At 39.3% G+C, this 144179-nt stretch overlaps 6 protein-coding genes, 1 long non-coding RNA gene and 1 pseudogene across 7 annotated transcripts; 4 read left to right on the top strand and 4 right to left on the bottom strand.

The window, feature by feature from the left end:
* Positions 1–756: 756 nt before the first annotated feature.
* On the bottom strand, positions 757–4191 carry LOC112190145 (putative inactive disease susceptibility protein LOV1). Its single transcript, XM_024329562.2, has one exon. The coding sequence runs from the start codon at positions 4189–4191 to the stop codon at positions 757–759; it is 3435 nt and encodes a 1144-aa protein (XP_024185330.1).
* A 1791-nt stretch (positions 4192–5982) lies between these two features.
* On the bottom strand, positions 5983–8907 carry LOC112184743. Its single transcript, XM_024322985.2, has 2 exons — positions 8821–8907; positions 5983–8323 (listed from the first exon to the last, which is right to left on the bottom strand). Exon 2 carries the CDS (start codon positions 8292–8294, stop codon positions 6270–6272), a length of 2025 nt encoding a protein of 674 aa, XP_024178753.1. The 5' UTR covers positions 8295–8323; positions 8821–8907; the 3' UTR covers positions 5983–6269.
* Positions 8908–15145: 6238 nt separating this feature from the next.
* On the bottom strand, positions 15146–28802 carry LOC112184741 (annotated as a pseudogene).
* Positions 28803–31839: 3037 nt separating this feature from the next.
* Positions 31840–32407, bottom strand: LOC112183387 (60S ribosomal protein L23; the record flags this gene model as incomplete). The annotated part of the gene is made up of 2 exons (XM_024321750.1): positions 32106–32407; positions 31840–31849 (listed from the first exon to the last, which is right to left on the bottom strand). Coding segments are annotated over exons 1-2 (312 nt in total), but the record flags the coding sequence as incomplete, so codon positions are not given.
* A 37225-nt stretch (positions 32408–69632) lies between these two features.
* Positions 69633–85102, top strand: LOC112184740 (the record flags this gene model as incomplete). Its single annotated transcript, XM_040513532.1, has 11 exons — positions 69633–69871; positions 74587–74676; positions 74731–74762; positions 74807–74854; positions 75086–75232; positions 75641–75790; positions 75903–76082; positions 76177–76239; positions 76335–76385; positions 76471–76515; positions 84393–85102. Coding segments are annotated over exons 1-11 (1755 nt in total), but the record flags the coding sequence as incomplete, so codon positions are not given.
* A 20002-nt stretch (positions 85103–105104) lies between these two features.
* On the top strand, positions 105105–106864 carry LOC121051311. The gene is made up of 2 exons (XM_040513531.1): positions 105105–106787; positions 106844–106864. The coding sequence occupies exons 1-2, from the start codon at positions 105105–105107 to the stop codon at positions 106862–106864; spliced, it is 1704 nt and encodes a 567-aa protein (XP_040369465.1).
* Positions 106865–116296: 9432 nt separating this feature from the next.
* On the top strand, positions 116297–116739 carry LOC112183416. Its single transcript, XR_002929888.2, has 3 exons — positions 116297–116389; positions 116514–116553; positions 116649–116739. It is a non-coding gene; the product is annotated as an uncharacterized LOC112183416 (long non-coding RNA).
* Positions 116740–122835: 6096 nt separating this feature from the next.
* On the top strand, positions 122836–126745 carry LOC112184738. The gene is made up of 4 exons (XM_024322981.2): positions 122836–123049; positions 123108–123178; positions 123365–123578; positions 126444–126745. The coding sequence occupies exons 1-4, from the start codon at positions 122836–122838 to the stop codon at positions 126650–126652; spliced, it is 708 nt and encodes a 235-aa protein (XP_024178749.1). The 3' UTR covers positions 126653–126745.
* Positions 126746–144179: the final 17434 nt, after the last annotated feature.

Below are 144179 nucleotides of genomic sequence, written 5' to 3'. Positions count from 1 at the left end.
TGGAGATCTTTGTTTTGAATATGCTTTGATTGATTCTACCAGTTAACAAGGAAATCAAATGCAGATTTTGAGGACTATTTGTCATGAAAGTCGGCTGAGAGTGGTTGGAAACTCCAAAAGGATACTTTCATCGACAGCAGAATCAGCAGATATTGTCTCACAAGGTTCGACTTCAACTTATTTGATAAATGTGCCATTTGGAAGTTTATTTTGGTTCAATTCAAATGCTGAAGTAGATTCTGATCATGAATTACTATTACTTATGAAGTCCTGAGTTTAAAATAACATCATAAAACTTGGCAATGCTAAATAACCAAGCACTAAAACAAATCTTTAATTCCGGATAACATACAATTTATTTTAAACCGAATACTATTTGCACGAAATAAGGTGTAACCTTTCACGCTATACCAAACCAAATATCCCAAATACCCTTTCATGCTAAGTTATCGCGACCAGAAATAAGGTGGTGATCCAATCCTTTATGCTTCAGGTGCATGTTTGTTACCTGGAGTTGCAAAAAACCACTACAATGAATAGTACGTATGTAAAACTAGAACAACATTCAAGTAAGATAAATATAATAACACCAGACCAAACAGAACAAACTAGTTTTTGTATATATAAATGTATGTCCAGGGAGAAACCAAGACTAAACAGAACAAACAGGACATACCTAAAAATGTGATCAGAGGAGTCGCAGGCTCCCAGCTGCTGCAAAGTCATTCTGAATGTCACCTGTATTCCTTATGCACATCAGTTCACTCTATATTTCTGAAGGTTCTTTAAATGTTCCAATCCAGTAGTGCTTGTAAAGTTGTTGCAAAATTTAATCTCAAACTCGCTAAGATTTTGCATTGCTCCTTCATGCACATCCAATTTCCCCAGAGTATCTAGATTCCAAAGTTTGAGAACAAAAAGCAGGGGAAAATAATCAGTAGAGCATACCATGCCTGTTCCTTGATAAGAACCAGACTTCAGTGAGAGTGATTTCAGCTTTGGAAGCTTCCCTAACTCTGGCATTGGATCGTTTCTGAGGCTAGAAGCTGCTAAGGTAAGATGAGTGAGGCTTTCAGGGAGTCGAGTGATGAATGAGTATTCAAGCTTTCCAAATAAATATAGGCTGTGCAGGTTCTTAAGGTCTGAGATACGCTCTAGCTTTGGAAGTTCACCATTTGCACTAAATGATTTCAACTTTAAAGACTGTAAACATGTTAGCTTCACAATCCACTTTTCCAACACCTTTTGCTCTGTTGGTTTCAGCTGGAATGCCAATTCCAGTTTTCGAAGGTGGATCAACTTGTCAAGCCGGTCCTTTACAAGGTTAATCTTACCCAAGAATATACCTGATAGTGTCTGCAGATTCCTCATTGAAATGGCTGTTGGTAAAGCCATAAATTTGATTCGACATCTCTGGTGCATGTATAGATGCCGAAGATTCTTCAGTTTCCAAATTGAACCAGGGAGAGTGTGAACATGAGTATGCTTCAAATCCAGGGTTTGAAGATTCACCAAGTTCCCTATAGATGCTGGAATCGTCTCCAGCTCAGTCCGTCTTAAGCCAAGATATGCCAGCTGCTTTAGTTTTCCAAGGATTGTTGGCAATTGAGAGACGCTTACACATTCAAAGTCTAGAACCAGTAGCTGCGAGAAGGCACCAGCCCTAATGCGTCTGCCAAGAAATTCACCTTCCATTCTTGGTTTGTTTCCTTCTGTATTCTCAAAAACTAGAATTCTTTCTTTCCGCAGAGCATTTGGCAAACTTGTGTTGAGACCATAAATGGGAAGGAAACTGGCACCAGTACCATTATCATCAAACTGAAAGGCAAGTTGCCCATCAAAACCTGTAGTTGCGTATGAGAATGATTGTTTGGCTTTGTCTTCAAACAAGAGATCATGCACAGCAGGAGGCATGCGACATGTTTTGAACATTCCATTAGGCTTCCTTTGAACTACTTGAATCATACTCCGGCCAATCAACTCTGATAAATACTCCAATGCTACACTTTCTAGATTTATTTTCTGATCTCTGCTTAGTTGTACAAACCCTTGTGCAACTAAGGAAGCCAGAATTCTTCTAATGGGGATTTCAGATTCTCTAGGGAAGAGTTTGAAATAAGAAAAACATTTTCTCAGAATCATATGGAACTGTAACTCTTCTTCAATCATTACCAGATTCTCTGACCATGGACTTTGGTTCTGTCCTTGAGTGATACGGTCAACCGCCCTGAAAACTTCCTCGGATGTGACTTTCTTCCCCCACAGTAGAAAGCCCACAGTCATGATGTCAAGTGGGAGGCCTCCAAGTTTCCATCCTACAACTTCCTTTGCACTAGTCATTTCTTCAGCAGAGAACTCCACCATTTGGCTAAAAAGCTCCCAGCTCTCTTCTTTAGTTCGTAGCCGAACTTGGTGGGGAATGCTATTTTGATCAGCATTTGAACCAACGGTCTTGTTGCGTGTGATTAGAACAATACTCCCATTTCTCCCTGGGGAAAATGCTGTCTTGAGAGCATACATTTCTTTGTTTGATGAGACATTGTCAAAAATTAAGAGGCACCTGGAGTTTTTCTTACCAAGTTCCTTGAAGAAATCCTGCATTGATTTCATCAAAAATTGTTTTTCATACCCCTTATTTTGCGTCTCCAGCACCTGGTTTCCCGCACTACTGAAAAGTGCGTTTTCATCATCATACTGTTGAGGTATAGATACCCAACGACGGACTTTAAAATGGCTTCGAATGGCATCATGGTCATATACTTTCTTGGCCAGTGTGGTCTTACCGATGCCTTTCATCCCCACAATGGATATGATAGAACTAGCAGATCCACTTTCAGTAGTGAGAGTTGAGACCAGTGCATGTATGTCTTCTTCCAAACCAACTACTGAGCATGAATCCACCCTTACCTCAATTGAATATACTTGTAGGCATCTCAGAAGAAGACTAAGAGTATTCTTAATTCGGGTTAATATCATTCTTGAGGGAATGTTTGACATCAATTGCTGATCTGCTTCGGATGCTTTTTTTTTCAGTAGCTCCCAGCAAGTATTTCTTAAATTAACAGCACCATAATCTTCAGTTCCTTTTGTATGTTGCAAGAGTTTATGAACCTGCTCCAACTCATCTTGTACTGAGTTGGTGCTTGTTTCTTGCACTTGACTGAGCCAATTACGAATGTTCCTGACCGGAGATGACAAACAAGTATCATCTGTAGTTGGAAGGTATTGAGAGGCATGCTGTTGAGAAAACCTGTCGGCAGATTTTGATGATTGTCGCCGGATGAATTTGATACCATATTTTTCTTTTGTTTCCTGAAGGTCAGAGATGCGGGCGCCAATGTGCATTATACCCTTCTTCAGCTTCCGCCTGGCCATCCCATCACTGAATTCTGAAAGCCACATTCTCTGGTTTCTGTTGATGACTGCCTTTGCTTCCTCAATGGTTTCAATTGCTTCTGTCATCCAGCACCTTTCCATATCACTTTCCACCACTTTGAGCCCCTGTAAATCTTCCATGAAAGCATGCAGTAGCTGTAAATGCATCGCGGCGGACTTTATTTGCTCATGATGAATGCCACACAACAAATCTAGGTCTCCAGTCATCACGTACTTTGGATATAAAGTCAATTCATCAGCTCTTGGTGGTCTGGACATGAACGACTCAATCTCATCAACACTGAATCTATTCATAAGGCTTCTGATCTTGGACCTTGACTGCTCCAGTGATACATTAATGTCACCGGCACCTGTGGTCTGCTTCACTCCTTTCCGATTCATCCCAACAATATTATTTATCCTCTGCTCGAACATGTTCATTGCAAGGACAGCATCAACCACCGCAACCGGATCAAGAATGACGTAAAGAAGCCGCTTGTGATAACTTCTTCTCTTCGTCAGTTTTGCAAAGCTTTGAAGGGCCAAGGTTGCTTCATCAGCAACAGTTCTTGCTCTCTTCTTCCAGTTTTCCTCCCTCTCCTTCATTACTTGCACAGTCACTCCAATTTCCTGTGTTATTGGATTCCCTGACATGGTAACCTCGTCAAAATCTTTAAGAAGAGCACTCAAAAACTTCAATTCTCTTTTAATCCACTTGTACTTCCCCTTCGAGTATCTGTAAGCAAGTTCGCTTGCGACGACACAAAGGACGTAAAACCCAAGGAAAATGCAACAGAGGTCGAATACTCCGGCCATGGGGTGCTTCTTCTCATCCAAAATGTAGCTGCAACTTGAATCGTATACAGTGGCAATGTGGATGTGAAAAATTGGATTAATGCAAGAATGGGGTGAGACTGGATTAGATGCAGAAATTGAATCTGTAAGCACTAATGGCATCTAGAAATTGGAATTCTGATTCTTCATTTAAAAACTTAATCTCCAGTAGTCTTTGAATATAATTTTTTTTTTGAAATTTAATGCAATAACTGCAACTTACTCCCCAAGTTGTCACCCATGAATCACATTTCATTTTGAGGATGGGTCAACTATTCAAGCGTTGGTTTATTGACCCTCAAACTACATTAATTGTACAATTGAAAATTAATGCATATTCTTTAATACAGTCCCACTCAACTTGTCATGCTGTTAAGTTGTTTTAATATTTCTTTCTATTCTAATTTTGTCCTTTTTTTCCTTCTGTAATTATGATTACAGCCTCACGTTATCATTCACCTGTACCGACAAATTGGTACTTAAAAAACAATGGACGACTTTTAGTACCTAGAAGGCTATAAACTATAATAGTTAGGCCCCTTTTGGATTGCTTCGCTTTAAAAAAAATCAGTTTTTGTTCAAAATTTTATGTTTATTATGTGTGGTAAATAAATAAAAAATAACTTTAATTGAAAGTTATAGATCACTGGAAGCAGATTTTAGAAGCAGCCCAGAAGTTGTTTTTAGAAGCTGATCACAACAAGCTCTGCATTTATGACTAGTTTCGGATTGCTGTGACTTTGAAAAAAAACTGATGCTGCTGTGTTGTGAGAATAATCAGCTGTGAATTAAAACAGTTTCGTGTTTGATAAATAATATTTTTAAAAGTGCTGTCAGTACATAAAACAACTGCAGAGTATGTTTTGATCTACAACAACTTCTAAAAGCAACCTCCGGGCTGCTTCTAAAATATGTTGTTAGTAACCTATAACTTCCAATTAAAGTTATTTATTTATTTATTTACCAAACACAATAAAATCTAAAATTTTGAACAAAAGTTAATTTTTTTTAAAAGCGAAGCAATCCCAAACGGGCCTTATTTTATGTACTAACAGCACTTTTAAAAATACTATTTACCAAACACGAAACTGTTTTAATTCACAGCTGATTATTCTCAAAACACAACAGCAGTAGTTTTTTAAAAAAATCACAGTAATCTCAAACTAGCCCTTAATATGAAATTATGAAGTTGTGAGACTTAAATAGTATCTCAGTTATTTTTTTTCATGATAATTAATAAAATAAAAGTTTTCAAACTCAATCTTATCTCGACTGTTACTAGCAATCTTATGCATGTGTTATTGCAAAAATAATAAAGTAGGAGGAAAATGGGAACTATGTGATTAATTATTACTTATTTTATTACATATTTTATTTTGTAATCGTCACAGTTGTTATTGACAACTATACTGATTTTTCAAAAATAAATTAACCTTTTAAGGTCGTTTACATAGAAAACTTCATCAGGGCCTAATATCTTAGTATGCCTATGATTATTTACAGACCGGGAAAGTAGAGTAGCAAGACCCTCCAGACGAAGTGATTAGCACTTGGCATTAGTACTAGTTAACATAGAAAATCGGATGGAAGAAGACTAAATTTTCATGAAATAGCTCAAAGAAAATCTCATTTTAGCCTATAACAAGTTTTACTAATGTGTATTATAAAAGCTACAAAGACCATCAAACTATAGTAACTATGCATAAATTGAGCAATTTCTGTAGATACCAAATTGTTATATGACATCAACTTCACAAGAATAAAAGCAGTCTCAAGATGGGCAGGATAAAACCATCACCCCCATTGAAAATGCAATAAGAATTCATATTAATGGACATGGCTTATTATTGCATACATTAACACACATTCATAGATAGATATACAGAAACACAAGGCTACCAGCCTACTAATTAAGGCACTGATGAAAGGCAAAAGGGAGCAAACTAAATGCAAGGGAGAAGAATCATGTTGATTAGGTGACTAGCTACAAAGGAATTAGTACGCTTCTGCTGTCGAAATATCTTTCCCAGCATGTTATTTTGCTTGCTGGCCTGTTCTTTTCACCAAACATTAAACATAGCTCTAGAATGACCCTTTTCACGCTGTTCAGTTATTCCAAGATGTGCCATAAGAAACCAGACATGAGTGAGCAACTCTCCACCTCGCCTGAGTTGCTGACCATGATGATTCCATCGACATTGACTGGCTGCATAACATAGCATTTCCACCCATACATGACTCATTAACTCCCACTTCTTTGTATTCTCCCATTTTTCCTTCTTTTCCAGCGATTGCAAAGCTTGAGCAAGTCTGCATGCATCAAATAGCACCGACTTGCTTTTGTCTCCTTTTATTTCAGCCGGACGAATTACAGTGCTCACCTCAAGTAAATTCTCGCAAGCCAGCTCGTAGTTTCTTGTGCAATTTCTTTGTTCAAAGAACTTATTGGCTTCAGCACATGTGTCTTTCAACCTGATTTTTGCAATCCCATTGGGAAGCATAAAGGGACGCTTGACTAGGAGATAGAACATATACTCTGATAACATCTTGCTGTCTTCACAATTCGAGTCATGGAACTTGTTTGAGTACTTCTTCATATCATCATAATAGCAGATGTCTGTTGCAATATGCCAAAGAAGAATGCTCTTATCGAATTCTTCTTCAATGCTCCAGCGAAGTTTCTCATGAAGACCCTCATTAATAAGAACCCAATCACCCCTACGAGCACATAGTTCCTTGCAAGCACCAAATTCCGTCGCACTCTTTGATTTCTTCAAAAGCTGCTGAAATATTAGTTCTTTCAACTCTCCAGGAACCTCCTCTGGATTCTTGGACATTTTGGATCTCCAAGGGATCTTTGCAGGCTTCTCCTCAAGAAAAGGTCTCAGTAAATTGTAACGTGTAAACATATTAGACCATCTTTTTCTCTGAGCAGAGGAAGACAAGAGAGGTGAAACAACTGGATACAAGAAACCCACCTCCCAGAACTTGCTCAGCCATAGCATTGCCCAATCTGAGCAAAGTAATTTAATTCCAGCAGAGACTTCTAAAATGACAGCTCCGGCTAGCAATATGTACGTGATGATCACGTTTTCCCTTTTGTAATCATGCGTGTCGATGGTGATCAAGAAGGCCACAGAAACAGAAATGACTGTAACTGAACTGATAAACCGCAGGAAGGCACCCTTGGCATTATAAAGAACTGCCTTGGTATAAAACAAATCATACATAAAACCGAGCTCAATCTCAATAACTCTGAAAGCTTCATCAGAGGATCTGTTCTTGAAGAAGGATTGGCTGTAAAAAATTTCAGAGATGCCGAGTACGAGATCAGCAAATAGTCGCTTGAAAAACTGAGCCTCGAAGAAATGATGGGCATGTTGCAAATTGGCTGCATTTGAAATGATGTTGGGAGCTGTAGGAGTGAAGGAATAATCAGCTCCGGTGGGAACTTCAATCACTCTCCCTAAGTTAACCTCCAATCCTTGATTCTTTTTGGATAGGTATTCATCCATGAATTTGGCGTAGTTCGGCCCAGGGTCAGGTTCAGCAAACATAGACTCTCTGAAGTGCTTACTGCTTGCAGACCTGAAAACCCAAGTTCGTTCCGCAAATTTGATAATCCCGGAGGCAAAGATTGGAATAGCTAGATAGTTAAGCGCATGATCAGTCCAAGCTCTTAAAATGACATAAAAAGCTATAGTCACCTGAACCACTAGTACTAATAGGTGCCTCCACCACAACTCATTGTCTTCCAATGAGTATGCGGTAATGGTGTCTTGGCCACCAAGGTGAAGCAGCAGAAAGGGAGCCCAGAATGCCGAGAGAACCTGGTTAGGGTCTACAGATTTGATTCCATTCTCCTTAGAATTGCTGGAACTGGAGAGTATGCTGAGCGAGACTGTTGCAACCCAATCTGCAGACAAGTAGGCAAGCCACAGTAACTTGAGCCATTTGCTGGTGCAGAACTTTCTCCAGTTGCCGAACAGCATGAGAATGGCCTGTAACATGAGGCTTGATAGCACCATAACACGGATTTCCCACAAGTTCCATAATATGCTCAGGTTTTCTGGGAAAATCTGCATCACTCCCTCGTTTTGGTGCAGATGGTGAACTGGCAAAACCTCAAAATGGATATGTCATTGAAACGATATGAATAGAATAATAAAGAAGTCCGCATTGTAATCCCTTGATTATTTTACTTTTATCAATGATTTTCTTCCCTAACAAAAAAAAAAAAAAAAAAGAGTCAACGTTTGCATATATTATTTTGCCAAAGTATTTAAGATTTCTTTATTTATTTTTTCTTATTCGTGTATGAACTCTTTTGTACTGTTATGACTTATCGTGACTTATTGTGGTTTGTATGATACGTTAGGAAAAAAAAAAAATTCAGATATGAAGGTAAAGTATTTTCAGTCGATACTATTTGCAGCTCAGATTATTCAAGCAACTAGCCAATTGACAACGGGTACTATGCACAATATCATTCAATATCTTTGCATATTGAAATGTTTTGGTGCCCAAAGCAAGTTGCATTGTGCCCCTATAGTGACAGGTTAAGTGACACCTTGTTGGGTCAATAGTTAGTTGTTCAAGCAGTGTCCTTACCTGTTTTCGACGAAGCCTGCTTACTTCACGTTCTTGTTACCAGGCTCTCTATGCAGAAGCTTGTGGCGCAACTTGGTCAGTTTCTTTCTCCACCACCGATGACAGCTGTTACTTCGTCAAGGCAAGGGATGGCGGTGGACTTACCTACTATTTTTGGTGTGAAGAAAGATGCACCTATGGTGCTAGTGACATTTAGCAAGCAGCCTAAACAGACAGGGGAGCCTTCTTTGCCTATAACTCTAGATTTTGAGCTTACCCTAGCTTTTCCCCAGAATGTGGGTGCCCTTGTGGTGTCCCTCCAAAGAAGCGTAAGGCTAGAAGGCTCGCTGGGGCTCAAACAGGGTCAGCCCTGACATTTTGAGGAAGGCTCGCTGGGGCTCAAACAGGGCCAGCCCTGACATTTTGAGGGCCTGAGGCGAACAATAGAAAAGTGGCTAGGAGAAAGCAACTAATTTTTACTTGAATTTTTTTTCTTCAAATAACTACATATAAATTTTATTGCAAGATTGAAAACAATAACTAGAAAATAAAAAAGCATATAAATATAGAATATTGAAGATTTGGCTCTTTTATTTTTTGTTGTGCTTATAGATTAAAAAGTATGTGTAAAAAAAAATGAATAATAATGTATTAAAGGGGTCATATACCATTGTATATAAAAAAAGGGGTCAAATACCAAAGAGAATGAAAAATGGCTAGAAGGAAAGGAATCGAACCTGGGTCTTTCAGTAGAGTAAAATGCATTTACCACTGAACCATAGGGTCAGTGGGCTCAAAACAAACCCAAGATGGAGGATGTTGTTGGTGACGAAAAATTCCGTAGAGGAGTTTGACTCACCAATGAATGCGGACTGGAGAGTGAGTTGACGGGGAACAATCAAGAAGCTTCCTTCGAGCGTTGACCAGAAGTTTGATCGTCGACTCGAGGAGAAGGGGGGGGGTACCTGGTGGTTCTGCTTTCTTTTTATAGGCGACTTACAACTTGGGCTGCAAGTAAACTTAATTGCATGGCAAGTCTCTTGTACTTGGATGGCAAGCCATCATTAAGGCTGTATTCACTCCTACAATAACCATCACTTATTGGCGGCCATGATTGCCACACTAAGTGCCGCCTTACTCATCGATCGAATTTATTGCTACAATAATAGCCGGGTTTATTATTGCCATTACTTCCTTGAATTGCTTTGATTGCAGGGTCAAATTTGTTGACTCTCCCCACAATGCCCCCAAATTTTCTCTTTGGGAATCTATCCCAAGAGAAAATTTCCAGAGTCTTCCTTCATGGCTTTTCTTTGAATTCTCCACGTAACCTCCCTCCGTAGCTCCTCTCAGTAATCTCTCTCCGCTTCTTGGTTTTGACGAATAAGCGGAGACTCCTCTTTGCCGTCAGTGTGAGAGAGAAGGAGGGGGTACCTGCAAAAAACTCTTTGATATCTAAGTCAATACATTTCTTAGTAGTGGAGTAGAAAGAGTCGGAATCAGATTCCTTACCTGGTCAGTATGCCCCCTACTTATAGGTGAGGGAGAGCTTGCACCACAAGTCGTGTTTAGTATTGTTTTGATAACTGTCCTCATTACCGCCATAATTCCGCATTATTTAATAACGCTATCACTCCGCGTTATTCAATAATGCCATCACTCCGCGTTATTGAATAACACCATCACTCCGCTTTATGGCGTTTATTCAATAACGCCATCACTTCGTGTTACGGCGTTTATTCAATAACGCCATCACTTCGTGTTACTGCGTTTATTCAATAACGCCATCACTTCGCGTTACTGCATTATTGAATAACGTCATCACTCCTCATTATTTAATAACACCATTACTCCGCGTTATTAATAACGCCATTACTCCGCGTTATGGAATAATGCCATCACTTCGCATTATTTAATAACGCCACTACTCCGCGTTATGGAATAATGCCATCACTCCTCGTTATGGCGTTATTGAATAATGCCAGAATAACGCCATTATGCCACGTCATTATGTCCACTCCGCTTAATAGCCTTCTTCCTTGTGCCATTCATAACGGTAATTGCCACAACATCCACGAGTATCATTGTCTACGTACTTATGGCGAGAGTTAATTGCCATAATGAGGGGTCCAAAAATAGTTTACCACTCCCACAGATGTTAGCCGCGGAAGTTAGCGGCTGCGAGAGCTGCTTCTTACCTCCGATGAGGCTTTGGCTTAGTGAGTCTCCTAGGGAGGTCTTAGAGTTTTTTTTCTTCAATTAGTTATGGGAAAATGACTAATTTACTGCTTTCCTTCAAATGAATGGAAATTATTATTTGCACTGACGGTGCAAATGACCCAACACTTATAAAATAATCTCAACCCTTGATATTTATAATTAATATTTTTATTAATAACCTAAGAGTGTATTTAATATAATCTAACAATCCATTTATGTCGGTGCACTGAATCTTCCCATTCAAAAGAAAAACAAACATTTAAACTATAAAAAACCAAAAGTCTTGATAAAAAAAAAACAAAAAACAAAAGACTTCATTTAGTTTCTATCCCATTGTGTCGTGAAATTTTATAGAAAATTACACGCAAGTGTCATTTTCAAACTTTATTTAGTTATAAGGCCATCTAATTTTTTTTGTACACATAAGGCCATTTCAGAGCAGAATTATTTTCAGTCATGACAATTATGCCCCTTCACTTTTATAACAAATAATTTCTTATCTCTCTCTCCGAATCCGGATCCATTCTCTTTCTCAATCTTGATCTCATTCACCTCTCTCTCTCTCTCTCTCTCTCTCACGCCGGTGATTCAGGATCGACCTCCTTGCTCTTCTCTGGCAGATCTTATTGTCTGCTAGCGTCGGGAATGGTGAAGACATCAGTGACGCCGATTTGGACGAGGAGGCTGTCTAGATGGCTGCCGAGGGTGGCGTCGGCGTAGTTGAACACGGTGGAGAGGATTGAGTTTTGAACGGTGGAAGCGCCATTTGGTATACAGACGGCGTCATGGTTCTCAGCCTTGCAAACATCAAGTGAGCCAATCTTGACTCAGCATCGTCAACGATTTCGCAGTCGGCATTTAAATTTCAGAGAAGCCTCCACCTTCTATCGGTCAAACAAGTATGGTGATGTGGATTTTGCGTTCAATTTCGACTAGTGGTTTTTTATAACAAAGATGAAATTAGGTTTTTCTACTGGTTTTGATTGGGATTTGTGGTGAATCACAGGTAGAGCTGGCGAAGGTGTTGTGGAGATAGGGCAAAGTCATCTGTTCAATTATTAGGCCGAGCCAGGAGTTGATGATGAGGAAAAGAAAATGCTTTTTGATCAAGTTTGGAGTTACAATCTCTCTCTCTCTCTCTCTCTCTCATGGTTAATTAATATGTTGCTATTGTGCTTTTTCGTTGCTTTGAGAGTTCAACTCATACTTGTGCAACGAATGAGCATTCTTTCCTCTATACTAAATAATGCTAGTAATGGCCAATGATGATAATTGGTGTGCACTTGATGGACTTGAATGTAGTCATCTTTTTCTTTTCAAAATTAAGACCAATGGATTTCCATTACTTGATTGTCTATTGTTGCTCGGTTTAAAAATGACATTGATTTTGTATTCTTCAGATGTGCATTGGATCCAAGTGATAGTTTTGGTGTTTGTTTTGATAGAGTTGGGCTTAAATTAATGTCAGTAGGTTTTTTTAGTTTTATTTTGATTGATTTCAAGTCAGTAGCTCTGTAGGTGTTATAGTGGCTTTTCAACACAGTGATAGTAGTTTTTTATGCCTATGTTAGTATATTTTAAAACTTATTTCAGTAGCTTTTTTCTGTTCATTTTGATTGATTTCAAGTGGTCTTTTGTCAATAGAGTATCAAACTGAAAGATCATGATTTTTAATATAATTCAAATTTCTTTTTGTTGTGATTTCATATCTCTAGCCTTTCTTGTTTGGGATTTGTGTTACGCTATCAACATGGATAATCAATTGGTTTTGTGATAACTTCTATATATGTCTGTAGCTTTTTATTATTGGTCTAATAGTTTTTTTACATGTGTTAGAGTAACTTTCTGTTTCTATGTCAATAGCTTTTTATTACTGATTTTGTAGTTTTTTTACATGTGTTACAGTAGCTTTCTATTTCTATGTTAGTAGCCGGAGGTCAGTAGTTTTTTATTACCTAATTGATAAAGATTTATTGTTTTGATGTACTTTTGTTCTTACAGAATTCTTCCCCTTTACATTGGCAGTGGTTGATTCCGAAAATAATGTGAATTTGAGTAATGAAGGCTCCATTGACCAAGAGATCATCCGGCTAATCAAGAAATTTTGAAATGAAGCTTGGTGTTGTAGGTGGCAAAATAATGCCTTTGGTTAGTGTAGAGTGGTAGACCTTGACAAGAAGAAACATCAATGGTGGCCATTTGAAATATGACACTAGCATCACAACATCACTAGTAGCTTTCTACAACTATTGTAATAGATTTTCACAACTATGGTAGTGACTTTTTACAACTATGAAAGTAGCTTTTACATATTTATATCATTATTGGACCTTGCATACTGTTAATATCATTGAATTTGTTTTCTTTTTTCGATTGCAGTAGTTTTTTTATTTTACATTTCCATAGCTAAGTTTTTGGGAGTAGCTTTTGTTCTGCTTGTTTATTGCTTTTGACGTTGTTGAGGGTAACTTTTGATGATTGTGAGAGTAACTTTTGTTACTGGTGAGAGTAGTTTTTTTTGTTGGTGACAATAGTGTTTGTTACTGGTGAAAGTAGCTTTTAGCGTTGGTAACAATAGCTTTTGTTGGTAGAGATAGTAACTTTTGATTTTGGAGAGCGTAACTTTGTAGTGACAGCAGTTTTTGTTGCTGGTGATAGTAGCTTTTATGACTTTGCCGGAAATCTCACCAGCGTAGCTTTTGTTAGTGACATTACCTTTTGTTGCTCGTGACATTAGCTTTTGTTACCTCGTTAGAAATCTCACAAGCATAGCTTTTGTTTGTGACAGTAGCTTTTGTGATCTCACCGGAAATCTCGCCAGCGTAGCTTTTGTTGCTAATGACAGTAGCTTTTATTGCTAGTGATAGTAGTTTTTGTGACCTGGCCGGAGGTTGCCAGAAATCTCATCAGAGTAGCTTTTGTTGCTTGCCACAGTAGCTTTTTGTGGTCGCCGGAGACCAGCCAGAGGTCGGCCGGAAACCTGCAGAAGTTGACCGGAGACCTCATCAGAGATGAGAGAGAGAATGATTGTTGATTTTTTACTCTAGTGGCATTTATGTAAATATATTAGCTTTTCTATCCAAAATATAACACCTTTTTTTAATCTAGTGGCCTTATGAGAGAAAAAAAATTAGTTCGTGGTCTTATGGCTAAAAAAACATTCAAAGATGCGCTTATATGTAAGGAAAAATTTTCACAAATTGTCACTCAATTATAACTCATTCGACACTTTGGTTACTCAAGTTTCAAATATATTACTTTGATCACTCAACTATTACACTGTCAATCACTTAAGTCACTTTGTTAATTTTTTTCATTAAAAAAAATTATAAAAAATACTTTTTGGGTGACTTAAGTGATTGACAGTGTAATAGTTGAGTAACCAAAGTGATATATTTGAAACTTTAGTGACCAAAGTGTCGAATGAATCATAATTAAATGACCATTTGTGGAATTCTCCCTATATGTAATTTTCTCAAAATTTTATTGCAATATTATCAGCATCAGATCTTCATGTCTTCGTAACAATCCCAATAAAGATTTTGGTTTAGATTACAGATTACAGATCACAGATCGAGCAATATAACCCACCGCAAATATAGATCTGAATTCAAATGATCTTCCACTATCTCTGTCATTTGACTCATTTCATAAAAGAAATGGGTAAAAAAGTAAATAACATGGCAATTAGAAAACAAAGAAAACCTCCATTTGATTGATTTGTTCTAGTCTTTCACATAACAGGACATCGGGAAAAACTAAAAAGAAGCAACACATGAAACAGAGCAGTTGATACATGGTGCATTACAAAAACAGATGGAGCACATCGGAAAGAAGCAATACATAAAAGTAGAAAAGTTGGTACTTGGAGAGATAAATCAGTTCATCACAATGCACAAACACTTCCCCTTGGTACTGTTTTGTCAAAAAGGTAGCATCAAGTAGTGAAATGAAACTGTAATCTGTTGCCATGCTCTCTGTGCGTTATTAAAACTTGAAAAGTGCTGGAAACAGAGCAAATCAAAGCAAATACAGAAGTGATCAATAACAAAATATGATCAAAGCCACCAGAGTTACATTTGGCATATCGCCTAGTTGAAACGAATAGGATAATCCCCTGATCATATTATTCCTCGGCTGCAGCTGATTGTTCAAATTCTTGGACGGTGGTTAAACGCGTCAATCCAACAACAGTCACTTTGGGCTTCTTGGAATATTTAATCACTAAATTGCTTAGCTTTGGCATTGCTTCTTGCAAATCCAATATTTCCAGGGCAGCAAGCTTACAAAGCTTCAGAACTACAAGCTTCGGAAACCCATTCATGCGGCAAACCATGCGTCTTCCAAGATAAGAACCAGAGTAGAAAGATAGCGATATGAGATTCTGAAGCGTGCCTAGCACCGGCATTGGATCGTCTTCGATTTCAGAGGCAGAGAGGGTAAGATGAGTTAGGCTTTGTGGAACTTGGTTGATGATTTGTCGATTTACAAGCTTTCCAAACAAATGTAACCGGGACAGTAGCTCAAGGGTTGGGAGAAACTGTAATTTCAGATCCCGAAGTTTCCTCTTCTTATCAATTGATTTCAACTTCAAAGACTCTAAGAACTTGAGCTTCGCAATCCAACTTTCCACTACATCTTGCTCGTCCGAAGTGTCAAGCTGGAATGCCAACTCCAATTTTCTAAGGTTGATCAACTTTCCAAGCCCATCCTTAACCAGATTTACATTATCCACAAACACACCAGACAATTTCTGCAGATCCTTCATGCCAATGGTATTTGATCGAGGCAATAATATCAACCGAGTCAATTGTGGCAATTGACAGTTGTGATTTAAGTAGAGATACCGAAGTTTCTTCAGTTTCCAGATTGAACTAGGAAGATTGTGCTGAATGTAAGTATGCTTCAAATCAAGGGTCTGGAGTTCGACCAACTTGCCAATTGATTTTGGAATCGACTCAAGGTAAGTCCACCTTAAGCCCAGATATACCAGCCGCTTTAAATTTCCGATGGCGTTCGGCAACAGTGGTTGGAATACACGTTCAAGGTCAAGAAATTGTAGCTGTCCCAAGAAACCATCAGCAATGCCTTTGCGTAGGAAGTCACATATTTCTTGATTCGGTTTATTTCGCTCTACAGTCTCGAAGAAGATAATGGACTTGTGTTCGCTTTCATTCTGCTGTGTATTTGTTCCGGTAGGACCATTATCTTGATCAGGAGATGATTCAGAGGGATCAGTTTCGCTGCTATTAACGCCTTGGCCTTGCAACAACAGAGCTCCCATAGAACTAGGCAATCGACATGTCTTGGCTTTCCCATCAGGCTTTTTCTTGACTACTTGAATCATGTTACGGCCGATCAACTCTTGTAGATACTCATTCGCAAGAGTTTCAGGAATACGAATCTCATTAACTTGTCTCAACCTTTGAGTAACCCAGTTTTCAGGAATATGATTCTCATTGATTCCTTCCAGCTCTCGTGCAACCCACCAAGCCACTATTCTCCTGACAGGGATTTCAAAGTCCGGCGGGAAGAGCTGGAAGTAAGACAAACAGTGCCTAAAACTCTGATTCTCTTGCAAGTCGTCTTCATTTACTGCCTTGTTCAGTGACCAAGGATTTTGGTCCTGTCCTTGAGTAGTGCTACGTCCAAGAACCCTCAAAATTTCTTCGGCTGTGATTTGTTTCCCCCAAAGTAAACTGCCAGAGGCTATAATGTCAAGTGGTAAGCCTCCAAAGCTGCTTCCTACAACTTCTTTCACACGATTGGTTTCCTTTTTCTCGGGATCATTGTACTGCACTAGCACTATCTGAGAGAAAAGCTCCCAGCTCTCTTCTTGAGTTCGTAGCCTCAGTTGGTGAGGAATGCTATCTCGGTCAGCATTTAAAGCAATTGCCTTGTTGCGTGTGATCAGCACAATCTTGCTCCCTTTAGTCCTTTCTGGCAGTGCTTGTTTGAGAGAATCCCAGACTTCCATGGACACGACATTGTCCAATACTAAAAGGAACATTTTCATGTTCAAGAAATTGCGCACTCTGTTGATCCAGTAGGCTTTTGATTCGTATGCATTCGAATACTTCTCTTTGGTCTCCCGGACCTGGATCCCAACACTTCTTAAAAATGCAAATTCATCAGAGTTTTGGTATGGAGGTAGGGATACCCAACGACGGACTGGAAAGTGCTTCACAATGTTAGCATGGTAGTAAACATGCTTGGCTAGAGTAGTCTTACCTATGCCCTTCATCCCCACAATGGGTATGATAGAACTAGCAGGTTCACTATTAGTAGTGAGTCTCGAGACCAGTTCGTGTATGTCTTCGTCCAAACCAAATACTGAGCATGACTCCTCCCTTGCGTCAATGGAATATACTTTCAGGCATCTCTCAAGAACATTGACAGCATTCTTGATGCGAACAAGTATTGTTTTTGATAGAAACTTAGAAGCGGTTTTCTGGTACTGCTCGTTTGCTTCTGAAGCGGTTTTCTTCAACAGCTTCCAGGAAGCATTTCTCAGATTCACAGCATACTCTTCAGTTTCCTTTGTATGTTCTAAAAGTTTATCCAACTCCTCATTCACTTTGCTGACTTGAGCTACTAACTTGGTGCTCGTCTTTGGCAGTTGATCGAGCAAGTTACGGATGTTGTTGACTGCATCCGACAAGCCAATATCAGGTTCAGTTGGATGCTGAAAGGCTTGGTGCTTAGGAGAGTGGTGGGCAGATTTTGATGACTCAATAAATTTGATGAAATTGACACCAAATCTTTCCTTTGTTGTGAGGAGGCCAGAGATCCGGGTGCCAACAGACACTATGTCCTCCCTATGCTTCCACCTACGAATCCAGTTATTCGGTTCTGAAATCCATCCTCTCTTGTTCTTGTTTTCTGTGGCATTTATGGTGTCAATCACATCCTTCGCTTGACTAATGGTGTCGTTCGCTTCCATCACCCAGGTGTTTTCCATTTCACTTTCCAGCACTTCGAGGCCGTGAACATCTTCCATGAAAGCATGAAGTAGCTGTAAATGCATCATGGTGGATTTTACGTGCACCTCAAGCTGGCCCTGCATCAAATATGGGTGTCTAGTGCTCAAAGTCTTCAGAGACGAAGTTAATTCATCAGCTTTTATTGTGCCAACAGGTGGTCTGAACTTGGCAGATTCAACCTCATGTACACTAGATCTGTCTAGCAGGCTTCTGATCATGGATCTTGACTGCTCCACTGATTTATTGATTCCACTGGCACAAACTTTCTTCTCGCTCTGATCCACTCTAAGGTTATCATTTATGGTTTCGTCGAACCGTTTCATCTTAAGGGCAGCATCAAACCTCGGTGCGATATCAAGCACGATGGAGAGCAACCATTTGGCATTTCTTCTGTTCCTCAAAATTTTAAAGCTTTGGAGGCACGGAGTTGCATCAACAACTGATTCTCTTGCTTTCTTTATCCAGCCTTTCTCGCTCTCATTTAGTACTTGTGCACTCGTTCCATCCTGGATTTGATCGGAATCCGAAAACTGACTGGCTGTTCGAGTGACTAGTTCGGCTGACCTGGACACTTTCTCGCAATCTTTTAACAGAGCATGCGTTAACCTGAGTTCTCTTCTAACCAACTCGTACTTCCCGTCCGAGTATCTGAAAGCACCTTCACTTGCGACAAGGTAAAGGATAACGACAATGACAAACAGGATGCAAAAGATGGCAAATGTGTGGTCCGCCATGGGTGCTCGGTCTCCTCTTCTGCAATTGCTAAATTGCAACTGCAAATTCAGCAGATTATAAAGAGTTGTTTACGAATGAAGATAGACAACCCAGCCGGTCAGCCCTGTCACCACCAGCATTCATCCCTGATCTATTATTTCCTCTTTTTGGGTGTTTTATTTAGAACAGTGCTTCTTTTTGAGGTCTGAAACTCTGAACTCTGAAGAACAGGATCAATTTATTAGCAGAAGTTGGGACATTTTCGTTATTTTTATTTATTTTTTATTAAATTTTTTTTTTTTGAGATAAGCCAACTGTTATTCAAATAAACCAACAATTGTTGAAGGAATATCGATTTAGTGTGCCTTATCAAACTAGGAGTAGCAATAGGAGATAAGGTTCTAGATTTCTTAATCCTATATGGATTGGTATTCCTTGTAACATTAGAACTAGTACTTTGTAATCCCTATATATAGGGCTCCTATTCTCAATAATATGACACACAATTCTCTCTACAATTTCTCTCGAATCTCTTTTTCCTTAAACACGTTATCAGCACGACTCTAACCACAAAACAGAAAACCAAAACTCATTCACAAAGCAGCCCCTAGCCCGAGCTAGCCGAGCCTTCGCTGCAGCCCGCGCGCCCCTGCGTTTGCAACCTTGCACAGCAACCCCTGCTGCCCCCTCCCTGCAGCCCTGCGTTCCAGCCTGCTGCCACCGAAGCATCCCTGCTGCGCAAACAAGCCAACGCACACCCACTGCATCTTTTTCCAGTTCCTGTGCACATCCGTCTTCTTGCAAGCCTCGAAAAGTCTAGTTCGTAAGCTCAGATCGAAAAACTTTCTTCATCAAAGTTGTTCGTCTCTGTCTCTTCCATCTAACCTCCGAATTTCAGCCTTATCGGAGTTATATTGAGATCTGTACACCAATCGAGGTACAAGCTGTTCAGAACAGAATCTGCTCCGAATTTTCAACAAGTAAGTATTCAAAAGAGTAAGTTTTGAAGTTCCTATATTTCAAAATTAATATTTCTTCTTTTCTCGGGGACCTCAAAACCTCCCTTCTTCTACATCCCACCTTTCTTATAACGTGGGTTCGATCTTTGCTAAAAGCGGAATCGTGAGGATTCACGCTATATACGAACTAAGAGCGTTCGTGATCTTTGGACTAAGAGCGTCTGTAAGCATCGATTTTTACGAACTAAGAGTGTTCGTAGGCTACGGACTAAGAGCGTTCATAAACATAAAAATTTGACCATATAAACGTCATTGGTTTCAATCCAAATCCAAAAAAATTTGGAAACTATCAACATAGACAGTGGTTATAACTTTTTCTCACTAGGCGTACTCAAAAGTAATTGTGATGTCTAGGAAATGTTTGAACTGAGAGAACGGTTTTAAAAGTGAGCAACGCTCCACCAAAATCTCGCCTTACCTTACCTGGTCACAACCAAATTGGAATTACCAAACGGATTGAGTAACTACTACTTGTCTAAGCTTGATTATCCTTTTTGGATTAAATTTAGAAACTTTGACGTAATCATTGGCTTTCATTGAAATAAAGTGTCGATTTTGATTCGAACTTTATTAATTTCAAGTATGTTTCCCGGAGAGCTAGAATGCCCATGGATAGTGCTATTACGCACACCATACTTCGAAATAGGCAGTTATTTCTTGAGATGACGCCTACTCGATCTTCTGTGACTACGATGGCTGGATCATCTCAATTGATTCATCGTCGAGGACCAGCTCAATTTCTGTTGCCAAATGGCACAATTTTAAATGTCACCGAAGCTCTTTATGCTCCTAGGGCAGGAACAACCCTATTGAGTTTTAAAGATATAAGAGCCAATGGTTTTCATGCGGAAACGCATTGTGAGAATGGACAAGAGTTCCTTTGCATCACCTCTAATGACTACAGAAATAAACGAGTATTAGAGAAACTTATGTGTCGATCTAGTGGGTTGTATGCAACCACTATTCGAATAATTGAATCCAATCATGTTATTAGGGATGATTTATGGGATTCCGACACATATAGGCTTTGGCACGACCGTTTGGGACATCCAAGTCGTGATATGATGATCCGTATATTAAAGACTTCACACGGACATCCATTTTTCAGAACGAAAAGAAGTAAACCTCGGTTTTTGGACACCGAAGGAGCCCCTGAGCCTCACGGCGCCGTTCACCCCAAATTCCTGCCACCCTTGGCCGGCCCCGCCATACCCCTGCGGCCTCAGGGTGGCATTGACGCCACCAAGGCTTCTTTGTCTCCAATTTCTACTTCTAAAGTCCAATGTGACTTCATGGCTAAACCAAAATCCTCATTGGTTGTTTCTAAAGCCCATCATTCGTTCTGCAAAGCCTGCTCTTTAGCAAAATTAGGATCGAGACCATCCTATGCAAAGGACACTAAAGAAAATATACCATTCTTGCAAAGAATCCAAGGTGATATTTGTGGACCTATTCAACCACCATGCGGACCATTTAGATATTTTATGGTGTTGGTTGATGCATCGACACGTTAGTCACATGTCATGCTATTGTCCACTAGGAACGCTGCATTTGCTAAACTCTTAGCATAGATTATTAAGTTGATGGCTCACCACCCTGATCATCCTATTAAGTCAATAAGATTAGACAATGCTGGGGAGTTTACAACAAAGACTTTTGATGATTATTGGATGTCCGTTGGGATAGAAGTTGAACATCCAGTTCCTCATGTTCACACCCAAAATGGTCTCGCAGAAGCCGCCATTAAACGACTACAAATGGTCGCTAGGGCATTGGTAATGCGCACCAATCTCCCTATTTCTTCTTGGGGCTATGCAATATTGCATGCAGCTGTGCTTATTCGTCTGAAGCCCACTGCCACTCAACCCTTTTCTGCGTCACAGATGGTGACTGGATATGAGCCTGATGTCTCACACTTACGCATATTTGGGTGTGCAGTTTATGTGCCAATTGCGTCGCCACAGCGTACCAAAATGGGTCCTCAACGACGATTAGGCATTTATGTTGGATATGATTCTCCAACGATTATCCGCTACATAGAACCCTTGACAGGCGATCTCTTTACCTCTAGATTTGCAGATTGTCACTTCGATGAGACAGTCTTCCCATCGTTGGGGGGAGATAAGAACATCAATGTTCAACAGGAACGACAGGAATTGTCGTGGTCTGTCCCCACTCTGTCTCATCTTGATCCCTGAACCGCACAGTCCGAAATTGAAGTGCGGAGAATTCTCGATCTTCAGAACGTAGCAGAATCGATGCCTGATGCGTTTTCTGATATCGCTAAAGTGACGAGATCACACATACCTGCTGCAAACGTGCCTGCAAGGATTGATGTCCCTAAAATTAGAGGACATGACGCCACCTCAAGGGCACTTGAGCATGGCGCCAACGTCCACAGTGGTATTGATTTTGTGGCTAGGCCCACGGTTCCTGCTAGGAAGCACGAGAGCCCAATAGGTTCAATGGATTCTCGCCCAAGAAAGAAAGTGAGTTTGGCACAAAATAATCCATTAATCATCGATGTAAATAATCCATCTCATGAAGAACATTCCGGATTATGGTTATGTCCAAGAGACATCATTGGGGGACGCTCCAATGTCAGAACCAATTCCAGAGAATAGGGAGATCTCCATGAATTACACTAGTGTACATGAGATGATGGATAGAAATTCTATGGCAATTGATGATGCATTTGCATATCATGTTGCAAAAAGAATTATAGAATATGATGATATCGAACCTCGCTCTGTCGAAGAATGTCAACGAAGAGCGGATTGGCCTAAATGGAAAGATGTGATCCAGGCTGAATTGGACTCACTAGCAAAGAGACAGGTATTTGGGCCTATAACGCAGACACCCCCAGATGTAAAACCTGTTGACCATAAATGGGTCTTTGTTAGAAAGCGTAATGAGAAAAATGAGGTGGTTAGATATAAAGCCCGCCTCATGGCGCAAGGTTTCTCACAACGCCCTGGAATCGACTACAATGAGACATATTCTCCCGTAATGGACGTTATAACGTTCCGCTTCCTTGTCAGTTTGGTAGTTTCCGAAAAACTTGACATGCAGCTTATGGATGTGGTTACAGCATATCTCTACGGGGATCTAGATTCATAGATATATATGAAGGTTCCAGATGAACTTCAATTACCCAAATCAAGTGGCTCTAAACCACGGAGCGCGTTTTCAATAAGATTAAAACTCTCACTATATGGATTAAAACAATCCGGACGGATGTGGTATAACCATCTAAGTGACTACTTGATTGGGAAGGGATATATTAATAATGAAATATGCCCATGCGTGTTCATTAAAAGAACAAGTTCCGGATTTGCAATCGTAGCAGTTTATGTCGATGACATGAATCTAATTGGAACTCTAGATGAGTTAAAGGAAACTGCTAAATACTTAAAATCCGAATTCGAGATGAAAGATCTTGGGAAAACATAGTTTTGTCTCGGTTTAGAACTCGAGCACCGTAGTGATGGGATTTTGATCCATCAGTCTGCATATACTCAGAAAATCTTAAGGCGCTTTAATGAAGATAAAGCAAAGCCTGTGAGTACTCCCATGATCGGTCGTAGTCTTGAGCCAGGAAAAGATCCTTTTCGTCCAAAGGATGAGGACAAAGAGCTATTAGAGGCAGAAGTGCCCTATTTAAGTGCAATAGGTGTATTATTGTACTTAGCTCAATGCACAAGACCAGACATCTCATTCGCAGTGAACTTGTTAGCTAGACATAGCTCTGCGCCAACACGTCGCCATTGGATTGGTGTAAAGACAATCTTTCGATACCTAAGAGGTACGATTGATATGGGCCTATTTTATCCCTACAGAGAGAAGAGGAATGACGGAAGAATGGGATCGGACCCCATTAGGCATGGAGCCACCGTCCACCATGACAAGGTGGCCGGCCATGTTGCCACCAACTCCGTCACCACCACCAGGGGTGGCCGGCCTCACCATATCCCCTTCCATCAAAACGACAATGATGTCTTGATGGGTTTTGCTGATGTAGGGTACCTCTCTGACCCTCACAAAGGTCGCTCCCAAATGGGTTATGTCTTTACCATGGGAAGCACTGCGATATCTTGGAGGTCTACGAAACAGACCCTTGTTGCTACTTCCTCAAATCATGCAGAGATTATTGCTCTACATGAAGCCGTGCGTGAATGCATATGGCTAAGGTCTGTAATTAGACATATTCAAGGAAGTTGTGGTTTGAAGTCTACCACAGATGAACCTACATGCATTTATGAGGATAATGCAACTTGTATTGAGCAAATGAAGTTAGGTTTCATCAAGGGTGACAACACTAAGCATATATCGCCTAAATTCTTTTATAATCAGCAACAACAAGCACTTCTAAAGATTGAAGTGAATCAAATCCGATCAGAGGATAATGTAGCGGACTTATTCACTAAGTTGTTACCTAAATCCACCTTCGAGAAACATGTAAGGAGCATCGGATTGAGAAAGTTATCTGAACTCCTACGATTGTAGCAATCAGGGGGAGATATCGACATCAGGGGGAGTTATGATGTCTACATGTTCGATCTCGAAGAGTGAAGGACGTGTTGTGCTCTTTTTGTCCTTCGACCAGGGTTATTTTTGTCCCACAGGGTTTTTGTTACCTGGCAAGGTTTTTAACGAGGCAACGGATGAAGCGTCACCACCAAGTTTAAGCGGCACAAGGGGGAGTGTTGAAGGAATATCGATTTAGTGTGCCTTATCAAACTAGGAGTAGCAATAGGAGAGAAGGTTCTAGATTTTCCAATCCTACACGGATTGGTATTCCTTATAACATTAGAACTAGTACTTTGTAATCCCTATATATAGGGCTCCTATTCTCAATAATATGACACACAATTCTCTCTACAATTTCTCTCGAATCTCTTTTTCCTTAAACAACAATTACACATTTCGGAATGACCCGTTGTAGTCTCAGTATTTCCCAACAACCTGGGAATACATTCTCTACTCAAATCCCTCCTATCCGCATCGGTTAAAGGCTTCTCACTAGAAGTGATGGACATGAGCCAAGAAGGCACATCCTCTAACCATAATTCACGCCCACTCCCTCGGGCTACAAACTTTGCAATTGCATCAGCAGCTTGTTTATTATTCCGCGGCGTATGCATGATCCTATAGATATGAAGTTCATCCAGAAACACCTGTATCTCCTCCACTATAATTCCTTCCGCCGCAAAACATTTGTCTCTTTGATTAATAAGCTGCACTGCACTAAGACAATCACTTTCCACCTCCACGACATCTAACCTTCTTTCCTTCACCATCTCCAACCCCATTTTTATAGCTAGCAACTCTGACACCAACGCTGAAACTGGGTGCATAATTTGTTGCCCCGCAGCTAAGACAATATCACTGGTTTCATCTCTCACAATAAAACCCACCCCATAATAGCCCGCATTAATTGATGCTGCCCGATCACAATTTAATTTCAGCTTTCCTCTTTCAGGAGGTTGCCAACCAATTACCACCTCTCTATTTTGCATATTTAACCAACCCCCCACCTCACGATAGTAACCCGCCACTCAGACACCTGCCGCACCCCATTCTCAAATACCATCTCAGAAGACAACGCAATTCCATTGTGATATAATGAGTTTCGCTCATGCCAATTCCACCACAGTAGGAAGACAAGCAATTGTAACTCCTCTTCCTCTAAGGTTTTCATGGCATAATAAAAAAACACTCTAAAAGAGGGAAACTGACCCGGTGACAGTTTGGAGAAGAAAGTTGACCTTTCAAACACCGCACCTCCATGTTGCTTGTACAGGCATTTCTATCTCTTGATGACACCGGAAACAAGTCGCCGTCTGAGTAATTCTCTTATGCAACGTTTCCATAGTCGGTATAAAACCCATTGCACATCTCCACAGAAAATGTTTCATCTTCGGCGGCACTTTAAGTTTCCAGAGATGCTTCCAAAACTTCCAAGGAGCATTGTTAACATTGTTCCCCCCTTCCCGCGCCTCCTTCCTAGCCAACTAATGACCACTCTTAACAGTATACCTCCCATTCTTGCAATAGTTCCAGATGCATAAGTCTGGTTTAGTTGTCCTCACCAAAGGAATCTTCAAGATAGCTTCCCTCTCTTGAGCTCCAAACAACTGTTCCAGTAATGGTATGTCCCAAAGCCCGGCCTCGTTAATCAAGTCTGCCACTACAAGAGCAAGAGGTGCACCATCACTATACGTAACTCTAAATCCATTTAAATCTGGAACCCATGGATCACAAAAAACCTTGATTGATTCCCCATTTCCAACCCTCCACCTAATTCCTTTCAGTAACAACTTTTTCCCCCACATAAAGGATCTCCAAATGTATGAAGCATTAGAGCCCACTGTTGCTTCCAAAGGACTACACTTTGGGTAATATTTAGCTTTCAACATTCGCGCCACCAAAGAATCCGAGAAAGCCAGCAATCGCCAAACTTGCTTACCAAGCAATGCCTGGTTAAAATGAACAAGCTCACGAAACCCCAACCCAACTTCCTCCTTACTAGAACACAATCCCTCCCACCTTCTCCAATGTATTCATTTGCCCCATGTCTTCCCCCACCAATATCGAGCAAGACATCTATTAATTTCCTCGCAAATCCAAATCGGCAATTGAAAAACGCTCATAGTGTAGTTAGGAATTGCTTGGGCAACTGACTTTATTAGAACCTCCTTCCCTGCTTTCGAAAGTAGCTTACCTTCCCATCCTTCAACCTTTTTCCATACCCGATCAGCTAATGAACGGAACAAAGTCTTCTTATCTCTTCCCGTCACTGTAGGTAAACCCAAGTAACGCTCATGACAAGGAACTATGGGCATATCCAAGGCATTGTTGCAGGCAACCTGCATACATCTCATCGTTTTAGGACTGAAAGCCATCGCCGATTTTTCTCTACTAATCATCTGCCCCGAAGTCTCTTCATACATACAGAAAATCTTCTTTAGGTTAACAAAATCCCACACCATAGCGTAACAGAACAAGGGACTATCATCCGCAAAAAATATGTGTGACACAGAAGGTGCCCCCCTGGCTATAACTACTCCATGAATTATCTTCGTCTGCTCTGCCCATCTAATCAAAGATGAAAAACCCTCCGCTACCAATAAAAACAAATATGGGGAAATAGGATCCCCTTGCCTCAAGCCACGAGTAGGCTTTATCCTCCCATAAGGTGCACCATGTAGAAGTACCGAGTAAGAAACCGTTTGAACACAATCCATGATACGAGAGACAAATTGATCTGGAAAGCCCATCACCTCCATCATTCTTCTCAAAAACTCCCACTCCACCCTATCATATGCCTTCGCCATATCAAGCTTGACCGCGACTTTCTGCCTACTATTTTTACCCCTCCTCTTCAAGTAATAGATAATCTCAAACGCCACTGTAACATTATCATGAATTAACCTCTGGGACACAAAAGCACTCTGAGTCTTCGAAATAACCTCCGGCAAGACACACTTTAACCTATTTGCAAGAGTCTTCGATATCAACTTGTACAGAACATTGCAGAGACTAATAGGCCTATACTCTGTTACCTTCTTTGGTTCTTGTACTTTACGAATAAGAGCAATAAAAGGGAGTTATTTATTTCTGCCACCGTACCACTCCCATTCAGAAAATTCAAACACACGTTCAACACATCCTGACCCACAATGCCCCAGAATTTATGATAAAAAACAGCCGGCAAGCCATCAGGACCTGGAGACTTTGTTGGATTCATGCTCTTTAAGGGCACTTCAATTTCCCCTCTGGTAAATGGTTGATCAAGTTGATCCCTTAACTCAGCAGGAACCCGACTATGCACCGTTTCAAAAATCTGCTCATTCATTACGCCTCCCCAGTTGTAAACAGATTTCTGAAGTAAGACACAAAGACATTACCAATCTCCTCTACATTAGTTCTCCACCTATTATCCTCGCCCAGGATTCCATTGATCCGATTAACCTTCCCCCGGTGTTTGGCAAATTGATGAAAGAAACGTGTGTTTCGGTCCCCACACTTCAACCACGTCACTCTGGATCTCTGTCTCCATAAAATTTCCTCATTCTCTAGTACTCTATCAAGCTGCCCTCCAACTTCTTTCCTCTTTAATAACACATCTGCCGTTGGGTATAGGCGTTGCAATTCATCCAACTTCTCCCTTAAGGTACTCACTTGCCTTCTCACATTACCAAATTTGTCGTTTCCCCAACCCTTTAAATCTCTGGCAATGGACTCCAATTTATGAGAAACTGTAGCATTCCCCGCCCTAGTCCACGTATTTTCTACAATTTGCCTATATTCCTCATGAGTAAGCCACACTTTTTCAAAAAGAAAATGCCTTCCTCTCCTCCTCACTTCTCTAGAATTAAAGGGAGGATCATCTTCAATTAAAAGGGGATTATGATCAGACGACAAAGTCACAAGATGATGACATGATAAACCACCCCATCGTTGTATCAGAGCCAAATTACCGAAACTACGATCCAACCTTTCTTTAACATTTGCCTCCCCTTCCCGTCTGTTATCCCAAGTGAACTCAAACCCTGTGAAGGCAAACTCATATAAACCACAATCCTCAATTGCCCGTCGAAAGGCATCAATCTGTCTTTGAGACCTAATAACCAACCCCGTTTTCTCCGTGAAATCAAGAATTTCATTAAAGTCCCCACAACACAACCAAGGAACATTTGGCTCCCCTTTCAACGATCTCAACAAATCCCAGGAAGTCTCCCGTTGTACTGTCTCCGGATGCCCTTAAAAACCAGTTACTCTACTCTTCTTACCATCCTCCCATGTCACCATCACATTCAAAAAATAAAAACTCGAAGAAATATACGAAACAGAAATACTACCCCTCCAAAAAAAAACAAATACCACCTCTAGCGCCCCCATTTTCCTCATCTCGCCCCACACAAAGGACCCCATCCATACCAAGTCTCGTTTTTAGCCTCCCCATCTGAGCCTCTGTCATCTTCGTCTCAAGTAGAAAAACTAACTCCGGCTTATGTACAGCGATGGAGTCTTTCAAATCCCTGAACGTCTGAGCTCCCCCCATTCCTCGGACGTTCCAACTGAACAACATCATTGCTCGTGGTGGGCCAGCCTTGCTGCTCCCACCACTTCAGGGATACCCTCAAAAAATGGTTCCTGTTGTGAAAATTAAATTGACCTTTATTTCAAAAATGGGGTATTGAGCATCATGATATTCATTGTTCATAAAGTCCAACTTTATTAGATTTGCTAGAACTCCTTGCCCAAGTGTTTGATGTAGTATTGAACCATTTGTAATAAAATTTGTTTAATTGATTGAAAAATAAATAAATACCCATCAAGAAGATTTGTTTATAATACACACAGAGTAATGTTCACAAGCACTGATTAAGAATTTTGTGGTTACTCACTTTTAGATTTAACATCTAGGGTTGAGTTTAAGAAAATAAATTTAAGTGTATTAATCTCAACTCTGAAGGAACTTGTGGGACAAATCCTAAGAGCACAGGTCGCGCTTCCTTGTAGCCCAGCTTTGTTTTCTCCTCCGTTCTACTGCACGTCCTAGCGACGTCGTTGTCTAACGGGATGTGATTTGTTAGAGTCGTCTTGGCTGCTCTATTAGTCTCTAGAGGGATCTTGGGTCTGATAGCTATGTTCATGATGGGGAAAGGAGGTTGTTAGGTGGGGAAAGAGCGTCTCTGGGATCGATAGTGGTGGGATCGTTGGTGAAAGACAGGTCTAAAAGGTCAGACCATACAGTTTGGCAGAGCCAGGGCTCGGAGTCCAGGCGACAGGCTTATTGAGGTGAGGCTGAGATTGAAGATTGACCTGAGTTTGGTTGTTTGCATACGGGATCAGGGATCTTTCTGGTCAGGATTGATTGCAGGCGGATCTGGTGATCGATCTGCTATATGTGGATCAGTGTTTTGCAGGCTGGGATGGGAGATCGTAAGGGTTCGACATATGGCTAATCCGAGTGGTCAGCTCAGTTCAAGTAGGTTGGGGTTCAATGGCGTTGCTAGGACGGTAGGGAGGGCTTGATGGCTAATGTGGCCTGGTATGGATGGTGGTGCAACGTTAGGGGTGAGACAGGAACCATCATGGGCTTGGCATGGCCTCCTCCCAATCTTGGAAGAGTCTTGGGCATGGGTTCAGAAATTGGGCCCAATTTAGGCAGCTATGTTTTTTACTTTTAATTACTTTGCTTTGCTAGGTATTACTTATTTACTGTTTTCAATAAGAAGATGTGGGCGTTGTCCCGGTACGAGCATCTTGGTGCCTTGATTGTCCTAGTTTGGTGGAGAGTTCTTGGCTTTGTCAAATGGTCGCAGCTTTCTAGTGGCATAATGAAACAGAGTGTCGCCGGATTAGATTCTGTGAGGCAACATAGTAGGAAAGCTGCGCAATTTGTTATGATACTTCTCATTTGAAGAGTTATTTTTCTGTTATGTCACCGCTTTGTCAAAGTAAATAGAGTTGCCAATTCTCTTCAGAAAAAAAAAATAGAGTTGTCAATAGAGCATTCTTTGCTAACTGGTGCATGTTAGAATACATGACTTATTGTAATATGAGGTTCACGCTCTATGTGCCGTCCTTGATTCTATGGTTTCATTAATTAAGACTTGAGAGCAGCCACACCGGCCCTCCTTCAAAAAAAAAAAAAATCTCAACTCTTAAAATTAGATTTAAGGGTGAGTGACCACAAATTTCTGAATCACGTAATGACCATGTGATCATCACTGGTCGACATAAACATGGTTACTAGTTTATGAATTTATTGATGAAATTGATATATCTAAGGCTAAGCAGCTCTTTATTGATACACCCCAGCAAGATTACGGCAAGGGGCTATTATTTGCTTGTAATTACTAATTATTGACTTGATCAGTCTCAACTCTGAAGTATCCAGGGTAGGTTTTGAGGGCGCACAACTTGTGCGATTGCACTGCCCCTCCTCCCTTCCCAAAAAAAAAGAAGAAATAAATAACTCAAAAAAAGAAAAGAAAAGAAAAAAAAAAAATATATATATATATATATAGTAACTATTTAGAGTGAGGCCTCGCTCTGAAATTAACGTTTGAGGTTGGAGTTTAGTGTCACTTTTCGCTCTCATATTCACATCTCGACCGTTCAGTTTTTAGGTACTAATGTATAGATCATCTTTGAAAAATTTCAGCCAAATTGATGGCCGTTAAGGCATTGATAACTGCATTAAAGCTAGTAAGGTTCATGGTGGACAGATTCAGTTCGTCCATTGGTTAACTAAGTTAGATACCTTAAAGATCATCAATTTGGCTGAAATTTTTCAGAGATGATCTATACATTAGTACCTAAAAACTGAAAGGTCGAGATGTGGATATGAGACAAAAAAGTGACCCTAAACTCCAACCCCAAACGTTAATTTCAGAGCGAGACCTCACTCTGGATAAGATATGTATGTGTGTGTGTGTGTGTATATATATATATATAATTGTATATGTATATATAAAGGGTACAATTATCATTTTGGTTATTCAAATATGATTCAATTGACATTTCACTTTAACCACTCAACTTAAACATTGTCTGTCACTTTGGTCACTACCATCAACTTCTCTGTTAAATTCTTGTAAATAACTCATACTTTCATGGCATTTTGGTCAAAGTGAGTACCAATTTTTTTTTATAGTTAATTTGATTAAAGTCCAAAAACTAGACTGTATATTGATTGTAGTCCGCATTAATTTTTCTTGTTAATTGCGGTCTAGTGACTCAACTGTCACCTCAGATTTATTTTCCTTTCCATCTTGCTGACCCAACCCTCATTAATTTTTTTTACATGACTAATATTCCCTTATTGAATGTCTTTGCACATAAAAGGCAAGAATATCTGATTAGTTATTTAATATCATATTTGAGGTATATCTTTCTTAAATTATTCTTATTAATCAAGCATAAAATTATGGAATTGATATAACATTGAATACCATATTTAACATAAAACATTCCTAAAATTATTCTAATTTAAAAGATGTTGCCTTCTATAAGTTAGGAATTTTTCTAAAGCAATTTTTGGGAAAAATTCACCAACGGTGTCTAGACACTTAGGGGACTTTCAGAATGATACCTGAACTTACAAAGTTATCAATGTGATACCTGGACTCATTTTTTCGTATCAACGTCGTACCTATGACCAAGTTTTGTCATGGAGCCATTAAATTCTGTACGTGCGATGCACGTGAGTCACTTAATAAAGACAAAAAGACTGATTTACCCACAATTTTTTTTTTCTTTTCTTTCTTTCTTTATTCTTGTTTTTCTTTCTTTCTTCTTCTTTTTTGGTTTCTTCTTCCCCTGATTTGAATCATCAAGATTCAAATCATCTTACTTGTCCTCAAAGTACATGAACACTTCGTCCTTTCGGCGCCAAGGCTTGCGCTGACGGGCCACCACAGCCGACATCACCTTTTTCCTCAGATGCTGCTTTCCCTTCTTCACGATGGCCATCACCATGTCGCCGACGCAGGCCGACGACAGACTATTGAGGCGCCCCTTGATCCCCTTCACTGATATGATGTAGATGTTCATGGCTCTGGTGTTGTCGGGGCAGTTGATCGTCACCGCCACGGGCAGACCCAGCGACATCCGGAACTTGTTCCTGGCTGACCCTCCCCTCCCTTGCTTCGACATTTTCTCTCTCAACCGCCACTCAATCAGTCTAAATCCCCCCACTTCAAATCCTACAACAAATTGAAATTGTGCACTGAGGCTTCACCGCTCACTCCGAGTTCATCCCCGCCGCCGCCGCTGACAACTTAGCCACCACCACTCTCGTTCTCTCTTCCGACCACCTTTTATTTACCATTGATCAGAAACTCAGACCCCGCTAGCCCTCCACTCTCAAATCACAGCTCCAATCCCACCCCGCCATCCTCTCTGTCATTCCCGACATGCAACACCACCTCCACACCATCCTCACCTGCAACTTCATCTGTCTAGCCAACAACTTTGGTCTCTAGCCCAACTTTAATCAGAGGCAATTGTAGGCCAGAGAATTGAGAGTGAAGGCAGAGGCACACGATGTCGACAGAGGTCCGGAAAACGAGGATGCAGGGGGTTAGGTTGCCTGTTGCTAAAGAGGACGAGGATGAAGAAGAAGAGGACCATGAATAAGAAAGAGGGTTTCGTCGGAGATCGATAAAGAAAATGGGCTCGATGGGGACGACAGTGGTGTTGGTTGAACTGATTGACCGGTGTGGTCTAGTGTTGGTTGCGGTGGTGTTGGTAAGGAGAGAATAAGAACCGAAAAAGAAGAAGAAGAAGAAGAAAGAAAGAAAAGAAAAGGAAAAAAAAAAACTTTTGAGGGTAAATCAATCTTTTTGTCTTCATTAAGTGACTCACGTGCATCGCACGTGCAAAATTTAACGGTTCCGTGACGGAAATTGGTCATAGGTACGAAGTTAATACAAAAAAATGAGTTCAGGTATCACATTGGTGACTTTGTAAGTTCAGGTATCATTCTGAAAGTCCCCTAAGTGTCCAGACACCGTTGGTGAATTTTTCCCACAATTTTTTTTATAAAGTTTTTCTTCTTCAACACCAAAGCTTCTATGGTTATGGCTCTTGTATGTAATGTCAAGTTTTTTTATGATCGTGGTTCTCCTACTTTCTATGGTCAAGGTATTTTCTTGTCTGCCCTATACGATTGTGATCCTTTTGGTGTTCAATTTTCTTTTTCTTCCATCCATGAATGGTTGCTATTCTTCTTCTTCTTCCTCTTCTTCATTTTGAACTTTTCTCTATTTTCTCAGATATTCTTTTTTTTTTTAAAAGAGACACTAAGCTTGATCCTTCTAGCTTAGGTATGTAGTTGCTTCTCCTGGTGAGTTTGTATGGAAATTTAGAAAATCTCTGTATGGTCTCAAACAGTCACCTCGTGCTTGGTTTGGCAGATTTTCACAGTTCATGCGAAATGTTGGTTACAGGTAGAGCAACTCAGACCATACCTTGTTTCTCAAGCATCAACAAGGGAAGGTAACAGCTCTAATTATTTATGTGGATGATATGGTAATCACTGGTAATGATACTGTTGAGATGGATAGACTGCAGAGACAGTTAGCCTCTGAGTTTGAGATGAAGGACTAGGGTGAGCTTAAGTACTTCTTAGGAATTGAGGTAACCAGGGGGAGAGAAGGAATCTATTTGTGCCAGAGGAAATATGTTCTTGACTTGTTGATAGAGACAGGTTTGTTGGATTGCAGACCTTTTGACACTCCTATTGAGCAGAACCATTGTTTAGCTGAGTATCAAGATCAGGTACTTACTGATTGATCTGGCTATCAGAGGTTAGTTGGGGGCTTGATTTATTTAGCTCATAGTAGACCAGATGTTGCATATGCAGTGAGTGTGGTGAGTCAGTTCATGCATAATCCGAGTGAGAGTCACATGGATGCTGTTATGCGAATTCTGAAGTACTTGAAGTTAGCTCCAGGAAGGGGAGTACTATTTTCTAAACACAACAAAATTCTTGAGGTTTGTAGCTTCACAGATGCAGATTGGGCTGCAAATATCACAGACAGAAGGTCGACATCAGGTTACTTTACCTTTGTCAGAGGTAATTTGGTTACATGGAAGAGTAAGAAACAAAAAGTTGTGGTACGTTCTAGTGCTGAGGCCGAATATAGAGGTATGGCTCACAGAGTGTGTGAATTGTTGTGGCTGAGAAATCTGTTACATGATCTGGGTTTCAAACTAAAAAATTCCATGCAGTTGTATTGTGACAATAAGGCAGCTATTGACATATCACATAATCCAGTGCATCATGATCGTACTAAGCATGTGGAGGTTGATCGTCACTTTATAAAGGGGAAGCTAGATGCCAAAATTATTAGCTTTCCTTTTGTTCCAAGTGAAGAGCAACTTGCAGATATACTTACCAAAGGAGTTTCTAGGAAGGCGTTTTATGACTCACTAAGCAAGTTGGGCATGGTTGATGTATATGCGCCAACTTGAGGGGGAGTGTTAGTGTGAGTCATCGTTCCCTATTAGGAATAGACTACAAAGGAATATATTGTTGTAACTACTTACCTTGTATATGTTGTGTAGTACAGTAGTACACAATAGTTGTAGTACGTTGTAGTACAATTGTAATTTATTTATATACACCACAGACTTGGTGTAATTATATATGAGAACATTCATTCTCTATATCTCGTCTTATTTGACTAGGTGGAGGTCTAAATGCCAATTTTAGATGTATGAATAGAAACTCCCTTTTAGAAAATGAGTTAGTTATATAAAAAGATTTTCCACTACCTTTAACTTCTCTCCACACACATAGTGGGTGGGCCGTGCTAGCTAATTTCTAAAGACAACGTATAGAAAGTCGAACAAATTTACAATATCTATACTATTATTAAGAGAAGAGAGCTTGCTCTCCAAAACTGAATTTTTTTACCAATTTAACCTTTATATATTAAAAAACTATAAAATATAATTAATCAATAAGGATGATATGGTAAATTGTAAAATAGAAAAATAAATTAAAAAAGCTGAAAAATATGGTAGTTGTATGGGAAATTTTTCCACTATCTTTAATTTTTCTCCACACACATCGTGGGTGGGCTCTGCTAGTATTAACTTATCGAAACACTAAAAGTAAACTAATTTTTTTACAACTGTAAATCAATCTTAGGCTTGATTTGGTTCACAAAATGGAAATGTTGGGAGGAAAACTTTATCCTTTCCCGTGTTTGGCACACCTAAGGAAATGAACAACTTTCCTGCATGAAGGGAAAATAAGGGGGAAAATGAATTCTCTCATCACACCCCATAGGATTCATTTTTCTACTTTTCCTACATTAATTGCACATTAATTGCCTACTTTAAATATTATTTTAATGGTCGTTAGGACCAAATTATCCAAGAAATTTTTTAATCTTGAATTGTTTATGTTTTGATAACAAGGATATTATTGAAAAATTGATATTACCTACTTTCCTATTCATGCACAAACCAAATATTGGAAAGGAAAGTAAGATAAATTTTCAGACTATTTTTCCGACATTTCCAAACACTAGTAGGGAAACTAGTGGGAAATTTACTTTCCCATACTCATAAGAAAGACTAATGAACCAATTTCCTTTCCGGCAACCAAACGAATCCTTAAAGTCATAGAGTAGCTTAGAATCAGATCCTAAATACACCATAGAAACTTACAACTGAATCGCAGATAACATATAAATGAAGTTTTCAGTCGGATGAACCGCAAGGGCCACTAGGACCAACAATTCATACCACGTCAGATAATAAAATTAAGGGTTTTTGTCCATTTACCCTTTTTTTAGGGTTTTTTTTTTCCCACATACCCCATTAAGTTTTTTTAATTCTCTCTTATCCAAAACACTCTAAGGAAATCTTCCCTAATACCCCATTAAGATATTTTTTTTGTTTTTAATTTTTTTTTTATACTATTTTACCCTCATCCCTTTATTACTTAGAGAGAGAGAAACCATATGAGATTTCGCCGGAGCCGGACACCGGTCGCGGGATTCCGATCATCAGATTCCGACCAAGTTTCATCGGAATCCAGTTGCTGCATTCTAGTCACCTGTTGCCGCCCACCGGACTTTTCTGAAAACCTTTTATTGCCCCCAATAGACCTCTATTGCCCACCAATAGATGTCTATTGACCCTCTATTAGGGGCTAATAGACGTCTATTGGCTCCTAATAGATGTCTATTGTCTCCCAATAGACGTTTCGATTACCAAAATGGGAACTAATTTTCCTAAAATTACACAAATAAAACTCTGATTAAAGAAAAAAAAAAAGATTATATCAATTCAAAACGTCTATTGCCCCCCAATAGATGTCTATTGGGAGACAATAAAATATTTTTTTAATTTTTTCTTTCCTTCTAAGCCTTCTATTTTGCAACAGAAGTAGAACCATTTACCAAAAAAAAAAAAAAAAAATCTCATTCACCAACAGAAAAGCAGTGCCAAATGAAATTACCAATTACTAATGAACTCTCAAGAATTTAACCAATTACCAATGAAAAAATAGAAGCAGAAACAGCTGAACCAAACCAAAGCAAGCAAGAACCAACCAAGAAAGCGAAAAGCAAACCTGTAAAAAAAGAAGTAATTTAATAACTGATGCGCCTGAAAGCAAGCGCATAATTTAACCCTGAAATATCGTTAGTAGTATAAGCAAATAGGGATCGTTCTATCCGGGGATTGAGGGTACACCTGTAATTATGTAACAAATAAAGAAAAGTATTATTTACAGAAATAAAATAAAGAATAAATATATACAAGTAAACACAAATAAGGGGGGGGATTAGGATTCTTAAAATTAAAATTAAAATAAATAAAATAAAGAAAACGTAAAAACATATATACAAGGGTGGAACGCAAGGAACAAAGATCAAAATCAATTCCATGTAATCAAATTTGATTCAAACCCTATAATTGTTCTTCCAAGTCATGAGAGAGGAGTTGATCATGTGAAACATTCGAAAGCAAATGATTTCCCATATTTTACTTTTCAATGCTAATTAACCTAAGCGAAATTCCATGTAATCAAATTCGATTCAAACCCTATAATTGTTCTTCCAAGTCATGAGAGAGGAGTTGATCATGTGAAACATTCGAAAGCAAATGATTTCCCATATTTTACTTTTCAATGCTAATTAACCTAAGCGAAAGCACCTAGATTAATTCTATCAAACATGCAATCAAGCCCTAGAAAGCTAGTCAATCATGACATGTTCAATGCATTAGACATAGAGAAAGGCTATCAACTCAAGTGTACAACTTAGTTATGGAAAAGTCCACCTAATTGCAATCCTCTTCAATTAAATTCGATTCTTGTCCAGAACCTTTACTACTTTTGATTCAAGTTACAAAAAACGAAAAGTCGATTTCATGTTTTTAAACCTAGCACCAATTACATGCAAATCCTATAAGTGTCGACCCAAATAAGATAAACATATAAAAGTTTTCTGTAAAGCAAATTTAATCGAACAAACGCACATAAGCAACTTAGAATCACAATTATAGAATTCGAAAACTTTATTTAAACATAGAAATTGGGCTTAAACTTTGCCCTAAACGTTAGGTTAACTAGAAACAAGTTCATACGAAATTCAAACAAGGAAAACAAAAGATCATTACAAGGAAAAAGAATGAATTACACCGTGAGGGGAGATGGAGATGGAGAGCTAGATGGTTGGATCTTGAATCTTGGAAGCAAGCCTTCAAGGTGGATGATGGAGGATATGATCTTCACGGCTCCTTCTTCTTCTTCCTCTCCTTGCTTGAAAACGCAGAACTTTGCAACTAGAGAATGGAGAAGGAAAATGGAAAGAAAATGGAGAGACAAAGAAGATGAAATGGATGAAGGAATTGGTGTAGGAAAATGGAAAGGAAATGGAGAGACAAAGAAGATGGAATGGATGAAGGAATTGGTGTGTAGGAAAATGGAAAGGAAATGGAGAGACAAAGAAGATGGAATGGATGAAGGAATTGGTCTCTTGAGAGTGAGAGGAGAAGTGTATTTATAGCCCAAAAAATGATGAATGGACGGTGGAGATGAACATAAATGAAGGGCTAGATATGTTAGACAAATTTGTAAAAAATATCTTCCCACTTGTTTATCACTTGTTCAACTTGAATTGATTTTCCTCCTCAAGATTTTCCACTTGCTTGCAACTTTGATTTTCCTCCTCAAGATTTTCCACTTGCTTGCAACTTGCTTATCTTTTTCTCAATTAGGAATGATTTTCCTCTCCAAGTTTGACAAAGGTTGTTAGCAGATTTGGAGGTGAATTTCTGCCCCTTTATTCCTTCAATTATTTCTCCATCAAAACTTCATATTGGGCCTCCGATTTATTCATATGAAATTATCCACCATGAGTGTAGATTACTGTGGTAAAATTTCAGAATTTATTGCCATGTGGTTGGGCCGGAAATGCTGCTGGACCTCTTACAGGTCCAGTTTTCCAGTTTTGCTTCTGTAGAAAATTGGGCTGATTGTTTGAAGGTCTTCCACTCATATTTTTCTCTGGCACTCTTCATAAGAAATGATCCTTTGGGTGTCTAGAATGGATCTGGAAGGTTTCAGCTCATTTGAAGTTCATTTGGTCAGGCGGCCGCTCCTTCTTCTTTGCTTGGCTTGGTTTCTCCTAGCCGGAGTAGGAATATGTGTAAAATTAATCTTTTAGTACATTTCCATTTTTCTACTCCAATGTACCTTCATCTTTGCTCCCCTTGGTGTTCGCAAGCTCCTCTTTCCATTTATGAGTTCATTTCCATATTTTAGCTCGGAGGTCCTGAAAATAGAAACTAATAAGAAAAATAGAAACTTTCCTAAACTGAAAAATAGAAACTACCGAAAATGGAAACTTACTAAAAATGATAAAAAGAAACTATAAAAATAGAAACTTTCTACAAATAGGAACTTTCCTAATCAAAGAATGAAAACTTTCCTAAACAGGGTTTTAATAAGGAAATAACGCAAGAAATGTAGGGAAAAGCAAGTAAAACGTCGCATTAATTAAAATGCTCCTATCAATAGCCAAAATCTCAATTTTCACATCCACAACCAAATTTCAAATCACCATCCCCAAAAAATCCACACCTGTGTAACAAACCACCTAAACTGATAAGCAGCCACAACAGCAAACCCCATTGGCACTCTGGCAAACGCCGTCGAGATCTATCATCCCCGTCCACCGTTTTATCAATCAGAGCTCTCGTTGCTCCTCTCCTTCAGCAACCAGATCACCTCAGGCATCAATTCCACACCAAAACATCACCAGATTTCTCGCTGTAATCGGAATAAGCTTATGAGATTCCAGAAATGCCCGGTCGGCTGCTACCGCGAGGTGAGCTTCGCTGATGATAGATTAAGGTTTCGAGGAAGGAGAGGCTCCAGTAAGGCTTTCATGGAGACATTGCTGCTCTGTGATGCTGGGCACCGGCAGTTGTCCCTCCGAAACTCTGGTCTCCGACATGCAGCGTCGCCGGAGCTTCAGGACTCTGAACGACTTGCTCGAGAGAGAGATGAGGGAATAAACAATTAGGTTAAGGATAAAATTGTTATTTTGCTTGAAATTGGGTAACTGGGAATAAAAATTTGTTGATGGGGTAAGTGAGACAATTTTAGCTGATTTTGGTGCTTTGAGTCAAGAACCCTAAAATTAATAGTTGATTATTCGCTGCAATTTGTATTTCTCATCTAGTTTAGTTAGCCTTTTTTTTTTTCCCTGAGGAAAATGACAACTCGTATTAAACTTGAGGAGAAGACTCCTGAGATTACATCCAAAATGAATGATGGATGTATAGCCTCTCAACTAAAAGTTGAAAATACGTAAAAACTAAACATTTGTGAGCCGGCCACAGTATACTTCACAATAAGTAGATAAGCATGTGGAAAATAAGAACTTAATATCTCTAGAAGATCAAAGATAATGTCATCTAATAGTTGTTGGTATTCTTTCAATCTTTCATATTCATTAACTGTGAAGAAAACGAGGTAGTGTGATTAGTATCATATTACAGTATCAGAAAGAAGATATTTTGTCGAGAAAACTAAAGTCTTCGTATTTAATCAAGTCTTTGTTTCACAACGTTCTTGTTTCTGCCTTCCTGTCATGGTTGGCGGATGGACATTTTACCCGACGATGTTTTTTCAATTACTTAAAGAATCCGACACACACAAGTAATAGATCGATACTTCGATAGTCTTTGTTTGATCATTAATTTAATTATACACTCTTAAAGACTACTTGATCCAAAAAGATTATTATTATTCGTTTGCAAATTAAACAAATCACATGTCGATTATAGATCAGAGAAATTCCTGGAATCGAAATTCGATCGTAGACAAGTCGGCATTGATCACATGCATAACAAGAAAGGACTCGTAGCTTAAACTATAACAATGGATAGTCAATGACAATGAGCTTGCAGCAACTTTCCGTAGATGGATGATGATAACTACATTAAGTTTTTATAATTGCTGCATCTTCCACAGGAGGGTTTGCATACAATATTTACCTTCTATGTCATCCTATATGTATAGAAATGTAACACTAAACAATGACTTGGGGCAAAATCATATCATAGCTAGTGCACGACTCAAGATCTGTATCTAATGTTACAATTGACGCTGACGTAGGGATCCAAGACTAGAGATCGATGGCCTATGAAGATTTGCAAACTATACAATCTTAGTCTAAGACTAGAGATGTTCTAAATTTTACTCTCTCTTTTTGATCTAAAACTTACTGAAATACTGGTCTATCTTTAATGCTGGATTCATGTATTGGACGTAAGAGGGTGTGTGTGTTTGGTGGGGTGGTAAGGCTTTGGTCTCATATATAAGAGGTCAAGAGTTCGAGCCCTATCAAGGGTGGGAATGGGGTGAGGTTTTTAAAAAAAAAAAAAAATGTATTGGACGTAAGAGTTATTCCACTAGATTAGATGGTTATGGCAATGTGATTTGTTTGTTATCGAGAGATTAGGTAGCGTCTGTCTGCATGCCGGTCGTTAGCAACTTTTTATAATAAAAAAATTAGGACTCATTGGGTTAGTCCACCTAGGACCACGAAAATGTTCACCTGGTCAGTTGCTGACCAAGAAAATAATGCTCAACCATCCTTGGATGTAAATCCAAGGGCAGAGAAAATTATTATTAAGTTGAGGTGTTTTGTTTTCCACCCTTGGATGTAAATCTAAGGGTTGTTGAGCATAAATTTTTTGGTCAGCAACTGACCAGGTGAACACCACTGCCTAGGACCAAAGCTGGCCATGTCTCCAAATTTTTAATCCAATTTTTATATATATCAGAGTACATAACAATTGACCAATATACAATAGCTAGTCCGCGAGTCGAATTCAAAATCCTTTACTTTTAAAAAAGAAACTAATGATTAATGTCACTTGACTATATAATACTAGATAAATTTATTCTAGTCTTAACGTGTGAAGTAAAAACAGTACATTAAAAATTACATCAGCTATTGGCTCTAATACTCAGGAGTCAGGACATTCTAATAAAAAATGGGACTTAGAGTTCACATATCCAGCTAAGTCGGATTTTTTATGAGCTGGAGTCTAGGAGTTCACACTCCACACTTCACGCTTCACACTTCACACTTTCAGCTAAGTCCCATCTTAGTTGAAAGAATATTCATAGTCTGCATCTGAAGTCTAGGAGTTCACACATCCAGCTAAGTCCCCATCTCGTCTAAGTTATACTTGATTTGTCCTCGATCTCTTCTCGATCATAATTTACTTAATTATTAAATGCAAAACCATTACAGAACTTTAGACCCAAAAAACAAAAACAAAAACAAAAAACCAATACAGAACTAAAAGCTTGTCTGTGTTTCATTATTAAACTACGTACTGAAGATTGCTTGGAACAAAAAGCAATTAAACAAACAAAGGCCAGATCGAGGTTCTTGCTAATCACCTATATGCGAGAAAAATATATGGTTTAATTCTAATACGTACTAAACAATGCTTAATATCGTATACAATTATCTGGTAAATGAATCAAATTAGATTTCTAGAAGTTTGTGTGTTGTTCACACCCGGCCTTATCGATTTCAACTAGGGGTGGGCAGGTCAAAACTGACCGACCCAACCTGGTCACATATAACAGAAACACCGACTCGACCCGAATGAAAGCGGTTTGAAATCGGGTTTGAACCAACCTGACTAAATTATTATTTTATATATATATATTTTTTGAAATGGAGGTGGTGCGGCTGCCCTTAAGCCTTGATTGATGAAATCGCAGAATACATAGGGGAACGTAGAGCTTGAAACTCATATTACAATCAACATAAAGAGGCTAGAACATCTTGAAATAATACCAGGATTCTCCACAAAATTTATGTATTCTAACAAACACCAATTAGCAAAGAGTACACAAATGACTACTCTATTTGCTTTGACATAGCGGTGACATACCGGAAAGATAACTCTATAAGGAAGAAGCATCATTACAAATAGCACAGTTTTCCCACTATGTTCCCTCACATAAAGAAATCCGGCGATACTCAATTTCATCATGCCACTAGGAGGTTGCGTCCATTTGATCAAACAAACAGTTCGCCGCCTCGCTAGGCCAGACAAGGCACACAGAGTGTGCATATCGGGACAACGCTCATTTCTCCCTACGAAAAAGCAGTGGGGACTTATTGCTGGAATAAAGCCATATCCAATTAAAATATAAAAAAACAACATAACTAAAAACTAAAATATATTGGGCCTAAAGTAGAAGCTCAGGCCCATTTAAACCCTAGCCCAGGCCCGTGTCAAGGGTTGCAGTGGCCATCGTACAGACTACTTGCACGGATTCCAGTCGCCATCCTGCCATCCTTCTCACCCCTACCTCTGCCTTTCCAAACCTGGCCCAACCAACCCAGATCTGAATTGGGGCAGTCAGACCGTGACGCCCAGCCAACCGTGATCAACACCCAAGCCGTCCTCCCATCCAATCCGATCGTCTGGTTCTATCCCCACCGACGACGCCCATAAACGATGGGCTGAAAGGTCTCGCCCTGAAGGACATGACCTCCTTCACCGACCCCTGAACCACCTGCCTTTTCCACCTTCCCATTTGGAATCCAGCTAACCCAAACCTGATTCCGGCAACACCAAACCTCCACTCTGGCTAGACATATATGAGGACCATCATCGGCCCTTAAACCTTCAAGGGCCCGTTCGACAACACCGCCACGAGTGAGTGCCATCGGACAAGGCATGACGAAACTGTGTAGAGAACCAAGAGCGGCGCAGAGAGGTTTCTTATATATTTATATATTTAATCTTATATTACACACACACATACATAAATGTATAACCCTAAAGATACACACACACACACACACACAAATATATAGGGCATTAGACCAACTTTTCAATCATATTTTAACATCTCAACCGTTTAATTATTAGGTCCTAATGTGCAGATCACTTATGCAAATTTTCAGTTAAATTGATTATCGTTTAGACATTCAAAATAGCAATTTAAGATTATAAGTATGAATGGTTCAAGTTTGATAGATTTGGTTTGTCCATTGATTTAATCTAGTTTGATACCTTAACGATCACTGATTTGGCTGAAAATTTACATAAATGATTTACACACTAGGACCTAAAAATTGCATGGTTGACATGCCAAAATGTGATCGAAAAGTTGGTCTAATGCTCTATCCCTAGAAAAGACAAAAAAAGAAGAAGATCTCTTAGTGGAAGGGCCCTCTATATATAAATATATACATATATACATATCACTACCAGAAAATCTATCTTTTACGACGCGCAAATTACGGCGTGCATTTTTTGCGCGCCGTAAAAGATTGTCTTTTACGGCGTGCTTTCATGTGCGCCGTAAAAGATTACCATTTCTACTCTTTTACGGCGTACTTTTCATATGCGCTGTAAATGATACGTTATATTTACGGCGTTTTTTTATGTGGCCGTAAAAGACTTTCCAATTTAATCTTTTACGGCACTTTTTTTATGTGCGTCGACAATGGCAAAAAAATTTAAGATCCCCGCTATTATTTTTGGGCTCAAATTCTAATTTCCCTCTTTGAAGTTTGCTATGAAAACCACGACAGTCGCCCTCTGCTCAAAACAAAAAAAAAACTCTCTCAAAACGGAGGCCGATCTCTTCGTCTCTCTTGTCCTCCCTCTCTCTCCAATACTTCTGTCTAAGCTCTTCCTTTATCGGCAAACCAGATTGGGGAAATCTTTTGGGGGTATCGTTCAGATCTAGATCCCTCACCTGCAAAAGTGTCAATTGGGTCGCATATCGTAAACGACGTCGGCGAGTCCGATTCCGGGGAGCTCTAGCTGGCTGGAGATCGGAGCTAAGATGGGTTTCAGTTTAGGATTCTCGGTCGGCATCTTTGGAGTTCTAATTCTCTCTCATGCCACTTAATCCACTGTGCAGTGTAAGCCCCTAAACTCCCAATATATACATATAGACAGATGAAATTGAATTTTAGAACGATAATTGAATGGTTTCATTGTGATTGATAGTCAGATTGTGTCTGTAAAGAGCTCAAGATCTAGTTTTGATTCGGTTTTGTTTTTGGGTTTTCAGGGTTTGTGATTATACTGTTTCTATGCCGCCGAAACCCATCCCATCTTGAACTGAAAATTCCAGAAACTGAAAATTTCCTGAGCTCTGGGAACCTAGATATGGACACTTCCTGGGTTTTCAAATTCATTTCATCATCATCTGATTGTTGTCTTTGAATTTTCTTTCTGGGTTTTTTGGTGGTTTGTTTTGTTGCTGCTAATTTGGGTTTTGGTGAATTTGTGAAAAGCAAGCGGTGTGTGTAGAAAATGGAAACAGGGGGTGAAGCAAAGTCTGGGACGGATAGAGAGATTGAACTTTGCTAGTTGGAAGATGGATGATGACTCCACCGCTCGTCTGCTTTGCTATGCTTACAGCCTCAGAGACTTGGATATGTATATAATTTGGGTTCTCTCTATTTTTCGTATTTGTTTTAATTTTCTTAAATTTTAGAGCTTTGATAAGTAAATTGCAAGTTAGAATCAAAGTCAAACACAAACTGAAAAGTAAAAGAAACCCGCTTTGGCTTTCATTTCTCATGATCATTCAATAACTTAGTACTTCAATCCCAGTTTTGTTAATTGCTGAACAGGGTTGATCAATTTCTATTTTTTTTTTTTTGTTGGTCAATTTGAGTCTCTAATAATGTGTGTGATATATGAGATGTACCAATTAGGTTCATTGATCAATTAGTTGTTTTTCTCATATACTCAGTTCAAGCACTTTTACTAGGTAGTAATTAAGCTGGAATCGTTTCTGTTAGAAACACATATCATTGTTAAATGATACAAGTGTTTCCAAAATGCAAAGCAAGTTTAAGTTAATTCTGCTAAATGCTACCAAATGCGTCTTTAATTGTCTACGCACTTCTGGCAGTTTCTGAAAGCATTGCCAAACACATGATTTTCACCATTTTCCAAATGCTTTTTATGGAGTCTAAAACGCTACAGATGCTAAACTATTACTTCCAGTACTGTAAACTGAATTGAGATCATGTACGTGATGCACTTGTACTGAAGTATGAATGATAAAAATGAGTTAGTGGTTCAAGCCCAGCTTATCATATGTGTTATTAAATGGAGTGTCTGAAGTTCAAGTTTAATTATGAATCAGTAAGGGAAAAGAGTTAGAGTTCTGATTAAGCTTTTTGTATAGCTTCGAGTTGCTCTTTTTTGTGATGATTAGTTGCAAGATGTAGTGTATATGAAGATGAATTATACTTGTAAGAAATCGATGACTTCAGTTAAGTCTAGGTTTTTTTGGCTCTTTTAAGAATAGTTTGCACTTCATAGAATGCTTGGTTCAAAAGCCACATATACACTCTGCAAAGAACATACAATCTAGATTTAATTATTTGACTCCAACATGGAAGATGGTTCTTGAGCATGCAGTCAAGGGATTGTAATGAAGTTAGCTGTTCAAGCACATAATTAAGTTAGCTGTTCCAATTTCCTGTTAAGATTATGTATCATTTATAAGCTGGAATTTATTATGTGTAGAATTTTTGGGTGTGACAACTCTAGCTGGAGAACAAGAGGATGATGGACAGTAATCTATAAGAGAAATATAGGACAAGCTTTATGAGGGCAAGAGAAGAAACTGGTTCGATGTTAAGAAAAGTACAAAGTAAGGGCAGATGGTATGTTTTTCTTCTGATCAAACACAAGAAGGTAATTCAAATAAGCCCCTTTCAGCCGGTGTAGTACATGCTTATCTTGCTTGGTGGATGAGAGAAATGAAGATAAAGTAGTGTAGGAAATAGATGTAAAGTAGCGTTGTAAAAGTTTCTTTTTTGCTTCTATGGATTTTTCTTTGCTCTTGTAAGCCTATTTTATATGATGTACAATAATTATATAAATGAAGTTTATTTACCAAAAAAAATATAGAAACATGAAATAATATATAAATTGCTGATTTTTGGCTTTTAATTTTTTTTTTGTTCAACCCTCATTTACGGCGTGCATGGGATGTGTGCTGTAAATGTGGCCTCTTTTACGGCACACATTTGAATCATTTACGGCGTGCATGGTATGTGTGCCATAAATATACCCCTCTTTTACGACACACTTTTGACTCATTTACGACGCACATTGGGAGTCATTTACGGCGCATTTCATGCGCGCCGTAAATGATAGTTATCTTTTACGACATGTCCATTTACGGCGCATTTTTGTGTGCCATAAAATATCTTTTACGGCGCTCTTTGCGGGCCGTAAAAGACCATTTTTCTGGTAGTGTATATAAATGTATAACCCTAAAGTCCCCATCTTTAGCTGCATTCAGCTTCTCGACCTCTCTTTCTCTTTCTCATAGATTCATAAGAAGATATCACCATGCCTGTTAAAGAGCGAAAAACATGACCCGTGGCCTACCAATATGGTGATACTTTCCCAACTTCATCACCCGTTAGGTGTTGGATTTCACAAAGGCTTCGTATAATTGGATGTGAGTCATCCACTTATAAATTATATATATATATATATATATTTATCACTTTTCTAATGTGGGATCTTTCCTCTCCAACAATGTCAATCCTCACCCCCTCGTTCATCTCCATCTAGCGTTGGTCTTCATCAGTGAATTCCAGTTCGATATAATTAGGTGTTGGCTATTTCATTAAAATAAAATATATTTTTTTGAGTAGATGGGATTGGATTTATATCGAACATGGTTCTAAAATCATGGTTTATGTCTCTAACGTATGTATTGTAGGAAATTGATATGGAGATCTAATGGTTGAGATCAGTAGAAATTTTATGCTCTAATGTCTATTTGTTAATTAGTATTAGACTCTAAAAAAACTTGAGGGTAATTTTTTTTCTTTGGTAAAAACTTGAGAGAGACAAAAACGGCTCCAGGCTTTGGTCGTTTTGTTGTTATCTTTGTTATGAGTTCATCTTTTTGTTAATTTTTTTTAAGACACTGTGCTTTTTTTTGGTTTGTAATCTTGTTAGTTTGCCCTTTTTTTTTTTTTTTTTTTGAATCAAGGAAATAACTTTATAGATTAGAACTCAATAGGGTTGATTACAATCATATCGTAACACATCCAAAATACTTTCTGGAGCGTCATCAAGACAAGAGAAACTTGTTCTAGCCTCAAGTCAGAATGGTTGTTACATACCCTTCCACTGCCATATACAGACAGAACAAGAATATGTGGTAGTACCCACAGTGCTAGAAATAGGTCCATTCATTGAACACTCCATGCTCCACCATTACAGAATAGCTTGAATCCTCCTTCAATACTACTCCAGAAGATTCGCTAATGTGACAAACCAAAATGTAGTTCGGATTAATCCTCTGGGATCCCAAATATGAAACCCTAAAGAATTAGAGTCCATCACTTTGGTCCACAAAAGGGCCCAAATACAAAAAGTATCCAATAATTATTTGGACACCCAAAGTTTTCTAGCTGATCTGGGTCTCTGACACGAGTTGGGCCACCCAACAGATTTGGGCCACACATTGGGCCTCGAAAGTGACCTGGGTACCCAACCCAAAGTTGGCAGTCGCTCTCCTGCATTGATCACCATCACCGCTGCAAGTACGCGCAGCTGACCGCCTTGGTTTTGAAACCTCAGACGCGAAGCCCCAGCCACTACATTTTGATAGCTTTCTGCCGATGTGCGATGATAGGATATGTGTCGGATTTGCTAAGGAATACGACGATGGCTTTCTGCCGTCGTCGCTAACATGAAAGCCATCGTCGTATTCCTTAGCAAATCCGACACATATCCTATCATCGCACATCGGAGAGCATGATATCCCGGAACCTATTGCACCATCCACACTAGCAGCTCGTCATATCTGCTTGATACCTGTAATTTCTACCAATCATCCTTGAGCTGCCCTCATCGTGGTAGTGATCGGGCCCGACCTGAAATATCCTTCCCAACAATCAGACACCGGAAAGCCATACCGCCCCAACACCGGAGACCGATTTTCCTTCAATACTCTTCTTGAGAAAATCGGAGATCTTGGTTGATCGATTCAATCTGCCGGAGAGATTGATGTGGTTGGGAGTTCGACAAAAAGAGATGGCGTTGGAGGGTTGAAAGGCCATGAAACGTGGAGAGAATGACTCCCCTTAGAGAGGAGGCCGACATTGGCCTCCATTGGTGAACCCCTAGAACGGGGAGTCTAGGGTTTGGAGAGATCATCGTAGTTAGATTCCGAAGAACTGCGAGATTCTATTTGCCCAAAATATTGGTTCATAGTTAATAGTAATTTACTTGATTTGGTTGAAGTTGGTTTGAGATTTTCTTAGTTTCCCAAATCATTGGTTTATTGATCATGATATACAATTGAAGTTGATCTTTGTTGAGATTTCAAGTTAAACACTACTGCCTCTACAAAAAAATTAAATACTATTTGCATGTTTTATCGAAATTGGGCCACAAAATTTGTTAGTACATATAAATTCGAATGGACCATTTGGTTAAAAAATCTGAGTTATAAAGATAATTCAGGTAAGCCTCCTAGCCCTAGCTTAAAGGGCGAGGAGAAGATATAGTTTTTTACTGTATATAAGTGAATTACTATACGTTTTACCGTCCTCAGTTTCAATTTTTATCATTTAGGGGGGGGGGGGGGGTGCTGGAGGTTTATTTTGTATGGGATAAAAATTTGAAAAAAATTTCTTCATAAAAGTTGTAGAGGATATTAAACCGAGTCTGTGGACATGTGGTACGCTTAAATCGGAGTTCGTATGCGAAAGTTATGGCTAAAATACTAAAGTTACTGTTTCTAGTAAATTTTATATATATAGTTACCACGGTAGGTTTCTATTTCCGGAAACCCACTTGGTAACTCTCTCTCTCTCTCTCTCTCTCTCTCTCTCCTCCCCGAGTTCTCTTTCTCTCCCTCGTCGGCCCCCTTTCCTTTTTCCATCGAATCTTCGCTGTCCGGCCACCAAACGGTGAGGCACCGGTCGTGTTCAACTAGTCTGCTCTTCCTCTACACGATTGTGGTCGTGGGTCACAGTGATTTGACAGGAGAAGAACGAATCGGGGATTGGAAGTTTACTGTAACAGAACATCTTTTTCACCGATTTCTTCCAATTCTGGCAACCACGGCCATGAAACCAACCTTGATCGAAAGCTCATTCCTTGCTGATGAATCCCTCCAAGTTTTACGATCCAATTTAAGGTGTGGAAGGAGAATCGACGATTTGAAGTTTTTACTGTTCATTTTGGTGTTCTCAGGTTTTGCTCCGATTCCGGCAATTCAAGGTATAATTAGGCTTAGGTGCAATTGAGAAAGTTGTTTATATTGATGTTATGATGTTGCTGCTGAAATTTTGTGGTCGCCGCCACTGTGGGTAGCGCGTAGGGCAGAGCTTTGGTTTCTATTTTTAGCTAGTTAAATTGTACATGAGTTGTAGAATTGTAAATGTGATTTTGGTGAAGATTGGAGAAGTTTTGAATCGATTTTGAATTTCTGAAAATTTAGAATTTCGGCTATCAATTTATGAGAATCCGACCATCGGATTTCTCTCGAATTTGCATAGAATTTGTAAATCGACGAATCGACATTATTGGTGTAGTTTGGATGGAATCCAATGTGGATTGAAGGAGTTGAGTTTAAAGGAGACGTCTAGAATTTCGATTTCTAATTATCGTAAATTTAAATTCCAGTCGTATAATTATTTTTTTACGAGTGCTATTTGTACAGGACTAAAGGAGTCTCCGTATGAGGAGAATACTGATCAACGATAGGATTATCCGAATACAGTGAGTGGACTTTCGTTTTACAAAATGATGCATGCAATTATTTTTCTCAATTTAATGCTTTACTAAGCACAAAATTTATCGAGCAAATTATTTTAGTTCCTGATTATCCCATTATTTATTGGTTAATGCTTCTAGCATGATTTTGATTTTAAATTTTCTATGCTCGATTTGGATAACATGGTTGTTGTGTTGATTTTTTTTTTTTACAAATCATTTTCCAAGGTAATTTTCAGAAATTAAGTTAATTTCTTTTGTCGACTTGAATTTTTCATAATTACTTTTTCGAAATGAGATTTCGAGGGAAGAATAATTATGATTTATGATTGAATCTTATGAATTGTTACCCATTTGAAATTAATTTGACGTGTGGGACACGTCGTTGCTTTATTCAAAATTATTACGAAATTTTTCCAGTACGGTTGGGAATTGTACTCGTATTTTTCTTTTGTGAGATTATTGGTTTTCGATTTTTATCTTCCACCATACTCGGGTTACTTTATTTTCTTGTTCTCCTCCTCATGTGAGTTGCAGTCGAGGCTCGTCCTCACTTACTTTGTGTTTGTGGGTCGAAGTCGAGGATAGGGCCTGAGAGGCCCGACCCAAGCCTGGGAGGCTCATTTACAGTATGGTGATGTTTGCCTTCTCCATATTAATTGTTTATTTAACCAGCGGGGCTAGATTTTTTTTTTTTTCTTACATTCTTTTCGAAGATAAGAAATAAGTTTTCTAAATCTTGCATGTATCGGGAATTTATTTTCCAAAGTTAAATTGTGGGAAAGTATATAACTCTTTCCTTTTTTTTTCTTCTATTATAATTATTAACTTTTTGTCCACTCACGCTAATGTTTTTAAAGGCTTTCCCCCTGAGCCATTCTGTTTCAAATGCCCAGTTGACAGCGTTGTTGCTCGACGCATTAAGAGTGAGCCATAGTGACCGCATCTGCTTCCGATATCCCATTATGTAGGTTACCTGTTTAACCTACTAAACTCTATTTCAATTTCTGTTTTTAGATTGCTCTGATTACTATGGGAATTGTGACCCAGACTTGTTGTAATCATAACTGGGGTTCATGACTTAACTAGGATGATTTCTTGTATTTAATTGTGGAGCTTCTATTGGACTCTAAGTATTTGAAGTATGTTGTAGAGAAACTGAATTTGAGAGGAATTTGCTGTGTATTCTCATTGATAATAGGGGCCTCTTTATATAGAGGATTGCAATGCATAGAATCTCAATCATACAAGGAAAGTAATTCTACATTGATTAGGATTCTAGATCCTTCTAATTAAATCCTATTACCACTAGGTCAAGTAACCTAGAGTTTGGGCTAAACACAAATTAGGTTTTCCTTCAATACTCCCCCTTGTGTTGCCCAAACGCGGTGCTTCTCTAGTTGCCTCGTTAAAAACCTTGCCGAGTAACAAAAACCCAGTGGGACAAAAATAACCTCGGTCGAAGGGGAAAAAGAGCACAACACACCCTTCACGATTCGAGATAAACATGTAGACATCTCCCCCTGATGTCTGCGCCGCCCCCTGATGACTACGATCATGGGAGTTCAGATAATTTCCGCAAGCCAATTCTTGCCACATGTTTCTCGAACGTGGTATTGGGCAATGACTTAGTAAACAAGTCTACCTCACTGTCCTCAGATCGAACCTAGTTCACTTTGATCTAGAGGAGTGTCTGTTGTTGCTGATTATGCTTGGTGTTGTCGCTGTTGATGTAGTCTTGCCTCATTTGTTCAAAACAAGTAGCATTATCCTAAATGCTCGTAGGCTCATCTGTGGTAGACTTCAAACCACAACTGCTCGAACATGCGTAATTATGGATCCAATCCATATACATTCACGAACCACTTCGTGAAGAGCAATGATCTCTGCACTGTTCGAAGATATAGCGACTAGGGTCTAATATGTAGACCTCCAAGATGTCACAGTCTTTTCCCATGGTGAACACTTAACCGGATTGGGAATGACCATTGTGTGGGTCAGACAGATACCCAACATCAGCAAAACCTTCCAAAACACATGTCGTTTTGGAATGGGGATAGAGAACGCATGCCAGCGTTGGCGGCGTTTCTGGTGTGTGATGGGTCCGAATCCATCATCTCTTTATAGGGATAGAACAAGCCCATATCAATCGTACATCTCAAATATCGAAAGATATCTTTTACACCAATCTAATGGCGTCGCGTTGGCGCAGAGCTATATCTAGCTAACAAGTTCACAACATATGAGATGTCCGGTCTTGTGCATTGAGATAAGTACAATAATGCGCCTATTGTACTAAGTAAGGCATTTTTGCCTCTAGCACATCTTCATCATCATCCTTTCGACGAAGATGATCCTTTTCAGGGTCAAGACTACGGATGATCATGGGGGTGCTTGAAGGCTTGACCTTGTCAAAATGCCTAAGCATCTATCGACACGATGCTCAAGTTCCAAACCGAGACATAATCGTGTTCTCCCAAAATCCTTCATCTCAAACTTGGATTTCAAGTGTTCAGCGGTTTCCCTTAACTCTTTAAGGGCTTCTAATGAAGATCATGTCCAACATGAACCGCGATAGGATCCGAAACTTGTTATATAAACGCGTGGGCATATCCCTTCCCAATCAAGTAGTCACTTTAGTGAGCGTTTCAATCTCTTTGTAAACGCGCTTCGTGGTCTAGAGCCACTTGACTTGGGTAAATGAAGTTCACCATGAACCTTCATGTATATTCCCTATAGAGATACATAGTGACCACATTTGTAGGCTGCATGTTCAGTCATTCGGAAACTACCAAACTGACAGGGTAGTGGAGTGCAATGACATCCATTACGAGAGAATATGTCTCATCGTAGTCGGTTCCAGGGCGTTTTGTGAGAAGCCTTGCGCCATAAGGCGAGATTACCATATCTTTTTCTCATCACGCTTTCTAACGAAGACCCATTAGTCAACAAGTTTTATGTTAGAAGGTGTTGGCATCTCTAGCTCGAAAACCTTCCTCTTCGTTAGAGAATCCATCTTAACCTGGATCGCATCTTTCCATTTAGGCCAAAAACTCTCTACGTTGGCATTCATTCATCAACGGAGCGTGGTTCGATATCATCGGACTCAGCAAACTCATGTGTAACAAAATGCGTAACTACATCATCAATTATGATGGAGTTTCTATCCCACGTCTCATGTACACTAGTGTAAGTTTCATAGAGCTCTATATTCTCAGGAATAGGGTTTGACGTTAAGGCGTCCTCCAACGATAACCATAACCCGGAAGATACTCATGAGACAGATTTTGAGTCTTGATGATTAAAGGATTGGAATGTGCCAAAGTATCCTTCGAACCCACGGGCCTCCCACGCATCCTAGCTGGGGCCATGGCCTGTAACGCCAGAGTGCCACTCTCTTTGGCATTGGCGCCATGCCTACCTCCTTGTAGGGTGGCGCGTACGTCCTCTCGTAGTGACGTCCTTCCTTGCAGGCATGTCTGCAGCATAATTGTGTGATCTCATCACTTTAATAGGGATCAAGATGAGACATAGTGGGGACAGACTACGACAATTCCTGTCGTTCCTGTTGAACATCCTTGTTCTTATCTCCCCCTAACGACGGGAAGACTGTCTCATCAAAGGGACATCCGCAAATCTAGCGGTAAGGAGATCGCCTAGCAAGGGCATTTAAGTGGCGGACGATTGTTGGAAGCGAAAATCCAACGTAGTTGCCCATTTGTCTGTAAGGACCCATCATAGAGCGCTGTGGCGGCGCAATTGGCACATAAATAGCTCACTCAAATGTGCGTAAGTACAAAATACGTGTACCCAGTCACTAGCTGTAACGCATAGGTACATTGAGTGGCGGTAGGTCGTAGACGAATTAGCATGGCTGCATGCGATATCGCATCTCCCCAAGTGGATGTAAGAAGATTGGTGCGCATTACCAATGTTCGGACTACCATCGTAGTCGTTTCCGCGAGACCAATTGGGTGTGTACATGGGAATGTGATGTCCAACATCAAACCCATTGCAATATCCATCGAAAGTCTTTCGATGTAAACTCTCTAGCATAGTCAAATCCAAATGACTGAATAGTGATGCACTAAAAGCAAGCGCATAATTTAACCCTGAAATATCGTTAGTAGTATAAGCAAATAGGGATCGTTCTATTCCGGGGATTGAGGGTACATCTGTCATTGTCAAACAATTAAACAATTAAAATTAAAACAAAGTATAATATTCACAAAGATATTCACAAGTATAAACATTATTTACGAAAAAGAGGGGATTTTGTTTTTGGGTTTTTCGAAAATAAAACTAAGTTAACAAAATAATTAAAATGCAAAAACATAAAATAAAAATGGAGTGAGAGAACAAAGATCAAAAACCGAAACATATGATTAAAATTGATTCAAACCCTAATATTGTTCATCTAAGTCATGAGAGAGGAGTTGATCATGTGAAACGTTAAAAGCAAACAATTTCCCATATTTTACTTTGCAATGCTAATTAATCTAAGTGAAAGCACAAAGACTAATCCTATCAAACATGCATTCAAGCCCTAGAAAGCTAGTCAATCATAACATGTTCAACGCAATAAACATAGAGAAAGGCTATCAACTCAAGTGTACAACTTAGTATGGAAAAGTCCACCTAATTGCAATCCTCGTTAATTAAATTCGATCTTTGTCCAAAACCTTTACTACTTTGGTTCAAGTTTACACAAAACGAAAAGTTGATTTCATGTTCTTAAACCTAGCAACAATTATGCATAAACCCTATAAGTGTCGACCCAAATAAGATTAATACACAAAGGATATCTATAATGCAAATTTAATTAAACAAACCCACATAAGCAACTCTCGAAGAACAATAATATGAATCTGAAAATTCTCAATTAATCATAAAAATTCCAGAAATTAATATTTGTTCAAACACATGTGTCAACTAGTTCATAACCAACGAAATTCAAAGCAAAGGTTACAAAGGAGAATCGGATTACACCGTGGATGAAGATGAGATGGATGATAAACGTTGTGGGCTCTTGAATCTCGAAAGCAAGCTTCAAGGATGGATATGGATGGTGATGCTCACGGCTTCTCTTCTTCTTCCTTTGGCCTTGCTTGAACTCGTGGAGATGACTAGAGAATGGATGGGAAAATGGAAAGGAAATAGAGAGACAAAGAAGATGGAATAGATGAAGGAATGTGTGTTATGGATTCAGAAATTGGTCATTGAGAGTGAGAGGAGAAGGTGTTTAAATAGGGAAGAAAAAGAAGAGTGAAATGATGAGATGAAGAAAAATACTGAAAGTGGAGTATGAGAGTGGTTTGTAAAATATGTAAAAGATGAGGTAATGATGAAAGCAAAGCATGAGGTGAAGAAATGTGGAAATGATGATGATCTTTTAGAGTAGAAAAAATGTATCCAAGGAAAAAGAAATGCTTTCTTCATGTGGGTGGGAAACATGAATATGTGGTGTTGAGCTGTTTTCAGGTCAGTTTCTGCCCCTTTATTCCTTCAATTATTTCTCCATCAAAACTTCATATTGGGCCTCCGATTTCTTCATATAAAATGTTCCTCTATGAGTGTAGATCATCCTGACAAATTTTCAGAGCTTCAATCCATGTGGTTGGGCCGGAAATGCTGCTGGACCTCTTACAGGTCCAGTTTTCCGGTTTTGCTTCTGTAGAAAATTGGGCTGATTGTTTGAAGGCCTTCCACTCATATTTTGCTCTGGCACTCTTCATAAGAAATGATCCTTTGGGTGTCTAGAATGGATCTGGAAGGTTTCAGCTCATTTGAAGTTCATTTGGTCAGGCGGCCGCTCCTTCTTCTTTGCTTGGCTTGGTTTCTCCTAGCCGGAGTATGAATATGTGTAAAATTGATCTTTTAGTACATTTCCATTTTTCTCCATCATTTCCAGGTAATTATGGACCTAACGCTCATTTCACCTTCATCTACTCCAATGTACCTAAAAATAGAAATTGAATTAAAAATCGATTCAGTTAAGGAATTAACTAAGCAAAATGTGAGGAATTAACTATTAAAATATCACATTAAAATGTTCCTATCAAATTCCCCCACACTTAGCTTTTGCTAGTCCCTTAGCAAAACAAAACAAAAAAAAAATCCAAAACAGAACAAAGACTTGACAAAAAGCAAGTAAATGACTCTATTGCTCCTAACTATTGTCTCAGAGACTCCAAACTCATGGCTTTCACGTTAAACACTTAATCAAAATCACAAAAATAATTCCATGGTTAATAAACCTGTGACATTCATATGATTAAGAAAGATATGGAGAACTTAAGTTATACAGTGAATGATAGCATGTTTCGAACAAGTCTAATCCAAACTCACAGGGCATACTCTCGATTTTTTTCTCAGAAATGGCTATGCTTAAAAGCTTCACACTCAAGTATATGCAAGAGAACAAATTGTAAGGCAACAAACAGCTTGCATATTACATCAATAAACACATTTTGTGAAGAATTTTTAAAGACCTCATGAAATGACTAAGTGCACAAATGGACCTAAACCATAAGCTCGACTGCGTAACTGACTCCACTAACCAAAGACTGCCCATCTCAAGGATCAAGTCAGCACTTAAAACAGGTTGTAATGGGGCTAAGCTAGGGTTTTCGAAATGAAGATTAAGGATACAAAAAATCCTAAGGACCTAGCAGAGCATATAAGGACCACCTTATGTCATCATTTTTGTAGACCAAATATCATTGTTTTGGGCCAAACCTTCACTCTAACCAACATGAGAATGGACAAAGGCATAATTTTCAACTTTGAGCCTTCTACAAATTTGCAAGTCCAAAACCACACTTCAACATTTTCCCAAGAGTTTTCTTTTCAATTTTTCTTCTCTTTTGCCGCTTTTCTTTCTTTCTTTTTTTTTTTTTTTTTCAAGGCAAAGTTTTTTCTTTTTTTTTTCTTCTTGGATTTTCCCCACCCCACACTTGTCTTTCATCGTCACCCCTACATACTATGTCATGCTCTACTAAGTCCTTAAGACAAGGGTAGAGATATCCTGTACTAAGCTCATGGTAGGGTAGTGAGGGTGATGAAACAAAGGTTTTCAACGTAGGCTCAAAGGGGTTCATTCTAAGGAGTCCCACGACGGGCACAATTGGGGGCACATGCTTATTTGGCTATGGTGGTTACCCTAATGCCTTCTATCCTATCCAGGATCAGTGCATATTATGGCATACAAGTTTTGACAGTCACAACAGCCGAGTTCTAGTACTCTCTAGTCCATTAAAATCTATGGCAAATGATCATTGGATTTTCAAAAGAATGATGAGGTTTTGCAAATACAGCCATGGAATTTTGAATTTATCAGTAAGCACTCAAAAAGAAAGTATTTTAGCTCAACAGCTCACTTGGGTCAAATGAATCAGACTTAATCCTAGCATGCTTAATGAACCAAGTTACAATCCTATCTCAAATCTTCATACAAGCATCACAATGTCGATTAACCACAGAATTCAATTAAGTCCTATTTCGATTGTGAAAACCTTCAGCCATGAATTCAGAGATATGTTCATCCTAGACGTTAGGAGCATCCTAAGACTGAAACGAGCAAAAACACTCTAAAACCAACAATTTTTTTTTTTTTCACAATTTAATTTAATTTCAACACTTAGGTACGGGAACAGGGAGTCTCGATGTGCAATGGGACTGAAACAGCTACCCTTTTTCAAGACTATGTTTAATCCAATATACCTTAGTGTATCACAACATCAATTAAAAACACAATCCAACATCAACTATTTTTCATTTTTTTTTTAATATATTTTTTTTATATACTAACTACTAAAAACACAATAAAGCAATAATCATTCCCCCATACTTAATTCATGCATTGTCCTCAATGTATAAACAAATATAAATCATGCAAAGCATAAATCAAGCATAGAAGAGAAAGTGAACACAACGAAACCTAAAACAACTTAAAATTCATGAAAATAAAATAGAAGGAAGAGTTCAAGAAAGCAAATCTGCGTTTGATGGTTCCACCACAGCTACAGTTGAAATGGGTTGCCTCCCATGCAGCGCTTAATGTTTAAAGTCTTTCAGCCTAGACTTGTACCTCCATTTATTCCTTTGGAGGAGCGGTATGCGGGCCAGTGGCTGCCCTCTTGCTTATTTCAGCTTCCTGAGGAGGGTCCTCATGGTATGATGCAGTAGCGTCCTTGTGAGGAAACCCAGGAGGATAACTTTGCAAGTTATTGACTTCCTGAGCAAGCTTGTTTATTGCAGTGTGACAGCGGATCAAAGAGCAGTTCATCTCAGAGATGTAATCGATCATGCAATTGACTCTCCAATCTGTCACCATAATACCATCGCGGAGAGAGGAACGCAAATCATCAATCGAATCCGACAAGCTTTCCAGGGTGGCCATAGGCCGAGGAGCACGAGCAGCTGGTGAGGAAGAAGACTCTCCGGGATGCAGTCTGGGAGAGTGACGAGGCAGAGGAGGGGGACTGCGGATACGCTCACGGATAGGACGATGGTCCCATGGACGAGTAAGCCCAGCTCTAGTGGCCGCTTGACGACCTTCTTCCTCCAAAGAGAGAACACGGCGTGGATTGACGCCCCTGCTAGGGGTTACCTTGGTTCGAGCCATGAGGAAGTAGAAGGAATTTGAAACTGCACGCTTAGACAAACCTTAGTAAAATCTGGAGGAGACAAAAAAGGATATATATGTAAAGCACAAAATAGGGTAGAAATCTCAACAGGCACACGGTTTTAACAAAGCTTCTCCGGGAAGGAGAAGAGTTATGACAGTTCACGGCCCAAGAAGCTCCCCCACGTGTAAATATTCCTTTCTTTTCCTGGATTTATGGCATGCTTTCGACTATAACTTGTCTGTCACGGATCCTCGAGATTCGTTTGATTCCCCCACGCGTCCTTTCTTTTCCTTGATTCACGGCAATTAAACCTGCTTTCGGCTGTAGCTTGTCTGTCACGGATCCTCGAGATTCGTTTGATTTCCCCCACGTGTCCTCCACCCGCCAACAGCTTTTCCGTGTTTTCGGGTGACTTTAATCCAACGCGTAGATTTAATCTCAGAGATCGTCCATCCAACGGTGGAGATCTGCTCACTCGTTCTATAAATAGGTGCATTCTGAGGGAGCGACTGTTCACTCCAAAAGAAAATTCTTCCGAGTTCCAGCCTTTCTCTCTCAACCCTTCAGCCTTTCTTTCGAAACTCAAATCCTTTCTTCATCAACATGGAACCACGAACTCTGCAACTAATGGAGTTACAAACCCAGCAACCAACCGAGGAGGGAGGAAGCATCCAAGCAGCCGGGAGTAGTGCCAACACGCCTATCAGGCCGACCAATAACCGGTGGACTCCCACACCAGATCAACTAAGAATCCTCCAGGAGCTTTACTACGACAGGGCGCTTAAGAACCCAACTCCAGAGCAGATTCAAGGGATCTGTCTCCATCTGAAACCGTATGGGCAGATCGAGAACAAGAACGTCTTCTTTTGGTTCCAGAACGTCAAGGCTCGTGAGAGGCAGAAGTTGAGGGAATTTCGGAACGTTCGGGTTGGTGGATCTCTCGATCTCAATTTTGGATCCACTAGTTCTACTGATGATGGTAGGTCCATTGATCTGAACTTTGGTTCCACTGGTTCTACTAGTACTGACAGATCCATTGATCTAAATTTTGGGTTACGTGTCGGCTATGGTGTTGATGGATCGATCATGGAACAACGAGGAGAATATCACCAAGAGATTGAAACCCTTCCACTATTCCCCATGCATGGTGAGGACATCTTTGGCAACATGAAGACTACTTCCGAGGGAGGTAGCGGTTATGGCGGTGGCTCTCGCATTTCCCTTGAGCTCAGCCTCAACTCCTACGGAGATGCAGACATGGCTTAGTATAGTGTGTAAATTTTTTTTTTTTAAATTTTATATATATATATATATATATATTTTGTAAATAGCTGAATTTAATAAGACTGAATGAATGCAGTTTTTTTTATATATATATATTTTTTTATATATATACTTATATAGGACTCAAAAATAAAAGACAAAAATATATATAGGACTCAAAATGAAAGACAAAAATATAAATCGCTTCCCCCACACTTAAATATTGCATTATCTTCAATGTGATCAATTAAAAGCATGCAATGAAATAAGTAAGCATAGATAGAAGACATTTACGAAAACAAATCCTAAAATAAAAACAATAGAGAAAAATTGAAAAATTAAAAGAAATAGGGAAAGAGAAAGCAAATCTGATTATATTCTGAATTGGGTTGCCTCCCAAGTAGCGCTTGTATTTTACGTCTTGCAGCCAGACGGTACCTACATTAAATAAAGTTAGTAACTATAATTAACAAAGAAATACAAAATAAAAACAAGTATAACTATTAATTACAAACTACAAGTATAATTAACAAGTATATTGTACATAAGACACAAGTTAAGTATACAAGTGAGTATAAAACGTGAAAAGTATTTTTACAAGTTTAAAGTGTGAAACAACAAAATAATTTACACGTATAGAGTATTCACAAGTATTTCTTTTGTTATAAACATTATTGATATCGAATCAAATTCCAAGCGGTAAATCAAGTGAACGTGCGGCCCCAGTATAGTCGCCTAGACACAAACTCCCTTTCAAATCGTTTGGGCAACCTTACTGAAATGGCCAGGTGGGGGAGGGCGAACAGGAGAGGAAAAATCCATTTTGGCATGAGCTACTCCCACATTGTGGTTTATGCCCATTTGCAAGCACTTCTGGATTCAAAAACCCGTCATGAACGTTGTCCCCTTCCTAGAAATCATTCCACATAGGCTATACTTACTAAGATGAAAAAGTTCATAAGTGTGAAGACAGTTCAACAAGTTTTAATAAAGGCAGCCCTCAACCTTAAGGGACCTGAGCTAGGTACCAGTAAGGGGTTTAGGCCAATATTAACAAAAGAGACTTCACCTATTCCTCTCAATTTACAACCTACAATTAAAATTCGTGTTCAATAATATAAATAACATCCTAGTTAATTTAAACTAAGTTTCAAACAATTTATATACAACAAATATATACAATAAATGATACAATTTAGCAAGTGATTTTTCAATCCCCGGCAACGGCGCCAAAAATTGATGCACTAAAAGCAAGCGCATAATTTAACCCTGAAATATCGTTAGTAGTATAAGCAAATAGGGATCGTTCTATTCCGGGGATTGAGGGTACACCTGTCATTGTTAAACAATTAAACAATTAAAATTAAAACAAACGATAAGGCGTATTCATACATCATGTCGTTGACGTTAAGGCGTCCTCCAACGATAACCATAACCCGGAAGATACTCATGAGACAGATTTTGAGTCTTGATGATTAAAGGATTGGAATGTGCCAAAGTATCCTTCGAACCCACGGGCCTCCCACGCATCCTAGCTGGGGCCATGGCCTGTAACGCCAGAGTGCCACTCTCTTTGGCATTGGCGCCATGCCTACCTCCTTGTAGGGTGGCGCGTACGTCCTCTCGTAGTGACGTCCTTCCTTGCAGGCATGTCTGCAGCATAATTGTGTGATCTCATCACTTTAATAGGGATCAAGATGAGACATAGTGGGGACAGACTACGACAATTCCTGTCGTTCCTGTTGAACATCCTTGTTCTTATCTCCCCCTAACGACGGGAAGACTGTCTCATCAAAGGGACATCCGCAAATCTAGCGGTAAGGAGATCGCCTAGCAAGGGCATTTAAGTGGCGGACGATTGTTGGAAGCGAAAATCCAACGTAGTTGCCCATTTGTCTGTAAGGACCCATCATAGAGCGCTGTGGCGGCGCAATTGGCACATAAATAGCTCACTCAAATGTGCGTAAGTACAAAATACGTGTACCCAGTCACTAGCTGTAACGCATAGGTACATTGATTGGCGGTAGGTCGTAGACGAATTAGCATGACTGCATGCGATATCGCATCTCCCCAAGCGGATGTAAGAAGATTGGTGCGCATTACCAATGTTCGGACTACCATCGTAGTCGTTTCCGCGAGACCAATTGGGTGTGTACATGGGAATGTGATGTCCAACATCAAACCCATTGCAATATCCATCGAAAGTCTTTCGATGTAAACTCTCTAGCATAGTCAAATCCAAATGACTGAATAGTGATGCACTAAAAGCAAGCGCATAATTTAACCCTGAAATATCGTTAGTAGTATAAGCAAATAGGGATCGTTCTATTCCGGGGATTGAGGGTACACCTGTCATTGTCAAACAATTAAACAATTAAAATTAAAACAAAGTATAATATTCACAAAGATATTCACAAGTATAAACATTATTTACGAAAAAGAGGGGATTTTGTTTTTGGTTTTTTCGAAAATAAAACTAAGTTAACAAAATAATTAAAATGCAAAAACATAAAAATACAAATGGAGTGAGAGAACAAAGATCAAAAACCGAAACATATGATTAAAATTGATTCAAACCCTAATATTGTTCATCTAAGTCATGAGAGAGGAGTTGATCATGTGAAACGTTAAAAGCAAACAATTTCCCATATTTTACTTTGCAATGCTAATTAATCTAAGTGAAAGCACAAAGACTAATCCTATCAAACATGCATTCAAGCCCTAGAAAGCTAGTCAATCATAACATGTTCAACGCAATAAACATAGAGAAAGGCTATCAACTCAAGTGTACAACTTAGTATGGAAAAGTCCACCTAATTGCAATCCTCGTTAATTAAATTCGATCTTTGTCCAAAACCTTTACTACTTTGGTTCAAGTTTACACAAAACGAAAAGTCGATTTCATGTTCTTAAACCTAGCAACAATTATGCATAAACCCTATAAGTGTCGACCCAAATAAGATTAATACACAAAGGATATCTATAATGCAAATTTAATTAAACAAACCCACATAAGCAACTCTCGAAGAACAATAATATGAATCTGAAAATTCTCAATTAATCATAAAAATTCCAGAAATTAATATTTGTTCAAACACATGTGTCAACTAGTTCATAACCAACGAAATTCAAAGCAAAGGTTACAAAGGAGAATCGGATTACACCGTGGATGAAGATGAGATGGATGATAAACGTTGTGGGCTCTTGAATCTCGAAAGCAAGCTTCAAGGATGGATATGGATGGTGATGCTCACGGCTTCTCTTCTTCTTCCTTTGGCATTGCTTGAACTCGTGGAGATGACTAGAGGATGGATGGGAAAATGGAAAGGAAATAGAGAGACAAAGAAGATGGAATAGATGAAGGAATGTGTGTTATGGATTCAGAAATTGGTCATTGAGAGTGAGAGGAGAAGGTGTTTAAATAGGGAAGAAAAAGAAGAGTGAAATGATGAGATGAAGAAAAATAATGAAAGTGGAGTATGAGAGTGGTTTGTAAAATATGTAAAAGATGAGGTAATGATGAAAGCAAAGTATGAAGGTGAAGAAATGTGGAAGTGATGATGATCTTTGAGAGTAGAAAAAATGTATCCAAGAAAAAAGAAATGCTTTCTTCATGTGGGTGGGAAACATGAATATGTGGTGTTGAGCTGTTTTCAGGTCAGTTTCTGCCCCTTTATTCCTTCAATTATTTCTCCATCAAAACTTCATATTGGGCCTCCGATTTCTTCATATAAAATGTTCCTCTATGAGTGTAGATCATCCTGACAAATTTTCAGAGCTTCAATCCATGTGGTTGGGCCGGAAATGCTGCTGGACCTCTTACAGGTCCAGTTTTCCGGTTTTGCTTCTGTAGAAAATTGGGCTGATTGTTTGAAGGCCTTCCACTCATATTTTGCTCTGGCACTCTTCATAAGAAATGATCATTTGGGTGTCTAGAATGGATCTGGAAGGTTTCAGCTCATTTGAAGTTCATTTGGTCAGGCGGCCGCTCCTTCTTCTTTGGTTGGCTTGGTTTCTCCTAGCCGGAGTAGGAATATGTGTAAAATTGATCTTTTAGTACATTTCCATTTTTCTCCATCATTTCCAGGTAATTATGGACCTAACCCTCATTTCAGCTTCATCTATTCCAATGTACCTAAAAATAGAAATTGAATTAAAAATCGATTCAGTTAAGGAATTAATTAAGCAAAATGTGAGGAATTAACTATTAAAATATCACATTAAAATGCTCCTATCAAATAGGATGATTCGGGGAGTGAGCCCGTTGTCACATGATATGTGCTAGGAGTGTAGCATAAGTAGCATTTATAGGTGGACAATGACACAACACGTGACCGGCGTGTTTGCGTGTCAACCAACATCATGAAATATTTAAGAGTCCGCAAGTTGGTTGAATCAATCCACAAAATCCCTACGGATTCTTTGTAAGAACAGAATGAGTATTGTCATATCCTTTGCATAGAACGGTCTCAGTCCTAATTTCCCTAAGGAACGGGCTTAGTAAAACGAGCGAGAGGCCTTAGAAGCAACCAATGAGGATTTTGGTTAGGCCTAAGCGTCTGTAGCGCTATTAGAAGCAAAATGTGTGACTACATCTCCCATCATGGCGTGGGAGCCATGGAAATTAGCATGTATGGCGTCATGGCCACTAGGAGGAACAACCATGGCGTTATGCCCATGGTTGGCGCCATTTATGGCGGTATCTTGCTTCATGTTGCTCAAAAGAAATGATGTCCATGTGAAGTCTTTTGTAGACGGATCATCATATCATGACTAGGATGATCTATCTTGTCGTGACAAAGCCAATATGTGTCTAAATCCAAGAGATCTTCTCTCATAAGTTTATTGGATTTAAGAGCTCGAATAGTGACATAAAGTCCACTAGAGAGACACATAAACGTCTCTAAGATGCGTCTTTGTTCGCAATCATTAGAGGTAATGCAAAGGAACTCATTTCCGTTCGCTACATGCATTTTCGCATGGAATTCGTTGGCTATTCATAGGGTACTATTTGCCCTAAGAGCGTAGAGAGTTTCTGTGACAACTGTAATCAAGGTGCCATTTGGCAAGTGGAACTTGGGCTATTCCATGTCCTTAAATTAATACTGATGGTCTAGCCATCGTAGTCACAAAGTCATATGCTCAGAATCAAAATTGAGTCATAATGAAAAGAACTCGAAATTTTTATTCATAAGCCAACGAAATACATCATTGTTTCTATGATCAAAGAAAATCTAATCCAATAAAAAGGAATATGGCAATCGCCTACATCTCTTGAAAATAAAAAGACTTAATCAAAATCGCCAGTTTCTGGGTCTTGATCCTTGTAGTCTTCCACCTTTAGATCTAGATCACCATCTTGATCTTCTTGTGCCATGTAATTTGCTTCCCTTGCTTCACGATACGTCTTGTAAGCGTTTGCAATATTCTGGGGTGCGGTACATGTTTTGGCCCAATGTTCAGTTGATCCACATCGAAAACAAACATCATTATCGTCAGGCTCCCTTGATCGAGGCGCCATTGGGGCGCGATTTGAACGACCTATCCTTTTGGTGGTGTTACCACCATGGTCGGAGGCTCCGCCTCTCTCTCTCTTCACACGTTGACCTCCACGGTTCCGTGCACAGCTCTCTTGGCGATTGCCTTCCTCTTTAGGGCGAACATATGGATCAGAACGTCCAGAAATGTCCCTATCCTTAGGGTTTCGCTCCTTACTTCCTCCATTGGGGGCGCGACTATAGTTAGACTCCGGAATAGGCTTAGTTCCCACGGGTCTAGCATTATAGTTCTTCATAAGGATATTATCGTGCTTTTCAGCTACGTTCATGGCGCCAATGATCTCATGAAACCTTGTGATACGTCCTGCATTTACATCAATCCGATAATTCTTTGAAATCATCAGTGCAGAGACGGGGAAGGTAGAGAGAGTCTTCTCGATCAACATCGTATCAGTTATGGCTTGGCCACAATACTCCATCAGAGACTTGATACGAAGAGCTTCCGAGTTATAATCAAGCACAGACTTGAAATCGCAAAAGCGGAGGCTATGCCATCGCACTTCTAAATCAGGAAGCAGGGAGTCACGAACGTTGCCAAATCGCTGCTCAAGTTCTACCCATAGCTTTCTTGGGTCTTCCTCATTGAGGTATTCATTTTGGAGCGCGTCATTTATGTGCCTTGTCATGAGAATTATGGCCTTAGCTTGTTTTGCTTCAAAAGCAGTAGCTTGCTCGATTGAGAGCACGTTCTGACCAGGCTCTTGGATGGTTTCCAAAATTCCATCAGCCTTAAGATATTGGCGCACATCTCGGACCCACCTATGGTATCCTGCGCCAGTTGTCTCGAGTGGGACAAAGCTCAACTTGTTCAGGTAACTCATCCTGAAAACAACACAAGATTAGGGTTAGTTTCGGAGCGAAAAAGGCTACCACGAAAAACTATTTAATTTCTGAGCGTAGTCGCTTCCAAGAAATTAGGGATTTTCTGAGCGTAGTCGCTTCCAAGAAAATCCGATTCCAAGAGGGGTTTTGGATTAGATCGAAATAAAGATGTATGTGGTCGATCGTTTTCTTCTCAACAAACTCTAAGTTTGGAGGACTCTACAAGCTCCAAGCTTGGAGTGAGCGTGAACCCCCACAGTTCGGCTTTTGGTCTCCCCTATGTAGAGAAAGGGGGGTAGAAGAAGGGATTTTGGAAGTCCCCGAGAAAAGAAGAAGAAATTGAAAAAACACTTCAAAAACGGGAACTTTTAGAAAAATTACCTTAAAAGATGGTCGGAAAAGTCGTCGCCGGAGAATTACTGTAGCTGACCGGAAAGTCGACGGAAGTTGGCCGAAAAAATCCCAGGAAAGTGGTAAAAAAGTCGCCGGAAAAGTGGTCGGAAAGTCGCAGGAAAAGTGGTCGGAAGTCGGCCGGAAAAGTTGCCGAAAAAGTGTTGACCGGCGTTGACCGGTAGTTGACCGGGTGCTGACGTGGCAGGTCCGACGCTGAAGTGGCAGATCAGTTTGCGGCTTGGCGGCTCAGCAGCTCGGCGGCTTGGGTTTGGACTTTTGGGCTTCAGGCTGCTGGGCTTTGGACTGTTGGGCCTTGGACAGTTGGGCCAAGGGTTGACCGAGTTGGGTTTTGTTGACCGAAGCACAGATTGGAGGTGCAGGCGGCGGTTCAGCGATTCAGTTGGTTCTGGCGGCCGGTTCGATGCGATCAAGACCGGTTCCGATGGTGATCTTTCGGATCCGGTGGTTTGAGGTCCGTTTTCTGCTTCTGGTGGAGTTTGGTGACCGTGGGCAGGGGGAAAGGCGTCGAACCGGGTAGAGAGATTAACTGAATTTCCGGTGGCCGGTTCGTATATTTTCCGGCCGGTTCTGGGGACAGAGCCGCCGGTTCTGGACTCCTGGAGGTGAGAGCTTCAAGGTGGGTGGTGGAGGTTCCTGGGATTTGAAGGATACGAATTTAGGATTTCAGGGTTAGGGCTTCGTGCTGATAACGTGTTGTAGAGAAACTGAATTTGAGAGGAATTTGCTGTGTATTCTCATTGATAATAGAGGCCTCTTTATATAGAGGATTACAATGCATAGAATCTCAATCATACAAGGAAAGTAATTCTACATTGATTAGGATTCTAGATCCTTCTAATTAAATCCTATTACCACTAGGTCAAGTAACCTAGAGTTTGAGCTAAACACAAATTATGTTTTCCTTCAACAAAGTATTATTTTTACTTTTAGTTGTGAGGTGGTTTGGAATATGGGAGCAGAGTGGCTCCAGGAGTTTGTGGTTAAGTTATTAGAAGTGAAATTGGTTTCTCACAGGTTTTTGAGTTGCCTACTTTTAAGGGAGGTTATGCCGAAATTTTTGGTAAAATCTTCTTTAAATGTACGTGGGTCCTGCAGGGCCACCTTAGATTTCAGGGTGAAATTTTAGGCCGGCTTAGTCATAGTTGGTCTATCCTATGTATCACTGTGGCTCTTCCACGAAGCCTTGTTCTGACCATTGTTATGTGTCAGCGGGTAGGTATGTAATGATTTTCTTGACATGCGCTATTATCAATGAAATTTCATTAGTTCAAAAAAAAAAAAAAACACAAACTTTTGCTAAAAAATAAATAAATAACTCATCTTTCAAAAGATATTAGTATAAGAAAATTTAAGTGTAATATTTCTTGTAGTAATGCAGAAATTGAAAGACCCTTAAATCATGTTGAATAAATTTTTGGATTTGAGATAAACAATAAATATAGAAAAAAATATGTGTTAATTCAATTTAGCATATTAACAAAGGAATCGTAAATATGCACATATATGGGCATAATGCCATATATGATATATCTATCAATAAGGTAAGAAGACCTTAAAAAATTTGTATTAATTAGATATATCTAGTGTATTAATAGTGTAAAATATTATTTCATTCCATTAAAGTTTAAGGATAATCAAGATCAATTAAGAATTTGTATTAAATTTTGAAAAGTAAGACTAATTAAGGATTTTATAAAAATCATTAAAGTTCATATTAAGGTCAGTTTTATTTCATCCATTAAGGTTCATAGATAATTGAAACTAATAAATAATTTTTCAAAAATTGAGAAGGCTTGTTTTTTTTTTTTTTTTTTTTCAAATGAACGTTAATCTATTGTAAGTCACGACCTCCCACTTAGAAAGGGAAAACTTATGTCACTAGACCAAATGGTAATGGGCAGAAGACCCTGTTTATGTGATTACAAGGTTGATAATCAGATAAGACGCCAAGCAGAACGGTAGGGTTTTGAGCAGTGTGTGGCGGCAGCAAAGGAAAACTTCCGGTTGCCGTTTGGTCGTTTAGACCGGCGAGGAACCTCGTTGTGGCTGGGGAACTTTGGGCATCGTGCTTCAAAGGGATTGGTGGTGCCTGAAGATTGAATCTTCTCCGATTTGAGGGCAAACTAGATCGGCTTCAGCTGGGCAGTGTGGTGCGTCTCGGCGTCCGGCATCGAGGAAGCAGACTGTAGTGGGTCGGGGAGGCAAAGATTGCTTCTTCCTGGTGCTTGATCGATCGACAGCTTGCAGTAGCTTGAGGTCGGTTTCTCCCGATCTATAGGTGCGCGGTAGTGAGATCTGGTTGTTTAGAAACCTTTCCGGCCGGATCTCAGTGCAGGCTCATCTCTCTTGACCCGGAGGATTGTTGACCGAGTAGCAGAAAGGCAACAGGTCCTGATGTTGTCGCAGTGCTGGAATGGCCGGCCACCAGAGCTGTGGTTGAAGGCCTTGCCGCCGGGGAGTATGACGACGGCGGAGGTGAAGGAGCACCATGAGGATTCTCTTCTGTTGGCTTGGGATTGGGCCTGGGTCTCTGGGCCTGGGCTCATTCTTGGGCTGATGGGCCTGTTTGATTTTCTTTCTGCTAGACAAGACTGGACTTGGGCTTGGGCCTACGGGCTCGGGCTCAGGTCAAGGTAATTGGGGCCCTAATGTATTAGGGTTTGAGCCTGTGTGAGGTTGGATTAACTTCTATGAGTCTTCTCTGACGTTTCTAGTATCTTGCTTGTACCACAATTGCGTGCTTGGCAAGTGAGGGCTAGTTGAATGATTTATTTCCGTAGGAGGCGGGGTTTTTTCATTCTTGTATAGACTCGCTTAAATGTGAGCGACCCAGTGATCTTTAAAGGTTTGCTTTAGCTTAGGTAGGTTACTCCGGATTTTCTTGTCGGATTTCTTATGTAAATTTTGGTAGACTTCAGCTTATTTGCTGTTGATCTAATGAATTCAACTTCTATTTCAAAAAGAAGACCCTGTTTCTTTTGTAATATTTCCATATTGTCAATAAATTATCCTTCTTTTTTTTTCTAAATAAAAATGCTTACTTTCTAAGTTTCTAATTTAGACTCGCTGGCTGATGGTGCTGGTTATTGACCAAAATCTAAATAGGTTTTGCACGATCCGTGGAGTCATTGGGCTTGGGCCATTGACCTTTCCTGTACGTCCTTTCCGGATTTCTGATTATCCTCCCCAACTCAGACCAAAAACAAATATCCTCCCCCTACTGTTTTCCCACCACCATGGTACCTTAGCCGCATTCTTACACACAACTGTTTGAAATCCCACAGTCATCCGATCCCAAATTCAATCATATTTGACCTGGGAGCTGAAATACTACGATCCACGGATATTCTAATAAGTAATAACACATTCAGCAAATCCTCTTTTCTCAATGGCGCTGAGCGGAGGAGTATCAGATTCACGCAGCATTTCAGAGGCCTCGGTGTGGGGAGGGAAAAATTAAGCTTAAAATAGACAGGGCACCACTGCACTAGGAAATTCAGGGTTTGGATGGAGGCAAAATTATGAATGCTTATAGTTATGTAAGAAAGAAATTTTAGGGTTTATTAAACCAAGGACATTACCAATATTTTGTTAATGATATTGTGTATATTCAATGTGTTCCAGGTCCAATATAATTCTTCATCAAGCGAGAAAGAGAGAATAATATAAGACGCCTACTAGAAAGGTTGGCCATTTATAACAAGTCAATTGAGAAGAACACATCTCTGCATTGAAAACCCATTTGCAGGATTATCTTGCCTTAACATGTATTTTACATATGAAAATCAAATGCAGCTTTTGAGGACTATTTGTCATGCATGAAAGCCAGATGAGAGCACTCTGTCACAACTACAAAAAGGAAAGGGTACAATCCTCAACAGATTACTTCCGAGGTCTGACACAAACATTTCTAATAAGTATGCCATATGGGAATTATACATTTTTATTCAACTCAAATTCAAAAGTAAAATTTAACATGATCAAACATTGAATGCTACAAATTATAGCATCCATTGTTTATTATAGCATCATAAACTCACTACCGTCAACAATCGAGTACTAAAACATATCACAAAACCGCTCAAGATAGAAAGCCACAAACACACTTTTATTTTAAAGGAAATATTAAGACCCAACATATGGTTGTTCCCAGATTCTTTGTGCTTCAAATGCATCGTTGTTACCTGGAATCACAATAACCAGTAATGAGTATTACTCATAAACCAGAACAAAGTTTATGCAAGAAAATAAGGCTCATTACATTACCCCAATTAAAATTAAACAGATACTGAAAAAAGAGTACTTATGGCTTACCCTGGATAAATGAGTATGAATTTACTCGGTAGATTCCCAGTTATCTGCAGTGATTGCTGGGGAGTGGTTAAGGCCCTCCCAAATTTGCCCTCTACCTTTTGCAATGGCTGCAGCAAATTCTTCTGGCATATTAGTTAACTTCAACTCATTGAGGGTGATCAAGTGCTTCAACCCGCTTGGCACACTCAATTTTTTGCATGATCTAATCTCCAACTCCCTGAGATTTTTGCATTGCCTTTTCCTCCACATCCCACTCTTGTAGATTCTCTAGCTTCCACAACTTCAAAACTACGAGCTGAGGAAAACCCAAGGTGGAGCAAGTCATCTTGTTACCTACAAAAGACTCGGAGTAGAAACAGAGTACTTTAAGGTTGGGAAGCTTCTCTACTTGGGCATTGGATCATCAGAAAGAGAAGAGGCCGACAAAGTAAGATTAATGAGGCTTTTGGGGAATTCTGGTATGATAGGATGATAGGAGGATTTAGCTTTTCGAACAAATATAAGTTGCACAGATTCTCTAGGACTACCAAAGGCTTCAAGAATAGGTCACCGGATTTTCCCATTCCATTAATTGATCTCATTCTCAAAGACTTGAGGTGTTTCAGCTTTACAATCTTTTCTGATAATACCTCTTGCACCGACGAGGTTAATTGGAATTCCAATCCCAATTTTCTGAGGTTAAGCAACTTGTCCATCCCATCCTTCAAAGGACTATCCTTGTCCACAAATACACCCCATAACGTCTGAAGATTCTTCAGGGAACTGCCACCTTGTTGACTCACAGATTTACTCTGGTAACTCTGGTTTAAGTACAGGTGTCGAAGTTTCTGCAATTTCCATATTGAACTAGGGAGAGTGTGGATATATGTGTGTTTCACATTCAACGTGTGGAGGTTGTGCAAATTGCAAATTATACTATATATGAAAGGTGAGTTAACTGTTCACAACTGTAACAGTGGAATGACGGTTCTGCCCTTGGTTTTCTATGACAATTTCCAGGCTGCCGAGTAGAGTCGGTATTTGGACTTCAGTTGGGCTTATTGAAACAACAATTGCTGCTGGATATACCGAGTCACCGACTAGGAATTTTTTATTTATCATTTTTTTTTTGTGGTGTGTGTGGGATTACTTTAGAATGATCGAGAGAGAGCGAGAGAGAAAAAGAGAGAGCGAGATACAGAGCTTTAGTTTGAGAGAGAAATAGCGTGAGAGAGAGGGAGAGAGAGCTTCAGGCTGCATTCTATCTACCTAGGGATAGAGAGAGAGAGAGTTTGAGATTGAAGAAGAGGGAGACGGGAAGAAGTTGATACTCAATTCGAACAGAAATTGAGTGAACTGATCATCCCAGGTATTCTACGATGGGTTCGAATTTGTTTGATTTACTTTTTTGTCGGTCTCTTAGCTTTTCCATCATCATATATCACCGTTTTGGGTTTTTCCTGTTCAAGAACCAATCTAAGTAGTTTTCAATTAACCTGGGTTTGGATTTGTGGTTTTCTTTTCAGCAAAAGCAATAGAAGAGTTGGGTTTCTTTTCTTGGTAGGATTTGGATGTTCTTCGGTTATATCATATTGTGGTTTTCGTTGTGTTATTTGTGTCTGAATTTTATCTGATATTAAACGGTGGCTTCCTTGATTTCATGGATTTGTTTTGTGATTTTTGATCAGATTAGTGTATGCGATTTGGCTTTGTTTGGTAGTCTGGGTTTTAACATTTAATTGGTTCCAAGATCCAATCTTTTTTTAAGATTCGGAGGGAAAAGGATTGGGTTAAAAAGAAATAGAACAGGTTTTGTTTTTAATCTTTCTCATCTTTGTTATCGTTTAGTGAATTATGAGTTTGTGTTGACGCGAAAGATTCATCATAAGTTGTATATGCTTTATAGTTAGCAACTGATGTATGAATACGACTGAAGAATGACTGAAGAATGGATCAGAATGCTTCTTATTTCAAATATAGGATGTAGGAAGTTGTTTTTGCTCGGTTTCCATAACGATAATTATATTATCTAGAAAATATAGAATGTGTGTTTTTTTTTCTCTCCCTCTTTTTTCCCCTCTCTGCTTCTAGAGGCAGTTTGTTTGATTGTTCATATCTTTGAGAAGTTGTTATGATAATTGATAGGTCAAACTCAAAGTGTTATTATGGGTTTTCGGTTTCATCTATTGTTTCATTGTCTTCTGCAGTTCTCAATAATGTTGACTGGAATATTTGGTTGTTGTCGCTTTGTTGATTCGGTACTGTTGTCTCTACCGTGAAGGTGATCAGGTATGAGCTTTCGTTCTTATTGTATGTGGAAGTATGGTTTTATATTTTTGGTATCTTGGATTTTGAGAATTAAGATAGTTACAAACAAGTATTTGGTTTATCATTGAAAGTATAATCTTATGTTTTTGGTATGCTGCGTTTTAATCCTCAAAGGTTAGACTGCTAATGAAAGTAGAGATTATTGTTTTTTACTGTAATTTTTTTTTTTGGGTTGTTTTTATGTAATTCAGACTGAAAAGTTGTATATAGTCAGGAAGTTGGCAACACCATTTTTTTTAAACTTCTAAACATCGAAGTTTTAGACTTGAAGCAGTTTGTTCCAAGGTTAGCATTGTGTATGTATGCTAAAGATAAACCAGCTCTGGAATTTTAGTTGGTAAAGTTCTTTTCTCTTTCTCTGGTGAATGCTATGTCATGCGAACAAATTTATTGAAATGAATTGCTTACGGTAGCTTTTTTGTTTTTTTTGTTTTTTTTTTCCCTTCATGCCTATGTATGGAGACAAGTAAATTTGGTGCAGTTTAATACTTGCGCTCATGGTTGTAATTACTTTCTGTTTTCAATAAGAAAAAAAACAACTTAATGTTTGTATTGTTTGCTGCTTTATACTTTTCATTTACTGGTTTCTTAATAGGCATCTACTAATTTATTAAAGTAAGAACAATTTCTGTTCTGATTCTGTTTACGAGAGCTTATGTTAAAGTCAGTTTTCATTGTCTAATGATTGACTTTACAATTTTGGTGTTGTTTTGTTTGTGTTTTTTAGATTTTATGCAAAAAAATTTCCATACAAGTTTGCTGGCACTGTTCCTGTGGATATCATTTGTTATTATTTTGGTGTTGTGTTCCTCATCAGGTTTGTTCTTTTTATTATTTATAGTTAAGAATTTGATTTTAATTGTTTTTGCAGTTTGGCTGTCATATACAGAGATTTGTATATCTGTGTGATTATCAACCTGTTCAAGTGGTTTTCCTTTGTTCTACAGATCTCAGGAACAGTAGCCTGTCAAGTCTTTTAACTGGTTTGGATTCAGGTATGAGTCTGTAATTTTATGTTTATTATTTTTGTCACATTTTGCGGTTCCTATTTGGTAATCAAGATTTTGTGCTTGGATTTGGAAATGAAGTATGCATGTGTTTTGATTTGTTTCATGTTCTTCAGTGCTGTGAGACATACAACCCTGTTTTAGTTAATGTTAAGAAATAAAATGCTTTGAGTTTACACATACGTTGGAGAATTATGAAGTATAATTGTTTGTATGCAGGTATGGGTCCGAAGAAATGGACAAGAACAAAGAGACTGTTAGAAGACAGTTATTGTCAAAATCGTAATAATGAAAGGGAAATGCAAGCAATTCCTATTTCTGATACTGCTGAAGAGCAGGAAAGTCATTTTACCGGATCAAGCCGTGGTGAGTGAGCATTAGCAAGTTTCGGATATTTTTTTCAACCATTTTGATCATTTTTATCTATTTGCTCAAGTTTAGTTATATTTGATTTAGATTTTTGTACTGTTTTATATGGTTTCTTCACTTTGCTTATTATAAATGTGGATACCAGTTTAGACTTGGTAAGCTAACAGGTTATAACTATGTTTTTGTAATCATTAAATAAATGGTTTTCCTGTGTGTTGTATATTATATTTTGTCATTCTTATCTTTGCATAAAAATATAATATGTAGGCATCCCTATTTTGTTGTTGTACTTTTGGTTTTTGTATTTGTAATTCTCTCTCTGATTCTCAAAAAACAGAAAATGAAGGAAGCCTTTTTGATAAAATCTGAGAAACTCAGAGACAAAATCTGATTGTTTGCATGCAGGCACATATTCGAAGACACAATGGACAAGAACAAAAACATTGTTAGAAGACAGTCATTGTCAAAACGATAATGATGAAATAGAAATGCAAGGAATTCCTGTTTGCGATAGCAGTGAAGAACATAAAGTTCATTTTAGCAGATCAAGCCGTGGTAAGTATGCATTAGCAAGTTTCAAATGTTCATTTGAGTGCATGGTTTTAGCAGAAACTTTATGTTTTTTGTGAGTGCAATGTTATTGATATCAGTCAAATTCCATTCGTAGGCATTCAGTTGGTGATGTCAAAAGAGAATCAATGTTTAAAACATCAGCAGAATTCCAAAAGTTATAGCACTACCAAATTTAACCATACTCCCAAGCGATTCAGAACTAGGGAACAAAGCTCAGGTGCAATTGCTAATTCAAGTTTGTCAGCTAATAGAATCTCAAATCTGGAGAATCCAGGTACCGTATGCAATTTTGAGAATTAGTTTAGTATCAAAGATGGCAGATAATATGTAAACGCTTTTGATACATTTATTTTGATTTTTATGTGCAGGAACATCACAAGTTTTACAAAGCTCCAGCAATTCTGAATTTGTAGAAACTGATGAAATTAGAGGTTTGATTTTTGCATTTATTCATTGATCAAAAGTTAGATAATGTAACACATTTTTGTTTACAATGTCACTGATGTTTACAAAACTTTATATTCAGGTGAAGGTTTACATCTATTTGGTCAAGCTTCATACCAAAAAAGTAGAGCAGGTTGTTTTTGTGTAATTTCATTTGTTCTTTTCACTGAACGACAGTTGAATAAGTTATTGACAAAATTGTGCGACTGTGATTGCAGGATCTACAATCAAATATGAGGATTCAGGAGATGCTATCCACACATGTAATTATTGCAACGCATGTTTCTGGTTTGGAGAAGCGAATAAACAATCGTCCTCAAGTGCACCTCTAATCTATACAAATTGTTGCAAAAAAGGTCAAATCAAGCTTGAACCATCAAAATCAACACCAGAATTTCTTGAAAGATTATTGGATCCGAATAGTAGTTCTGAAAGCAGACTTTTTAGAGAGAATATCAGGATTTACAACTCGATGTTTTCTTTTACATCAATGGGAGCAACAATTGATAAAAAAATAAATACTGGATCAGGTCCTTATGTTTTTAAAATTAACGGTCAGGTACATCATTTAATGGGTTCTTTATTACCATCTGATGGGGAAAGTCCTAAATACGCTCAATTATACATATATGATACAAAAAATGAAGTTTTAAACCGTCTTAATGCTATTGATCCTACTCATACGAATACAAATATCAAATTAGATATTGTTGAAGGACTTATAAAAATGTTTGACGAAATTAATGAATTGGTAAAAGAATTTCGAACAATTAGAGATAAATTTGAAAATCGTTCCTTACCTTCGTTAAATATGACAATACTTAATCGTGAACCTACTAATAGTAAACAATATGAAGCACCAATAAGTGAAGAAATTGGTGGTTTAATAGTTGGTGATATTGGAGAACATAATTCCAATAGAGATATAATTATTGAATCAATTAGTGGAAATTTACAACGTGTTTCTAAAATACATCCAAAATATATGGCATTACAATACCCAATACTTTTTCCTTATGGTGAATATGGATATAAAATAAATTTACCAATGCAGCGAATCAAAGGAAATTCTACAGAAAGAAGTCAAAACATATCGATGCGAGCTTACATTACATATCAAATTCAAGATAGAAATAATGAAAGAAGTACTTTATTGAAAGGTGGACGACTATTTCAACAATTTTTAGTTGATGCTTATGCAACTGTTGAAGAAAGTCGATTAGATTGGATTAGAACGAATCAAAAAAATATTCGAAGTGAAATTTTAAAAGAGCTTTATACCGCATCTTCAGCTGGAATTAATAACAGTCGTGATTTAGGAAAAAAAATTATATTACCCAGTTCTCATACAGGAAGTCCTAGAGATATGATTAATAATTATCAAGATGCGATGGCAATTTGCAGACAATATGGTAATCCAGATTTATTCATCACTTTCACTTGCAACGTCAAATGGCCAGAAATAGAGAGATATCTAAACAAAAAACCTAAATATAGAGCTAAAGATAGACCTGACATAATCTCAAGAATGTTTAAAATAAAATTACAAGATATGATTAATTATGTTTAATCTGGAGAACCATTCGGAGAAATTGATGCATATGTTCATACAATAGAATTTCAAAAAAGAGGCCTTCCTCACGCTCATATGCTATTTTGGTTTAAAAAAAATTACAAATGTTATATAGCAGCTGATATAGATTCTATCATTTCAGCAGAATTACCAGATAAAAATATTGATCCAGAGCTTTTTAAAATTGTTAGTGAGTTTATGATTCATGGACCTTGCGGACAATTAAATTCAAAATCTCCTTGCATGCGGAATGGAAAATGTTCCAAATTTTTTCCAAAAGCATACTGCCTAAATTCTATATTTGAAACAAATACACCTTCAATATATAAACGTCGTAATGATGATACAAAATTCGTAATAAAAAATAATGTACATATTGGAAATAATTTTGTTGTTCCTTATAATCCAAACTTATTATTACGGTATAATGCTCATATTAATGTTGAATCATGTTCTCAATCAATGTTAATTAAATATTTATTTAAATATATTAATAAAGGTCCAGATCGAGCTCGAGTTTTACTATATGAAGATATGAATGATGAAATTACAACTCATCTTAATTGTCGATATTTAACTCCTCATGAGTCTGTTTGGAGACTATTTGAATATTCAATTCACTCTCGACATCCTGTTGTTCAACATTTACATATTCATATGCCTTTAGAACAAAATATCATTTTTAATGAATTTCAGTCCACTGAATCAATAATCAAAGAAAAAAGTGCAGAAGACACTACGCTTACTGGTTGGTTCAAAGCAAATTCAACTTTTCTAGAAGCAGCTGAATTAACTTACTCAGAATTTCCAACTAAATTTGTTTGGGATAATCGAAACAAATGTTGGACACCACGAAAACAATATCAAACTATTGGTCGAATAGCAAATGTACAACCTGTATTAGGTGAATTATATTATATGAGAATGTTACTAAATATTCAAAAAGGTTGTCGTGATTATGATTCAATAAAAACCGTTAATGGTATTACATATGATACTTATCAAGAAGCTTGCCAAGTTTTAGGTTTATTAGGTGATGACAAAGAATGGATTGAAGCATTAAGCGATTCATTATACACTGGAACAGCTTCTGAAATTCGACAACTTTTTACTACAATAATTCTATTTTGTGATGTTGCAAATCCCGAACAATTATTAGATTCATATTGGTTAAATATGTCTGATGATATTTTACATAATGCTAGAATCGAACTTCAAAATCCAAACTTGATTTTATCAGAATCAGAGTTGAAAAACAGATTATTATATGAACTAGAACAAATATTTAACAAATTATCAAGTTCATTAAAAGATCATCGGCTACCAATGCCTGATATAAATAAAATGTTAGATTTGAATAATAGATTGTTAATAGAAGAATTAAATTATGATTGTCTTCAATTAAAACGTGAACATACAAATTTAGTAACTCAATTAAATACATGTCAAAAAATTGTTTATGATGAAGTTATTAAAGGAATTGAAGAAAAAAAATGTAATGCATTTTTTGTTCAGGGTCATGGAGGAACTGGTAAAACATTTTTATGGCATACAATAATAAGTAAATTAAGATCTGAAGGAAAAATTGTTTTAGCTGTTGCTTCATCAGGAATTGCCTCATTATTACTTCCAAATGGTCGAACTGCTCATTCTCGATTTAAAATACATTTGACAATCAATAATCTATCAATATGTCCAATAAAAAAGGGCACTCATCTTGCAAAATTAATTAGTAAAACAGATTTAATTATTTGGGATGAAGCTCCCATGTCTAATAAATATTGTTTTGAAGTATTAGACAAATCTTTACGTGATATTCTATGTGATCCAAATGATAAACAAGCTAACAAACCATTTGGTGGTAAAGCTATATTATTAGGCGGGGATTTTAGACAAATTTTACCTGTTGTTACAGGAGGAACTAAAGAGCAAATACTTGAAGCTTCATTAAATAGTTCATACATTTGGTCGTCATTTAAAATATTTCATTTAACAGAAAATATGAGATTATCAAAAAAGAATTTAAGTGATGAAGAAAAAATGAATATTTCAAGTTTTGCAAACTAGTTATTACAGATAGGAGATGGTTGTATATCTTCGATAAAAGATCCATATGATCAAGATACATCCTGCGTTGAAATTCCAAATGATATACTTATTCATACGTATAGAAATCCAATAGAAGCAATTTTTCTTGCAACTTATCCAAATTTTTGTAGTAATTACAACAATTTTAACTAACTAAAAGAACGTGCAATTATTACACCTCGAAATGCTACAGTTCATGATATAAATAACTATGCTATTAATTTATTACCAGGCGATAAAACAACTTATTTAAGCGCTGATAGCAACTTATTAAATTCTGGAAATAATGAAAACATAAATCTTTTATATCCAATAGAATTTTTGAATAAACTAGAATTTAATGGATTACCATCACATGAATTAATTTTAAAAATTGGAATGCCTATTATGCTATTAAGAAATTTAAATCAAACAAGTGGTTTATGCAATGGTACAAGATTGATAATTACAAAATTATTTGATCGATTAATAGAAGCAAAAATATTAACAGGAAACAACGTAGGCCAAAAAATTTTTATACCTAGAATTGTTCTTACTGCATCTGAAAACAAATGGCCGTTTATTTTTAAAAGGCGGCAATTTCCAATAAGACCATGTTATGCTATGACTATCAATAAAAGTCAAGGTCAATCACTAAATCAAGTTGGGATATATTTACCAGAACCTATTTTTACACATGGACAATTATATTTAGTGCTTTCACGAGTTACATCAAAAAATGGATTAAAATTTTTAATAAATAACAATAATGAGATACCAAATAAATACACTAAGAATATAGTTTATAAAGACGTATTACAACATTTGTAAATGCAATAATATGTCACATTATACATTTGCGTACATATTAATGTTTCTGTACTAAAATAAATACTGTCACCTTCAAAAGTGAGATAAAAACAAGCAAAATAAACAGCCCAGCATAAAATCATGATTCACAAGTGAGAGAAAGCATTGTTTGAAACCTACCAGAATGTCTGCTAAACAAAAAGTTCAGCCTAGAAGAAAATCTGGCAATAAGCCCATACAGTTGAAAGAGCTTGAAGGTTGGGAAGGATTCTAGAGTTTACAATCAGACAAACAGTACTCTAAGGGAATGGAATCTAGGATTACATTTTTGCCCTGAACTATTCAATATATAAGAGATATCTCCACCGCCATTATCATTCGAGAAGCCTCTGTCAATATCGAGACCTATCTTCAGCCGACGTCAACCTCCTCCGTCACAATCAAGATCGGAAAAGGCTTGGTAAGATTCGGGTTTCATCTAAACCAATTTCTTCTATCAAATCATCGATCTTAACTGATACTATATTATTGCATTCGAGCCTAACCTTTGATATTTTCGTTGTTAAACAGCTCTGAAACTATCAGTTTTGAGTCTTCCCAAGTTCTCAATATTGTTGACTGGAATATTTAGCTGTCGTTGCTTTGTTGATTCGGTACTGTTGTCTTTACCGTGAAGGTGATCGGGTATGAGCTTTCATTCTTATTGTATGTGATTTATCATTGGAACTATAGTTTTATATTTTTGGTATCCTGAGTTTTGAGAAATAAGATAGTTATAAACAAGTATATAGCTTATTGATTGTATTTGGTTTATCATTGAAAGTATAATCTTATATTTTTGGTATGATGCGTTTTAATCCTCAAAAGTTAGACTCTGCTAATGAAAATGGAGATTATTGTTTTTTTTAACATAGTTCAGACTGAAAAGTTGTATATGGTAAACATAGAAATTTTCAACTTGAAGCACTGTTACGTCCCGAACCTAGAATTTACGATTTACTTTCGTGTTGGACGGTAAATTGTTAAATATTTTCAATTTGAAACGTTTTGGATGTTTTAGTGGCCCTAAAAGTTGACTTTTTGTTCGGGTCAAAATTTGAGAAAATGTTCTTCACGAAAGTCGTAGGGGACGTTAAACCGAGCGCGTGCATATGTGGTTCGTAAAAATCGGATTTCGTATGCAAGAGTTATGGCCGAAATAGTAAAGTTACTGTTCACGGTAATTTTTGATTAAAATAGAAAGTTACCTAGGGTAGGTTTCCATTTCCGGAAACCCACCCTTCCCCTTTTCTCTCTCCTCCCCCCGAGCTCTCTCCTCTCCGGTTCGGCCTCCACCGCACCTCCTTCGATTGCCGGCGATTTCGGCCACCCCAGGACGTGCCACCGGTCATCCCAGGTTCGCCTCCTCCCTCCGAGCACGCCTACATCCTTGGTTTTCCACGATTTGGCCGGAAAACCACGGATCGAACGAAAGACTCCTCCGGCTGCAGTTGACGATTTCCGGCGATTCCGGCCACCTCCGGTCCCCATCTTTCTGTCGAAGGTTTGGTTTTCATCACTGATTATTTTCCCTATGGTCTTGTAACACGATTTGAAGTGTAGAGGCCGGATCGAATTAGGGTTCTTGAATTTTCTGGATTTGTGTTCTTGGTTTGATTTCGACTGTTTCTAGTTGTTATTTGTAAATGTTGTAGTTATGAAGTGGAATCAGTGTGTTGAGTAGGTGTTGTACCTGAAATTTGGTGGCCGGAGGTGGAGGTTGGCCACCGGCGCGTGAAACCCACGCACTGCCACTGTAGGTGGCGCGTGAAACAGGGTTTCGGCCGGAAATTTGTGACTGTTGAACATGTATTCGCTCCTTTTTACATCTAGTTAATTAATCGAAGCTTGGAAATCGATTTGGAAGTGATTTGAATATAATTTTGATGGTTGATCAAGAAAATTGGTGAAATTATTAAACGAATTATAAGGAATCCATCCATCGGATTTCCTCGGTTTGGCCTTTGAGCCTATATATTAGGGAGATAATATTTTTGAGGAAGATTGGAAGAAATTGGACAATTAAAGTGGATTTTGGGGGTTGATTTTAATTAATTCAATTTAATTTTCCAACCCGAAATTAAAGTTACGAACGTTCTATTGTACAGGACGTGAGGAGGATTTCCTCGAGGAGGGTTTGGATCGACGGCAAGCTTAGCCGTACTTTGTGAGTGGACTTTTGTTTTCAAACAAGTGATGCATGCATTTATTTATTAAAGCTTGATTTATTTTATTAACGTATTTTTACCGAGCATATAAAGATAATTGTGAATTCTCTTATGGAATTACTTTTAAATATTGTTTCTCATGAAGTATTTATGATTGGTAACGGTTGTGAGTTTTGGATATAAAGTATTTATGCTCGGATTCGAATTTATATTTGAGATTTTTGAAGGATTTTTGAAATGGGATTTCGATGGAGTAAGTCTCCATATTTATTTACCGACTTTCGGTTTAGGCATTGGGAATGCCTCGTTAATTTATACGGCTTTTTACGAAAATCATTGTACGGTTGGGAATCGTACCCGTATTGTTCCTTATACATGGGACTTGGGGAAGCTTTAAGGATTTAACGGTTTTTAACCACCATACCCAGGGTCGTTCTATATATATTATATTACTGGCTAGCCTATTATTACTCCTCCCTACTTACTATGTGTTCGTAGGTGAGTAGAGGAGAGCATGGGATGCTCAAGAGTGTGGGACACTCCGACCCGAGCCAATAAGGCTCCCTTCTTTCGTATGGTGAACGTCCTTCCCCATATTTTATTATGATTCGACTAGCGGGGCTAGTCCGATTTATTTTATCCAGCAGGGCTGGAATGGTTTGCACGAGTTTTGAGTTTAAAGAAATACGTTTTATAAATGTTGCATGCATCGAGACTTTATATTGTAAATTCGTGGGAAAGTATAAATTTATACTTATTTATTTTGTCCACTCACTCTAACGTTTTTATGTACTTTCCCCCTGGGCCCTTTGGTTTAAATTGCCCAGATCACAGTGTTGCGGACCGGCATAGGAGCGGAGGCTAGTACCACCTCTATCATCCATTCTCAGTAGGTTATTGATTAACCTACTCATTGTATTATATTTCGAGTCTATTCCTTAGATTGCTCTGAATACTTGTTGAGAGTGGATTTATACTTTTGTATAAGTATGTGTGTAAGAGAGTGGTTTATTTTGGGAGATTGTTGAACGATTGAGTTGCTGGGTTGTATTTGTGTAAGATATTTTGGTTGTGAAGTTTGATGTTTTTATTTGGAAAATTATGGAATGATGCTAGGAAGCAGGGCGGCTTCAAGCATAGCATTTAGAGTACTTGAGAAGTGTTTTCAGCAGGTTTAGGGTTGCCCATTTTTAGGGGAGGTTCTGTCGAATTTTCTCGAAAAGTGGGTCCCGCAGGTCCACCTAGGATTTAGGAGGGTAATTCCGGGGTGGGTCCTGACAGTTGGTATCAGAGCATTAGGTTTCCCGTTTCCTGTCATTTATACTACTTTATACAATTGAGGACATCTAGTATCTTCCGAGTGATGGCCCGACCGCGGCGGATCCCCATCGTATGCTCTTCGATGCTAGTGTGTTTTTCAAGTGTATAAGGTAGTTGTCCTAGTGTCTTCGTTGTGAGTCATCTAATTCTCCCTTAATCTCAGGTACTATGCGTCCTAGACGCCGGACTCGTGGGGAAACCCCTCCCATTCCAGGAGATGAGCATACTCCTGGAGGAATAGCGGAAGCGTTAGGACGTATTGTGCAGCAGTTGACTGCAGCGCTTCCAGGCTCCAGAACTGACTTTACCATGGAGCGAGCGAAGAGGCATGGAGCTTATAGCTTCTCTCATGCTCCTGAGGCTATGGATGCCCAGAATTGGTTGAACAAAATGGAGAGAGTCTTCACTCAAATCCATTGCCCTGAGGATCGAAAAGTGGGCTTAGCGGTGGATTTTCTGGATGGTGTAGCTTTTGATTGGTGGTCTTATATGAGCAGGGACTTAGAGATTGATGGCCCAATTACTTGGGAACAGTTCAAGGAGCACTTTACTGAGAGATATTTTGGCACAGCTATCCGAGATAGGATGAAATATGAGTTCTTACATCTGCAAAAGGGGGACATGACCGTAACAGAATTTGAACAACGGTTCACCCAACTGGCCCAGTTTGTGCCTGATATGGTTAGCACTGAGAGGGAGCGGATTTATAGGTTTGTGGATGCTTTGGGGGGTAAGTATTCTGATCAGCTGACCGGAGTACCATTTACTGATTATGCTGAGGTCGTTAATGCTGCTTTACGACTTGAGACTAGGTATATGTCTGGTATCCGACCTCGGGATTTGGGTGGCCCCAGCCAGGGCCCACCCAAGAAGGCTGCTTCCACTTCTGGGTCAGGATCTTCAGCAGGCAGCGGACAGAGTAGTGGGTCTGGTGCTGGATCTCGTTATAGACGCGGGGGGCGTGACAGGAGATTCCCTCGGGGGCAGTTTAGTGGACGCCCGTTTGGGCAGAGCAGAGTTGGTTTTGGTGGTCAGCATAGGGCTCCAGCTAGGCAGCCAGCCCCGTTTGGGCAGTACCAGTCAGTCGGATGCTTTGAGTGTGGACAGCAGGGCCACTTTAGGAGGGATTGCCCTCTATTGACTCAGAGAGCTGCATTTACTCCTTATCAGACCGCGGGCCAGTCTTCTGCCGGTACGTCTATTAGTGGTACCGTGGCTTCTACTAGCGGTACCCATCATAGTTCAGCAGCCCGTGGCAGCCCGCAGCGGGGTAGGGGTCAGAGAGGACGTCCTACCACTCAGGCTAGGTTGCATGCCATGACGCAGCAGGAGGGCCACGACTCACCAGATGTTATCATTGGTACGTTGTCTGTTTTTGGTCAGCCTGCTTATACTTTAATTGATCCTGGTGCATCGCATTCTTTTATGTCGAGTAGATTTGCATGTTTTGCGAATGTGCCATCATCACTTCTTATTGGTGAATGGAATGTGTTATTACCTGCTGGAGCATCACTTAAGATAGAATGGGTTTTTAGAGGTTGTGATGTTTTGATTGAGGGTGTTAGTTTGGAGGTTGATTTAATTCCATTAGACCTTGTTGAATTTGATGTGATTTTGGGGATGGAGTTTTTGGCGACTCATCGGGCTAATATTGATTGCTTTCGTAAGATTGTGGTCTTTCGAAGTCCAGGAAAGCCAATGATTACCTTTCAGGGAGAACGTAATGTTCTAGCTTCCTGTATGATTTCCGCTTTGACCGCTGAGAAGCTGTTGAATAAGGGAAGTCAGGCTTATTTGGCACATGTGGTGGACACTAATAGGGAAGAGCTGAGTATTAGAGAGATACCAGTGGTTAGGAAATTTCAGGATGTATTTCCTGACGAATTACCTGGTTTACCTCCTGCTAGGGAGATAGATTTCATTATTGATTTACTCCCTGGCACCACACCCATATCTTTGGCACCTTATAGAATGGCCCCAGCTGAATTAAGAGAGTTGAAGATTCAGTTGCAAGAACTAGTGGATAAGGGGTTCATCCAATCTAGTGTGTCTCCTTGGGGTGCCCCGGTTTTGTTTGTTAAGAAGAAGGATGGTTCTTTACGGTTGTGCATTGATTATCGAAAGTTGAATAGGGTTACTGTGAAGAATAAATACCCTTTGCCTCGTATTGACGACCTCTTTGATCAGTTGAGGGGAGCCAAGGTCTTTTCCAAAATTGATTTGAGGTCTGGTTACTATCAGTTGAGGATAAGGGAGTCCGATGTACCCAAGACTGCATTTCGATCACGTTATGGGCACTACGAATTTAGAGTAATGCCGTTTGGATTGACTAATGCCCCTGCAGCTTTTATGGACCTCATGAATAGAGTGTTCCGTCCTTACCTTGATCGATTTGTGATTGTGTTCATTGATGATATCTTGGTGTATTCCAAGGACAATAGTCAACATGCCAAGCATCTAAGGATTGTATTGCGAACTTTGAGGGAGGCCCAGTTATTTGCAAAGTTCAATAAATGTGAATTTTGGCTGAATAGTATTGGATTTTTGGGTCATGTTGTATCCGCAGAAGGTATCAGTGTGGACCCTCAGAAGGTAGTAGCGGTGCTAAATTGGGAAAGACCTACCACAGTGACAGAGATACGTAGTTTCTTGGGATTGGCAGGTTATTATCGGAGATTTGTGCAAGATTTCTCAAAGATTGCAACTCCTCTTACTAAGTTGACTAGAAAGGGTGTGAAGTTTGTTTGGTCAGAAGAGTGTGAGCAAAGTTTTCAAGAACTCAAGGGGCGTTTAACTAGTGCTCCAGTCCTAACTTTACCTGATGATAGTGGGGAGTATGTGGTATATAGTGATGCCTCGAGGCAAGGCTTGGGTTGTGTTCTGATGCAACATGGAAATGTGATTGCCTACGCCTCTAGACAATTGAAGCCGCATGAGTTGAATTACCCGACACATGACCTTGAATTAGCTGCGGTAGTATTTGCACTTAAACTTTGGAGGCATTATTTATATGGAGCTCGGTGTCAAATTTTTACGGATCATAAGAGTCTTCAATATTTGCTCACACAAAAAGAGATTAATTTGAGGCAAAGAAGATGGTTGGAGTTGATTAAGGATTATGATTGCACGATTGAGTATCATCCAGGAAGGGCTAATGTAGTAGCTGACGCTCTTAGTAGGAAGACATATCCTTCCCTGTTGCCCTCCCCTTCCTTGTCGCATATGAGAACAGTTCGGGTTCCACTTCTTTATGAATTGTGAGCTACAGGAGTTAGTTTGGAAGGGACTGATGAATTTGCAGCCTTAATAGCCAGTTTCCATGTGAGGCCAATCCTTATTGACAAAGTACGAGAGGCACAGCTGCATGATGAAGCTCTACAAGAAGTAAGAGAGGCAGTAGAGAATGGAGCTAGAGAAGACTTCATTGTTAGAGGGGATGGAGCTTTGATGTTTGGGAATAGAATTTGTGTACCCAAACAGGATGATCTTAAACAGGAGATACTAGAGGAGGCTCATAGTTCTCCTTATGCCATGCATCCTGGTGGAACCAAAATGTACCGAACTCTCAAGGAATACTACTGGTGGTCTAACATGAAGAGGGAAATTGCAGATTATGTAAGAAGATGTCTAGTGTGTCAACAAGTGAAGGCAGAAAGACAAAAGCCCTCAGGTTTATTACAGCCCTTACCTATACCAGAGTGGAAGTGGGAACACATTACTATGGACTTTGTATCAGGACTACCACGTAGTCGTAATGGTCATGATAGCATTTGGGTAATTGTGGACCGACTTACTAAGTCCGCACATTTCCTACCTGTCAGCAAGACTTATAAAATGGATAAATATGCAGAGCTATACTTGAATGAGATAGTGAGACTTCATGGCACACCCGTTTCTATTACTTCGGATCGTGATCCTCGCTTCACTTCAAAGTTTTGGAGTGAGCTGATGGAGGCTTTGGGCACTCAGTCCCAATTTAGTACTGCATTTCATCCGCAAACAGATGGACAGACGGAAAGGACCATTCAGACACTGGAAGACATGTTGAGAGCTTGTGTTTTACAATTCAAAGGGAATTGGGATGATCATGTCGCATTGATAGAGTTTGCTTATAATAACAGTTATCACTCCAGCATTGGCATGGCTCCTTATGAAGCCCTTTATGGCAAACAGTGTCGTACCCCTTTATGTTGGAATGAGGCAGGAGAGAGGAAACTCATTGGTCCAGAATTGGTACGAGTTACGACCGAAAAGGTCAACCTAATCAAGGAGAAACTTATAACGGCTCAGAGTAGACAGAAGAGTTATGCTGATAACAGAAGAAAAGATTTGGAGTTTCAAGTGGGTGACTGGGTGTTCTTGAAGCTGTCTCCTTGGAAGGGTATTATAAGATTTGGGAAACGAGGGAAACTTAGCCCTCGATATATCGGGCCATATGAGATCACGGAGCGGATTGGTGCAGTTGCTTATCGTTTGGCACTACCTCCGAGACTATCTAGAGTACATGATGTCTTCCATGTCTCTATGCTTCGCAAGTATATTGCTGATTCCTCTCATGTTCTTCAAGAACAACCTATCCGGTTGAGAGAAAATTTGACATATGAAGAACAACCGGTTCAAATACTTGATAGGAGGGAGCAGATACTCAGAAACAAAACAATACCCTTGGTCAAGGTACTTTGGAGTAATCACATGGTGGAGGAAGCTACTTGGGAACCAGAGGAGCAAATGAGGAAGCAGTATCCTCTCCTTTTTGGCTAGCAGGTATGTAATTTCGAGGTCGAAATTCTTTTAAGGGGGGAAGATTGTTACGTCCCGAACCTAGAATTTACGATTTACTTTCGTGTTGGACGGTAAATTGTTAAATATTTTCAATTTGAAACGTTTTGGATGTTTTAGTGGCCCTAAAAGTTGACTTTTTGTTCGGGTCAAAATTTGAGAAAATGTTCTTCACGAAAGTCGTAGGGGACGTTAAACCGAGCACGTGCATATGTGGTTCGTAAAAATCGGATTTCGTATGCAAGAGTTATGGCCGAAATAGTAAAGTTACTGTTCACGGTAATTTTTGATTAAAATAGAAAGTTACCTAGGGTAGGTTTCCATTTCCGGAAACCCACCCTTCCCCTTTTCTCTCTCCTCCCCCCCGAGCTCTCTCCTCTCCGGTTCGGCCTCCACCGCACCTCCTTCGATTGCCGGCGATTCCGGCCACCCCAGGACGTGCCACCGGTCATCCCAGGTTCGCCTCCTCCCTCCGAGCACGCCTACATCCTTGGTTTTCCACGATTTGGCCGGAAAACCACGGATCGAACGAAAGACTCCTCCGGCTGCAGTTGACGATTTCCGGCGATTCCGGCCACCTCCGGTCCCCATCTTTCTGTCGAAGGTTTGGTTTTCATCACTGATTATTTTCCCTATGGTCTTGTAACACGATTTGAAGTGTAGAGGCCGGATCGAATTAGGGTTCTTGAATTTTCTGGATTTGTGTTCTTGGTTTGATTTCGACTGTTTCTAGTTGTTATTTGTAAATGTTGTAGTTATGAAGTGGAATCAGTGTGTTGAGTAGGTGTTGTACCTGAAATTTGGTGGCCGGAGGTGGAGGTTGGCCACCGGCGCGTGAAACCCACGCACTGCCACTGTAGGTGGCGCGTGAAACAGGGTTTCGGCCGGAAATTTGTGACTGTTGAACATGTATTCGCTCCTTTTTACATCTAGTTAATTAATCGAAGCTTGGAAATCGATTTGGAAGTGATTTGAATATAATTTTGATGGTTGATCAAGAAAATTGGTGAAATTATTAAACGAATTATAAGGAATCCATCCATCGGATTTCCTCGGTTTGGCCTTTGAGCCTATATATTAGGGAGATAATATTTTTGAGGAAGATTGGAAGAAATTGGACAATTAAAGTGGATTTTGGGGGTTGATTTTAATTAATTCAATTTAATTTTCCAACCCGAAATTAAAGTTACGAACGTTCTATTGTACAGGACGTGAGGAGGATTTCCTCGAGGAGGGTTTGGATCGACGGCAAGCTTAGCCGTACTTTGTGAGTGGACTTTTGTTTTCAAACAAGTGATGCATGCATTTATTTATTAAAGCTTGATTTATTTTATTAACGTATTTTTACCGAGCATATAAAGATAATTGTGAATTCTCTTATGGAATTACTTTTAAATATTGTTTCTCATGAAGTATTTATGATTGGTAACGGTTGTGAGTTTTGGATATAAAGTATTTATGCTCGGATTCGAATTTATATTTGAGATTTTTGAAGGATTTTTGAAATGGGATTTCGATGGAGTAAGTCTCCATATTTATTTACCGACTTTCGGTTTAGGCATTGGGAATGCCTCGTTAATTTATACGGCTTTTTACGAAAATCATTGTACGGTTGGGAATCGTACCCGTATTGTTCCTTATACATGGGACTTGGGGAAGCTTTAAGGATTTAACGGTTTTTAACCACCATACCCAGGGTCGTTCTATATATATTATATTACTGGCTAGCCTATTATTACTCCTCCCTACTTACTATGTGTTCGTAGGTGAGTAGAGGAGAGCATGGGATGCTCAAGAGTGTGGGACACTCCGACCCGAGCCAATAAGGCTCCCTTCTTTCGTATGGTGAACGTCCTTCCCCATATTTTATTATGATTCGACTAGCGGGGCTAGTCCGATTTATTTTATCCAGCAGGGCTGGAATGGTTTGCACGAGTTTTGAGTTTAAAGAAATACGTTTTATAAATGTTGCATGCATCGAGACTTTATATTGTAAATTCGTGGGAAAGTATAAATTTATACTTATTTATTTTGTCCACTCACTCTAACGTTTTTATGTACTTTCCCCCTGGGCCCTTTGGTTTAAATTGCCCAGATCACAGTGTTGCGGACCGGCATAGGAGCGGAGGCTAGTACCACCTCTATCATCCATTCTCAGTAGGTTATTGATTAACCTACTCATTGTATTATATTTCGAGTCTATTCCTTAGATTGCTCTGAATACTTGTTGAGAGTGGATTTATACTTTTGTATAAGTATGTGTGTAAGAGAGTGGTTTATTTTGGGAGATTGTTGAACGATTGAGTTGCTGGGTTGTATTTGTGTAAGATATTTTGGTTGTGAAGTTTGATGTTTTTATTTGGAAAATTATGGAATGATGCTAGGAAGCAGGGCGGCTTCAAGCATAGCATTTAGAGTACTTGAGAAGTGTTTTCAGCAGGTTTAGGGTTGCCCATTTTTAGGGGAGGTTCTGTCGAATTTTCTCGAAAAGTGGGTCCCGCAGGTCCACCTAGGATTTAGGAGGGTAATTCCGGGGTGGGTCCTGACAAGCACTTTGTTCCAAGGTTAGTGTATTTCTAGCCATTTGACGTTGCAAGTGAAAGTGATGAACAAATTTGGATTACCATATTCTCTGCAGAGAGAGAAACCGAGAGAGGCAGAGAAAAGAGAGAAAAAGTAGATATTCAGGATTGAGAAAATGTAGGTGTGTTCGTTCGATTGGAATTTAATTGCTTCTGATTTTGCATGTCTGTAATTAGTTCCGCAGATTACAAACTTATCATCATGTTTGTATATAAGGAATATGTTATCTCACACACGGATTTATTTCACTATGATCCAACGAATGGCATATATAAGAAGATGACTGATCAGAAACCTCTCAAATTTAGGACCCCAGACTGAGTTGCAGCTGCTTCCGTCTTCATTGCCTGTAGACATGAAAATGAGCCACGCAGTGTAAAAATTGCATTCGCTATTGGCAATTGCATGATTTCTGCAACGTCTCTATGAATACCTTATCTTCTTCAATATATTCATCCCTGCATCCATACTACGTAGAAATTCATAATATATTTCCCCATATGTTTTTCAGTGTGTCAAACTTGATCGGCTTGCACTTCATCTAGATTCTCATATTGCTTCATCCTCCATATTAACAAGCAATGGGAAGATTTGCTTCTATCAGAGTTTGTTTAGGTATGCCTAATCAACTCTCTTTCCTTGGTTGATCCATGGAACCCGTGTCAGCTGATATATGCTTCATAGACTGGCCAGTTATATATGCTGGAAATCATCTGCTTCACAATTCCAATGACTGCAATTGTGTCATTGTATACATATGTGAGCAAATCTTTCTTTTACAGTGCATAACAACTGAGGAAGTGCACATCAACTTCAAATCTGGATGGGGAAGGATGCATAAATGAATCATCTGTGATTCCAGGTCTTGGTTTGCTGATAACTTCTAAACAAAGGAACCAGTCATGAAGTTCATGAAACTTGGTTGCACTGATGACTTCTCACACTATAAGGTAAAAACACACATGATTAAATATGAAATTATTTTCAAGATATGCTACATCATTAATGAATACAAGGTTGTTACTAAAAGACTCTTTTTTTTTTTCCTGCTGCTAGCAGAAGTGCCGAGTTCTTGGACAACTGAGGAAATTGGGAAGGGAAACTTGATAAATAAGCTTCAAACATTCTTCAAATCTTGCATACTCCATGGCTAGAGGGATGGAACTTCCATTATACAAAACACGAAGGTTAAATGAACATGAAAGATATGTTTGAAACTGAAAACGTCATTTGATTATTGTTAGTTGTTAGATCACTTAAAACGACAGAAATTGATAATTGTTATACGCCCTTAAATGCAGTTATTTGTCTATACAAGCGGATTTATTTGTAATAATAGTAAGTCCCGCAGCAACGTGCGGGCAAATTTTCTAGTTGCCTATGGACGATGGGATTCAAGATAAGTCCACCTCAAACCCAGTTATCTCAACTTACTTAGTCTTCCTATGGTATCAGGCAATTCAGGTCTGAATAGTCTTTCAAGATCGAGAACTTTTAGTCTTTGGAAGAACCAACCTGCAATTACCCCTCGTAAAAAGTTGCCTATTTCTGCCCTAGGTTTATTTCCTTCTCGAGTACCAAAGGAGAGGATGGAGACAATACCTCTGTAACTGCTTGGAATACTTGAGCTTTCACCATGAATATGAACAAATGATTCATCACTTCGGTCGAAATGATCTGTAATTCTCCTTGAACTCATATTTTCCAACTCTAGTTTCTGCACAGCATATGGCAAGCGACAATTCTTGACTTCACCATTGTGCTTTCTTTCAACCACTTGAGTCACGCCTCCATCAATCAACTGTATTAGATACTTATATGCAACATCTTCATCAGTTTCTGAATCATGTTCGCTTACTTCTACCAAATCTTCTGCAATCCACAAAGCTATTAATCTCCGTGCAGGAATTTCAAAGTCCTTGGGAAAGAGTTTCAAGTAAGAAAGACAGGAGAATAGATTGGGAACAGAGTCAATAAACCTTGTGGTGAAGTTCTGTATCAATGGCTTATCATTCTGTCTGATGTATTGTAGCACCTTTCTCAACTCCTCTGCTTTATTAACATCTTTCCCTGACATTAGATATCCAAGACATAAGATGGCTAGAGGTAAACCCCCACATTTTCCTAAAATCTCTTTTGCTAGCTTAAGAATCACCCAACAATGCCAATTATGAAAAGAAACCTGAAACTTTTGCACCATGACCGTTGATGTATAGTTTGATCGGCCAATGCGCAACTAGGGTAGTCAATTCTCTGCCCTAAAATGGGTTGAATGCGTCAGGCCAGTTCCTTCATTTAGTGAAATGTGTCTACTTGGATTCAACCTAGCACGTTGTTTACTGGTCACATACTCACATTAAGCGGGTCTCCCTTTTCTACTATTTAGTAAAAACAACAATTTATTTTTATCACACTTATCGGATTATTCCAAATAACCAACAGACAACAATTCACTAACAGCAAACTTCCTTATCCGCATTTGATTGACAAAGTTGTAAAAATGGTTAGGCACGGTGTAGTTTGAGCATTTCATGTGCGCTTAGAAATTAGTCCTAATTTGGACCTACCTAGGAATCCTTTAGAATACCCTGACAATGAAAAGAAAACATAACCTTGACTGGGCAAACATGAACCCACTTACTCCGGTAAGAGATTAATGTGCCCACTCACTCCATTTAAGTGTGGAATTACAATTTTTTAGGATAACAATTAATAAATTATGACTCTGCCACTCTGACACTTTTACTCTCTATTTCTCAATCCAAATCACAGACTCTCTCTTTCCTCCTCTCTCCAATCGTCAGACGTCGACGTTTCACGGTGAGTCCTCGAGCTCCTTCTTCATGACAGCAACAAGGAGACCGTCGCCAAGCTAGTCCGCTGACACCACATTGCTCTCGAACCAAGACTAGCGGTTGAAGAAGACCATCCACCGAACAATCGAGTCCCAAATCTTTGATGAGTCTTCGGTGAACGAAGTCATCCTCAAATCCTTGGAGTCGATCGAGGTTTTGAACCGCAACCAAGGGATTCCGATCACGGACTCCATGAGAGCGGTGTACCACGCCGTGAGACAAAGTGTGTGCGCAACAGATTCTAGGTAGAGTAAGGGCCTTTGTACTACTCTATATTGCAGTGGTGTTGTTTTAGTTGTGGTTGTTGTTTTGTGTGCTTCGAAAAGCTTTGGTTCCGACAAGGGTATGGGAAAAGCATGAGGTCCCTCATTCTTTTTTTTTTATTTTTTATTCTACTGCGAACAAACCTCAAATCTATAGAGAGAGTGGCTCCTAGAGTGTAGGTCCCTCATTCGTTAGTGTCTAATAATCCTTGTTTAGGTAAATTTAAAATTGAGAATATATGGTGTTATGTTACTCTAATATTTGTTATATGCTTGGTTTTGTAATTTTTTGACTTGCCCAGCAAACTTTTTCAAAATTGACTTGGCAATTATGATTTTAGTTGGTACAAATGTATAAGCAAATGACTACATCTTATGTTTTGACCAGTGCAGTTCAGTGTTTGCTGGAATGGACATTAATCACTGTAATTTACATGGTTATTGGCCCCCAATTAAAAGTTTATTACCCCCCAATAAATTTTTTATTAGGAGGTAATAAACATTTTATTGGGGCAATAAACTTTTTATTGGGGGGTAATAAACATTACATCTTATGTTTTGAGTGGTTTAGTTGAGTGTTTTCTAGAATGGACATTAATCACTGTAATTTACATGATTATTGCCCCTCAATAATATTCTCCGGAGACTTATCAGATCTCCGGTGACTGGTGACCAGCGGCTGGAGTCCGGCGACCGGCAGTCGAAGTCTTGCGATTGGTGAATCTCTGATAATTTTTCTGTCTCTCTAAGTGACAAAGGGAGGAAAAAGGGAGGGAGGGAAAAATTGTCTCAAAAATAAATAAAAAACAATAAAAAATATAGTTAATGGGGTATTAGAGCAAAAAATATATAATTTGTTGGGTAAGTGGGTATTCTTATAAGATATTTGGATAAATGAGATTAATGTAGCTCAAATTTGAGTATATAAACATTTTTCTCAAAACATAAACTCACCGACTTTCGACACGTCCCATTTTGGCAACAACTCAAGTGGGTTGGTTATTTGCTACATGCCTACATGAGATAGTTGGACCCACAAGCTATTGGGCTCCAACTAAATTTCCAAAACAAAATAAGATTTAGAAAAGCCTAATGCCTTTTCTATTCCAAGCCCAAAAGAACATGGCCCAAGTTCCGGAAGAACCTGTAACCCTCTTTTTCTTAGGAAAGTCACACCACCTGTAAGTCTGTATAGTGACCACCACTGCCGATGGTGAGGTCGCCATCGCCGGCAGTCTCGACAACTGCCGTAGGCTCTCGCAATAATAAGTACCATATTGCAGAGAGAGATTACTAACTTACTATAAATACATTAACAAATATTTCTGGTAATTACCCATTCGCTAATACTATTCAAGAATAACATAGTGTATTAAAGCAGGTTAACATTCACAAAAGTAGTTTATGCAGATTATATCTTCAAGAAAAGATGAGGACTAACTGCTTTTATCTGGCAATCCATTCGCTGATTAAGAGCCGCCGCCGTCGACTTGCTTTCCAGGTTCTCTCTTTAACAATAGGTTTTTCCCTTTTCAGACCAAAAAAAAAAAAAAACTTTTGCTTGGCAACTTTACTGTAAAAGAAACATGTAAATATGATTTTACAGCGAGGCTTTCGGCCCGAACCGGATCCAAAAGAATCTGGACTGGTCGGGTAGGGTCGGGGCATACCGACCTGGTCTAAGTTGGGTCAAATACTGTTTAGTCCCTGTACTTTGCCTCTCTCATTGTTTCAATCCCTGACATTCTAATTTAATCTAAAAACTCTCTGACCTCACAATTTCCCTCCAATAGGTTCCTTCCGTGTCAAATTAAGAGTTGGCCTTGGGTGAAATGTCCAATATACCCCTCTGTTATTTCTTTTTCCTTTTTTTTCTTTTTTTTTCTTTTTTTCCTTTTTAATTTATTTTTTCTTTTTAATTTATTTTTTCCTTTTTTCTTTTTCTTTTCGTTCTGCCTACTTTCTCCTTCCTCAACGCACCAATCACATTCCGATCAAACTCCACAACCCATCTGTTTCTCTCCCCAAATTGAAACCAAACCCATCAAAGACCTAGCTTGGCGGTGTATAGATGGACATCGAGCAAAAGCAAGAGGCTAGGAGCTGATCGATCACTTCTTCACCTTCTCTGAAGCCATCTCCCTCCGTTGTCTCTTAGCGGATCCGCCCTCGTCTCCATCGTCGTCGACGCCATCCCTAAAACATAAGCAGATCCCAATCAGCTCGGAAATTCACCGCTCAACCACTCCCCTCTTGTTTTCATAGCCTACTTCTCTCTCTCCCACTCAAATCCCACTTTCTCTTTCCACATCAGGACTCAATTTGGAAACTTTTCACTGAAAACTACAATTTTTTCAGACTCTGAGGTTTTTGGGTTTTGCTCAAAATGGTGATTTGGATTTTGGGTCTGGTTGAAATGGTGGTTTTTGATGGCCAAGTTGACCAAAACCAGAAGTGAAGAAGAAGAATAGTGATGGAAAAGAAAAATGGCCGCCGGCGTGGAGAACAATAATTGGGGTTTCGGGTCGATTTGGATTGGTTCGCTGACGTGGCGCTACTGATGCAGCAAGATATGATTGTCATTAAAAAGGAAAAAGAAAAGGGAAAAAAGAAAAAAGAAAAAAGTGTTTTAAGGATATCTATATTTGTGTTTAATCCAAACTCTAGGTTACTTGACCTAGTGGTAATAGGGTTCAATTAGAAGAATCTAGAGATTCTCTTTGCTTGTATGATTCTAACTCTGTGCATTGTAATCCTCTATATAAAGAGTCCCCTATTATCAATGAGAATACACGGCGATTATCTCTCAGTTTCTGATTCCCTAAAACACGTTATCAGCACGAAGCCCTAACCCTGAAATCCTAAATTCGTAGCCTACAAATCCCAGAAACCACCGCCGCCCACCTTGAAGATCTCAACTCCAGGAGTCCAGAACCGGCCAAAAAACCACCGAACCGGCCACCGGAAGTAGCGAAAGTCCCTCTGCCCGGTTCGAAGCTTTCCTCCCTGCTTACTGCTACCAAACTTCACCAGCAGCTGCAGCCAGATCCCAGATTACCGGAACCGGAAGAAATCCCCTGAAAACCGACCTAAAACTTGCTGAACCGGCCGACTAAAGGTCCGGCAGAAAAACCGGCAGAAGAAGAGAAAAAAAAAAAGGGGGGAAGAGGCAGTCCAAGCCGCTGCCCTGAAGCCCAGCAACGCAGCCCACTGACGTCAGCCGCCACATCAGCGTCCACGCAAGCACACGTTAGCATCCAGTCAGTCCTGCTACATCAGCACCCCGGTCAACGGTAAGTCAACTCTCCGGTCAACACTTTTCTTGCGACTTTTCAGACGACTTTTCCTGCCACTTTCCGGCTACTTTTCCGGCGACATTTTCTGACCAATTTTTCCTGTCAAATTTTCCGGCGACCTATTTCGAGGTATTTTTTATTAAACGTTCCCGTTTTTTTTAGAGTTTTTAAATTGAATTTCTCTTCTTTTTTGGGGACTTCCAACATCCCTTCTCCTACCCCCCTTTCTCTACATAGAGGAGACCAAAAAGCCGAACTGTGGGGGTTCGTGCTCACTCCAAGCTTGGAGCTTGTAAAGTCCTCCAAACTTAGAGTTTGTTGAGAAGAAAACAATCGACCACATACATCGTTGTTTCGATCTAATCCAAAACCCCTCTTGGAATCGGATTTTCTTGGAAGCGACTACGCTCAGAAAATTCCTAATTTCTTGGAAGCGACTACACTCAGAAATTTAATAGTTTTTCGTGGTAACCTTTTTCGCTCCGAAACTAACCCTAATCTTGTGTTGTTTTTCAGGTTGAGTTACCTGAACAAGTTGAACTTTGTTCCACTAGAGACAACTGGCGCAGGATACCATAGATGGGTCCGAGATGTGCGCCAACATCGTAAGGCTGATGGACTTCTGGAAGCCATCCAAGAGCCTAGTCAGAACGTGCTCTCCATTGAGCAAGCTTTTGCTTTTGAAGCAAAACAAGCTAAAGCCATAATTCTCATGACAAGGCACATGAATGACGCGCTCCAAAATGAATACCTCAATGAGGAAGACCTAAGAAAGCTATGGGTAGAACTTGAGCAGCGATTTGGCAACGTTCATGACTCCCTGCTTCCTGATTTAGAAGTGCGATGGCATAGCCTCCGCTTTTGTGATTTCAAGTCTGTGCTTGATTATAACTCGGAAGCTCTTCGTATCAAGTCTCTGATGGAGTTTTGAGGCCAAGCCATAACTGATACGATGTTGATCGAAAAGACTCTCTCTACCTTCCCCGTGTCTGCATTGATGATTGCAAAGAATTATCGGATTGATGTAAATGCAGGACGTATCACAAGGTTTCATGAGCTCATTGGCGCCATGAACGTAGCTGAAAAGCACGACAATATTCTTGTGAAGAACTATAATGCTAGACCCGTGAGAACTAAGCCTATTCTGGAGTCTAACCATAGTCGCGCCCCCAATAGAGGAAGCAAGGACCGAAACCCTAAGAGTAGGGACAATTCTGGACATTCTGGTCCATATGTTCGCCCTAAAGAGGAAGGAAGTCGCCGAGAGAGGCGTGCACGAAACTGTGGAGGTCAACGTGTGAAGAGAGAAAGAGGCGGAGCCTTCGACCATGGTGGTAACGCCACCAAAAGCATAGGTAGTCCAAATCACGCCCCAATGGCGCCTCGATCAAGGGAGCCTGACCATAATGATGTTTGTTTTTGATGTGGATCAACTGAACATTGGGCCAAAGCATGTACAGCACCCCAGAATGTTGCAAACGCATACAAGACGTATCATGAAGCAAGGGAAGCAAATTACATGGAACAAGAAGATCAAGATGGCGATCTAGATCTAAAGGTGGAAGACTACAAGGATCAAGACCCAGAAACTGGCGATTTTGATTAAGTCTTTTTATTTTCCAAGAGATGTAGGCGATTGCCATATTACTTTTTATTGGATTAGATTTTCTTTGATCAAAGAAACAATGATGTACTCCGTTGGCTTATGAATAAAATTTCGAGTTCTTTTCATTATGACTCAATTTTGATTCTGAGCATATTACTTTGTGACGACGATGGCTGGGCCATCAATATTAATTCAAGGACATGGAATAGCCCAAGTTCCACTTGTCAAATGGCACCTTGATTACAGCTGTCACAGAAACTCTCTACGCTCTTAGGGCAAATCGTATCCTATGAATAGCCAACGAATTCCATGCGAAAATGCATGTAGAGAATGGAAATGAGTTCCTTTGCAATACCTTTAATGATTGCGAACAAAAACGCATCTTAGAGAAGTTTATGTGTCTCTCTAGTGGATTATATGTCACTATTCGAGCTATTTATCCAATAAAGTTACGAGAGAAGATCTCTTGGATTTAGACACATATTGACTTTGTCACGACAGGATAGGTCATCCTGGTCATGATATGATGATCCATATACAAAGACTTCATATGGACAGCCTTTCTCTCGAGCGAAACTAAGCATGAATCAAAAGTTGATTTCCGGACTAAGTGTGACCGGCGCAGCTGCCTAGAGCACTGCCTCCGTTCACCACCAGCTTAGGGCTGGCGCAGTCCCTATCCATGACTCCATGGATGGCGCTCATCATGGTGATGGCGCCCCAGGTGATGCTGCAATCACCAGCTTGCTTCAAATAGCGTTTTAGACACTCAGGCCTAACCAAAATACTCAATGGTTGCTTCTAAGGCCTCTCGCTCGTTTTACAAAGCCCGTTCCTTCGGGAAACTAGGATTGAGACCATCCTATGCAAAGGATATAACAATACTCATTCTGTTCTTACAAAGAATCCGTAGGGATTTTGTGGATTGATTCAACCAACTTGCGGACGCTTAAATATTTCATGATATTGGTTGACACGCAAACACGCTGGTCACGTGTTGTGCCATTGTCCACCTATAAATGCTGCTTACGCTACACTCCTAGCACATATCATATGACCACGGGCTCACTCCCCAGATCATCCTATTCAGTCAACTGGATTTGACTATGCTAGAGAGTTTACATCGAAAGACTTTCGATGGATATTGCAATGGGCTTAATGTTGGACATCACATTCCCTTGTACACACCAAATGGTCTTGCAGAAACGACTACGATGATAGTCCGGACATTGGTAATGCACACCAATGTCCTTATATCCGCTTGGGGTAATGCAATATCGCATAAAGCTATGCTAATTCGTCTATGACCCACCGCTACTCAATGTACCTCTGCGTTACAGCTAGTGACTAGGTACAAATATCGTACTTACGCATATTTGAGTGAACCATTTATGTGCCAATTGCGCTGCCACAGTGTTCTATGATGGGTCCTTACAGACGAATGGCCAACTACGTTGGATTTGAGACTCCAACAATTGTCCGCCACTTAATGCCCTTGCAAGACGATCTCCTTACCGCTAGATTTGCGGGTTGTCACTTTGATGAGACAGTCTTCCCATCATTAAGGGGAGATAAGAACAAGGATGTTCAGCAGGAACGACAGGAATTGTCGTGGCCTGTCCCCACTATGTCTCATCTCGATCCCTATTACAGTGACGAGATCAGACAAATATGCTGCAAACATGCCTGCAAGGAAGGACGTCCCTACTAGAGGATGTAGCGCCACCCTACACGGAGGTAGGCATGGCGCCAATGCTAAAGAGAGTGGCACTCTAGCGTTACAGGCCATGGCCCCAGCTAGGATGCGTGGGAGGCCCGTGGGTTCAAATGATACTTTGGCACATTCCATTCCTTTGATCATCAAGACTCAAAATCCGTCTCATGAGTATCTTCCGGGTTATGGTTATCGTTGGGGGACGCCTCAACGTCAGAACCTATTCCTGAGAATATAGAGCTCTATGAAAATTACACTAGTGTACATAAGACGTGGGATAGAAACTCCATCATAATTGATGATGTAGCTGCGTATTTCATTGCGCATGAGTTTGTTGAGTCCGATGATATCGAACCACGCTCCGTTGATGAATGAATACCAACGTAGAGAGATTTGGCCTAAATGGAAAGATGCGATCCAGGTTAAGATGGATTCTCTAACGAAGAGGAAGGTTTTCGAGCTAGAGATGCCAACACCTCCTAACATAAAACCTGTTGACTAATGGGGTCTTCGTTAGAAAGCGTAGTGAGAAAAAGAGATGGTAATCTCGGCTTATGGCCCAAGGCTTCTCACAAAACGCCCTGGAATCAACTACGATGAGACATATTATCTCGTAATGGATGTCATTGCACTCCACTACCCTGTTAGTTTGGTAGTTTCTGAATAACTGAACATGCAGCTTACAAATGTGGTCACTACGTATCTCTATAGGGATCTAGATACGGAATATACATGAAGGTTCATGGTGAACTTCATTTACCCAAGTCAAGTGGCTCTAGACCATGGAGCGCGTTTACAAAGAGGTTGAAACGCTCACTAAAGTGACTACTTGATTGGGAAGGGTATGCCCACGCGTTTCTATGACAAGTTTCAGATTCTATCGCCGTTCATGTTGGACATGATCTTCATTAGAAGCCCTTAAAGAGTTAAGGGAAACCGCTGAACACTTGAAATCCGTAGTTTGAGATGAAGGATTTTGGGAGAACACGATTATGGCTCAGTTTGGAACTTGAGCATCGTGTCGATAGATGCTTAGGCATTTTGACAAGGTTAAGCCTTCAAGCACCTCCATTGTTACGTCCCGAACCTAGAATTTACGATTTACTTTCGTGTTGGACGATAAATTGTTAAATATTTTCAATTTTGAATCTTTTTGGATGTTTTAGTGGCCCTAAAAGTTGACTTTTTGTTCGGGTCAAAATTTGAGAAAATGTTCTTCACGAAAGTCGTAGGGGACGTTAAACCGAGCGCGTGCATATGTGGTTCGTAAAAATCGGATTTCGTATGCAAGAGTTATGGCCGAAATAGTAAAGTTACTGTTCACGGTAATTTTTGATTAAAATAGAAAGTTACCTAGGGTAGGTTTCCATTTCCGGAAACCCACCCTTCCCCTTTTCTCTCTCCTCCCCCCCGAGCTCTCTCTTCCTCCGGTTCGCCCCATTCCCTTCCTCCTCCGATTGCCGGCGATTCCGGCCACCCCAGGACGTGCCACCGGTCATCCCAGGTTCGCCTCCTCCCTCCGAGCACGCCTACATCCTTGGTTTTCCACGATTTGGCCGGAAAACCACGGATCGAACGAAAGACTCCTCCGGCTGCAGTTGACGATTTCCGGCGATTCCGGCCACCTCCGGTCCCCATCTTTCTGTCGAAGGTTTGGTTTTCATCACTGATTATTTTCCCTATGGTCTTGTAACACGATTTGAAGTGTAGAGGCCGGATCGAATTAGGGTTCTTGAATTTTCTGGGTTTGTGTTCTTGGTTTGATTTCGACTGTTTCTAGTTGTTATTTGTAAATGTTGTAGTTATGAAGTGGAATCAGTGTGTTGAGTAGGTGTTGTACCTGAAATTTGGTGGCCGGAGGTGGAGGTTGGCCACCGGCGCGTGAAACCCACGCACTGCCACTGTAGGTGGCGCGTGAAACAGGGTTTCGGCCGGAAATTGTGACTGTTGAACATGTATTCGATCCTTTTTACATCTAGTTAATTAATCGAAGCTTGGAAATCGATTTGGAAGTGATTTGAATATAATTTTGATGGTTGATCAAGAAAATTGGTGAAATTGTAAATCGAATTACGAGGAATCCATCGATCGGATTTCCTCGGTTTGGCCTTTGAGCCTATTTATTAAGGAGATAATATTATTGAAGAAGATTGGGAGAAATTGGGCAATGAAAGTTGTTATTAGGGTTGATTTTAATTAATCCAATTTGGTTTTCCAACCCGAAATTAAAGTTACGAACGTTGTATTGTACAGGACGTGAGGAGGATTTCCTCGAGGAGGGTTTGGATCGACGGCAAGCTTAGCCGTACTTTGTGAGTGGACTTTTGTTTTCAAACAAGTGATGCATGCATTTATTTATTAAAGCTTGATTTATTTTACTAACGTATTTTCCGAGCATATAAAGATAATTGCGAATTATCTCATGGATTTATTTTTAAATATTGTTTCTCATGAAGTATTTATGATTGGTAACGGTTGTGAGTTTTGGATATAAAGTATTTATGCTCGGATTCGAATTTATATTTGAGATTTTTGAAGGATTTTTGAAATGGGATTTCGATGGAGTAAGTCTCCATATTTATTTACCGACTTTCGGTTTGGCATTGGGAATGCCTCATTGACAACTCATTTATTTATTCAGCGTGGGACTTGGGGAAGTCTAAAGGATTTACTGGAATTTATCGGTTTTTAACCACCATACCCAGGGTCGTTCTATATATATTATATTACTGGCTAGCCTATTATTACTCCTCCCTACTTACTATGTGTTCGTAGGTGAGTAGAGGAGAGCATGGGATGCTCAAGAGTGTGGGACACTCCGACCCGAGCCAATAAGGCTCCCTTCTTTCGTATGGTGAACGTCCTTCCCCATATTTTTATTATGATTTGACTAGCGGGGCTAGTCCGATTTATTTTATCCAGCAGGGCTGGAATGGTTTGTACGAGTTTTGGGTTTAAAGAAATACGTTTTTTTAAACGTTGCATGCATCGAGACTTTATATTGTAAACTTGTGGGAAAGTATAAATTTATCTTCATTTATACTTATTTATTTTGTCCACTCACTCTAACGTTTTTATGTACTTTCCCCCTGGGCCCTTTGGTTTAAATTGCCCAGATCACAGTGTTGCGGACCGGCATAGGAGCGGAGGCTAGTACCACCTCTATCATCCATTCTCAGTAGGTTATTGATTAACCTACTCATTGTATTATATTCCGAGTCTATTCCTTAGATTGCTCTGAATACTTGTTGAGAGTGGATTTATACATTTGTATAAGTATGTGTGTAAGAGAGTGGTTTATTTTGGAAGGTTGTTGAACGTTTGAGTTGCTGGGTTGTATTTGTGTAAGATGTTTTGGTTGTGAAGTTTGACGATTTTATTTAGAGAACTTTGGATTGTTGCTAGGAAGCAGGGTGGCTTCAAGCATAGAATTTAAATTCCTATTGAGAAGTGTTTTCAGCAGGTTTAGGGTTGCCCATTTTTAGGGGAGGTTCTGTCGAATTTTCTCGAAAAGTGGGTCCCGCAGGCCCACCTAGGATTTAGGAGGGTAATTCCGGGGTGGGTCCTGACAGTTGGTATCAGAGCATTAGGTTTCCCGTTTCCTGTCATTTATACTACTTTGTACAATTGAGGACATCTAGTATCTTCCGAGTGATGGCCCGACCGCGGCGGATCCCCATCGTATGCTCTTCGATGCTAGTGTGTTTTTCAAGTGTATAAGGTAGTTGTCCTAGTGTCTTCGTTGTGAGTCATCTAATTCTCCCTTAATCTCAGGTACTATGCGTCCTAGACGCCGGACTCGTGGGGAAACCCCTCCCATTCCAGGAGATGAGCATACTCCTGGAGGAATAGCGGAAGCGTTGGGACGTATTGTGCAGCAGTTGACTGCAGCGCTTCCGGGCTCCAGAACTGACTTTACCATGGAGCGAGCGAAGAGGCATGGAGCTTATAGCTTCTCTCATGCTCCTGAGGCTATGGATGCCCAGAATTGGTTGAACAAAATGGAAAGAGTCTTCACTCAAATCCATTGCCCCGAGGATCGAAAAGTGGGCTTAGCGGTGGATTTTCTGGATGGTGTAGCTTTTGATTGGTGGTCTTATATGAGCAGGGACTTAGAGATTGATGGCCCAATTACTTGGGAACAGTTCAAGGAGCACTTTACTGAGAGATATTTTGGCACAGCCATTCGGGATAGGATGAAATATGAGTTCTTGCATCTGCAAAAGGGGGACATGACCGTAACAGAATTTGAACAACGGTTCACCCAACTGGCCCAGTTTGTGCCTGATATGGTTAGCACTGAGAGGGAGCGGATTTATAGGTTTGTGGATGCTTTGGGGGGTAAGTATTCTGATCAGCTGACCGGAGTACCATTTACTGATTATGCTGAGGTCGTTAATGCTGCTTTACGACTTGAGACTAGGTATATGTCTGGTATCCGACCTCGGGATTTGGGTGGCCCCAGTCAGGGCCCACCCAAGAAGGCTGCTTCCACTTCTGGGTCAGGATCTTCAGCAGGCAGCGGACAGAGTAGTGGGTCTGGTGCTGGATCTCGTTATAGACGCGGGGGGCGTGACATGAGATTCCCTCGGGGGCAGTTTAGTGGACGCCCGTTTGGGCAGAGCAGAGTTGGTTTTGGTGGTCAGCATAGGGCTCCAGCTAGGCAGACAGCCCCGTTTGGGCAGTACCAGTCAGTCGGATGCTTTGAGTGTGGACAGCAGGGCCACTTTAGGAGGGATTGCCCTCTATTGACTCAGAGAGCTGCATTTACCCCTTATCAGACCGCGGGTCAGTCTTCTGCCGGTACGTCTATTAGTGGTACCGTGGCTTCTACTAGCGGTACCCATCATAGTTCAGCAGCCCGTGGCAGCCCGCAGCGGGGTAGGGGTCAGAGAGGACGTCCTACCACTCAGGCTAGGTTGCATGCCATGACGCAGCAGGAGGGCCACGACTCACCAGATGTTATCATTGGTACGTTGTCTGTTTTTGGTCAGCCTGCTTATACTTTAATTGATCCTGGTGCATCGCATTCTTTTATGTCGAGTAGAATTGCATGTTTTGCGAATGTGCCATCATCACTTCTTATTGGTGAATGGAATGTGTTATTACCTGCTGGAGCATCACTTAAGATAGAATGGGTTTTTAGAGGTTGTGATGTTTTGATTGAGGGTGTTAGTTTGGAGGTTGATTTAATTCCATTAGACCTTGTTGAATTTGATGTGATTTTGGGGATGGAGTTTTTGGCGACTCATCGGGCTAATATTGATTGCTTTCGTAAGATTGTGATCTTTCGAAGTCCAGGAAAGCCAATGATTACCTTTCAGGGAGAACGTAATGTTCTAGCTTCCTGTATGATTTCCGCTTTGACCGCGGAGAAGCTGTTGAATAAGGGAAGTCAGGCTTATTTGGCACATGTGGTGGACACTAATAGGGAAGAGCTGAGTATTAGAGAGATACCAGTGGTTAGGAAATTTCAGGATGTATTTCCTGACGAATTACCTGGTTTACCTCCTGCTAGGGAGATAGATTTCACTATTGATTTACTCCCTGGCACCACACCCATATCTTTGGCACCATACAGAATGGCCCCAGCTGAATTAAGAGAGTTGAAGATTCAGTTGCAAGAACTAGTGGATAAGGGGTTCATCCAATCTAGTGTGTCTCCTTGGGGTGCCCCGGTTTTATTTGTTAAGAAGAAGGATGGTTCTTTACGGTTGTGCATTGATTATCGAAAGTTGAATAGGGTTACTGTGAAGAATAAATACCCTTTGCCTCGTATTGATGACCTCTTTGATCAGTTGAGGGGAGCCAAGGTCTTTTCCAAAATCGATTTGAGGTCTGGTTACCATCAGTTGAGGATAAGGGAGTCTGATGTACCCAAGACTGCATTTCGATCACGTTATGGGCACTACGAATTCAGAGTGATGCCGTTTGGGTTGACTAATGCCCCTGCAGCTTTTATGGACCTCATGAATAGAGTATTCCGTCCGTACCTTGACCGATTTGTGATTGTGTTCATTGATGATATTTTGGTGTATTCAAAGGACAATAGTCAACATGCCAAGCATCTAAGGATTGTATTGCGGACTTTGAGGGAGGCCCAGTTATTTGCAAAGTTCAATAAATGTGAATTTTGGCTGAATAGTATTGGATTCTTGGGTCATGTTGTATCTGCAGAAGGTATTAGTGTAGATCCTCAGAAGGTAGTAGCGGTGCTGAATTGGGAAAGACCTACCACAGTGACAGAGATACGTAGTTTCTTGGGATTGGCAGGTTATTATCGGAGATTTGTGCAAGATTTCTCAAAGATTGCAACTCCTCTTACTAAGTTGACTAGAAAGGGTGTAAAGTTTGTTTGGTCAGAAGAGTGTGAGCAAAGTTTTCAAGAACTCAAGGGGCGTTTAACTAGTGCTCCAGTCCTAACTTTACCTGATGATAGTGGGGAGTATGTGGTATATAGTGATGCCTCGAGGCAAGGCTTGGGTTGTGTTCTGATGCAACATGGAAATGTGATTGCCTACGCCTCTAGACAATTGAAGCCGCATGAGTTGAATTATCCGACACATGACCTTGAATTAGCTGCGGTAGTACTTGCACTTAAACTTTGGAGGCATTATTTATATGGAGCTCGGTGTCAAATCTTTACGGATCATAAGAGTCTTCAATATTTGCTCACACAAAAAGAGATTAATTTGAGGCAAAGAAGATGGTTGGAGTTGATTAAGGATTATGATTGCACGATTGAGTATCATCCAGGAAGGGCTAATGTAGTAGCTGACGCTCTTAGTAGGAAGACATATCCTTCCCTGTTGCCCTCCCCTTCCTTGTCGCATATGAGAACAGTTCGGGTTCCACTCCTTTATGAATTGCGAGCTACAGGAGTTAGTTTGGAAGGGACTGATGAATTTGCAGCCTTAATAGCCAGCTTCCATGTGAGGCCAATCCTTATTGACAAAGTACGAGAGGCACAGCTACATGATGAAGCTCTACAAGAAGTAAGAGAGGCAGTAGAGAATGGAGCTAGAGAAGACTTCATTGTTAGAGGGGATGGAGCTTTGATGTTTGGGAATAGAATTTGTGTACCCAAACAGGATGATCTTAAACAGGAGATACTAGAGGAGGCTCATAGTTCTCCTTATGCCATGCATCCTGGTGGAACCAAAATGTACCGAACTCTCAAGGAATACTACTGGTGGTCTAACATGAAGAGGGAAATTGCAGATTATGTAAGAAGATGTCTAGTGTGTCAACAAGTGAAGGCAGAAAGACAAAAGCCCTCAGGTTTATTACAGCCCTTACCTATACCAGAGTGGAAGTGGGAACACATTACTATGGACTTTGTATCAGGACTACCACGTAGTTGTAATGGTCATGATAGCATTTGGGTAATTGTGGACCGACTTACTAAGTCCGCACATTTCCTACCTGTCAGCAAGACTTATAAAATGGATAAATATGCAGAGCTATACTTGAATGAGATAGTGAGACTTCATGGCACACCCGTTTCTATTACTTCTGATCGTGATCCTCGCTTCACTTCAAAGTTTTGGAGTGAGCTGATGGAGGCTTTGGGCACTCAGTCTCAATTTAGTACTGCATTTCATCCGCAAACAGATGGACAGACGGAAAGGACCATTCAGACACTGGAAGACATGTTGAGAGCTTGTGTTTTACAATTCAAAGGAAATTGGGATGATCATGTCGCATTGATAGAGTTTGCTTATAATAACAGTTATCACTCCAGCATTGACATGGCTCCTTATGAAGCTCTTTATGGCAAACAGTGTCGTACCCCCTTTATGTTGGAATGAGGCAGGAGAGAGGAAACTCATTGGTCCCGAATTGGTACGAGTTACGACCGAAAAGGTCAACCTAATCAAGGAGAAACTTATAACGGCTCAGAATAGACAGAAGAGTTATGCTGATAACAGAAGAAAAGATTTGGAGTTTCAAGTGGGTGACTGGGTATTCTTGAAGCTGTCTCCTTGGAAGGGCATTATAAGATTTGGGAAACGAGGAAAACTTAGCCCTCGATATATCGGGCCATATGAGATCACGGAGCGGATTGGTGCAGTTGCTTATCGTTTGGCACTACCTCCGAGACTATCTAGAGTACATGATGTCTTCCATGTCTCTATGCTTCGCAAGTATATTGCTGATTCCTCTCATGTGCTTCAAGAACAACCTATCAGGTTGAGAGAAAATTTGACATATGAAGAACAACCGGTTCAAATACTTGATAGGAGGGAGCAGATACTCAGAAACAAAACAATACCCTTGGTTAAGGTGCTTTGGAGTAATCACATGGTGGAGGAAGCTACTTGGGAACCAGAGGAGCAAATGAGGAAGCAGTATCCTCACCTTTTTGGCTAGCAGGTATGTAATTTCGAGGTCGAAATTCTTTTAAGGGGGGAAGATTGTTACGTCCCGAACCTAGAATTTACGATTTACTTTCGTGTTGGACGATAAATTGTTAAATATTTTCAATTTTGAATCTTTTTGGATGTTTTAGTGGCCCTAAAAGTTGACTTTTTGTTCGGGTCAAAATTTGAGAAAATGTTCTTCACGAAAGTCGTAGGGGACGTTAAACCGAGCGCGTGCATATGTGGTTCGTAAAAATCGGATTTCGTATGCAAGAGTTATGGCCGAAATAGTAAAGTTACTGTTCACGGTAATTTTTGATTAAAATAGAAAGTTACCTAGGGTAGGTTTCCATTTCCGGAAACCCACCCTTCCCCTTTTCTCTCTCCTCCCCCCCGAGCTCTCTCTTCCTCCGGTTCGCCCCATTCCCTTCCTCCTCCGATTGCCGGCGATTCCGGCCACCCCAGGACGTGCCACCGGTCATCCCAGGTTCGCCTCCTCCCTCCGAGCACGCCTACATCCTTGGTTTTCCACGATTTGGCCGGAAAACCACGGATCGAACGAAAGACTCCTCCGGCTGCAGTTGACGATTTCCGGCGATTCCGGCCACCTCCGGTCCCCATCTTTCTGTCGAAGGTTTGGTTTTCATCACTGATTATTTTCCCTATGGTCTTGTAACACGATTTGAAGTGTAGAGGCCGGATCGAATTAGGGTTCTTGAATTTTCTGGGTTTGTGTTCTTGGTTTGATTTCGACTGTTTCTAGTTGTTATTTGTAAATGTTGTAGTTATGAAGTGGAATCAGTGTGTTGAGTAGGTGTTGTACCTGAAATTTGGTGGCCGGAGGTGGAGGTTGGCCACCGGCGCGTGAAACCCACGCACTGCCACTGTAGGTGGCGCGTGAAACAGGGTTTCGGCCGGAAATTGTGACTGTTGAACATGTATTCGATCCTTTTTACATCTAGTTAATTAATCGAAGCTTGGAAATCGATTTGGAAGTGATTTGAATATAATTTTGATGGTTGATCAAGAAAATTGGTGAAATTGTAAATCGAATTACGAGGAATCCATCGATCGGATTTCCTCGGTTTGGCCTTTGAGCCTATTTATTAAGGAGATAATATTATTGAAGAAGATTGGGAGAAATTGGGCAATGAAAGTTGTTATTAGGGTTGATTTTAATTAATCCAATTTGGTTTTCCAACCCGAAATTAAAGTTACGAACGTTGTATTGTACAGGACGTGAGGAGGATTTCCTCGAGGAGGGTTTGGATCGACGGCAAGCTTAGCCGTACTTTGTGAGTGGACTTTTGTTTTCAAACAAGTGATGCATGCATTTATTTATTAAAGCTTGATTTATTTTACTAACGTATTTTCCGAGCATATAAAGATAATTGCGAATTATCTCATGGATTTATTTTTAAATATTGTTTCTCATGAAGTATTTATGATTGGTAACGGTTGTGAGTTTTGGATATAAAGTATTTATGCTCGGATTCGAATTTATATTTGAGATTTTGAAGGATTTTTGAAATGGGATTTCGATGGAGTAAGTCTCCATATTTATTTACCGACTTTCGGTTTGGCATTGGGAATGCCTCATTGACAACTCATTTATTTATTCAGCGTGGGACTTGGGGAAGTCTAAAGGATTTACTGGAATTTATCGGTTTTTAACCACCATACCCAGGGTCGTTCTATATATATTATATTACTGGCTAGCCTATTATTACTCCTCCCTACTTACTATGTGTTCGTAGGTGAGTAGAGGAGAGCATGGGATGCTCAAGAGTGTGGGACACTCCGACCCGAGCCAATAAGGCTCCCTTCTTTCGTATGGTGAACGTCCTTCCCCATATTTTTATTATGATTTGACTAGCGGGGCTAGTCCGATTTATTTTATCCAGCAGGGCTGGAATGGTTTGTACGAGTTTTGGGTTTAAAGAAATACGTTTTTTTAAACGTTGCATGCATCGAGACTTTATATTGTAAACTTGTGGGAAAGTATAAATTTATCTTCATTTATACTTATTTATTTTGTCCACTCACTCTAACGTTTTTATGTACTTTCCCCCTGGGCCCTTTGGTTTAAATTGCCCAGATCACAGTGTTGCGGACCGGCATAGGAGCGGAGGCTAGTACCACCTCTATCATCCATTCTCAGTAGGTTATTGATTAACCTACTCATTGTATTATATTCCGAGTCTATTCCTTAGATTGCTCTGAATACTTGTTGAGAGTGGATTTATACATTTGTATAAGTATGTGTGTAAGAGAGTGGTTTATTTTGGAAGGTTGTTGAACGTTTGAGTTGCTGGGTTGTATTTGTGTAAGATGTTTTGGTTGTGAAGTTTGACGATTTTATTTAGAGAACTTTGGATTGTTGCTAGGAAGCAGGGTGGCTTCAAGCATAGAATTTAAATTCCTACTGAGAAGTGTTTTCAGCAGGTTTAGGGTTGCCCATTTTTAGGGGAGGTTCTGTCGAATTTTCTCGAAAAGTGGGTCCCGCAGGCCCACCTAGGATTTAGGAGGGTAATTCCGGGGTGGGTCCTGACATCCATGATCGTCCGTAGTCTTGATCTTTAAAAGGATCATCTTCATCGAAAGGATGATGGCGAAGATGTGCTAGAGGCAGAAGTGCCTTACTTAGTACAATAGGCGCATTATTGTACTTATCCCAATGCACAAGACTATACATCTCATATGTTGTGAACTTGTTAGCTAGATATAGTTCTGCGCCAACGCGACGCCATTGGATTGGTGTAAAAGATATCTTTCGATATTTGAGATGTATAATTGATATGGGCTTGTTTTATCCCTACAAAGAGATGATGGATTCGGACCCATCACACACCAGGTACGCCGCAAACACTGGCTTGCGTCCACTATCCCCATCCCAAAACGACATGTGTTTTAGAAGGTTTTGCTGATGTTAGGTATCTCTCTGACCCACACAATGGTCATTCCCAATTCGGTCAAGTGTTCACCATGGGAAAAGACGTGACATCTTGGAGGTCTACATAATAGACTCTAATCGCTATGTTTTCGAACAATGCAGAGATCATTGCTCTCCATAAAGTGGTTCATGAATGTATATGGATTGGATCCATAATTACACATGTTCGAAGCAATTGTGGTTTGAAGTCTACCACAGATGAGCATACAAGCATTTAGAACAAATGAGGCAAGGCTAGGTCAAAAGTGATAAGACCAAGCATAATCAGCAACAACGGACTCTCCTCGAGATTAAATTGAACTAGGTTCGACTTGAGGACAGTGAGGCAGACTTGTTTACTAAGTCATTGCCCAAATGCACGTTCGAGAAACATGTGGCAAGAATTGACTTGCGGAAATTATCTGAACTCCCATGATCGTAGTCATCAGGGGGAGGCGCAGACATCAGGGGGAGATGTCTACATGTTCACCTCGAATTGTGAAGGGTGTGTTGTGCTCTTTTTCCCTTTCGATCGAGGTTATTTTTGTCCCACTGGGTTTTTGTTACTCAACAAGGTTTTTAACAAGGCAACGAGAGAAGCACCGCGTTTGGATAACACAAGGGGGAGTGTTTAAGGATATCTCTATTTGTGTTTAATCCAATCTCTAAGTTACTTGACCTAGTGGTAATAGGGTTCAATTAGAAGAATCTAGAGATTCTCTTTCCTTGTATGATTCTAACTCTGTGCATTGTAATCCTCTATATAAAGAGGCCCCTATTATCAATGAGAATACACAGCGATTATCTCTCAGTTTTTGATTCCCTAAAACAAAAAGGAAAAAAATAAAATAAGGAAAAAAGAAATTAAAAAGGAAAAAAGAAAAATAAAAAAAGGAAAAAAGAAATTAAAAAGGAAAAAGAAAAAAATAAATTAAAAAGGAAAAAAAAGAAATTAAAAAGGAAAAAAAGGAAAAAAAAGAAATTAAAAAGGAAAAAAAGGAAAAAGAAATAACATAGGGGTATATTAGACATTTCACCCTAGGTCAACTCCTAATTTGACTCGGAAGGGACCTATTAAAGGGAAATTGTGAGATCAGAGAGTTTTTAGATTAAATTAGAATGTCAGGGACTGAAACGATGAGAGAAGCAAAGTACATGGACTAAACAGTATTTAACCCTAATTTATATTAATGTGCCCTGGGAGCTTGAAACAGATGTGTAGTTGCCATTTTCTCTATGCCATGTTGTGCAAACTCTTTGTCATTGACTTGCCAAGTCCAAGTCTAGTAATTTAACCACTAGCTAAGTCTAAGTGTTATTATTTAACCAAAACCTTAATTTCTTTTTGGATTAAATACTTGTTACTCCTCAAACTTTTGCCTGAAAAACAGTTTAGTCCCTCGACTTTCAAATTAAACTGGATAGTCCTTATTCCCTCTAATTCTCACACAACAGGTCCAAAACAGGTCTAAAATGACTATTCTACCCCCAAGATCTTTTTTTTTGTTTTAATTTCTCTATATTTTTTTTCTCTTTTTATTTTTAATTTTTTTTTCTAGCTGGTTCTCTTTCTCTCTCTCTCTCTCTCTCTAAGCTCATATCCGACCTCGAGTTTATCCACTTGACCCACCGCACTCACTACCACTATGTAGCGCTTGGTGGGCCCCCTCCACCACTCATGGAAGCTCCGCCGCCACAATTCCATCTCCACCTCCGTCGTCGTCCCCACTAAGCTCAGCCACCTCTCCTCCTCCTCATCCTCCACCAGTCCCACCAATAAGCCACCTCACTATGATCATCCAACATATTACGAATGATCAAAAACACCCAGATCAGATCGAGCAATAACAATACACAACCCAGATTATAAACACCCAGAAACAACCCAAATCATAAACACCCAGAAACACCCAAGTCGTTGACGTACTGATCAAGATCGAGAGGGAAGGTGAGGAGCGGGTCTCTGGGTTTGAGATTCGAATAAGAAACGGATATGTTGAAGACCCACTGAATTCAATCCAGCAATTCACGAGGTCCACCGCCACGAAGCTCGACCTGGAACCCGAACCCTGGTCCTCGTGCTCTGGAGTCCCAAGAACCTGCCGGCGTCTCCGACAACCTCATCGTCGATCGAGATGACAAAAGCCAGCCCGTCGCCTATCAAGGAGGGGTTCAAATTGCTGACGGAGAACGTGAAGAATGTGGAGAAGCTAGCCGGAAACGGAGTGGAGGGTTGCTTGAAGCGGACGGGCTTCGAGTACAGCACTCTGCCGGCGCCGGAGTTGCATTCTGATAGAGGAAAATGAAGACCCATTTAGTGGTGGGTTCTGGAGAGTTGAAGAACTAGATGAGGATGAGAATGTAAGAGATTGAGAGTAGTGACGAGGACAAGATCGATCTGTGGAGAGGGAGAGAGAGAAAAGCAGAAAAAATAAATAAAAAAATAGAGAGAAATTAATAAAAAAAAAAAGAGAAAAAATAAAAAGGATCTTGGGGGCAGAATAGTCATTTTAGATCTGTTTTGGACCTGTTGTGTGAGAATTAGAGAGAATAAGGACTATCCAGTTTAATTTGAAAGACGAGGGACTAAACTGTTTTTTACGCAAAAGTGTGAGGAGTAACAAGTATTTAATCCTTTCTTTTTTATCAATATCAAATTCATTCAAATGGAAGAAAGTGTTACAAGTAGGATTACAATATGCCTTCAGTTCCTTGATTTCTTGTTTATCTTCAGATCGATGACTTCTCTAGAAGTGGAGACTTGATCAGAGATTGGATCAGGAATAGCTTATTCCAATTCTTTGAAGAGTATATTATTTCAGTATTTGAATTCTCCCTTTTTAGGTTGTCCTTCACTAAAAATTTCAGTATTTGTTAGAAACATCATATTTATTTGTTTATGTAATACCAGTGGAATTCCAGTTTAGCTAAGTTATTTGCAAAATGATGTCTCCATCAGAAGTCTTCACCTTAACAAGAGTTGGACGCATACGACACTTACCTTATTAAAAAGCCTTTGCTAAAATGGAATGTTAAAACCATATCCAATTGTATAATACTGCCGGAATAAATTACTGGAAGGGGAGAGAGGATCTGAATTTTGGCATGGGTGCAGGTAAACGCTCTCTACCAATGTAACTACAAAACTCGCAAAAAGTTGGGTCTTTTGGATTAGTAGTTCTTAGATGTAACTTGGAATTAAATTGAGAAACAAAGACTAGTAGCTGCATTAGGTGCATTCTTTAATTTGGTCCAGTATCAGGTGAGATATGACTAGAATTGGCTGGAAATTGTTAAGTAACCCGTTGAACAAGACTGGCCATTCAAAAACCAGAAGTAAACAATGACTTGAATTTGAGCAATTATATCACATTGGCTTCTGTATCTTTATTTAATATTACGTCTTTTCTTTTGTTCTTTTTTTTTTTCCTGGAGAATTTTTTCTCTCTTCTAAAGATGCAACCCCCTTATGAACAGTAAGTCAGTAACACCCTTATGAATAGTGTGCTGACGACTTTACCCCTGCCTGTCTCAAGTAAATCTCGATTGCCCCGGAGTGTTGTGCTGTCTCTTTCTGGCCATCTGCCATGTTGTTCTGTTGCGACGAAGAGAGAGGGTTCGATCAGTAGTTTGCATAAAAAGAGAGGTACAGTATCGATTTGATCCAAGAGACATAAAAAGAGAGAGATAGATAGAGGGCCAGGAGTTTGCATGACCGGCGATTTCAGCTGTTTTGGCGCAGAGATTTTGGTTGTCGTTTGCTGACGAGGTTGGGTTTTCATCTGGCATCAAAGATAATTAGTTTTGGGGGTGAATTCCGATTTTCTTTTGTCTTCATTGACTCAGGAGAGTTTCAATTTATCTGATTTCTATTTATTATGGTTGTCTTGCAGTTGTTTACTATTTGGTTGGAGCGCAAGAATTCTTTAGCTGGTAATTTTTTTCTTTGTCAATCATGTTTGTGTTGATTTGTTGGTTTGATTGCAGTCTGAAGTAATTCCCTCTGATGTTCTTAATTTGCTGAAAAGAAAAAGTAGGATTGTTCGAGGTTCAATCTTCTCAGGAGTATTTGGTTGGGAACAAACAAAGAAAGGAAGTAGGATCAATATTCGGGAACCTCTCCTTCTGGAAAAAACAGGTCCAATGCTGGCTGGAATTTAAGGTCAAAGCTTAAACTATTAAATTAAAGAGATTTCAGTGATCAGTCAGTCCATTCTCTAATTGATCAAAGTCTTGGTTTTGCAGATTTTTTATTTCTGTTTTTTTTTTCAGTAACTTTTTTTTAGTTGATGTTTATTATTGCATGATTCTTTGTTGAAATGAAAGTGCTATTGCTGATAAATTTTGTTGAAATATAATGCAGGTCCACCTGACCCAATCCCAACATCAAGTAGATCGTGGTAAGAATTTTTTTAATTTTCTACCTACAGGACTTCTCAATATGTGCATGTAGCCCTAAATTACAGTGTTAACCTATCTCAAGTTTCTGGAATGTTTACTCATCATTTAAGTCATCAACTGTGAAAAAGGCTAGCACTAGGAGCTACCAAAGGTTTTTTTTTTTTGGAAAATACAGAGATTTAGCAACCTATTAAACCAATATCTCCAGCAATAAAGCCTTATTATTGTTACAAGTATATGCTATGCTTTTTGTTATTTATAATTACTGATCACTACACAAAAATTTTGAAAACAAAACAAATCATCAATGGACCTATGGAGAAACGTATGGGATTATGTTTAGATCTTCAAGGACCATACAATTTAATGGTTTAGTTGTCTGAGCTAATGTCCTTTTGAATTTCATTGATCTGAATGCACAATTCAGTTGGGATTGCAATGAATTTGTGTTCTTTGTTTCCATGTTCAAATCAGATGTATTATAGATTTAGAGTGATAGGACCTGCATTTTAGTATTCAAAATCTAAACTGATGCTTTATGAGGTTTAATTAGCTTGGGTATTAGTTTGTTTATTATGTTGGGGATGTGATAGTTTAGGGATTCAGTATGTAATAGTATGGAATAAACTGAGCAATGGGATAAACTGATATAAACTCTGCTTGAGCCCATAATATTATCAGCCTCTTGCTTTTGGAGTTTTGATAATAACTTTCTTCTGTATCAACTAATAAGATGGTAAAGACCAACAAAATAAGTCCATCTATGCTTTCTGTTTGTTTAATTGTGTTTATTCGTATGTAATGTTTTATTTAGGTACCAGCAATTCTTTAGCTTTCATGGCAAAGTTGATCTCTTTTTCTTTTGTGTACAAGATTGCTTTCATATTGTACTTGGTCTGACTATTCTTGCTGTTAGCCACTTTTGTTATTCTTTTCATGTTTTTGTTTTCGAGTATGCAGCTCTGAAGCTCAAAAGATCAATTCATTAGTATTTAGATTATAAAGAATGAGATCTTGAAGCCAATTACATGGATGCAGAATGCTAAAAACAACAGCCAAAAATTGATGGATCAATCTGGTATTGGGTTGTCTCCTTGGAAAAGGGCATTGTGTGCTTCTTAGACAAGCAGAGCTAAAAACATTGGTGGATCTGCATGCGAATGAGGTTTGCTTCTTACTAAATGCATAGAGCAAACAAGTTGAAGGAAATCTGTCTTTTGTGACAGACTTCTGTTATGCAAAGCAAAGCCAGGGAGATGTGGAGATTTGTTGCATCATGAAAGTACGACTATTGGTGTTGCTTTGGATTTGATGCAGAAAATTGTTGCTCTGTGCCTTTTCTTTTCTGGGTATTGCTTGATTCTCTGGATTCGTGCTTATTTGTGGTTGCATGTTGATTTTGCAGGTGAGGCTTACTCTTGAGGAAAGGAGAGGAGACAATATGTGGGTTCCGCCGATACACAGCAAAAGAGAGGAGACAAGAGGAGGGACAAGGGGATGGGAAGAGCATGAATCTGGTATTTGATTGTTAACGCATCAGGTGAAAGTCATTCAGTTTCTAATTGTGTCTTTGACTGGATGGGATGTGCTTATCTTTAGTGGATACAAGTTTTTCACCGGAGACAAAGGCAAGAAGGAAGAGGTATTTTCATGTTTTTTTTAACCTTCAGCATTATGTTCTGTTTTTTTTTTTTTTTTTGGGAAACTATCTTCCAATAATTGATGCAAAACATTGGTGATCTATTGGTTCTATTTGTAACCTGCAATATAGTCAATGCGTAATCCACGATTCCCTTCTGTTTTCTATACTGCTGACCATTGACTATAATGTAGTTATATCACTTCAACAATCGTCCTGAGATTCAGATTTTCTTACCTTTCAAATATTCCTACCCTTTAGTTTTGCTTCATGTCAGTGTCATATATATCTACTTGGTTTCTGCAATTACTTCCCCACATCCCTAAATTTGATCCATGTTTTAATGCAGTTTCAGAGTCACCGTTCTCATTGAAGATGAGACTGATCAAGCACATGCAGTCTTAACGGGCAAAGAAGCAGAAGAAATCTGTGGAATCTCATGCGAGGACTTGATTATCAAGAAAAACTGCAAAAACCAAAGAATCATACCACAAGAAATTCTTCAATTAGAAGGAGAGATCAAACTGCTGAAATTGAAGACAGGAACAAAAAGAGATTTCCTTATAAAGGGGTTGGGTATACGAAGATGTTCACAAGTTCACACCAACCCAAGATATCGAACCAACAACTTCCACGCCAAATCCTGTTAGATTTGGGAAGAAGAGGAAGGAATTATTCAAAGCAAAACCGAGCAAGAACCCAAAAAGGCAAGTCTTAAAATCATCGCTACAGATTTTCTTTCAACTTATTTTCTGCATTTTATCTACTCTGTCCATTCAGTTTAGGCATCCCGTAATTAATGACACAATCTTTTATACAGAACCTTTCATGTGCTTTGTATATTTCAGTGACAACTTTGAACCATCAGATCAGAGCAGCAAAAATACATCGGCTCAATCTGACAAAGAAGACCTGACCTAGCCACTTCTGCTTTGCAATCCAATGCTTTCTGCCTTTTTGTGATGAGCACCAATATCTATAGTTTTTTGAAGTGCTAATGGTCCTTGAAAAACAATGTCATGCTGTGACATATAAGCACTGGTTATCAGGACCATTCTCTATGTTTTTTGTAATGCTAATGGTCCCAGAAAAACAATCAACCAAGACAGCAGATCTTCTGTACATCAACTAATCAATGTACATAAAAGCTTTTTGGGTGTTCTTCTTTGTGTTCTCTTTTTTTTTTTGCAACAATCCACCAGACTCGCAGCATCGCGCGGGCCTTTTTACCTAGTTATATACTATTATGTTCATTATTTCTTAGAAGACTCATATTTTACTGGTTTATATATCAATCATATGTCTTTTTCTTCCATTGCTAGCTGTTACATATTTTTACAGTTGTCAGAAATCCATCAATAGGCTTCAGACTTAAGATCCAGTAAAACTCACTCTCTATTTAACTGGTCCATATTCACAATTTCTTTCTTCATCATCCCTATTCTTGCTTGCTTCATAATTGGAAACTTTAACTCCAAGTATGTTTAGAGTTATTTATTATAGAAAATTACACACAAGTGATCTTTTGAAACTTTAATTAGTCACAAGACCACCTAATGCTTCAATTTTTTCTCCAGTTGACAAATTTGCCCTTCCACTTTATCTAAACGAGCTGAAATTAGGCACCATTCTGCTCCATACATTCTCTCTCACTCTCTCTCTCCCCTTCACAAGTCCACACGACGCTGTTGCAGATCTCATATCTCACAAGCTTGCCGACAAAACACCTGATAATCGACGGCAAGCAGTTCGAGCCTAACTTGAAACATCTGGTTCTCCACAAGCAGGTAAACATTCGGATCTTGGATCGCGGGTGCAGTGGATTGAGGTCGGGAGATCCCTTGTTCGGTTGTTCCGGTTAACGGCGCGAACGAGGTCTGTTGTACTAGTGGTCGAACGCGGTCGAAAGCCAACGAGTCCAAAGCGTAGTGCAGCCGTAGTCGAGAAGCTTCAGCGAGCTGAGGTTGTGGATCCGGAAGATGACCTTCGATGACCAGAAGCCTGGAACCTCCGGTCTCCACTCTGTAACTTGATTCGGTGAATTCTGGCACTGTTATCCTTCTTCTCGTATTAACAAATCATCAGATTAGTCATGTTGTGATTGAAATTGTTCCATTTTGATTGAAATTGTTCCAGTTTGAAATTGTTTCATAATTGTAAGACAGAATGAGAATTGTTGAAGTTTCTGTTAAGAAGGATTGTCATTTTGTTCTGGTATAGATGGATGAATGTGATGATTACTTTATCAAGTTCTTGAGTTGTGTTTGTTTGAAGTTGAAATCAGAGTAATTTGATTCAAGTAGTGGACATTTTCAATTTATATTTGTTTGATGTTTCATAGTAGCTTTTGTATTGGTTGGGAACAGATTTCTTAGTCATTGTGAGTAGTGTTATTAGTCTTAATTTAAGGGATTAGCTTTTGTGTTACTTGGTAATAGATTTTGTTATTGGTGAGAATAGATTTTGTTATTGGTGAGAATAGATTTTGTTGTTTGTTTGAGTAGCTTTTGACGTTATTGAGAGTAACTTTTGTTGTTGATTAGAGTAGCTTTTGTTGGTGGTGATCGTAGTTTTTGTTGTTGGTAAGAGTAGTTTTTTGTGTTGATAATAGTAGTTTTAGTAGTTGGTGAGAGTAGATTTTGTTATTTGTGAGAGCAGCTTTTTAATGTTAGTAAGTGTAGCTTTTATTTTTGGTAAGAGTATATTTTGTTGTTGATGAGAGTAGCTTTTAGTGTTGATGACAATAGCTTTTCTTACCTCGTCGAAACTCTCACTGGAGTAGCTTTTGTTGTTGTTAAGAGTATCTTTTGTGGTTGGTGAGAGTAGCTTATACTGTTGATGACAGTAGCTTTTCTTACCTCGCCGAAAATTTCACTGGAGTAGCTTTTGTTGCTGGTGAGAGTAACTTTTGGTGTTGGTGACAGTAGATTTTATTAGGATTAAATACTTGTTACTCTTCAAACTTTCGCCTGAAAAATAGTTTAGTCCCTCGCCTTTCAAATTAAACTGGATAGTCCTTATTCTCTCTAATTCTCACACAACAGATCCAAAACAGGTATAAAATGACTATTCTACCCCCAAGATCCTTTTTTTATTTTTTTCTCTTTTTTTATATTTAATTTCTCTATCTTTATTTATTTTTTTTTCTGATTTTCTCTCTTTCCCTCTCCACAGATCGATCTTGTCCTCTTCATCTTCTTCTTCAACTCTCCAGAACCCACCACTAATTGGGTCTTCGACTTCGGAACCCTCACCCTCAGCAGCCTCAAGCTCTTCCACCCCCCCCCCCCCCCGAAAAAATATCCGGTACGGATTGCCACCTTTGTCGGGATGAAGGTCACAGCTAGGCCTGGCATCTGAGCCCGTGACCCGTAAACCCGCCCGAAACCCGCACGGTAAAAGCCCGCACGAACCCGTCCATTTATTAAATTCGTGCTAAAAAAGCCCGCATGCAAAAAGCCCGCAAATTAACGGGCCTTGCGTGCTAAACCCACTGGAACCCGTGAAACCCGTTTACTTCCAAACAAACCTACTTCGAGTTTCGACCTTTCCGTCATTCACCAAAACGCAACTCTCTCTCTGGAACTCAACCCACTCTGAGCACAGCAACCTCCTATTCACTTCCGTCACCCAAATCCCAACTCTCTCTCTCTCTCTCTATATCTCTCATCTCTCTCTGCGCGCCTAATTTGTCAAGGTATTGCATGGATCTGTCTTTTGCTTTGGGTTTTCTTTGATTCCTTTCAGTCTTTGTATCTGTGTAAATAGTGATCTGGGTTTCCTTCAATTTCTAGATTTGGTAATATGAACAGACTGAAACTTTCTGATCGTTTTTTGGTTCTGGGTTTGCTTCAATTTGCACTATCAATATCTCTGGAAATCTGTCTTGTTTATATTCCCCCTTAATATATTGTTTGCTGTCTATCTTCACCATTATTCAACATTCAAGAGCTTCTCTTAATTCTTGTTTTTTTTTTTTTTTGGATGTTTAAAGCATTTGTGGCTGACTTGGGAGCTGGGACTACAGAAACCAGCCTGTGAAAATGAAATGATCTGTTGACCAAAATAATGGCCTAATTAATATTTTTTTTCTTTGTTACAACTTTGGTGCACCGGCCAAACTGTCCTGACAATTGTCCTATCTCCAGTCTCCGTATTTGGTCGTATATATCGACATGACTCATGTTTTCACAGTGAACCTCCAAGTTTTTGTGCCAAAAGTGCTTCCACTAACAGAAATAATCCGATACCTGGTGGCTTCTAGGCTTCAGAAAAACAGCAGTACCAAATGCCAAAATCTAGAAGTAGTTGGAGTCAGTTTGAATATAAAGGCTGGAATTCAACACTTCTGTCTCCACCCTGGTGGAAGAGCAATTATAAATGGGATAGGTAAGAGCTTATCATTAAGCGACTATGATCTTGAGCCATCTAGAATGGCGCTTTACAGATTTGGTAACACATCAGCTGCTGGCTTTTGGTATGCTTTGGGATACATGGAAGCCAAACAAAGGCTTAAGGGTGCGTTTGGGGGGGCTTTTTTGCTCCCCTGCTTATAAGCACCTGACCTGGAGGTGTTTGGTAAACCTGCTCTTTCCCTGCTTTTGGCAGAAGCCCTTACTTCTTTTGGTCGAAAAGCCGAAGCCAGCACCCCCATGCTTTTAGAAGCAGGCCTGGCTTTTTTCACTGTAGCGGGAGTTACTGTAGTTTAATGAAATTTTCAAAATACCGGGTTGTGTCCTCTCTTCCTTACAGCAATTACACCACAATGCCATCAAACCCTTCTCTTCAAAAGTCGGACTCCAACACTGCAATGAACTCCAGCGCCATCAAGCCATCTCGCCTCCTCTCATTCGTGTTCGAAGCCTCAATCCAACCCCCAGATTTTTGTACCAGGCTCTGAAAGTTGCAAGCTTTCCAGGTATTAATAACTCCTCCCTTTTCCATTTCAGTTCCTATTTCATCTTTCATTTCTCAATCTATGATTCCCTATATCTGGGTCATGCTTCTATATTCAAATCCTTGTTTGCAATTGTTATTGAGTAAGCTTGATGGTTTATAAGTTCACAGTTTCAACCAAGAAGCTGATTACTTTGTAGTTAAAGCTAGAATCTTGTTTGTCAAGAGGTGCTCGCCTCTTATTTCCTTTATTTGTCTTTTCAATTACCAATTATATAGCTGCTACTTTTATTCTGTATTGCTATGTGACATTGGGTTTCTGGGATTTGAAGAAGTGCATGTTTGATCTGGGATTTTGGTTGTTTTTTTTTTCTTTCAAATTTTGCTAGCTACAGATTGCTTGGTTTTCTAATGTTGGAAGAAATGAGTTTTTTCTTTGAGAAGCATACAACAGTAGAGTTTTGAATTGCTTTAGGAGAGTTGTTTCTGGAATTTGAACTCAGTAGTGAGCTACTGAAAATGTAATTGATCTTTAAACTGTTCTGCTTGTGTCCATCTCTACTTCTCCAATTAGGGAAGATTGATGGAGGAATCATAAGTGATGTATTCATGAGAAGAAGAATATGACTAGTTTTGTTTGAATGTATTGATCAAGGTACTGGTATAACTGATCTTTACCTAGAAATAAAACTTTAGGACACACGCTTTACCCAAAAAAAGTATGAATAAGTATGCTGTTTGAGTGAAGTTTCCATTCTTTGAGTTTGGCATTCAGGCCATACCCTCCTATTGGATTTTTCCTGAGATGGGCTGCTATTGTTTTTTGCTCTTTTTATTTTACTAAAGACACCCATTTCTGGAATTTGTTGGCTTCGTGTCCACCAAAAGTCGGTAACCTTCGTCACCATCAGCATCTGGATTGCTCCATTTCTTGTAGATTAAATGTTTTTCTTCTTCTGTTGATTAGATGAAAAAATGAAATCATTGTCTTTGTTTTTTCCTCTCACCTCTGTGTTTTTGCTAGAAACGTTAGATTTTATTAGCTTTAATTTTTTCTATATCATAGGTTTTACTGTTTTTAAAGGTCCTGGAGTGAACAATAGAGGTACTTCTGTTTATTCATTTACTTGAAGTACCAGCATGTGTTCCTTCCCCGGTTGAGGACTCTGAGCAGCTCAGGAAGACTTTTGAAGGTCTTTTACTTAACACTTGTAATCTTTAAGACTCGCATTAATGCAATCATTCTGTGTAATATGATCTTGTTATGCTTTTTGTCGATTTGATTGGTACGTTATGTGTCTGTTATGATCTGATGTACTTGACTGGTCATCCGAACTTTGATCCATCTACTTGCATATTGTTTTTGGCCTTCATTTGGTTTCTGGGTTCTATGTATTATTGAGATGCAATCTTTATAAAACTTAAAATGTCAATGATAATATGATCATGATCATGAAGGGCTTGTTTTTTTTTTTTTTTTTCAATGTTCTTGGCATGGCATCATTTTTGGTCTATCAAAGTTTAGATCTGGATTTTTTTTAACAAGTTATCTTGTGGATCAGTTCGAGGTTCACTTTTGACTGACAAGTACTTGATGTTTGACATGTTTTCATATAATCTGATATTGATGATCTTGATCATCTAAAGCTTGATCTGCTTCCATAACATCTTGGGAGTTGTATTATGTGTTTCTGGGTTTTAATTATAATGCATTGTAAAATTTAGTATGCTTATATGATCAATGATCATGATGGATATGTCTCTCTTAGATATTTTGTTTCAATTTCATTGTTATCGTTATTAAATAACAGTGTTAGATCCAGATCTTTTTAACAATTATTCTGTGGAGTGATCAGTGAGGTTCAATATTGACTGAAACCTTCTCTAGCATATATTTAAACAACAACCATATTTTTACTCCACTAATTATGGGAAGAGCAAGGCCTTAGTGCTAAACCACTATACTCTCTATTTGACTTTTTCCTATTCATCTGCTCCAAACTTTATCAGTTCCTTTACACATTATTCACATGTTGACCTCCTTACTTGAATTGTCATTGGATCCTTTGTTACCTCCATAGACTTTAGCTTATTGACTTTCATTTATTTATGTATTAGCTTATTCATTTACATATGAATTTATGATTAGGACTTGGCTTGTGAAAGAGCTGGGTTTTGGTAATGACATGTGGTGCAATAAATTCTTTGTTCTGCCTCTAGAATTTCTTTGTTGTGCTTGCCATACACTTGCTCTGTTTTAATAAACTTTGATTGTTCCTCCGTAATGCTAGAGTGCTAATTAATCATTGCAAGTTCATTGACAGAAATTGTCTATTAAGAAGTTTTCCTGGTGTAGTTTGGTTTGTTTGATATATAATGTAATGCTTGGTTGTTCATATGATTCATCATTTGTTTACTGGTCTAGTGATTAAGCATATTGTTTAATTCCCTATCTGAATAATACTGTTGGATAGAAGACTAATGCCAAGTAAATTATATTGCAACTCAATTACTCCTCAGATGCTATTGTAAAGGCTCTATGATCTTAAACATGTTGATATTTGATTTGCTAGAATCAAGTTTTACATTTTTTTTGTCTGTTCTGCTGTAATCGGTTAACATCAGTGTCTTGCAGCACTATGGGTAATGGATTTTTATATTTTATTGCTACATATGTCAAGATTAGATGGGGTCATGAAATGTCCAGCCGTTTAAGACAAAAATTTACTATTGATTGCATACGCTAAATGATTCAAATACTGTCACAGTTCTAGAATCCTTCATTACTTGATGACATTGCTTGTTTGTGCTGTCATATGGCCTTTATCTTCTGCACTGCAAGAACTTAGCTATAACTTATGGATATACCCCTATTTTTCTTCCATAGGTACTAAAGCTTGGGCTACTTCTGATTGCGGAGACATGCACATCAATTTTCACAGTGAAGAAAGAGAAGGTGATGGGTTAAGTCGTGGGATAGAGATGGATGATGATGTAGAAGAAGAATATCATGGTCATGGTGCACAAGAAATGGAAATAATAAGAAATAGCATTACTCAAAGTTTGATGAGTGTGCGTAATAACGTGAACATTTGAATATGTTATGATATTTTTTGTGGTTACTTGATGCGAACCAGAAACTAATTGTTATTAATGTTACTAATATATGTGTATAAGTTATTTTTAAAATTGTCCAATATTAATCATATGCTCACAATAATTTATAAAAACTGAAAGTTGACAAAAATGAGTAAGGAGATAATAAAGATTAAAAATAATAACAAAAGCATTTGATCAACATTGTATTACCAAACAATCAAGGTAAAATAAACACTCATGTCCAATTTGGTCATTCCACAAACAAAAAGCATAAGCCAGTTTGAATTTACCAAACACTTTGTCACTGCTTTTTGCCATTGACAGCACTTAAAAAAAGCTAGTTTACCAAACACTCAGCTGCTTTGCTTTTCAGCTACTTTTTCTCAGAAATAAGCAGAAGCCAGCTTTTCTGAAAAGCAGAGGGGTGATAGGATTCTAATGAGTGTGGCTTTGGAGCAGGTTTTAAATGTACTAAGGCCCCTTGATTATGTCAATGTCTGAGAGAGAGCTCCATAAACAATTACCCTCCTGAGGACATAGCTAATCCTATCATGGAGAAGTATAGTTGAATCGACGATGATTATCTAAGCTTTGTTAGGCTTGATTCCAAGTTATTTGCTTACATTTTAATATTTTCCTTAATTGCATGCTGCATTAATGTTAATGCTTTTAATTTGTTAACGGATTTTTTTTTTAAATTAATTTTTTTTAAATAAAAAAAAATTAATTAAAAAAAAATTGTTAATGGGTTCTTAACGGGTTCCAACGGAAAACCCGCAAACCCGTCGGGTTAAGCCCACGAAACCCGTTAACTTAACGGGTTTTTACCGGGTCGGCCCGTTAAAAACCCGACCCGTACCCACACTATACCCGCCCGTTGCCAGGCCTAGTCACAGCCTTGTGTGTTGTTATTGGATCCGGTGACGACATTCACACTCTGGAATTTTAGATCCCACAAAATCTCAGCAATTTCATAATTCTCTCACAAATTCGAAAAAGGATTCGATTTTTTACCTTCCTTTCTCAATCTCCAGCTTCAAAGTCTCAATTTCGTCTCTAATGGCTTCGATTTGCTTCGACTCGTCGGAGCTAGCCCTCTCAATCTCTCCTTGGATCGTGTTCAACTCGGTCGTGAGCTCTATCCGCGACGTGCTCAAGTCCTCGATGTCATTCTGGACCAGAGTCAACTCGGCGTTCATGGCGTCCAGGTCGCGGAGCTCGTCGTTCAGCTTTAACGACCTGTCGTAGACCTCGCGCACATCGGCGTTCCTCTCGGATTTGATTTGGCCGGCGACGGCCTTCAGGTTGCGGAGGTCGCTCTGAGCGTCGGTGAAAAACTAGCCGTGAAAAAAAGCTCTGGAATTCCTTCGAGCTCGTGGGAGGTGCTTTGGAGGTAGTAGACTGGACGACAGGGACGTACCGGATTTTTGGGGGGGGGGGTTTAGGGGTTTCGTTTTAGGAGGATAGAAAGAAAGAGCTGAGAGAGAGAAGTAAAAAAAAATAAATAAAAAGAGAGAAAAATTGAAGAAAAAAAAAGATGAAGTGAGGGTAAAATAGTCATTTTAGGCCTGTTTTGGACCTGTTGTATGAGAATTAGAGAGAATAAGGACTATCCAGTTTAATTTGAAAGGCGAGGGACTAAACTGTTTTTCAGGCAAAAGTTTGAGGAGTAACAAGTATTTAATCCATTTTATTATCTTGCCAAAGGGTGTCGAAAATCTCAGGAGTAGCTTTTGTTGCTGGTGACAGCAGTTTTTGTGACCTCTCTGGAGGTCGCCGGAAATCTCAACAGAGTAGCTTTTGTTGTTAGTGACAGTACCTTTTGTTGCTAGTGATAGTAGCTTTTGTGACCTCACCGGAGGTTGCCGGAAATCTCATCAGAGTAGCTTTTGTTGCTAGCCACAGTAGTTTTTGGTGTTAGTGACAGTAGCTTTTGTGTTCGTCGGAAGTTCGCCGAAGTTCGCCGGAGGTCGACCGGAGACCCGTCGGAGTTGACTTGAGATCTCGCCGAAGGAGAGAGAAAATGATTGTTGACTTTTTACTGTAGTGGCATTTCTGTAAATATGTTAGTTCTTATATCTAAAATATAACATCTTTTTTAATTAAGTGGTCTTATGAGGGAAAAAACTAGTTAGTGGCCTGATGGTTAAAAAATACATTCAAAGATGCACTTATATGTAATTAACCCTATTTATTATCAGTAATCACGTGCTTGAACTCTATTTACTAATTGCCAATGTGTTGGCTTGATCTTAATTTGTAATGAGATTCAGGATCAGTAGTTGTCAACAAGATTTTGAGGTGGGAATGCAAACTCAAACAACTTGAATTCAAACCTAACTATTTCAAGATATGGTTCTCTGACTTCTCTCAATTTATATTTTTTTTGTATCTGGATATGGCTATGTGATTATGCAATGCTCTATAAACTTGAAAGTCATACAGAAAATTAAAAAGAAAATGACATTGCTATTTTAATAACTTTTCTTCCATAAGAAAAGAAAAAGGACAAAATAATGTTTACTCCATATACTTATAGGGTCTCGACGTTTCAGTCCCTGACATTTCAATTTCACCTAAAAAGTCCTTGAACTTTCCAATTTCACCTAAAAAGTCCCTGCCGTCAATTTTCCGTTAAAAAGCCTGTTATCTTGCTGACGTGGCACTATTTCAACAGTAAAATGACTATTTTACCCTTACTGACCCAAAAAAAAAATTTACTCTTTTTTTTTCCTATTTTTTAAGTTTGTTCTTTTTTTTTAACTCTTTTTTCTCTATTTTTTTTAATTTTTTCTTTTTTATTCCTACTTTTTTTTAACTCTTTTTTTAATTTGTTCTCTTTTTTTTTCCTACTTTTTTTTCTCTATTTTTTTAATTTGTTCTTTTTTATTCCTACTTTTTTTTAACTCTTTTTTCTCTATTTTTTTAATTTTTTTTTCCTACTCTTTTTTTAACTCTCTTCTCTTTTTTTTATTTGTTCTCTCTTTTTTTTTTAACACCATTTTCTCTTTTTTTATTTATTTGTTCGCTCTCCTTATATATATATATATATATATATATATATATATATTTCTTTCTATTTTCTATTTAGCTCTTCTTCCTCTTCCTCCTCTCTGCTCTTCGGCCTTATTTTCCTCCTCCTTGATCGCAGCTCATGTTTTCGGCCACGCTTGGAAGCCGGAATGGTCGGGTTCTCTTCCCTTCAGATTTCGACCCCTTCGTGGTGTTGGAGCTATATCAGAAGCTTTCTCTCGACGTCAATAACGTTTCTTTGGTGTTAGTTTGCTGAGATGATGAGCCAATAGAGATTCAAAGAGGATAAGATATTTGAGTTTTCCTGCGAGTTTCCTTGTTTGGTCTATTTGGCAGTTTCTGATCGTAACTTTAGAGAGAAATGTTTGAACTGTTTTGGCACCGAAGAAAGGGAGGTGGCACGTGAATTGATTTGATTTGGGTGTGCTTCGATTTGGTTTGGAACCGCTGTATGGATAGGGGTGATTAGGAGAGGTGGTGATGCTTGCTAGCATGATGGGGATGATGGATGGACAGTGGAATGGTCAGCACTTGCTTGGAGCGGCGGGCACGCCAACGGTGATAAGGAGAGGTGGTGATGCTCGCCGAAAACTGGAGCTGAGATCAGGGAGGAGGAAAAGAAGGCCGAAGAGCAGAGAGGAGGGAGAGGAAGAAGAGGTAAACAGAAAAGAGAAAGAAATAAAATAAAAAAACAAAAGAGAGAGAACAAATAAAAAAAAGAGGAAAAAAGTTTTTTTTTTTAAAAAGAGTAGGAAAAAAAAGAGAAAAGAGGGTTAAAAAAAAAGGAGAACAAATAAATAAATAAAAAAGAGAAAAGAGAGTTAAAAAAAAGAGAGAAGAAACTAAAAAAATAGAGAAAAAAAGTAGGAATAAAAAAGAACAAATTAAAAAAATAGAGAAAAAAGAGTTTTTAAAAAAAAACTAACTAAAAAGATAGAAAAAAAAAGAGTAAATTTTTTTTTGGGGTCAATAAGGGTAAAATAGTCATTTTACTGTTGAAATAGTGCCACGTCAGCAAGATAACAGATTTTTTAACGGAAAATTGACGGCAGGGACTTTTTAGATGAAATTGGAAAGTTCAGGGACTTTTTAGGTGAAATTGAAACGTCAGGGACTGAAACGTCGAAACCCTATAAGTATAGGGAGTAAACAATATTTTGTCCAAAGAAAAAAAAGAGTTATGATTACCACTCACCTGCTATTTTAAATAACTTTTCTTCTATAAGAAAAGAAAAAAAAAAGTTATATTTACCACTCACCTGACTTTTGGGATTATTTTTTTAGTTTGTTGTTTCATTACTCTTGTAGGCGGAGTACTAGGGCTGGACTAAAGGCCTCGGTCCTTTAGGGTTGTTTATATATATATTTTTTTAAATATTTAGCTTATTATTATAACACCCAATCATGGACTGACATGTGGCAACTGCTACAGTATTCGTGTCGGTTCGGGCTTTCGGGCCCTGAAAATATGGAACCCAAGACCGAACTAATTACATGAATTTGGGTCGGGCTTTAGACCGAACCTAAAATTTCTATTCTAAAACCTAACCGATTCGGGCTTTTTTCCTCGGTTCGGGTCTGGTCCTCGGTCTTTCGGGTCCGAACGCCCAGCCCTACTACTTGGTGTTTATATTGCTTTACAACTTTGCAGCCTAGCTTTGACTGTTGACTATTGGCTACTTGTTATGGCTTTATTTTGAATGATCTGAAACTATTTTTAATAGCAATTTTAGCATTATTCTTTAATTACAGTCGATAAATAATTTAGTATTTCTTTTATTATTGAAACTGTGTCGGGAGGTACTTACAAAAATTATAATTTGCAACTGTTCACTTTTGGATGTCCTTTAACCTAGTTTGATTTTTCTAGATTGGTTCAACAGGACTTCAAATCCAGAATTTTGTTAGCTACAACCCACTTATTCCATTTTCTTACATCCATCATGTTCTTTCTATGTACATACATGTATACAAACTCTTTGTTTCTACAGTGCCAACTGCAGATTGCAATCGCCAATTCATCTGATGAATTAGTTGGAGCTACATTCTGACAATTTCCAAAGAGGAGAGCTCCCCATGGCCATTGCAATTATCATCGATTTGATCTATGGTCTTGTTCTTATTTACTTCCTTTACATGGTCGCAAGTGAATTTGCTTTCAGATTATCCAAGAGAAAGTATAAGTTGATTAAAAGAGAATGGAGATTACTGGGTGCTCTATTAGAGGATTGCAATGAAGTTACAAGATCTGGGATTCAAATTACCCAGAAAGCCAGTACACTCTTGGATTCAGGACCTGTCCAAGCTGGATTAACTATACAACTGAATGATAAGGAAACCGGTTGGATAACGAATGCAAGAAAAGTGGTTACTTGTGTTCAAAGATTTCGGAGATTGAGAAAGAGAAGACAATATCCAATGCTGTTTTTCTTTGTCTTGGTTGATCTAGTACCGAAGATTGGTAATTTGGTATTACCTTTGGGATGAAATGGCTCACTGATGTCCTGGGAGAGAAATTATGTGCCGACATCTGTAGATCACTGGAGCAGACAAGTTCCAAAGTTCGAAGTCTGCAGGACAATCTTATGCTGATGAACTTGAATGTACATCTGTCAATTCTGAGCCACCAACAGCCCAAATTGGCTTGAGAATTGATCCTGAGTTGATCATTTCCTCTGTCACTGAAAAACCAGAAGTTAAATCCTTCATAATGCATTTGCAGCTACTGCAGGCTTTCATGAAAGATTTGCGAAGGCTCAAAGTACTGGAAAGTAAGAGGGAGGAGTCCTGGGTGATAGCAGCAAACAAGACCCTTGAAAAGGCAAAGGGTGCCATTAAAATCATTAATAAAGCAGCAGCAAATCAATGAAGAAGTTGGCTTTGAGATTGCAGAAATTGGAGGGCTGGAAGGAAGCTTAAGCGGCACATAATGTACTTTGACAGCAGGATCTCTGGCCTGCTGGAAAAAAAGATATGGTTTTAAATTTGTCAAACGAGACTCATCATTGAAATATAATGTACACCATGCTTCTCAACGGAAAAGCAATCAATATCAGATCACAGATGATAAGGATCTCTCTGATTTAAACAACATTCGGAACTGGCTCATTCAACTGCCAAAAACAAGCAATAAGGTGGGATCTCATGTCAGCTCATTGAGCAAGGAGCTGGAGCACATGCCTAAGCTGTTGGAAGATACAAAAGCAACTGAAGAAAATGGTTTGTGAAGCAGAGCGGAATAACCCACATGGAGGACTATGAATCAGAGTATATGTCTGAGATTCAATGAATCACAGATGCTGTCATTCTTCTTCAACAATGTGTGAAAGTATATTCCATTGAGGTCAGGAAGGAGTCATGCTTGGTCGTTGGGTTTGACGAAGACATTTATAAACTGGTCCAGCAATTGACAGCTAACAGTGCATTGCATATAATTTCCCTTAGGGGAATGAAGGGCATTGATAAGACAACTCTGGCGAAGAAAGTTTATCACCGTGGTACCATTGCAAGCCATTTTCAACTCTGGCGATGGGTATCTATACCTCACATGCATAATGAAAATGCACTATTGAGAAGTGTTGGAAGCCAGATTGTGAAGAGCGAAGAGGAATGGAGTGCAAAAGATTTCTGGATCAAGAATGTGCGTGATTTCTTGAAGGAGAAGCGATACCTTTTAGTTTTGGAAAATGTCCCATCATAGGAAGTCTTGGATTCTCTTAACGCAGCACTATTTCCAGAAATGATGAATGGGAGTAAGGTTGTGCTAACCACAAACAGCAAGGCCCTGGCTTTACATGTTGATACTGACCAAAGTAGTACTCAATATCCAATTCAGCTACGAACCCAAGAAGAGAGCTGGGAATTTTTCACCCAGATGGTGCACGTTTCTTCTGATCAAGAAGAAACCAATGCAAAGAAACTTGTAGCAAGAACTGGAGGCTTAACACTTGTGTTCTTACTAATGCAGATTTGAGTAAAGTGTTTTTCACACAATTCACATTGATGTATGTCAATCATATATACATGGTTGTTGATCAGTTTTGTTCCTAAAGACCAGTCATTACAATGAATACAATTGAAGCACTGCTGATCATTTTAGATTTCAACATCCTAAGATCAAGCAATGTATAATCAAGATAAATAGATAAATGCACAATCAATACAGAAAGAGAAATCAAGGTAAATCAGTTCATTGCTTATCAACCCCCCCCCCCCCCCCCCCGGTGCGCGCGCGCAAGCTGATGGGCCTGGCACGGACAGGAAGCTTGGGAAGAAGAAAGTGGAAGCGATATGAACTCAGACCCTTGGTGAAGATATCCGTGAGTTGATCTTGGGAGATAGCCAACTTGAATTTCTTTCTGAACGACCTTTTCCCTAATGTAATGATAATCAACTTCCACATGTCTATTTCTTGTATGGAAAACAGGGTTGGAAGCAAGAGAAATGGCACTAATGTTGTCACACCATAAGGTAAGAGACTGGAGAGGAATTCCTAGGTCCCGAAATAGAGCTCGAAACCAAGAAATATGTGCAGTAGTATAGGCCAATTGACGATACTCCGCTTCTGTGCTAGAACGAGACACTCCACTTTGCTTTTTAGAACTCCATGAAAAGAGGTTTGTACCCAAGTAGATGCAAGTGCCACCTGTTGAGATTCTTGTGTCTGGATCCCCAACTTAAGCAGAAACACTATAACCTGTTAATTTCAAGGTGCTTGGAGTGTAGAACAAGCCATAGGTAGGTGTGTGTTTGAGATAACGGAGAATCCGTTTGATAGCCACCCAATGCACATTGGTTGGAGAATGCATAACCTGGCATACCTGATTAACTGCAAATGATATATCAGGGCAAGTGAGTCTTTGGTACTGCAAGGCTCCTACAACACTCCGATATTGGGTACCATCATGAAGAGGAGTGCCATCAGTGATACTCAAACGTTTGCTAGTAGCTGCCGGAGTTGAAACAGGTTTAGCATCTGTCATGTTTGTGCACTGTAGAAGATCTAAAGTGTACTTGGTTTGAGTTCAAGCAAGGCCATGAGAGGACTGCACAGCCTCAATGCCCAAGAAATAGTGTAATTGACCCAAATCTTTTATGGAGAAGAGTTTACTCAAATTGGTGATAAGAGTATTGATGTGATCAGCATTTGTGCCAGTGATGAGGATATCATCCACATATATAAGTAAATAAAGCTTTATATTGCCTGAATGATAGACAAATAGAGAAGAGTCTGCTTGAGACGCTATGAAATCCAAGTCCTCCAAATAAGTAGAGAAACAAGAAAACCAAGCCCGAGGTGCTTGTTTGAGGCCATAGAGAGAACGGCGGAGCTTACAAACATGGGTAGGAAATTATGGATCAATGAAACCCTGTGGTTGCTGCATATAAACATCTTCTGACAAATATCCATGGAGAAATGCATTATGAACATCTAATTGTCTAATTGTCTATCCAAAAGAAACTGTTATGGCTAAAATTAATATGATAGAAGAGTACTTTATTACCGGACTGAATGTTTCACCATAATCAACTCCTTCTTGCTACCGAAAGCCTTTGGCAACTAGGCGAGCTTTGTATTGCTCCACAGAACCATCCGGTTTCCTTTTGATGCAAAAGACCCATTTGTTGGGAAGAACATTCATTGAAGGCGAATAGGGAACGAGCTGCCATGTGCCAGCTTGAATGAGAGCATTGAATTATGTGCTCATGGCGGAACGCCATTCCTGTTGCTTGGCTGCTTGAGAGTAACAACTTGGTTCAATTTGGTGAGTGATGGAAGTCACAACCATAGCATATTTGGGATTGGGTTTAACAATCCCTTGTTGACGACGAGCGACAGGCCCAGAGGTATGTGATGGAGGAGCTGGGATCAGTTGCGATAAAGAGGGATGGAGAGCTGCAGATTGCCGCGAAGAGGAGGAAGAAGTCAGTGGCGAAGCTGGCTGGGTTGGCTGGCGGCGGTGATAGGTGAGAATCGGTATGAGAGATGGTGGCGGTGCAAGATGGGCTGGCTGGCGACAGTGATAGGTGATAATAGGATATAGGGACGAGGTGGGCGTGGTTGTGAGGTCAGGGGAAGGGAGATGTAGGACTGGTGGGGAGATGGAAGGGGTGTTTTGAGGAAGGGGAGTAGAAGGGCTTGGGACTTGGGCTGGTGAATGGACCGTCATATTGGAAGTAGCAGTAGTGATGGTTAGGGGAATGGAATGGTGATTTGGAGTAGCCTCTGCAGGGGGAGTAATAATGGATTTATGGAATGGGAAACTGGACTCATCAAAAAGAACATGACGTGAAAGATAAATTCGACCACTAGATAAATGTAAACAACAGTAGCCTTTGTGATTGAGACAATAACCAAGGAAGACACATTTTGTAGACGGAAAATCCAACTTATCTTTTGTGTATGGACGAATGTAAGGATAGTAAGCACAACCAAAAGTACGAAGACAAGAATAATTGGGAGAGCGACGAAATAATTTTTCATAAGGAGAGAGGAAGTTGAGGACACGGGTTGGTAAACGATTGACTAAATATAAAGCAGTGTTGACTGCTTCGACCCAATAAGATTTTGGAACCGAAGAATGAGCAAGAAGAGTTAAAGCGGTTTCGACAAGGTGATGATGTTTACGTTATGCTAAACCGTTTTGTTCAGGGTGGTGTGGACAAGAGATCCTATGATGAATGCATTTTTGGAGTAAGAATTGTTTAAAGGCATGACTGTTGTATTCACCTCCACCATCTGTTTGAAGAGTTTTTATTTTGGCGGTGAATTGATTTTCAATATAGGTGAAAAAGGCAACAAATATGGTAACGACTTCATATTTGTGTTTCATAGGAAACGACCATGCATATCATGTAAAATCATCGACAAAGATAACATAATATTTAAAACCTTGAATAGAAAGAGTCGGAGAGGTCCATACATCACTATGTATTAATTCAAAAGAAATATAGTAACAGATTCTGATAAAGTAAATGGCAATTTTGTGGACTTGCCCAACGGACACGAATGACATTGGGACTAATGATTATTGTCTAACAAGGATATCCTAGATGCAAGACAACGAAGGATTTGAGTTGATGGATACCCTAAGTGATAGTGCCACACATCCGCAGAAACTTTATTTGCAGAAAAGGTATGAAAAAGACTCGATTTATTAGATGATGATGGACCATGATTGACAGGATAGAATCCATTATTATTCTAACCCTCCAAAAGCATGTTCCCTGAGCTCAAATCCTTGACATAAAAGGCATTGGGAAACATTAGAATGTAGCATGAGTTATCAGAAAGCAATTTATAAGCAGAAAGGATATTGGCAGAAGCATGTGGGCAATAAAGCACATCATTAAGAGTTATAGGAGAGTGGGAAGAAGGAAGATATGTATTTCCAATTTTCAAAATATGCAAACCTTGACCAGAGACGACGCCGCCAACCGTGTCCGAATCATGGTATTCTCGAGGATTTGTTAATTTATGAGGATTATTGGTGATGTGGGTATTTGAGCCGGTGTCTAGAAGCCAAGCAGAGGAATCATGGGGAGAGGTTGTAGTTGCAGCCATGGCAGATAGACGGGTGCTTGGTGTTCGACCTTTATAAGCCATGTTGAGTCGATGGAAGCAATCAATAGCGGTATGACCATTGCGGTTGCAGATTTAGCATGGGCCGCGTGAATCATAGGTAGGTTGAGAAGATTGAGCTGGACCAAGAATAGAACCACCACGGGATAGAAAGCGGGAGCTGGAACCACGGCCATATGTGGTGATAACTCATAATTTCATACATTTTTATACCCTTAAATGTAGGATTCTAGGCTTAGTTCTTGTCATTTTTGAGTCATTTACTTTGTGTTTGTGTTTTGTAGGTTAAATTGGAGAAAAAAAAGATTTGGAGCTTAAAATCAAAGGGTGCTTGCTATCCTGAGCGTCCAGAATTGTCTCTGCTTTGCGTCAACTTCACAGATTAAACTGTACCTTCTCAGAAGGAATCAGCAGGAAAGCCTTATACCATTGGAAAGATACGGCTGTTAGCTTTCTAAGGAATTTTATGGAAGTGGATTCGCATTTTTCTGGAGGAAGTTATGATGATTTAAGTGAACCTAGTTCGGGAAGGCAGATTCTGACGGATTTTGCATATCTTTTGGGAATCTAACTAGTGAGGCCCAAGTCGTTTCTCTTAGCACTTGAATGGAACAAGGCTGAACGTGATTGACATATTTGGAGTAATTTCTTGCATTGACTTTAATAACCCTGCATTCCTTTGGAGAGAAGAAAGCTATTCCAAGTTGGACTAGAAGACCGAAGAAGCCCAAGTTAAGTAGGATTGGAAAGAGACATACAGGGCAGAAAACCTAGCACGTTGGGAGACAGAAGACACAACATATTCGGCAGAGAACAAGGAGAAGAGAAAGCTCTCACCATCGCTAGACCCGAGTTCCTCAATTCTTCCATTGTTTGTTTCATGTTTTCTTCGATTCTAGTCATGTTTTTCATGGTTATGGATTGCTAAATTCCTAAGCTAGGGCTGAGATGAAGCCCTTAGTATGACTATTCTATTTGTTTAGTTGATTTGTGATTGAATTTCTAGATTTCTATGTTAACCTCTTAATCACCGTTTCAATAGAACTTTTATTCAAAATCTTTGCTCGGGATCAATAAGACTTAGGTTTTGTTTATGAGTTATTTGGTTGGAAAATATGATGCTTGATCAATGAGTAGATGTTTTCTAGGGTGCCAAAAGATAATTTAATCTTGTGATTAAAGAGTTGTGAATTGAGAATACAAGTGCTTGATCATAGTCGATATTCTTGTTTGCATGATTTCCTAGTTCTTTTGTGCTTAATGGAGTTGAACATGTTTGCTTGAACCTGATCATTAAGTGGAGTAAATTATAGTTTGGCTACTTGAGTTCTATACAGGATCAATAAGTTGGAATTCATAGGTTAGAAGAACTTTGGCGTATGTCTGGGATCAATAAGGCTTATGTACGGAAATCTTTAGCGTGATATCTAGGAATTCAATGGTTATCAACTGGAGAATAGGGTAGAAGTATTAGGTGGTGGATTCAATGCTTTAGTATCTTCATCATCTGCTTTCTTTAGAGTTTAAATCTCATTGCTCATTCTTGCTTTTAATTTCAGTTTTTCTTTCTTTAATTTTCTGTTTACAACTCAATCATCATAAAAATCAGTTTGTTTCACTTAAGTAAAGCACACTTGTCATTGCAAAATTGTTTCAATCAGTCCTTGAGGTAATGACCTCGTGCTTGCACCTCTATTCTACAATTGATTCGTGCACTTGCGAGTACTAAATTAAAATTGACAACATGTGGTAAGGCCAGAGAAGGATCCACGGCTATGATTGTTGGGGCAACCTCTTTGAGAGCCAGAGAACGGGTCGCGTCCACGATAGCCACTAGTTTGGAGTGGTGCAGTTTGGCAGTTGTTAGTGAAGAGTGCAGTGGGAGTCGATTCCAGTCCAATAAGGGCTTGATTTTGTAGACGAATTTCAGCTCCCAAAAGCAATGCTTCAAGAGCATCATAAGTGATGGGGGTGTCACGGGCTTGAGCGGAGCTAATAGTGTTCTCATAGAGAGGGCCAACATTATTCATAATGATTGAAATCAAATCGGAGTCATCAACTGGGTGCCCAGATAAAGCAAGGGAGTCAGCAACCTGATTAATCTTATCCAAGTAATCAGAGATGGAAAGATTACCCCTTGTTGTGCGGAGAAGGTTGCTACGAAGTTGGAGAATGCGGTTGTGATTATGTGAAGAAATGGAAAGGGAAACGGTGACCAGGACTGAGGGTGTAAGGGAGCCATTTATCCATCCAAGGATCATTTGATCAGTAGCTATCCATTCCTCATATGCAGGGTTCACGGTTTCAATTAATTCACCAGCCGCATTCCGAAGAAAGGTAGGAGGACAAGGCTTTGTTCCGTCAACAAAACCCATGAGATTTCGACTTTTGAGGAGAGGAGTAATATGGGCTAACCATAAGGAGTAATTGGTATGATCCAGTTTGATGGTGAGGAAGTTTGATGTTGTTGTAGGGTAGCCATGGGAAGGATAGGGAATAGATAGTAGAAAAAAAAAATGAGTAAGAAGAGTTTAGGAGATGTCGTTTAGACAAAGGCTCTTGATACCATAATGCGGATTTGAGTAAAGTGTTTTTCACACAATTCTCATTGATGTATGTCAATCATATATACATGGTTGCTGATCAGTTTTTTCCTAAAGATCAGTCATTACAATGAATACAATTGAAGCACTGCTGATCAGTTTAGATTCTAGAGATTTTCAGTTTAGATTTCAACATCCTAAGATCAAGCAATGTATATTCAAGATAAACAGATATCATCAATGTACAATCAATACAAAAAGAGAAATCAAGGTAAATCAGTTTCATTAGTTTCATTGCTTATCGCTTACGTCTTCGGTATCTACTGTCAAGGAAGAAAGTGACAGCTGAGGAACTGTCAAGGTTGCTTGATCGTATCACTCATGGGCGAAACCAAACACCATGGTTAGATACTTTGCACTAAATAAAAAGGATTTGCAAGAAGGTCACTTCAAACTCTTCCCTGGTAAGTTTGAAATCCCTGCAAGGAGATTAGTTGATTCATGGATTGCACAAGGGTTGGTGGCAGAAGATTTTGCATTCGATCATCTCTTAGATTTGATCAACCATAGTATGATTCAAGTAGTTGAAAGGAAGCCTAATGGGGATGTCAAGACATGTCGATCGCTTGCCTTCTATGCTTTGGGAACCATGGTTGCAAGATAAAGGCAATAGCAGCAAAACATGCTCATAATCCCAAAGTACAAGTCTAGACCTGTAACTTATTGCCTATCACTTTGATGATAATGATGCCAGTTTCAGTAGGATCAATGGTCTCAACATGAATATGCCAATTGTTTTGCAGAATGGCAAGTATCCCCAATCCATTCTTTTCTTTGATACTCGAGAAGGAAATAAACCAGGAAAGGAAATAGGCTACTTTCTTTGCAAGGGCATTGCTAGTAGTTTCTTTCAGCAGTTGCTGGTTCTTGACTTGGAGCGTGTATTCAGACCTCAATTACCGACCACCATAGGTAAATTAAAGAAGCTGAAATATCTAGGCTTAAGGTGGACATACCTAGAGGAAATGCCATCATCTATAGGCAATTTGGTGGAACTCCAAACTCTAGAATTGAAGCATACTAGTATTACAACTATCTCAACTTCAATTTGGAAACTGAAGAACCTTCTGCACCTGTACTCGAATGAGAATTGTCGAATCAAATTTAGGTCTCTAACAACTGCCGTTTCCATGAGGGAACTGAAGACACTATTAGGTTTATTTCTAGATAAGGGGAATCTTGTGAAGGATCGACTAGACAAGTTGACCAACCTTCAAAAGTTGGGATTGACATTCCAGCTGACGCAGCCAGAGCAAAAGGTCATAGCAAGATGGAGTGTGCAGTTGAATGACTTGGAGTCTTTGAAGTTGGCATCTATTAATGAGAAGAGTGTACCTCAACTTATGAGATTGAAACCTCTTTTACGCCTTAAAAAACTATCCACCCTATACTTGTTGGAAAGCTTGAAAACCCATCCATTGAACTCCCTCTTTTACGTCTTATTCATTTTACCTTATCAGCCTCTGGAATTGTTAATGATCCAATGCCAAAGTTAGGGAAGCTTCCAAATCTCAAATCCCTTGCTTTGAACTCTGATTCTTGTCCAGACATGGTTTGCTCAGTGAATGACTTTCCCCAGCTTTTTGTTCTCAAGCTTTGGAAACTAGATACTCTAAAAAGATTGGTTGTGCAGGAAAGAGCAATGCGGAATCTTAGGGAGTTAGAGATTAGATCCTGCAGGAGCTTGAAATCTACTTCTGGATTAACACATTTGAAGATCCTACAAGAGTTGAAGTTAACTAATATGCCTAAGAATACACAGACCATGTGGATAATGACTTTGCAGAAGCTGTGCTACGGTCTGCTGGCGAAGCTATTCACTGTCATGCAATCAAAATTGATAATTGGTAGTCCATACCAAATGTTACTTTGGCTTTGATCAGTTTTAGGTATGCATGTTCCTTTGATTATGTTTGATCTCCATGATTAGAGTTTCATTTCCAATGTGTTGCTTCTTCAGTGGTTTCTAGTGTAAATGTGTTTCATCCCTCAATGTCATACTGATTCTATGAGAAATATGAGATTAAGTCTTTTTGATTTACTATATATCGTTTGCCACCTTCAAGACCCATGTATAGTTGCATTTGAAGTGTGATGACTCCTGAAATATTGAGCCTCTAGAGTAATTGATTTCTTGATGAAACTGTCACTTAATTCGAGAATTTTAAGAACAGTACATGAACTTAAGGCCAGTCCGAATTTTGGTGCCCAACGTTTATATAACTCAAAATAAGTACATGAACTTTTAATCCCGACCCAGTTTTCATACATGCCGTCACTAACACCGTTAACATCTATGCCACGTGGCATATTAATAAGGCATAGGTGTTAACGGTGTTAGTGACGGCATGTATGAAAATTGGGTCGGGATTAAAAGTTCATGTACTTATTTTGGGTTATATAAACGTTGGGCACCAAAATTCGAAGTGGCCTTAAGTTCATGTACTGTTCTTAAAAATTTCCCTTAGTTCTATTCATGAAGAAGGTAAATTTTTACTCTAAACATAATCTCACTGTGAAACATTTTTTATCACTGTAGTTTGTAGCTTTGTTCTGGTTTTTTCAGATGGTAGGTGTTTCTCAGTAGAATTTGGTTCTCTATTATGAACTCAACAAATTTACTATTATTGTACTCTTTACATAACATTTGCTCTGCACGTATAGAGGTTTTGGAATAATGAATTTCATTCTGATGTTTGGCATAAGCACTTGGGGAATGAGATGTGTATGTGTGAGGGTTCTTTTGAATTAAGCAAGACTAGGCCAAAATTAACTCAATAACTTGACGTTAATGAGAGAATCTTGTGCGTGATTCAGATATTGAGTGAGGCTTGACAGCGTGAGGATGGTGTGGGAGCTAGAAACACACTGCGGTGAAAGAATTTGGGGATTTTTGAATTTAGGTTTCTGGAAGATGAGTTTGAAGGGGGGTTTTTGGGAGGATAATGGCTAAGAGCTGGGTTCTATCTTAAGGGTTTGGAAGCTTGAAGAGTTGGAGACTTTTGGATGTTGCTAAGCTTTCTGGGTTATTGCTTGATGATCATTTCAGTTCCAAATCTCTCCTTTTACAGGCTCAATTGGAGGGGTGTTATGGTGGCTCAAGGCCTTTGGTTTTCTGGGTAAAATGCTTCTCTTTTAGCTCATACAGGATTTCTGCCTTAAAGTCTGGGAAATCAGAGCTTACTTGAGAAATGGAGTTTTGGGACAAGGAGAAGATCATTGTAGCCGTGGGTGGAGGTTGCAGCAGAGACAGCTGCAGTGGCATAAAACCTGGAACGCGGTTGACAGGGAGGCTTGGGAGGTGTGAGCTCATCGTTTAAGGGGGAAGGAGATGTCCATCCACCGGTCGGGAAATTTCCTTCTTGCCTACTGATAGGGAAGATCGATGTTTCTCCTGGATCTTTGGGTCGACTAGTATATTAGGAGCTGCGGGGAAAAGGAAAAGAAGATAGAAGAAAGACGGTGAAAGCTGGGATATCCTATTTCTTTTGGGTTTGGGCTTTTCTTCGGGCTTTGGGTTTTGAGGAAAAAAGGTTGACCTAAATTTTACATTCACCAATTCGCTATTGATTTAAATTATCGGGCTTGGATCTCGAGCCCAAGATCGAGACCACCGACGATGCTAAATCAATAGACGAGCGTAGTGTGTTTCTGTAACCTTCCACACCACACCCACTTCTGCAAGCCCCAAAAATGCATGGATGTGGCTTGGGTCCACATCTAGGGTGCGTTTGCTTGGCGGGTTAAAATTGAGAGACAGGTATAAAATTCTATAATCTTACAGAATTTTATACAAATTGCGTGTTTATACTAAAATATGTCGCGACGACATATTTATTTGACTTGTGATTTTTCGAGTACCAACAGTAGCCCCCTTGATTATATGGGCTGCTTGAAGTATGAAGTGGGCCGCATAATCAAAATGAGGAAAAATCAGTCCAGCCTACAATTTCTTAGGTGGGTCAGCATGAGAGGCCTGCTATTTTCTTTTTCTTTTCTTTTCTCTTCTCTTCTTCTTTTGAACAATAACATGTACGTACAGGCTCCACAATTTCACCTCCTCTTCCCGCTTAAGGAGTGTTGAACTCTTTGCGTTCTGCTTGACACCTTGAGCTCGCTTTCTTCAAAGATTCCAGAGATCCTTGTACCCACTGAGCTTTCGGATTCGAGGTATTCCTTTCCCCTCTTTGAAACCCTAAAATTCTTCTCTTTGTCTTCTTTTCTTTTCTTCTGCTTGTAACCGTTGTATTCTTCCTCCTACTGCGAGGAATTGCAATTCCTTTTCTGCTGCAGGGATCTATCTTGC

This window comes from Rosa chinensis, chromosome 2 (genome assembly GCF_002994745.2).
Source record: "Rosa chinensis cultivar Old Blush chromosome 2, RchiOBHm-V2, whole genome shotgun sequence".
Taxonomy (NCBI): Eukaryota; Viridiplantae; Streptophyta; class Magnoliopsida; order Rosales; family Rosaceae; genus Rosa; species Rosa chinensis.
Note: the sequence above shows the minus strand (reverse complement) of the source record. Positions and strands in the feature narration are given on the sequence as shown.

Bases quoted from the DNA above. Each gene is read 5' to 3' on its own strand.
- LOC112190145 (XM_024329562.2), bottom strand. From the start codon at position 4,191: ATGGCCGGAGTATTCGACCTCTGTTGCATTTTCCTTGGGTTTTACGTC.
- LOC121051311 (XM_040513531.1), top strand. From the start codon at position 105,105: ATGCGTCCTAGACGCCGGACTCGTGGGGAAACCCCTCCCATTCCAGGA. The intron at 106,788-106,843 runs GTTAGGAAATTT...ACCTCCTGCTAG, and splicing joins GTATTAGAGAGATACCAGTG to GGAGATAGATTTCACTATTG.
- LOC112184743 (XM_024322985.2), bottom strand. From the start codon at position 8,294: ATGCAGATTTTCCCAGAAAACCTGAGCATATTATGGAACTTGTGGGAA.
- LOC112184738 (XM_024322981.2), top strand. From the start codon at position 122,836: ATGACTCATGTTTTCACAGTGAACCTCCAAGTTTTTGTGCCAAAAGTG. The intron at 123,050-123,107 runs GTAAGAGCTTAT...GGCGCTTTACAG, and splicing joins AGCAATTATAAATGGGATAG to ATTTGGTAACACATCAGCTG. The intron at 123,579-126,443 runs GTATTAATAACT...TTTCTTCCATAG, and splicing joins GAAAGTTGCAAGCTTTCCAG to GTACTAAAGCTTGGGCTACT.